The 130,827-nt window shown below is 37.5% G+C and overlaps 4 protein-coding genes across 6 annotated transcripts; 2 read left to right on the forward strand and 2 right to left on the reverse strand.

Annotated features, from left to right (window-relative positions):
* Nucleotides 1-4,160: 4,160 nt before the first annotated feature.
* idua (alpha-L-iduronidase) lies at nucleotides 4,161-81,425 on the forward strand. Of its 3 annotated transcripts, none has more exons than XM_002935456.5 (14): nucleotides 4,161-4,421; nucleotides 13,154-13,294; nucleotides 55,569-55,642; nucleotides 57,435-57,542; nucleotides 61,320-61,415; nucleotides 65,439-65,641; nucleotides 68,081-68,260; nucleotides 71,257-71,470; nucleotides 73,194-73,409; nucleotides 74,173-74,294; nucleotides 76,396-76,521; nucleotides 77,485-77,561; nucleotides 79,160-79,260; nucleotides 80,303-81,425. In XM_002935456.5, the coding sequence occupies exons 1-14, from the start codon at nucleotides 4,288-4,290 to the stop codon at nucleotides 80,407-80,409; spliced, it is 1,899 nt and encodes a 632-aa protein (XP_002935502.3). In that variant the 5' UTR covers nucleotides 4,161-4,287; the 3' UTR covers nucleotides 80,410-81,425. The 3 variants fall into 3 exon arrangements, with proteins under 3 accessions (XP_002935502.3, XP_031759265.1, XP_017952868.2); XM_031903405.1 differs by lacking the exon at nucleotides 4,161-4,421 and adding an exon at nucleotides 8,894-8,929; XM_018097379.2 differs by lacking the exon at nucleotides 4,161-4,421 and having other exon boundaries at nucleotides 13,182-13,256.
* On the reverse strand, nucleotides 17,590-45,776 carry slc26a1 (solute carrier family 26 (anion exchanger), member 1). Its single transcript, XM_002935465.3, has 3 exons — nucleotides 45,568-45,776; nucleotides 22,420-23,060; nucleotides 17,590-20,512 (listed from the first exon to the last, which is right to left on the reverse strand). The coding sequence occupies exons 2-3, from the start codon at nucleotides 23,053-23,055 to the stop codon at nucleotides 18,974-18,976; spliced, it is 2,175 nt and encodes a 724-aa protein (XP_002935511.2). The 5' UTR covers nucleotides 23,056-23,060; nucleotides 45,568-45,776; the 3' UTR covers nucleotides 17,590-18,973.
* A 729-nt stretch (nucleotides 81,426-82,154) lies between the features above and the next one.
* rbp4l (retinol binding protein 4, like) lies at nucleotides 82,155-88,478 on the reverse strand. Its single transcript, NM_001097304.1, has 6 exons — nucleotides 88,411-88,478; nucleotides 86,383-86,500; nucleotides 85,564-85,700; nucleotides 84,932-85,044; nucleotides 83,942-84,154; nucleotides 82,155-82,531 (listed from the first exon to the last, which is right to left on the reverse strand). The coding sequence occupies exons 2-6, from the start codon at nucleotides 86,497-86,499 to the stop codon at nucleotides 82,521-82,523; spliced, it is 591 nt and encodes a 196-aa protein (NP_001090773.1). The 5' UTR covers nucleotide 86,500; nucleotides 88,411-88,478; the 3' UTR covers nucleotides 82,155-82,520.
* Nucleotides 88,479-95,393: 6,915 nt separating this feature from the next.
* On the forward strand, nucleotides 95,394-123,207 carry pde6b (phosphodiesterase 6B). The gene is made up of 22 exons (XM_012953282.3): nucleotides 95,394-96,447; nucleotides 99,205-99,357; nucleotides 101,367-101,456; nucleotides 102,336-102,476; nucleotides 102,839-102,913; nucleotides 103,414-103,478; nucleotides 104,798-104,864; nucleotides 105,210-105,257; nucleotides 107,233-107,382; nucleotides 108,228-108,371; nucleotides 108,957-109,022; nucleotides 111,633-111,779; nucleotides 112,463-112,570; nucleotides 112,859-112,968; nucleotides 113,735-113,822; nucleotides 114,201-114,301; nucleotides 115,571-115,678; nucleotides 116,256-116,319; nucleotides 119,557-119,631; nucleotides 119,972-120,055; nucleotides 121,042-121,198; nucleotides 123,125-123,207. The coding sequence occupies exons 1-22, from the start codon at nucleotides 95,962-95,964 to the stop codon at nucleotides 123,175-123,177; spliced, it is 2,580 nt and encodes an 859-aa protein (XP_012808736.2). The 5' UTR covers nucleotides 95,394-95,961; the 3' UTR covers nucleotides 123,178-123,207.
* Nucleotides 123,208-130,827: the final 7,620 nt, after the last annotated feature.

Raw genomic sequence — 130,827 nt, forward strand, 5'->3', positions numbered from 1 at the left:
CTGGATAACGGGTTTCCGGATAAGGATCCTATACATGTATTGGGTTTTTAAGCTGAGCTTGTGGTTTTGTTTCTTTTTTGGGAAACGTAAACAAAACTTAGCAAAACTGCAGACGCTTTCTTAAAAGGATGTTTAATATGTCAGCTTTATGTTTTGTGATCCCTTCCAGATGTATAAAATTATATTCAAGAGTACATGCAATTTTTCATAACCTTCAAAAAAAAATGTTTTGCTTTTAAAAAAAATGTGACAAACATATCCTTTAGTAGGTGTCCTCCTGAAGCTAATCGGAGGCATGTCTGGTTATTCACAACAAGCGTTCTTATTTGTTTCAGTCAGGTTCCTTCAAGGTAGTCCACTGCATGTATCTACATTTATGTATTATTTGATTATCCTTTATATTGCTCTGGAATATTTTCATGGTAGCTGATTACCTTATAACAGTGATCCCTAACCAGTGGCTAGTAAGCAACATGTTGCTCACCACCTTATTTGATGTTGCTCCCAGTGGCCTCAAAGTAGGTGCCCATTTTAAAATTTCTGGCTTGGAGATAAGTTTTGGAAGAACAGAGACAGTTTTACTCCAAGCAGAGCCTCCTGTAGGCTAGCAGTCCACTTGGGAGTTCCAAATAGCCAATTACAGTCCTCACTTAGCATCCCTAAAGAACTTTTTTCATGCTTGTGTGCCTCACCAAAACTTTTTAAATCTAAGTGGGTCTCACGAATATAAAAAGTTGGGGATCCTTGCCAATCTCTCAACCTTGCCTTTCCACATTTTGCTTGACAGCATCTATTTTTAAAGACAGCACTGGGGTTTTTTGATAGGAGTAACGTATAAAACGATAACTAATACTTATACTTAATAACATTGGCTAGGTGTAATAACAATGGGATTCAGTGTAAGTGATGGCTAGGGAGGAAGCAAGTTCTGGGTAACAGGAAAGACTGGCACTAGCAGACATACCTGGCATTTAGTGAAGGCATAAACTGTATAGTCAAGGCAGGTAACTGGCAATCAAGGAAAGGTAAGGCAAAACTGGTAATCATTGAATGTTGGGTAGGTAAGGTAGAAAATCAAAGTTTAAGCCCATAGGTCAAGGAAGGGAGGGTAATAGAACAAGAAAAGATCCCAGCAATGGGAATGCAGAAGCAACTTTTAGGACAGGTATTAGAAACCTACAATCAGGCCAGGTAATAGTGACAGTGGTGGGCATTACAAGGAGCAGTTCAGTATAAAAATGAAAATGGGCAAAATAGACTGCACAAAATAAAAAATGTTTTCAATATAGTTAGGCAAAAATGTAAAGGCTGGAGTGGACAGATGTCTAATAAAATGGCCATAACACTACTTCCTCCTTCCTACAGCTCTCTAAGGCAGTGCTGTCCAACGTCTGTGGTACCGAGGTCCGGAATTTTCTGGCCTACATGGTGGAGGGCCGATAACAGAAGCCAGTTTTGACCGCCCCCTTTTTTTCAAACCGCACCCACTTCAAACTACACCCATGTTAACACAAGAGCTTTTAAGACCACCCCCACATTAATGGTGGCAACACAGCAAAAACCAAATGGTTGGTGCTCCCTGAGGGATATCACCCTTCATTCATTTGTGAAAGAATTATATTATGTCATATTAAGACATACGCTTAAATTCATACGCTTAAATATGCCTCCTCCTCCTCTGTGGATAGCACAGCAACCCCCAGCATATAATTGCACCCCTTAGGGACCATATAATGACTATTTCCAAATGCTAACAAACTTTCAGCACAAACCCCTGCCAGGTTCACCTCCACAGGCAGCATAGGGCAGGCAGAGTAAGGCACACACAGGCAGCATAAGGAAAGGCAGAGTATGGCACACACGGGCAGCATAGGGAAGACAGAGTATGGCACACACAGGCAGCATAAGGAAAGGCAGAGTATGGCACACACGGGCAGCATAGGGAAGACAGAGTATGGCACACACAGGCAGCATAGGGGAGGCAGAGAGCAGGCCTGCCCTACTCTGCCTGTGTGTGCCATACTCTGCCTGCCTGCCCTATGCTGCCTGTGTGTGCCATACTCTACCTTCTCTATGCTGCCTGTGTCTGCCATACTCTACCATCCCTATGCTGCCTGTTTGTGCCATACTATGCCTGCCCTACCCTACCTATGTGTGTCATACTCTGCCTGCCCTACCCTACTTTTGTGTGCCATACTCTGCCTGCCCTATGCTGCCTGTGTGTGCCATACTATGCCTGCCCTACCCTGCCTATCTGTGCCATACTGTACCTGCTTCCCCTGCCTGTGTGTGCCATACTATGCCTGCCCTCCCCTGCCTATGTGTGCCATACTATGCCTGCCCTATGGCACACACACTGACATCATACAGTGACACAATTCTGGATGTGTCACAGGGAATGTCTGAGGTGCGAACAGGTGAAGAATGCAGGGGGTAAACAATGCAGGCATTAGTGTGAACAGTACAGGGGATTACATGATTAAACCATACAGGGGGATTACAGCCTGAATCTGAGGTGTGAGCAATGCAGGGGGCCAGTTAATCTCAGTACTGATACCATTTAAATCTTACACAAAGGTAAGACATCAAAGCAGCCAGACAGGTAGGGGGGCCACACAGAGGGGGGTCGCGGGCCGCCATTTGGACAGCACTGCTCTAAGGTATTAGCAGTCAGTAGCCAATCAGTGCCTTGAGGGGGGCCATATAAGACATAACTGTTCAGTTAGTTTGCATTTAAATCTGACCCTCCTGCTCACAAGCTAACTGAACAGTTATGTCCCATGTGGCCCCCCTAAAGTCACTGAAAGCAGGAAGCAGAGTTCTGGCTATTATGTTAGACATCTGCTCACTCCAGGCTTTATAGATTTTGCCCTACTAACCATACAAATAGTTTTTATTCTACGCAGTCTATCCATTGTACCCAGTTTAATTTTAACATTGAACTGTTCATTTAAATGTACCATTTGTGGTGCAGCAATGTGCCCCCCGTGTGTCAAAATCTGCCAGCACTAGCACATCTGGGGGTGGGGTGGGAGGGTTGCTCTGCAGTCAAAGCCTTACATAGTGAAACTATACATTAGGGGGCACATTTACTTACTCACGAACGGGCCGAATGCGTCCGATTGCGTTTTTTTCGTAATGATCGGTATTTGGCGATTTTTCGGAAAATTGTTGCGACTTTTTCGTAGCCATTCCGAATGTTGCGTAAAGTTTTCGTAGCGTTACTACTTGTGCGAAAAGTCGCGACTTTTTCGCAGCTTTCGTGCCGAGTACGAAAGATTCGGATTCATTCAAGCTTCAGTATGGTGACTTTTCTTGGGCCAGGTTGGAGGTGCAAGGTGCCATTGAGTCCTATGGGAGGCTTCCAATATCATGCTAAGTCTGAAAGTTTCGCCCGCCGCTTACGAGCTCTCAATACGAAAAAGTCACGACAAGATACGAGCGAATCGTAATGGCTACGAAAAACTTGCGTTTTTTTGCGCAAATCGTATTGGTAACGAAAAAGTCGCGACAATTTCTGAAAAGTCGTAAAGGCGACGAAAAAATCGCAAAAAGTTCGTTTTCCAATCGGAATTTTTCCAATTCGGATACGTGGGTTAGTAAATGTGCCCCTAGGTATATTTTATGTCTGTTTCTGTAAAGACCCAACTGAAGTTAGTGTAAATGTGTTTGTATCAAGACCCAAAATCCATATGAGCTTGTGATATCAGTACAGTGGAAAGGGGTATATACCTAAGCACCAAATGGTAATGTCAGGGTGCGGTTGCAAAAGTTGCCCATGGCAATAAATTAAAGCTAACTTGAATTAAGTACTAGTTGCCCTTTGAATGAAATGCTGAGTAAAAAAGGTAAGTGAGTTGCATTTTAAAATGTATTTTTTTTTGTTTGCTAGTTCTTCAGTACATTACTTTATTCTCCTACTTCGTTTGCTTTATAAATTAATCTTTACCATTCATTTAGTACAAGATCATGTTACTTCACACTGTTTGCAAGGTATTCATATACTACACTGATGTTATCTCAGCCTGCAGCACTTCTGTTTCTTAAGTCTGTGAGTTTGACTGTGTGACTGGGTAAAACCATTCTTCGGAAGAGTAGGGGGGTGGAACTTGTCCCATGTATTTGCACTGAATGGAAGGTTTAACAGAAATGCACCAGTCTATCCCTCTGAAAAAAATGAGGAAGTAGAATCTTTATAGCAATGCAAGAGACAGTGAAGTTGTTTTTCGATTTTCTTGCTTGTTATATCAATGTAATTTGATTTTATTGTATGCCATTCCTGCTAACATGGAAACACTTAGTCTTGTGCTCCTTCTTTGTGCATTGCAAGGCATAATAGTTTATGGAACTTGCATTATTAAAATAGATCCAACTAAAGGTAGAAACCAATTGAAACATTTCTGGAAAAGCACTGGATTTTGGTAAGTTTAGTAGCATATGTTTATTTACAAACAGAAACCACTTCTCTTTATCTTTCTATATAGATCTGTGAAGTAACCAATTGCACAAAGATTGTAAATCAAAACAAATGAATTAAGGCATTTTACATTTGGGTTGTTTCCCCACAACTGGCTTAATCCTCAGCATTAATTAATTTGTAACATAAATAGTTGTTAAGAAATAGTAAAATTATATTTTTTAAGCTTTAGATATTTCTGTAAATGTAATTTTTAAGGCAGGATTTGTTTTACCAAATTTACAACTAAATACAGGATGTGTGCGTCATCACTTTTAAGCACACTAATAGAAAAATGTATTTGTAATTTTTTGTAACTGTGTTTAAGCTACATACACAAAGACAGGATATAATATATATATATATATGACACGTTTATTTGTAGTGGTGTGTAAATATGGGGCTTTTATGCCTTGCTCTGGTTTAGTGATAAGTAACCTTAGGTCCCTGCTCTAGAATCAGTCCTAGGTGTGAATGAGCCATCCGAACAAATGGCACAGATGTCTTGCAAAGTGATGGCCTAAGCTCTGTTTTCTTTCCACCCTAAAATCAGTGTCCCAAATCACTGCTGGTTTCTTCAAGTGCATATTACTCAGACGGATGTCTGCTAATTCAGCCTTTCTTCTTCGTCCCTTCCATGTCAGTACGCATGGGCAGTATTGCCCCCACAGCTAGGAGGTAGGACCTATATACCAAAGCCAATCAAAATTAGCCCTTACCTATAAGACCATGTGACTTCCTCCTCACCACTGTTATTTTTTGTCCTACTGAACAGGAGGTAGGATCTCCCTCCTCACCATTTTGTGATTTCACAGTTTGATTTTTCTTTTGTTTTTGTGTAGAATTCCTTGTGAGTCAAATCTCCTGTGCAGACACAGCAGGTATAGCAGCTCTTATTTCATCAGGGGCTTCCTGGTTTAACTGGGGTTTCTGCTGTGGCAGTGGTGTACCTTTTCCTGCTTATTTTATTTCTGCAGGCCCTGGTTGGGTCTTTGGCTTAAAAGGCAGTTTTTTCCTACCAGGTATGAACAGAGTTGTAGTTCAACAACTCCTTTTTCTTTCTGGTGTGTTTACAGGTATATTTCTGTCTGCTAGCATGATAGGAGCCAACATTAGTAAATGTTTGATTGCTCTGTGACTGTCATTTTGCATGACTGCCGGCTTGTGCTATGACCTTTGCTTACGTGCCTGTTGGTCGCTGTCCTGGTTATGGCCTTTGGTCAGCGTGACCGCTGTTCTTGGTCCCTGTTAGCCAGTTTTTTTGCTATGTCTCTGGCTTGCATGACTGATATTCCTTGTTTTGGGCTTTGCCTTGTGTGCCTGTTGACCCTGGCCGTGATTATTGTTTTTGGTTTGCTTGGCCGTTGGTTCTGTCTATGGCCTTTGCCTCACTTGGCTGCAGTTCCTGCTTATGGCCTCCGGCTCATCTGTCTACTGCCTCTGACCCCTGGCATCAGACTTTCTGCTATAGCCTTGACTTGCTTGGCTGCTGGTCCTTTTCATGGACTTTGCCTTGTGTGTCTGTTGGCCCTGATTATGGTCTTTGGCTTGCTTGGCTGTTGGTTCTGTCTATGGCCTTTGCCTAACTTGGCTACAGTTTCTGCTTATGGCCTCGAGCTCATCTGTCTACTGCCTCTGACCCCTGGCATCAGACTTTCTGCTATAGCCTTGGCTTGCTTGGCTGCTGGTCCTTGTCATGGACTTTGCCTTGTGTGCCTGTTGGCCCAGATTACGGTCTTTGGCTTGCTTGGCTGTTGGGTCTGTTTATGGCTTTTGTTGCCCTTGGCTGTGGTTCCAGGTTATGGCCTTTGGCTTGCTTTGCTACTGCCTCTCACCCCTGGCAGCAGAATTTTTGCTATAGGCTTGCCTGCTGGTCCTTGTTTTGGACTCTGGCTTGCTTGCCTGCTGGTCCTTGTTGGCTTGAGTGACCACTGGTCCTTGGTTTGGCCGTTTTCTTTGCTTGGTTGCTGGCCCTGGTTCTGGCCTTGACTCACTTGGCTGCTTCTTCCATTCTGGCTTTTAGCTCACTTGGCCGCTGGTTCTGGTTTGCTTGGCCGTTTTTTCCCAGTTCTGTCCTTTGGCTTGCTCGGCAGTGGGATCTGATTTTGGCCTTTGGCTTGCTTGCCCATTGGTTCCAGTTTTGACCTTTGGCTCGCTTGGACATTAGTTTAGTCTTTGACTTGCTTGTCCATTGGTTCAGACCTTTGGCTCTGGTTTCAGCCTTTTGGCTCTGTTTTGGGCCTTAGTTTGCTTGGCCATTGGCTCCAGTTTTGACCTTTTGGCTCACTTACCCATTGGTTTTGGCCTTTGGTGTGACCGTTGGCCCGGTTCTGGTCTTTGGCTTGCTTGGCCATTGGCTCTGATTCTGGCCTTTGGCTTGCTTGGCTCTGGTTCTGGCCTTTGGCTTGCTTGGCCACTTGGCTCTGTTTCTGGCCTTTGGCTTGCTTGGCCGCTTGGCTCTGGCCTTTGGCTTGCTTGGCTCTGGCCTTTGGCTTGCTTGGCTCTGGCCTTTGGCTTGCTTGGCTCTGGCCTTTGGCTTGCTTGGCTCTGGCCTTTGGCTTGCTTGGCTCTGGCCTCTGGCTTGCTTGGCTCTGGCCTTTGGCTTGCTTGGCCATTGGCTCCAGTTTTGGCTTGCTTGCCCATTGGTTTTGGCCTTTGGCTTGCTTGGATGGTGGCTCTGTTTCTGGCCTTTGGCTTGCTTGGCCGTTGGCTCTAGTTCTGGCCTTTGGCTTGCTTGGCGTTTGACCAGTTTTGGCCTTTGGTCCTGGTTTGTGGCTCATTTGACCCCGGTTTTAGCCTTGGTTTGCTTGCCAACTTGCCCTGTTTTCTGTCCTTTGGCTCCCAGGGAGACTGGCCCTGGTTAGGAGCTTAGGCTCATAGGATGCTGGCAATTGTTTATGAGGCTGCCAGTTTTGGTGTGCTCCTTGGTGCAGGTGGCTGCTGGCCTTGGCTTAGTCCTTGGCGTATATGGTTGCCAGTCATGCTGTGGTCCTTGGTGCAGGCATGTGGTTGGCTGCCTTTGATATGGTCTTTGGTTCATGTCATGGTGTGCCTTGGCGCTTGTGGCTGTCTACCTTAGCTGCTTTCTTGGCATGTGTGGGTGCTTGTTTTTCACCTTGTATTCCACTCCTTACTAGCAGTGGCTAGTTTAGGGAGCGGTTTCTTTGCAGTTACAGTATCTGAACAGTCCATCAGTGGTTGCAGAGTCATGTATTGCAAGCACAGCGCTAGTTTTTGCTATTGCTTGTGTGTTAGCTGTCTTTCACTCTGGGCTCTTGCATGCAGGGAAGGCAGCTGGCGTGTTCTCCAGTGCTTTGCTTGACATGTCCACCACTGCTTTCTGGCAGGGTGTTGGTTTGTCCGCTGGTTGTTTAGCATGCATAGTATATGGCGCTTCTGACTTTCATGCAGGGTGGCTAGATGGTACATTGAGTATGGGCTGGCTGTGCACCAGTCGTTCCATGCATGTTTTCCAGTTGATTCCAGTCATGTTATACTGGTTAGCTGATCTTCCATCTGCAGGTTGTGTACAGTTCCTAAACCTGGCCCTAACATTGCTGGTTAGGTAACCTCTCAAGGTTGGTAGCTACAGTGAGTGGTAGGAAGTTGGGTTTCAGCCTGTCATGCTCTGTTACAGGCTGGAGTCCCTAGCTTGTTTGTGCCATAGGGGGGCTTGATGGTTAGTGTGCCCTTTCACTGTTCCTTGCTTCAGATCTGTGCTTGGATTATCTTTGGCTGATCTCTGGGGGTTGTTGAGTTTGACGGCTGTCAACACCAATTTAAGCTGATACCGGTGTGCTTTGGAGCTAGATGCTTGTGCGCCACAATTATTTTTCTAGGGCCCCAGGTTAGTGCTAAGGATTGGGGGCATAGAGGCAGCTCTAGTGGATAATGCATCAGAGTTGTGGTTAACTGGTTGGTTGCTGCGGGGCTGGTAACACCAGTGAACTGCCCAGTGTCAGAGTTATGATTGTGACCATTTTCTTCTTGTTGGCAGAGGATCCTCCCGAGCCGGGCTTGGATGTTTATGGCAACCGTAGTGTGGAAATCCCTCTGGTCCCTGAGAGGATTCTTGTAATGGTCCGTTTTTTCTTGTGATGCTTGATTTGTTTTTAGCATCTGTTGATATTATTGTTCCCACCCCTTATATTTTAGGGGCATGGCTTGGTAGATCCCATGCGTACTGACATGGAAGGGACGAAGAAGAAAATGAGAATTTCACTTACCTCTTATCGTAAATTCCATTTCTTCTAGTCCCGACATGTCAGTACGCATGGGCAGTATTGCCCCCACAGCTAGGAGGTAGGACCTATATACCAAAGCCAATCAAAATTAGCCCTTACCTATAAGACCATGTGACTTCCTCCTCACCACTGTTATACATTTGCCAAGCAATACAAGAAGCAAATAATTGGGATGGGAAACCCCGTACTGACATGTCGGGACTAGAAGAAATGGAATTTACGATAAGAGGTAAGTGAAATTCTCATTTTCTTCATGCGGTTAACAGCTCAATGACTGAACAAGTGTAGTCAGAACTTCGGCAATGGGAAAATCACATAATGCTCCCTTTACCCAATATATGTGTTTTTTTGTGAGGGGCAGTTGTTTAAACACAGCTTCTCTGCTTTTTACCCAGCAGTGGAGTTGGGAAGGGTGAGGGGTACCTAGGCCAGTTTGTTTCAAACAGAAATGATGTCCCCTCTTAGGTCCAGTTTATAAGGTGGCACCAGGCCTAAATACAGTAGGAATGGGCAAAATTCATTATTTTTGGGTTTGACCAAACTCCGAGTCCTTCGTTAAAGATTTGGCCGAATACTGAACTGAGTCTGAATCCTAATTTGCATATGGAAATTAGGCTACAAAAGGGCTAAATAGAAGCACGTGAAAAGCATGCAATTAAAAATGTTTTTACCTCCGTGTCTATATAACCAAAACTCACGTGATTTTAAGGATTCAGTTTGGCCAGGCACCTGGATTCGGCCAAAACAAGGCAGAATCTTTGCGGAATACATCCTGGATTTGGTGCATCCCTAAAATACAGCAGACATGCCAGTATTAAACATATTAAACCCAGACTTGCTAGAAAGGCGTCCGTAGAAATGGTCAATGAGTATTCCATTACCCAGGCCATGCCATTAAGATCAACAAAAATGGCCAATGAGCACTCCATTAACTCCAAACATGACAGTACTGTTCTTCTTTTGTTTGCCAGAAAATTGTCTGCCCAACCCCTTTCCGATTATGTAATTAATATCATTTTGATTATATTTATTATATATGGGGTAACAGCTATTCTGTTTAAAAGTGTCCCTGTATGCTGACATGCTATAAATTTGCAGAGCAGCACAAAAGGTGCCATCTTCCCCTGTCTTCTGATCCTCTTTAATTAGACCTCTGACATGGATCTTGTGTAAGCATGCACAGCTGGATCAAGTCGCATATCGCGTGCGTTAAATAGCGCGCAACCGAATGCATTAATTTTACCGCATTGCGTAAATTCTCGCACAGAAATAATACTAACGCATGATTCACAAACACTTAGACGCTCTAAATATCGCATTAGTCTATGTGAAAATTAACACCTACTTGGGGCAGGCGGTAATTATAGAAAAGTACAGTTCATGAGATTTTGGCAACACAATATGGACTTTGCAGTGTGATTTATCCAATATGTGTTGGCCCTAGAGTGATGTAGCCTCCAGTTTGCAGGGAAATGGTCATTTTCAGAAAAAGTAGTTTTACGAATGTAATGGTGTGTATGGCTAATATGGCGTGTGCGCGATAAGAGCGCACGCGACAAGTAGCGTGCTGCGTTAATTAGTGCGCGTTGTGTCAAATACCGCACGAAAATAGTCTTTGCGACTTAAATAACGGAAACAGCATCACTTCTAAATTAACACAAGTATCCTTTTAGTGAATCGTGCGTTAAGACCCGAAAAATAAGACGCGTTAAAATGCTATAAATAGCACTCGTTTTATTGCACTTTAGTGAATCAACCCTATTGCGTCTATAAAACCATTTTGCTTTATTCATATCCATAAAACCACTTTAAAAAGTACTTTCCAAACCCCATAAAACAAAGAGAAGTAAATGGGGCCTCCTGTACATCATTTTCCTATGACTGTAATATTAGTACTGCAATAATGCACATCACTGTAGCTTGTGCTTTTGCCCATATATGTTAATTTTCTGCAGTATATGGTGGGGAGTGGATGTATGCTTATTTATACTCACATCTATTCATGTAGCAAGTTCAGCAAGCCCTTCAAGACTTAAAGGAGAAGGAAAGGCATTTTGGTATGCTATTGCCAATAGATTGGCCACAATAATGCAAGCTGTAACACTATATTTATTCTGTAGAAAGCTTTACCACACCTTAGAAGCCCTAGAAGCTCTTCAGTTTGTTTAAGATAGCAGCTGCCACTTTAGCTTGGTCTCAGTAACTTCCATGCTGGAGCTCTGGCTTCTGTGGTAGCTCAGATTACAGCAGAGAGGGAGAGAAGGAAGGTGGAGAGAGCAGAAGGGAGATGGAGAGAAGGAAGTTTGATTACTGAAGAACATGTGTAGACAAAAGAAGAAAAGAAATCCTATGTTTCTTTTGATAGAGGGCTCAGAGTAGCTTTTCACCTTTCTTAGTTTTAACCTTTCCTTCTCCTTTGATTTAAAACATAATTAGATGTTTACAGCGCAGTCTCAGCCAAGGAGTCTAGGTTATAAAGTTCAACAAGCATCATAGTGTAAGGCTGTCATGTGAGCACACCATGATGTATAAAACAACACTTATCATGAATCTCAGTGCATTCTGGTGTGGGTATCCATATTCAGTGACGCATATGTGCACAATGGGCGAGTTTCCTGGTGCATAACAAGCAAAACCTTGCATAGCGACTAAGCATTTGGAGAGGCCATTTAAAGGAGAAGGAAAGTTTACATCACTGGTCCCCCACACCCCCCACTGGCTTTAATCACTTACCTGAAACCCCCAGCTGGTGCTTCTGTTAGGAGAAAACTGCACCAGCCGGTGTGTATGGGGGACGAGCGCTCCTTCATCGATCTTCGCACATGTGCAGTAGAGTGAATACCCAACTATAACAAAAAAGCTGGCACTTTCGCTCAACTGCGCATGTGTCGGCCCCAGAATTCTGAAGACAGAATACAGAAGGAAGAGGAACGCTTGCTTGCATGTACCCCGGGCCGATGCAGTTTTCTCCTAACAGGAGCACTGGCTAGGGGTATCAGGTAAGCCATTACAATTACTGGGGGTGTCTTACATTTGGCACCCTGAGTGATTTAGCCTTTTCTTCTTATTATTTGGCAAAAAAACAATTGTTTCCCCCAACAGGACTGAGGGTTCTATTAGCCTGCACCTCTAATGGTGAAAACAATTTTTGGTGGTAGGTGCCCTACCATCTAGTGCTGATCCCTGTTCTGCATAACTTTTTTTATAATATATAAATATAAAATGTCTCGCTAAGATTTGTCTCCCAGGTAATAATTCTTCATTCATGTCATGGTGCTCTAAGACGTTTGCTTTTATACAGGTGACCAGTAAATGCTACCTGCTAATTGGTTACTACACCTGGGCAAACTTAGTACCCTTTACTACATAACCCCTTAGGCTGATGCCAGATGAAGCGTTTTTACGCTGCGTATTTTCTAATTCTCTCGGCGGCTGAAAAACGCACAATATCATCATCCATAGAAATAACTTAAACAGTCTCGATGGAAAACACACTATACGTAAATACGCTAGAAAACGCGTTACCACAGACTTTTCATGCGTTTGCCGAAATACGCTGTTATTTGCAGAGCAACCTATTCCTATGTGTACACAAAGGTAACTGCCAGACCTTGCGGAAATACGCTGTGTTTTTCATATTTCGCACTATTAACACCATGGGAAACAGGATTTGCTACGTCACCAGTACTAGGCTGAAAAATGCCATAGTCGGGCTGTGTGGGTTGTGCGGCGTTTTTCGGCGGAGAAAATATGCAGCGTAAAAACGCCACATCTGGCATTAGCCTTAGATCAGGGGGCTCAAACTCAATTTACCTGGGGGCCGCAGGAGGCAAAGTCAGGATGAGGCTGGGCCTCATAAGGGATTTCACAAAAAATTGGCTTTCAAGGGATAATGCAAGGCACGGCGGGCGGGAGCTGCTGATTGCGGAAATGACGTTATGCCATCATAACAGTTATTATGGGAAGACGTTCTGTGTGCACAATTAGCTCCTTAGCAGCTAATTGTGCACACAGAACGTCTTCCCATAATAACTGTTATGATGGCATAACGTCATTTCCGCAATCAGCAGCTCCTGCCCGCCGTGCCTTGCATTATCCATTGAATCGCAATAAAAATCGCGATCCATTCATTGCTTTTGAGAAGGCATAGGTGCGGGCCACAAAATACTGTACCGAGGGCCGCAAATGGCCCGCGGGCCGCGAGTTTGAGATCTTGTACCATAAATAGTCTTGGTACAAAGAACTGTTCACTTTCCTAGCAAGAGTGATTCTTCAAGATTTAATACAATCTCACTCTGTGGTTTCTTGATATCAGTTTGAAATTGTGCTAAATGCTTATAGTTACATTTAGCAGTTTATATCTTAATGGTTCTCATATTTTCTGATATATTCGCTGTAAGTTATTGGCAAATATTAAGTTCTCTAATGCAGTAACTTCATATATCTTTTACAGTCCTCCTTTGCCACATGACAAATCAGAAACCTATTTTCTTGGTAAGGACCAGCAATTGAATCTGGCATACATTTCTTCCATTCCCTTGAAAGGCATTGAACAAGTAAGAGTTCACTGGTTATTGGATCTTGTAACAGTTTCGTAAGTATCTATTTAGGAAATAGCGGAACCTATAGTATTGTTATTTTTAAGGAGTTATGATAGTAAATTAAATGGACAAATGAAAAATGGCTCTTGTAGACTTATTTCTCACGGATAAGATACAGTTGTCTCCTCCTGTGAGGTTGACAGTTTTTCTTGCAAATATGCTAGCAAAATGTATAGTGCTTGGGATATGACTGACCAAATAAAATGGCTCTGGAAGTTAAGGATGAAGATTTATAACATTTTAAATTATATGAGGAAGTATTGTTTTGAGGTTTTAACTAAATGCAGTTCCAATTTATGACAATAGATGGGGCTAGTCCTCAGAAACCTGGGAAGAATGGAGATTAATAGTATAGGCCGGTTACAGGAAAACTATACCTCCAGAATGAACACTTAACCAACAGATTAACAGCTTATATTATATAAACTGTATTATATAGTTACTTATTAAAGTATCTCAGTAAATATTTTTCTTATCCATCCTTTCCTTTGAGCCACCATTTAGTGATGGTCTGTGTGCTCCCTCAGAGATCACATCACCAGAAATAATGCAGCTTTAACTGTAACAGGAAGAAGTGTGGGAGCAAAAGGCAAAAGGCTGATGTGGCTGTGCCTGTATCTGTGCCTTGACCTTTTTTGTGTGCACTGTGAATCCTATGATCCCAGGAGGTGACCCTTAATTCTTAAAATGGTATTTTCTATTTAGGAGTACCCAATATCACATACTACTAAAAAGTACATTTTAATGAAAATGGTTTATTTAGAGTGATGAAGCAGGGTTTTACATATGGGCTTGTTTATGCAATATATCTTTATAGAGACCTACATTGTTTGGGGGTATAGTTAGTACCACATAAGCCAAGTCAAAATCAGGCACTGCCCCTAGAAATTAACTGGGAATTTGCTAGCAATGCAGTGAAGAAATAGTAGCATTCATGTCAGTATAGACATATTTATTGAAGAAGCTGGTAGCTACAGTGCACACTTCTTTGTTAGATTTTATAGATTGCAGCATAGTTGTGTGATATCCTGCTTCAATTTCATGCGCTTTTACAAAAGCACTGTGCTGTTTCATGGTGTTTACGAGTATTGATATGGAACATTTTGTTTTATTAGTCAGCATGACTTTGTACAAATTTAGTTTATGAACATATGTATATGCTACTTACATCTTTTTACAGTTTCTTTATGGATAAAGTGAAGACATGAAAGTGCATTCTTGGGATTGTGCTGATGAGTTAGTGTGTCAGCAGAGATATTTATTGCCTTTTGTGCTTTGTGATAAATCATCTAGTTTTAACAGCAAACGTCATTCTTAGAGTATGTGTATTGATTGGAGGATAAGCAAGTATATTCCTTTATGTAATATAAATGATTGATAAGTATTAATAAGTTAAGACATCAAAAGCTTTCTTGAATCATTTAAAAGCTATAAGTTGATGCACATGTTGCTGTGTACAGTCACATATTTGTTTAAAGAAAAAATTCTTTTTCCAAAATGAACGGTAATGTATTTAAAAATGATAATGAAAAATACCCTCAACGAAAAAAAATAGTAAAGGATCTTGAAGTCCATTGGTCTTCATCTTTATGGCTATAAATACCTTAAGAATATTTAGGGACTTATGTTATGGCAGATTTATCTCATGTTTAAATGGAGACTTGAGGAGGAAAACCCTGTACTTGTCAGTTTAAGCACAAATAAAGTCATAATAACTTAGGGTTTTTCCAGCATATAGCGATCAAGTGTTCTTTGGTACGAACTAGTAAGAAAGCAGGTCTTATTCTGATTACTGTCAGTTGCACCATAGTTATGGCAACTTCATGATTAAGTGGTCATAGCTAGCACTCCAGACCTTAATTACACCCACTTAAAAATAGATAGTAATTCAATTATGGGAATCGCCATGGGAAACATGTGGTTCAACTACTTTCTGAAGTAGCCTGAAGTTTCCTTGAGAGGCAACTTTGGGCTACTTCGCAAAGCCAAAGCCATACATATGTTTTTTGCCAGGGGAGACATATGCAGAAAATTAGTCACCTGCAATAGATCACCTCTTCCTAATCGCCTAGTGTGTCATTGCCCTTATTGTCCTTTCTGCATAGCTTATGTGAGACAAACATCACCTATGTTAAAAGACCGGACTGAGATACATAAATCAGTAATTAATTGCAAGAGATTAGATAAGGCATTCCTGTGACACATTGTTTAGAAGGGCTATGGGGTTTACTAGTTCAGGTTCAGGATTGAAGATATTGTCCCGAACAATCGCAGTGAAAGAGAGAGAATAAAAGAACTTTTGTATAAGGATTATGAAGCTGGATACCTTAATCCCACAGTATTTGTGCATGATTGCAATCCCTTTTTTAGATTTTATTACTAAGTAACACTGTGTACATTGCAAAAAATTAATTCTACTATTTAAAATTTTATTCTTGAACCAATAAATGTATTTTTTTTTATTTGTAATATTGGAGTGCAGGCAAGCCATCTCAGGTCATTGTGTCTGATACGGTGCTTTTACCTTTACATTGCACACATGCTGTGATGCTTAAAATGCAGTACAGGTATGGGATCCCTTATCTGGAAACCCGTTATCCAGAAAGTTCAGAATTACGGAAAGGCCATCTCCCATAGACTCCATTATAAGCAAATAATTCAAATTTTTCTTTTTTCTCTGTAATTATAAAACAGTACCTTGTACTTGATCCCAACTAAAACCTTTCTGACTTTGAGTGCATGATTTTGGAAGCCTCCCATAGGACTCAATGGCACTCTGCAGCTCCAACCTGGCCCAAGGAAAGTCACGATACCGAAGCTTGAATGAATCCGAAACTTTCGCACTCATTGCGACAATGACTTTGTTGCATGAATTGTTGCATAAATTGTCGCAAAATACGAAAAAGTCACGAAAATATCACAGAAAATACGCAAAAGTTGTAAACTTTTGAAAAAATTAAATTTTTTTGTAATCAGACCTGTCATACTTTAATAAATGTGCCCAATAGTATATATGGATAGTAGTCAGTATTGTATGCAATTTTTCTTATTATTCTATATACATGTATGTACACTACCAATATTTAATTTATTTTCGAGTGGGAAATAGAAAAAAGTAATTTTACATTTCCAGAGATCATCTTTTGCCATCAACTTACCTGGGCATTTACAGTGCAGGCAATTAAAGTAACAAGCTAAGTAACAAGCTAATTAGTGGTCCAAAGAGCATTGCACCTTTTTCCATTAGTGTACTATCATGTAACTAGTGAGAGTTATCTACCATCAGGGCACATACCATGCAGTAAAAGACTGAATGTTGGGACAGTGAAGCATTTGATATTCTATCACCCCCAACTTCCACAAATTACATAAACTGTAGCTTTGTAAGCAATAGAATTGTTGTAAGCAAAATTAAAGAATACAGGAGATCTAAAAACTGATGTAGGTTAGGGCTGTTTAAATGCAGGCTAGTTGGTTTGATGTGGCCCTGTAAAGGGTTTTTACTGGTCCCTTACCTTCCCAAGGATTCCACTGACAACTTTGTGTTTTAACAAGCACTGCTGTAGGATTTATTAAAGGAAAATGCAAGTCAAAATTTAAAAATCATACTGGCCAATAGTCCTCCTATTGTTTAGTAAAAACGCCACACTTTTGGCTCACCTAATCAAATATTTACTCAGTCACACTTAACATTTTCTAGAACAGGCAGCCATCTCTAAAAAGGTATTCTCCCTTCCTTTCCCTCCTTGCTTCATACTGCACATGTGTTTCATTCCCTCCCCCCCCCTCCCCTCTGCCAGATCCGCTTCTGATTGGCTGGTGGGCATGTGTAGCTCAGAACAGGAGACAGGATCAAGTTACACACATAGAGAATAGGAAGGCTGCCGCTGGCAGCCTACAGGAAGGACAGAGAGATTTCAGTGATGTCACTGTAGTCTTCACACTGCTGTAGGCTGCCAGCACCATATCTCAGAGAAGCAAGCAGGGATCTGGGAATTTAGATATGCAGTAAGTACTTAAAAAGAATGCCTTTAGACTTACTTTTAATTTATATTAACCTTTCATTGTCCTTTAAGCTCAGTCAAGCAATTTGGCAGGTCCTATTTATATGTGTCAATGCAAACATACAGAAAAGGGGTAAGCTACGGCTTCATAGTTTGATGTCTAAACTGTTTAGGAGAAACAGGTGTGTTTTTTATTTGCAGGATGCCACCCCACACATTAAAGGATTCTTGCATATATTTATCTCAGTATATTTTTGTAGTATTCAAATAATCAAATACACCAATAAAGAATAATAATTTTTATTATGCTTTAACAATAAAATACTTGTTTAGTTTTAGAAAAGCCATATTAAACGTCATTATCTGTAAAAGCTACATTTCTGTAGTATAAAATACAATTTGTAACAATAATAGTGTGTGTTTCTGTTAAAGTCTCTGTGAAAATGTAATGTTTATAAAAAAAATTAAATAGGCCAAGTAACAATGCTATAGTTTAGTAGGGGATCGGATATCAAACTATATGAGTTTTAACAAACATGGCATTTTGTATTTTGGGCCTTATCTCTAGAAAAGTCACTATTCCAAAATGCCAAGAATTGTTACATACAATACAATAATAAATGTTTTTTTTGCCACAAACATTGTGCAAATTAAACACGTTCCAGGGCATGTATCGTTTTAAGTGCAATTCCATTGGAACGAGTATCTGTTTAAGGCTTTATTATTAGTTTGCACAATTTCACATAGTTCTTCATGCACACTATAATTATAAGGCTACAGTAAAATTCTTTGTCCCACCCTGCATACTGTTCTCCCAGAAATATCTTCCTATTTGGTGGGATGAAAAAGTATCTGGGTGGTGGGAAAAATATATGTATAGGTTATCATTTGAGTTTACTGCTTGCTGAAGTGTGCTACAGTTATTTATAGATACATCTTAATAACAACATGGTGGCTTCTGTGGGAAAAAACATGTAGAATACCAGGAGGGAGCAGGGAACCCCTGCAGGCACACGGGTGGGCAAGTGACATGGCAGAGAAGTGGGAGCAGATCTGAGCAGAGTGTCTGTCTTAAAGTGCCCTGGGATAACATTGCTGCAGTTTATGAATTTCCTTTTTCTTAAATTAATGAGGCAACATTATTCATAGCCAGCTGTGAATAAGGGTAATTAAGTAGTAGAGTCACTAGATTTTGTGTCAGGTCAGGACACTTTCAATAAGGGCAGATTTATTAAAATGTGAGATTATAGCTCACCACAGCAAAATTCATCACTTTGGGATTTTTAGAAGCATATTTATCAAATCAACTCCTTGATAAATACTACAAATCCCATAGAAATGAATTGAAAGTGGGTGAATTTTTCCATGGTGAGCTATAACCTCATGTTTTGTCCTGAAGTCATAGGAGTTATCACCTCTACAATTAGGAGTAACCAGATAACACAATGGGGCAGATTTATCAAGATGTGAGATTAGAGCTCACCACAGAAAAATTCACCCACTTTCTAATCATTCCTATGGGATTTTTAGGATTTTTAAAATCCCATAGGAATGAATAGAAAGTGGGTGAGTTTTCATGTATTAAACTCTAAACTCCTGTTTTGATAAATCTGCCCCAATATGTACACTTTATTATGCTTTTGAAAGCCTCTCTATTTTGATCATCATTTATACAGTGGAGTCTGTAAAAGAAATTGATTGTGCTCTTGCAAACTGTACAGCGTCATGGACAGTGTAAAAAAGCAGTTTGTGAATGTCTGAATTCTCTTTGCCAAAGTAACCTCCCCTTATAAGAGAGTCAATTACAGATGTGCTGCAGCAAGCCAATAGCACACTGACCTGCACTTCCTTGTAATCTTTTAACAAACCCTTTAATACATTAATGCCAGTGATGTCCAAAAATGCAATGCAAGAGCAATCAAGAATTATGGTTTGCAAATCATTGCGCTTCTCTACAAGCTCTATTTGAGTTTCACCGTCAGCGATGTTGTTTGCGCTGTCAACTTGTTTTCCATCAACTTGTTTTCGTCTTCCCTGCTTTTTAGCTTTCTTTTCCATTTTTTTGCGCTGTGCATTTACAAGTCCTGGATCCATTTTAGCCATTTTGTAGAGAGACTTTAAAAAATATCCTTTGTTTGCGTAATGGAGGGGTGAGTCAAAGCGGAATATCTTTACTGTGGGAATTGGAAGGAGGTTGTCATATTTTTGGCAATCTTCATAAAACACAGTGTCCTGAATTTGGTTAAGCATGGTGGTATAAGGTAACTGAGAGCGTAAAATTAGACACAGCATTGAAAAAATCACTCCTACCATAAGGCCTACTTCTGTGCTGACTAGAGCAGCAGCAGCCAAAGTTATACACCATACCACTGCATCTACTTTATTTAGGCGCCACAGGGCTGGCAGATCCTTGAATTTCCTTAGAGCTCCACGTAAACTAACAATTATAATACAGGCTAACACACATTTCTGTAGTGAATAAAACAGAGGGGCAAAGAAAAGTAGAACTAGCAGAACCACAATTGCACTAATAACACTAGATACTTGCGTCATGCACCCAGTGGAGGTTTTTACTAGAGTCTTTGCTAGAGCTGCACTAGTGGCAAAACAGTGAAAAAATGATGGGATTATATTGCAGAATCCAATAGCAAACATCTCCTGGTTTGCTTCCACTGTATATGCATATTTTTTTGCGAACATTTCTGACAAAGAGATAGTAAAGGCAAAACTGATAACTGCAAGGGGTATTGCATCCACAGCTATTTTGCTAAAAAGGCTAAAATCTGGAACTTGTGGAGGTATAAATCCAGTTGGGATTACACCAGAGACAGAAGACCCATAAATTTCCTTCAAATTGCAGTAATGTGATACCAGAGTAGCAACTACAATTACCACTAATTCTGTTGGAAGTGGGATTTTAATTTTTTCTTTGTATCGATCTCCTATTTCTTTAGCTGCAACCAGAACAGCAATACAAATGGCGCTTGTTACAATGTCGCAATAGTTGGCATGGTGAATATTTTTAAATATGTTGTACCAGGTTGTCACTAGCATGCCAATGCCTGGACTACGTGGTATTTTTAATCCCAGAAGGTATTTTACTTGAGCAGTTAATATTGTCAGGGAAGCTCCAGTTGCAAATCCATCCAACATTGGCTCTGACAGATACATAGAGAGGAAACCCAACCGAAAAATCCCCATAAGGACCTGTAAAAAAAGTAAGAGAGTTTCAGCAAGATAAAAAAAAAACATGCACACTAATGCTAGCTACACATGGGCAAATACATATTTTTAAATAAACACCCTATTGCCTGAATTGTGGACAATTTGGCAATATCTAGTGGGCCCAGTCGGCTGCTGGCTGTATCACTTTGGGCAGTTTGGCTGATGATTACATCCACAGGGTGGATGAAGCATTGTCTGGCCAAACTGACCAACATGTGTAATGTAATTTATTCATTTGCAGACTTATTTTAATTGAATGTGTGTTTTTGGCTCACACTTTGACCAAAATTGGGTCATTGTGTTACAAGACGCTCAAATTACATTCATTTTTGTTATAAAGACAAAGGGATAATTAGATTGCCAAAAGTCATAAGAAGCAAACACAATTATCAAAACTGCTTTATTTAATTGAACTGCTTAGTGACTTAAAATTACACAAAGTGGATGACATGATCAGTCAAAGGAAAGTTATACGTAGTAGAAAATACAACACAGCAGCAAGTCCTTGTTGCAAAAAGTGAGTTAGGTCAGAAAAACAGGCAACATTTTGGGCCTAGTCTTGCTCTTTCTCAAGCCTTTTTCAAGAACTACATTGCACCCAAATCAAAAGTTGCTACAGTTTACACACAACTTAGGGAGAAAGAAAAGTTATGCAGGGATCTTATTCAATCTCACTCAAGACTAGAAATCCTGTAATAAAATGCCTTTGATCAAGAGCAATGGTAGCGAGAGACCATCTGATCATTTAACCTGCAGGTTGAATGATAAATGTAATATGTGTGGCATAATTACAGCAGGATTTACATAACTGATTAGTAAAATAGCCTGTCAAATATGTCTGACCCCTGTGAAAATCATTTGTATCTAATGTTATATGCACAAAATCATTTAATCTGTTTTTTTAGAACCAATAAAATATTGAGTAAGTCACACGTGGATCCAATCACATTTATTTATATTAGAAAGTTTCACTGTTTGCTTTTTGAAAACATGACCAGATCTGATCAACAGTTTAGCTCGCTAATATAAAGGTGGTATTTAACATATTTACAGTAGTTTCATTGATTAAGGTTTGGCTTGACGTCATTCCTTTGATAGAATCTATAGCTATTCTGGAATGGTTTGTAGCTATTTTACCACAATCAGATAAACTAAAATATAATCTTAATGTCATAAGGAGTATTATCCATTTTCAGTTACTTAAAGGGCATCTACAATTCTAAGAAAAAAGTGCTTGTCTGCATTTAATGGTGCTGCTGTTTTAAGATATGCTTTGCTTAGAATTAAGGGCAGATTTACTAAAACTCCATATTTTTTTTTTTTATTTTCAAATTTGACTAAATTCGTTTTCTCGAATGTCTGATATTTACTAAAATAAAGTCGCAAGGAAAAGTCGCTAGGAGAAAAGTTGTAAAAAATTAAACTTTTTCGAATTTTTACAGTGAAAATCCTGACTTTATTAAATTGTTGCTGCATCAATTGGAAAAAGTTGTGATTTTCAGACAAAAGCCAGAAAAATCTCTAAAGTTTCGAGAAAAAGGAAAACCTTCAAGGAAAGGGACCATTGACTTCGACATGAACTCGGCAAGTTTAATCTTGTCGAATTCAGATTTTTAGCTGTTTAGTTCTATAGTAAATCTCAGCGTTAATATAAATATAATTGTGCATGTCTTGTACTTGTATCCCCCTACTCTATAAAGCATTGGGGGGAGGCGATATGGAGCTATATAAATAATTTAGAAAAATAAATAATTGATGTATGTACAGGGACAGAAGCAAGGCATTTAACTGTTTTGCCTTTTGTGTGTTTGGTACATGTCCTTCACTTGTCATGCAGCATTGCAAATTGTATTGGTGTCTTGTTGGTAAATAATTATGTAGATTCTCACCTGATAAACACCAGCTGTGAATGTCAGTATAGCTGCAATGCTGATTGCGTAACATTCTTTTCCACACTCAATATCCACCAGGCCCAGACTAATGTTTATGGCTCTTGTAATGTTCATGTCACTCATGTTAAAGTTATTTATAAGAGGGACTGCATCGTCATCTAGGTCAAAACCTGCCAATTGTACTTCTCGATCGACAACCTGGCCGACCATCAAACTTATCAAGCTGAAAATACCCACTGATACGTGACGAGAGGTCCCCATTAAGAAATAAATAATATTAGCAAAAAAGGAGGTGTACAGGCTGTAAATGGGTTTCAGCCCAGCAAGGAGAGAGTAGGCTATAGCTTGGGGCACCAATATGATACCAATTATAAGGCCTGACATCACATCACCCCATGTATTTTCTTTGAAGTCATATTTTGGGAGCCAGCGTAACACTGGGAAAAAACCAATGAATGTATTTTTGATTTGCTTGCTATTGCAGGTGCATTGCTTTTTAACTTTGGCTTTTACAGTCTTACAAAGGCTAACTCTATTAGTAACTTTTCTTTCTAGATGAATATGGGCATGCTGTGAATATTCTTCCATCTTGCTTTGTTCACTTTCATATTTCATGTTGACTGAATCTTTCATTGCAACTGAAATGTAAGCAGAATATAAAGGTGAATAAGTTCATGTAAAATATACAACTGAGTAAGTACAGGATATCTCATGGATATTCTCATGCATAGTTTAGGTTATTTAATGCAGTGTTAATAATACTCCAGAGATTACCAACCCTGGGCATTTAAGGACTTGTAGCGTACAGGTACCTAGGCGATACAAGTAAATATAGTACAGTTTGCTGAGTCATGTCCATGCCCAGACTTCTACAAACATATCCTGCATACTTTCACTGTTTTAAAGGCTAGGCTTCAGTATCAGTAAAATCCCTTTTTAATGACCTTAAGAACTTTGCAATAAACGTGTTATCACACTGTCCACGCAACATAATATGTGGAAATGTTAGGGCACTAGTAGGAACATATTTGCATGATAGTCAAACTTTTGCCACATACTTGTGGACTTTTAAGTAAGTTATTATAATTGAGAACAATCTTCACTGATTCCCTTCATACCGCTACATGTATGGACAATTGCAGAGAGGTTACTTTGAATACATTTCACCAGATTTCAGTCCATGGATAAGTTAGATTTTTTTCAAAATTTTCATGCCCAGGTGTAATTCATAAATTGTACTGCCATGCAAAGGTTTGAACGAAAAACTAGGGCTCCAGCAGTGCACTGAACCTAATTGTAAAGTTATTGCCATCTATGTATTTCTATGGAAGGGTAAAGGAATTGCTAAATACCTGTAATTTTTCCTGTGCTGTGTATAGGTTTAATTGTCTCTTGTGGGAGGATCCCTTTTAAGATCAAGCCTAAATATTCAGGATAAAAGTTCTTTTTCAGTGAGTAGTTTATCAATGCTAATGGTGATTGGATGCTATTTGTTACTGCTACTAAAGTGGCTGTTTCATGCTAGTTAGTAGGTATTTGGATTATCTACATCGGGGATCATGGGTTACCCATTCTTTATTTGTGAGCCACAATGCAAAAAGTGTTCGTGTGCCACACAATCATGGAAAAAGTTTTTGGGGGGTGCCATTTAAGGTCTGTGATTGGCTATTTTGGTTTGCTTGGAGTACAACTGTGTCTCTGTGTTTCCAAAACTTTCCTCTAAGCCAGAAATTTTAAAATGGCCACGTACTTGGAAGCCACTGGGGGCAATATTAAATGGGATGGTAAGCAAGATGTTGCTTACGAGCCATGGGCTGGGGATCACTGATTATGTGAACACTTTAGTTAATGCTATCATAAAAATCTGTTCATCTTTGCTTCTTTAATTTTTATCTTTAAAGCCTACAGTCCTTTAGGAAACACCTAACCTTGAAAACCTAAAGGAAAAGATTTATTTCAAAGATTTAAACATTAAAGGACAAGTTGAGCTTTGCATTAACTTTTAGTGTATTTTTGCTTGACTCATTGTAAACAGCCTTTTAGTTCTTCATTATGTTTATTTGGTTGTTTAATTATTAGCTTTCTTATTGTGGTTCTTTCCAACCTGACCATCGGTCGCACGAAAGATCGTCAGACCCGCCACTAACCTTCAGGGCTGAAACGGCAGATAAGGAGGTAGAAACAATAGGATTTCTACCTCCTTCTGCCGATTCAGCCCTGACGGCACCTTCTATGGCGCCCGAACAAAATCTTTTGACCTGGCTGATCGGTGAGTCGACCGATATCAGCAGCCTCCTGATCGACTCGCCGACTTGCCATACACGCACCGAATATCGTACGAAACGAGGTTTCACGATATTGAAACTTTTAACAATTTAATATGTAATGATATATGTATTGATATGTGATCCAGAATGCTCTCAAAGTACTTTAGGGGGCGACAAAAAATGTTACTTGGATTTCTTGCAGCTTATTGTGCTGCAGGAAGAGAAAGATAGATTAGAATTATACTGGTTGATGAAGCATTATTTGATTAGGTTTTAATGTGGAATGAGCCCATTTACACTCTTAATTTCTTTTGATAACCTTTGCCTGTTTTCTCTCTATATTTTCTTTTTTCCCTTTCTATTCTGAGATTGATATAGCTTCTGTTAAGTACTTAACTTATGCAGATTTTGATCGAGAGGGAATTGCAAGAGATTCATTACTGGCTTTTGTTCGCAAATTCAAGGCTAAAAATGTTTCCTACTGAAGTTTATCTGCTTGATTACATCCATAGTCATGTGAGGAACATTTTGCATTTACTGAATTTGAAATTTGCTTTTTTCATGTAAGACAAAAGTTTTTTTTGCTAAGTGACGATCATTTAAATTAGAGGATAAGGCTAGAAACTTTTTCCTTACAATCTGCCAGGAAAATAACAATGGAAACTATGAGGAAGAAAATAACAATAATAACATTGAACATTCAAATGTTCTTCCATATTACAATAAGAATAACTGGTAATCATTTAAATAATTTCTCATAAAAAAAGAATATTATATATATGTAAAACATATACTGACAATCTGTACTCTACTTTTATAATATTAATGTCAATCAAACATATATGCTTAGGCTAACGCCACGCGGGGCTGATTCTCAGCCTGTAAAATAGTGAAGGCTGAGAATCAGCCCGTCCCCTGGCATCAAGCTTCCCCTGTGACTGCAGCCGCAGCCACTGTGTTGGCCCGGGATGCAGGGACATGGAGTGGATTTCGGCACCAAAATGCAAACTCACTCTCCTGCCAGTGGAAGGGCTAATTCTCCTTTCCTTGTGTAAGTCATGATTAAAATATCAGCTCTTTAACAGTGGAAACTTTTAGCTATGCCTTTTTAATACACAGCACACTGGTAATATGCAATACACAACACATGGTTTATAGCTGAAATCTAATCAACACCTGATTTTTTAACCCAATACAAGAAGAGGGATAATAATATATATATTGTGGTTTGGAATGATCATTGCTATGAGAATGGCCTTCATGCAGAGGCTTCTAAATTTTATCTGCACTTTGGCAATTACTGTCAACATGAAAGGTATAAACAAATTCATTTGTTTGGAACAACAAACACCTCTCATTATTAAACCTAAAATGTACAAATACCATATTAATGGAGGACTTGGTCTTCCAAAGCTACTCACATATTACAGAGCAGCGAGACTTTCTCAAACCCAGCAGTGGCACTTATCCATTTACCTAGTGGCACTTGTAGCACAACCAAAGGACCCAATGTTCTTATTATTAAAGCCTTTCATTATTCTTTAAACTATTATTGTCTGAGGAATATGAGTCCCCTGGGAAATATATGACTTAGAACCCTGATTTCTCCACTAATAAAGAAGCTATGCTCAAGGAACAGGTATGGGATCTAATTTCTGGAACACTTATGACCTGTAGGGATGAAGCGAACCTCCAAAAATAAGTTCGCGAACCCGTTCGCGAACTTACGTCAAAAAGTGCGAAAGTTCGCGAACTTTGCGAACCCCATAGACTTCAATGGGAAGGCGAACTTTAAAACCTAGAAAAGCCATTTCTGGCCAGAAAACTGATTTTAAAGTTGTTTAAAGGGTGCCACGACCTGGACAGTGGCATGCAGGAGGGGGATCAAGGGCAAAAATTTCTCTGAAAAATACACAGCGGTGCGTAAAAACGCAAAGGCAGCTGGCAGACCTAGCGGAAATACACAGCGTTTTTTGCTATTTCGCACTATTAGCACCATGGAAACGGGATTTGCTGAAAAACGCCATGTGTGGCTTGTGCGGCGTTTTTAGGCCGAGAAAAAAACGCAGTGGAAAAACGCCACGCGAACCCAAATTGCGAACATACGCGAAAAGTTCGCGAACAACCGATGTTCGCGTGAATTAGTTCGCCAGCGAACAGTTCGCTACATCTCTAGTGACCTGGGGTTTTCCGGGTAAGGGATCTTTCCATTATTTGGATAATTAGATCTTAAGTCTTCTAAAAGAAAACAATTAAACATTAAATAAACCCAATAGTATTGTTTTTGCGATCAGTATGGATTTATGCAGTACATGTATTGTTTTATTATTACAGAAAAAAAGAAAATAATTTTTAAAAGTTAGTTTTCTTTGCCTAAAATGGACTTTATGGGAGATTAGCTTTTTGTAATTTGGAGCTTTCTGTATAACTGGAAAAGGGATCCCATACATGTACTATCAAGATTACATATTTCTCTTGAGAAGAAACATAAATTCAATCCCTCACCCCCTTTCTTGGACATTGGGAACTATATGCATTGAGCCTTAGCCCGCTATAGCCCAGTGAAAATATATTTTTCATTTGGTATATAGTTTTGCCTAACCAATACAAATGTACATTCACTTGGCCCGTCTGGGTTATCCATACAGAAATTTAACTAGATCCCAAAATAACTTCTCCCTTATATAATGGCAACTGCATTAGTCAGTGGTTAGCTCAGCTAACCACTGATTGACAGCATTAATACTCATTAGGGCTGATTTACAACTGCAGAATGCAGTTACACAAAGTTTGCCAAAGTAATGAATAGTTCCAAGTTGTGAATATACACCTTTCAAGTACTTACTGTAATAAAACATCACTTACCGGCGCGACGGGGACGCCCGCCGCGCCGTCCTCTCCTTGTGCCGGCTGCTTCCTAGTGCGCGCCGTGCGCGCACCGCTGTAACGGAGCAATGGCGCGAGGTTTAAAAATATTTAAAGGGACCTTGTTTACTTTTTCGTTGCCCGTGATAGGATTGATTCCTGGTGCCTTTCCTGAGCCTTGTGCATTTATTCCTGTTCCTTGCTAGTGCTTTCCTGTGTTTTTGACCTGGCCTGTCCCCGATTATTATGATATCCGTATTCTGACCCCGGCTTGTTCCTTGACTCCGATTTGCCTCATCCTGCTGTTTGATTATCTGGTTGATCCTTGCCTGTCTGACGATCCTTGATTTCCGCCTGCCTCGACCCAGCCTGCCTGACTACGAATTTGCCTAATCCTATTGTACCGTGATCTTCGGCCTAACTGACTTTAACTACAGTTGTGCCCCTTTGCTTGCCAGAACTCCTCGGCTTGTTCCTCTCTTTAAGTCCAGGTGGCATCCGAGTAGCTGAGGGCTCCTCCCAAAGCCAAAGGCGGTCACACTACTGGTGAAGCCGAGCCGAGACCAGGGAACTTGGCATCAGTTCTGGTTTAGGGTGCCGACCGTGACACTTACACCTAAAGCTGCACCTTGTACGTCTACACTTGGTGCTGATAATTCCAGCACACTCAAAGGTGGCAGTAGCTCTAAGGTTTCCACAGTGACCTGCATCAATGAACACAGCAAACGTGCACATAAAGATGTTATTTTGATGCTGATTGCCAGAGATAAGATATGAACTCTGAAGATAAAAAACTGGTTCTGATTTGCATCAAAACCCATGCACAGCTTTGTGAGTTTTAGTGCATCTCCCCCTCCTTGAACCTTCCATGAGAACTAACCTTTTAAAAACCTAGAATGAAAAAAACTTCTCTGCTTATATTCAATACAATATAAATGTTTTAAGTTAGTGTTAAAAACTTTTTGTAACAGAAAACTTCATCTAACATGTTTCTTTAAATGGTGAATTACATAAAATGTATCTAGGTAAAAAAAAACATACATTAAAATCCAAAAGAGATCAAGCAATTCTAATGGCCATACTCACATTACTTTTCCATCGTGCAAATAGGATTGTTTCCCAGCTCTAAACTCTTGCAGAAATGAGCAGCTTGAATCTTTTCTCCAGGGATTAATAAAAAGCATTACACTTTTCACTATGCAGTGTAACATTCCTTTACATAGTGTATGTATAGTGTATATGCAATGCAATCTAAAACATGCAGGTATTGACTCTTAATGCAGGCCACAAATGTATATGAGGTAGAAAACTGCTCTAGCATTACAATTCAATATGTATGCATTATTTTTTGCGTAAACATGTAGTCGTTCAGTAGTCAGTTTTTGATTTATGTTTTTAAATTTGTAAAATAAGTAATATAGTGGTGAATGTTTTTAATAATGTTGGTGACTAATGTCATGAGTAATTTATTGTTCTGTTTTGAAAACATATTGTATTCTCAGGACTTTTTAGAAATCAGGATGCCAAGCACCAGAACTAGTAAAATACTGGCTAACTCTATTTTGTAAAATCATTGTTACACATAGTTACATAGGGTCCATAAAGTTCAACCCTTTCAAGTAAACCCAGCACGCACAAACCTATACTGACCTATCTATACACTCACATAAATAAACCAAATATAACAACATCAGAACATGCTGAATCATACTAACAACCAAAAAGCATTTATCTACTAATTTAAATTCAAAGTTATGATTGCATATAAACCACTAGAGAGAAAGCTAACTAGGATTTTGACTTTAATGAGCTACCTAAAGTAACATTAACACAAAAAATGAAAGTGTTTTAAAGTGATTAAAATATAATGTAGTGTTGGCATGCACTGGTACAGCTGGTGTGTTTACTTTAGAAAGACTTCTTTAATTTATATAAATAAGCTATAATGTGTGGCCATGGGGGCAGGTATTTAAGCTAGAAAAATTGAGAAAAGGCACAGGTTACAAAGCAGATAACAGATAAGCTCTGTAGAATAAAAATTGAGTTTTACAGCGCTTATCTGTTATCTGCTTTGTAACCTGTGCCATTTAGCCCTATTTCAATTTAATTTGCAACCCATATGGCTACACAGCAGCTTTGTTTATATCAACTATAGTAGTCAATACACACTTTTTTTTGATAAAGTTAAGTCTCACAATGATGTTTAATTTTTAGACATCACAAATCCTCTACATAGGAAATGTTACACAAGGGGACTATTGTAGGCATTGCAACAATAGTACAGCTGCAAAATGTGATGGCATAGGCGGTTTGTCAGCCAGCTGACACTTTCTGCTGATATTTTATAGTTGTTTTTGGTAACTGGGGGGTCAGTGATAGTGACAAGCGAATTTTTTGCCAGGCATGGATTCAAAGCAAATTTCCGCATTTCACCATCGGCGAACTGTTTCGTGAAACCTCAGTGAAATTTTGGTGATTTAGGACCTTTCCTGGGTGCTTTCCTGGGTGCTTACATTTATTAAATTGAATCGGTTAACATGTGCTTACACAGTGAAAATAGCTTCTTGCAGCCCCAGGTACATTTATTAAATTGGTATTTTAATGCCCTATCTAACTAAATGATTTGGGTCAAAGTGAAGTTCAAAGTTCTTCCTTAATACCTCCTCTCATTACACTGAAGAGTAACAGAGTATTGACACAGGATTGAGCCTGCTACTATACTACACTGTCGCTTATAATATAAGAGTCATCCACTGCTGAAAGTTGAATGCAAGATTCTATGAATTCATATCATTGCTTAGTCCTGTCTAAAATAAATATCTTTTATAATCAGATTATCTTGTCATATATTCAGTCTTCTTGCTATGAAGAAGTGAATGCATTTTACAACTTTAGTAACTGTATTTGTTACATTATGCATTTTTAATGCAATGGGTTAACAAGATGTTTCATAGCTGTTAAACCAACACAGTGTAATGAATAGAGCAGCTGCAAATAATTGTTATTTTATACTGAATAGTTTTCATTTAATAGAAAATAATTCTGAAATAGTATTGACCATCAGAGGTAACACAGAAGTAAATGATAACAACACATGCTTAACAACATGCTGAGCTTTTAACAGGGTTGGTCGTATAGGCACCCACATGCCAAGCTTTTAAAATATGCTGACTGTAGCTTGTGTTGTATATTATATGTACTATTCTACTCACTTATGCTAAATACGGCATACACTCAGTGGGAATATGTTTCCTTTTAACAATTTACTTGAAACCCTAAACATCAGAAATAAGTTCACTTTTAAGGTATAATAAGACATTTGATAAAATAGCAAAAATACAAAACTGGAAGTAAGAATTGTTTGTTTTTCATGCCATCTCATTAAACATAATAATGTGTCAATTTATATTTACAAAAAAATGGTAATAAAAGATTAGAGCTCTGGATTATTTCAGTAAAAGAAGCTTATTTTTTTTTTTTTTTTTTTTTTTTTAAACATGGGGGTGAAAACGACTTCAAAAAAGGTTTAGAATTCCAGGCCAATATAATCCTATTCTCATTTTAATCTTCTTTCTGAAAATTTGATAAAAGGTATTTTAGCTAAAAGTTCTCATTCTTTTAATGTATAATTTGTAGTAAATGGATATAGTATAATAAAACCATCATAATATAATATATATATATATCAGTATATATTTATAAATAAATACATCCAGAACAGCAACAACATGAAACATGTATTAGCTGTGTTAGTAAAACTGTACAGGACCGTGATATCTTCTTACCTTGTCATTAACAAGCAGCCTATTTTCATGTGCTGGGTGTTTATTGCAGGTAGGAAATATCTTTACAATGGGAGTAGGTTTGCTTTATATGAAATCTTTGTGGGCTGGTCTTTGCATTGCCTTGCTTTTTTTTAATGTGTTTAAAAATAATTGAGCTCAGGAATAAAAATACAATGTTTTGCACAACAGCAGCAAATAGGGGTTGCTGTACTGCTGCCAATACATGCAAGTACAAGACAAGCTATGCATTACTAATCGATTTGGCCACCATGTGCTAACCATTTGAGAACACTGCTGCATTTTGCACAATGAGAGTCAAACCTTTACAGAAAATTTTTAAAAATAAAACTTTCATTTTCAGGTGGAAGTTGATCTGGGCCATTGAGCGTAAACCTACCAATAACCCTGTCAGCTTGAATGAAAACATTTTTTAAAAATAAAAAACAAATAACTGGGATGCTAAGAAACATTTCACGGACTTTAAAAAAAATAAAAAACAAGTCCTTGAACTAGTAATAAGATTTTGCATACTAATAAGTATGGCTCCTTATCAGTAGATACAATAAAAATGAAAACATTGATTACGAAAAGCTTCAAGATTTTAATGATTACAATTGCGGAAATGTTTCTGTTTATGGTCTCTGAGATATCAATCATGTTTAAAAAAATGTACTTTATTTTTTACATTGAACCTTTCCCATGTCCCCATAATGCAACAACAAAGCCTGTCATTTTCCTCTTTCTATAGTTTAGTTGTCCCCAACACTTTCCAAACAACCGCAGAATGCATTGGTTGATATAAAAACAGAAAAACAAAACTGCCCACAGCCTATTTACCAACATTAAAGGAGAACTAAACCCTAAAAATGAATATGGCTAGAAATGCCATATTTTATATGATTGCACTGGCTTAAAGTTTCAGCATCTCTATAGTAGTAATGATATAGATTGTTACAGTTGTCACAGGAGCTTCTCATCTTGGATTCTGTTCCCCCACAGGAATAGGGATGTAGCGAACCTCAAAAAAAAAGTTCGCGAACTTACGCCAAAAAGTGCGAAAGTTCGCGAACTTTGCGAACCCCATAGACTTCAATGGGAAGGCGAACTTTAAAACCTAGAAAAGCCATTTCTGGCCAGAAAACTGATTTTAAAGTTGTTTAAAGGGTGCCACGACCTGGACAGTGGCATGCAGGAGGGGGATCAAGGGCAAAACTTTCTCTGAAAAATGACTAAAAATGCACCAAAACCACAGGCACTCTTTGTTTTTAAACATGATGAAATAAAGCTCAGGATTTTAACAGATTCCTAGTGTCCAAAAGTGCTCGATGTCCTTCTTCCAACTTTGAAGTTATTTCCCTTCAGCTGCGGGTTCGGGGCCTTGAGCACCCGGACCACTGCCGGACTTTGGTGAGCATGCTGTTTCTCAGATCTCAGACCATTTGAGTGATTAATTCTGAATTTCAAGCGGCAGGCTCGGGGTTTTGAACACCCGAGCCTTATTTGATTATTGGGTATATATATAACCTGCTTCATTTATTCATTTATTTATTTATTTATTATTTTGTTCCATTTTGCTATCTGAGAAATTTGTTCTGAGGTCTGCCCCTAGAGCGACCTCTTTCTTTCTCCTTTTTCATTACACTAATACACACTTATACTCACACACACTCACACACACTTACATTTTGGGGGGGTTGGGGGGTTTCACACATTCACAGCACTTACAGCACTCACACTTACTTGCACACACACACACATAACACATTTTACCATGTGTACACACTCACTTACACACTTATGTAATTTTGTAATTTTTTATCACATCATTTTTATTCTTGCCTGAGAAAAATGTTTTATTGCGGATAGCGTATTCGCTAACCGCACTGCGCAATACCTTTTGTGTACTATTTTGGTGTTTTTATTACATTTTCTGTGATTTTGGTGCATTTTTAGTCATTTTATTGCATTTTTAGCCATTTTATTGTATTTTCAGTTATGCATAGTTGTTGTTTGCTTGACTTTGTCTGTAAAACTAATTTGCCCAAGCCAGAATACTGAAACTGTGATTCTGACTGCAGATATCACTAGGAAAAAAAACAAAACATTGATTTTAGTTTTTTTAGGGGGGATTTTAGCGATTTTACTGCATTTTATATTGTTCTTTGTTACTTGTCTTGCACATGGACATTTTGTCTGCTGTATTTCAATTTGGCTTCCTCTGTGCCCCACTTAGTTTGGTAAATCTATGCATATTGGGCATAACTGTTCAGTAGACCCCTAGCGTTCATATTTATAGTGTTTTATGTTGATACGTTACAAATTGTAGGGGTACATAATGAGGTAAAATGCAAGCTTTGTGACGATTTTCAGAAATGTCATAAAAACCGTTCTGTTTAGCATAGCTTTGTAGTTTGGTAGTTTGCAGTAGAAAGATGTATTTACCCATTTTTGTTTTGTCAGAATGTGTACTTTTGGAAAATATATGGTTTTCTAGGGTCTCCATACTGTTAGGGGGTCTTATGGCACATAATACACATCCCGGGTGCAAAAACTGCACTGGCCGGAGCGTCATTCGTGAAAATTCATACGCACTATTTTTATTTGGGTGCCCCTGTACTCCGCATAGTTTGGTAAATCTATGCATATAGGGCATCAAACTGTTCAGTAGACCTTAGGTGTTCCTAGTTGGGGTGATTTTCCTTTGTATGCAAGAAATTGTGTGAGATAAATGCAGCAAATTGCAACATTTTTAGGCGATTTTCTGAAATGTCATAGAAACCACTAGCTTTAGGAAAGCTTTGCAGATTGGTACTTTGGTGTAGAAAGGACTCTTTACCCATGTTGGATTTGTCTGAACGTGTACTTTCCAAAAATATATGGTTTTCAGGGGTTACCCTACATTTCTGCAGTTTCTATCCCACATAAAACTGCCATGTGTTTATGAATTAGGTAAAGGTAAGTCATGAAATTAGTGTGCACAAGGTATATTTTGGGGTCTCTAAGTGCCATGTGCTTTCATAAACCTATGTACAGTGGGCATCAAACTGTTCAGTAGACCTCTGGGATTCATATTTAGGGTGTTTTATCTTGGTACCTAATCACCTATAGAAAATAAGATGCTGCATATTGGAAGTTTTGAGGTTATTTTTGGAAATGTCATAAAATCGGCAAACTTAGGAAACCTTTGCGGCTTGGTACTTTGCAGTAGAAAGACATGGGTACCCATTTTAGAGTTCGGGGAATGTGTACTTTCCAAAACTATATGACTTTCTGGGGTGAGTGTACTTTTTACTAACTTTATCACACATAAAATAATATAAATGTGTTGATTTTGCAGAAGCTGAAATGACAGAAATGATGGATCATACTGTTCAGTGGACCCCTAGCATTCAAGTTCAGGGTGTTTTATCTTGGTACCTAATGATAGATAAGATGCTGCAAACTGAAAGCTTTGAGAGGATTTTTGGAAATATTATCAAAATTGCCAACTTTAGGAAAGCTTTGCGACTTGGTACTTTGGAGTAGAAAGACATGGGTACCCATTTTAGATTCGGGGGAATGTGTACTTTCCAAAAATATATGGCTTTCTGGGGTGAGTGTACTTTTTTGTAGCGTGCCACACAAAATGATGTAAATGTGTTGATTTTGCAGAAGCTGAAATTACAGAAATGGTAGATCATATGGGGTATGTTCACATTGGGGCCCCTACATGCCACATACTTAGGTAAACCTATACATATTGGGCATCAAACTGTTCAGTGGACCCCTGGCGTTCAAATTTAGGGTGTTTTATCTTGGTAATGTTATGTGGGAGATAAGATGCTGCGAACTGGAAGCTTTGAGAGGATCTTTGGAAATGTTATCAAAAATGCCAACTTTAGGAAAGCTTTGCGACACTGTACTTTGGAGTAGAAAGACATGGGTACCTATTTTAGATGCGGTGGAATGTGTACTTTCCAAAAATATATGGCTTTCTGGGGTGAGTGTACTTTTTGTAGCTTTATCCTACATAAAATGATGTCAATGTGTTGATTTTGCAGAAGCTGGAATGACAGAAATGACAGATCATATGGGGGTATGTTCCCATTGGGGCCCCTACATGCTACATACTTAGGTAAACCTTAATTTAAGAAATTTCACAAATTTTGATAAAAACCAATAACTTTAGGAAAGCATTGCAACTTGGTAGTTTTGAGTAGACAGGCAGTTCTACCTATTCTGGATTCCACAGAATCTGTTCTTTCTAAAAATGTATAATTTTCTGGGATAAACCTTCTGTTAGTAGAATGTTTGACCTTGAAATCTAATGTATGCAGCTTTCTGGAGCAGTGTTTTGGGAATTTGGTAGTGTACTGCTGGGAGTTTTTGACCTATACAAGTGAGAAATCTCCATAAAACTATATATATTTGGTATTGGCACCTTCAGGAGACATGGGACTTTCCAAATCAGTTGTATTTTTGTGCATAAAATAATTTTTGTTTCTGGTGTATGTGTTTATATTATGGAAAATATTTTTTTAAATTTTTTTTAGACATTTAGAAGCCCCAAAGTCAAACAGTGCAAAATGTTCAAGAACTGTCTGGCAGTAGAAGTTCCATTTTGTTCAAAACGGCTGGCAGTGAAATGGTTAAACATTATGAAACTATTAAACATTTTGGCTTTTTTTTACTGTTATAATAAATAGTGTGTGCTTATTTTACAACAATTTGTGCATGTATGACCACTTTGAGCAAATGTTAAAAAGTAGAGCCTATTTCTTATGTTGTGAGGAAAGATAAATTATAAATGTGCGGTGTTGGTAGTAAATTTTATAGGTGCTATGATTCACTGAAAAATACATTACAGTTCAAGACATTCCATTCTGGAGTAAATAGTGGCATAACCATATGTGGTAGCTAGTTAACACAAATATGCCTGAATTATATATTCACTTTTGCTAGCCCTTTGCTCCCTCCTAATTTAGAATACGTGCACAGTAATGGGACCAGAGGGGAAAAGATCCAGTTCAGAATTGAAGAGTCCATGTGCAATACCTTTAATTCGTGTGCTACTGTAGTTTGAAATGATGATTATGGTAACATTTTGACCATTTTAGAAGACTAACCCATTAGTGCTATGGCAGATCACATCATGTGAGTAAATGTAAACAAGTGGGTTAGGAGCATTCTGTATATTCTTATGCTTAACTACTTATTTAAGGAAAAGAAATAAGCATCACTTTAAATATTAGGCATATTTTCTTTTTAAAAAAACTACCACAGTGAACAATAATTAGTCATCTGATCCCTTTAAGCACAAAATACTAAAATCACATAAAGGGTAAATGAATTCAGCTAATCACTAGGATATTGTGCCAAATAATTTGAATGTGTATTGTGTAATCCATGAGTTTAATTTGGCGCACTGTGAGGTTGAGTAAGTCTAATGATCCAGAAGTATGGATAAATTAGAATTGGCACTTGCAGTGGACTCTCATTAACTTTTGGCATGGTGGTGATGATGGCAACAAACATGGTCATAAAAGACAATGACTGGGAGGAAGGATAACAGCTTGTAAAAGTACATGTTGTAATCCATATCTGGGTTTATAGACACTGCATGTGGCCCTTTTCATCTCCCTGAATAAAGGCAATTTAAAGGACCAGTAAAGCAAAAATGCCCTGTATTCACATGGTTACATAGTTACATAGGGTTGAAAAAAGACCAGTGTCCATCAAGTTCAACCCATCCAAGTAAACCCAGCACACCTAACCCACACCTACCAATCTATACACTCACATACATAAACTATAAATGCAACCACTAGTACTAACTGTAGATATTAGTATCACAATAGCCTTGGATATTCTGATTGTTCAAGAACTCATCCATGCCCCTCTTAAAGGCATTAACAGAATCTGCCATTACCACATCTCTAGGAAGGGCATTCCACAACCTCACTGCCCTCACCGTGAAAAACCACCTATGCTGCTTCAAATGGAAGCTCCGTTCCTCTAATCTAAAGGGGTGACCTCTGGTGCGTTGATTGTTTTTATGGGAAAAAAGAACATCCCCCATCTGCCTATAATCCCCTCTAATGTACTTGTACAGAGTAATCATGTCCCCTTGCAAGCGCCTCTTTTCCAGAGAAAACAACCTCAACCTCGACAGTCTCACCTCATAGTTTAAATCTTCCATCCCCTTAACCAGTTTAGTTGCATGTCTCTGCACTCTCTCCAGCTCATTAATATCCCTCTTAAGGACTGAAGCCCAAAACTGCACCGCATACTCAAGGTGAGGCCTTACCAGGGACCTATAAAGGGGCAAAATTATGTTCTCATCCCTTGAGTCAATGCCCTTTTTTATACAAGACAGCACTTAATTTGCTTTAGTAGCCACAGAATGACACTGCCTGGAATTAGACAACTTGTTATCAACAAAAACCCCCAGATCCTTCTCCATTAAGGATACCCCCAACACACTACCATTCAGTAGATAGTTCGCGTTTATATTATTTCTACCAAAGTGCATAACTTTGCACTTATCAACATTGAACCTCATTTTCCAGTTTGCTGCCCAGTTTTCTAATTTTGTCAAATCGCTCTGCAAAGCGGCAGCATCCTGCATGGAACTTATAGTTTTGCACAATTTTGTGTCATCAGCAAAAATAGAAACAGTACTCTCTATGCCCTCCTCCAGGTCATTAATAAACAAGTTAAAAAGCAAAGGACCTAGGACTGACCCCTGCGGTACTGCACTAACCACACTGGTCCAATTAGAAAATGTTCCATTTACCACCACTCTTTGTACTCTATCCTTCAGCCAGTTCTCTATCCAATTACAAATATTATGTTCTAGGCCAATATTCCTTAATTTGATCATTAACCTTCTGTGAGGTACTGTATCAAATGCTTTAGCAAAGTCCAAGTAGATGACATCAACTGCCATTCCAGCATCGAGGTTCCTACTCACCTCCTCATAAAAGGCGACTAAATTAGTCTGGCAAGATCTGTTACGCATAAAACCATGCTGGCACAAACTAATAGTATTGGTTCAGAAGCCCTGTTTTAACTTTCTGGGACTTTTCAGCTTTCAGGAAAGGATATATACTGGATGACTGACACATGGATGTCCACATGTTGTTTGATTCAAACTTTCGGAAGTTACATTGAGCTGCAGCTTTACTTTACCTCTTCATCTGGTGGTACACCTTGTACCAACTAATATTGTGCATTTTTAGAAGAAATGTTTAGTTTGGCAGGTCAAATGTTTGGTTAGATCTAGCCACTGATTTTTTTAGTATGATATAGTTACAAAATGGTTAATTTACTTAATACAGGGCAGGGTGCAATCCACCATGTTTTTTACACTTTGTGCCCTGGCCTGCACATCTGAATTTTATTTCTCCGCTGAATACAATGCTGTCTACGTTTTGCAGCAGTATTCATGTATTGGTAAGGGTTTGATGGAAGGAAGCAAATATGTTTCGACCATCCCACCCCTTCCTGTCCTATTAAGTGATTATCATTTAGATGTTCAAGTTACATAGCCCCAGTGACAGGCAGAAAGAAAAGGGACTGTCTTCTGTGTGCCAGAACAAAGCCAGGCCTGTAAGTGCTCCACTCATTGGCAATAATAAAGTAAATTACCTGTGGGAAAACATAAGCGGATCTTCGTTTTTCTGAAGTCACCTGAAATTGCCTTTCCTTGTGTGCCTGCTGCCTAAGGCCCTGGTCAAACGGAGAGTTTGCTCCATTTCTATCTGCCTGCGGTTTTCAGTTAGGCAGAGTAAAGCGGATCCGCACTAATCTGCATGGCCTTGTAGCTGCATGGACAGCTTCCCTCTGGTTGCAGCTAGTGGAGCAGAAGCAGACACCGGCCTGCATGCACAGCCCTTTATTTTTCAAAGTCACAGAAAGCTTTCTAGAGAGGAGATTAGCTAAACTTAACTGAAGATGTAGGTTAGAAATGTTTCACATTATGCTTTGGGTGTCTGTACTGGGCCAAGGCAATCACAGCCTTTAGCAGGGAAGATCTGTGTCTCCAAAGATGCCCCAGAAGCTCACCATGTTCTTTTCTGCTGATTCACTATACTGCTGCTGTCAGTTACCTAAGCTTAGGGACCGACTCACAATATACTGTATATAAATACTGCAGTTGGCATCAGAATGTAATAATTAGCCCTGTAGCATCGCCATTTATGACAGACAAACCTCATGCTTTGCGTGATAATTTGCAACAACCACTAAGCTTAGCTTCTCAGCAGCTGATCAGAGCACATTGAGCATGTCACAGACAGTGCATGTCACAAGAGTGTCACAGACACTTCTAACAGATTCCAGTATGGTGACCCCCTGTGACAACTTTGAAGTACCGGATCATAGCAACTATAGAGATGCTGAAAGTTTAGGCTGGTTCAGTAGGTTCAGTATATAAAATATGGCATTTTAGCCATATTCATTTTCAGTGTTTAGTTCTGCTTTACCTTGACCTCATTGCTTATGGCCCTCTACTTTTAAGATACTTGAAAAAGTGAACAGGGCAAATTAAATTTGTGCACCACAGTAGTCACAGATTAAAAAAAAGGTCATGTACTATTGCAAATACAAATCGATACTGTAATGATTTACTTTAATCAGACAAAAGAAGATAAAAAGTAAATTCATGACTGCAATAAATCAATTACTAGCTAATTAGCTAATCCTTCTCTTTTATGTACTTCTCACTGCTTTTCATGTATATAAGTGAATTCTAATCATTGTGAAGCAATATAGCTACCAACAAAATAATGCTATGGGACTTTGTTCCCTATAGGATCCTTATGTGCTCTCAGATGGTGTGAAGAAAAATTACTGTACTGCTTTGTGCCAAATAGACCTAAGTATATATTAGGCAGTGTGCAAAAAAGGCTGATTGCGCCCATTTTTTTTGCAATTTGTACACTGCTCTCCTATAGCAAAATAAAAGACCATCAACAAAATCAGAAATACCTAGAATCTACATAATGCATCCACTAGTGAATCCCTGTGTTAGCTGTGGATACAGGGTTGATCAAATTTTGGAAGAAACGACAACAAAAACAAAAGTTTCAATTAAAGGTTACATGTGTTTTTTATACTGGTTTTAGTTAAATACAACTACGGTAAATTTCTTTATTATTGTCTGTGTCATTGCTGAAATGCCCTCTTATTCTGTATCTAAAATGCTGTCTGAGTTTTAAGGTCACTGACCCCCAGCAACCAATAACCAGGCTAACTTGCTTATCAGGCCATTTACTATTACTATAACTTTCATATAGAGTTTTAAAACCACTCCCTGGTTCCTGGTTAATTAACCCCTACCAGCCAGATAACAGTTTAAAGGAATACAGTCATGATTTTTATGGGTGTACTTTTTATTTCTAAATTACACTGTTTACATTGCAAATAATTCACTCTACTATTTAAAATGTCATTCTTGAACCAACAAATGTATTTTCTTTTAATTGTAATATTGGTGTGCAGGCAGCCATCTCAGTGCAATGTGCCTGATTCTGAGCTTTCAGAAAGAGCCAGCACTACGCATTAGAACTGCTTTCAGATAACCTATCAAATCAGACTTGCTACCTTCCCATTATTCGCTGATCGGCTGCTGGGGGGGGAGGAAGAGAGGTGGTTGATACCATTCCAACTTGCAGCTCAGCAGTGAATTGTAACTTAAGTTTATCAGAACACAGGTCACATGGCTGTAGCACCCTGGGAAATGAAAATATGGGTAGCCCCATGTGAAATTTCAAAAGTATATAAAAAAAAAATCTGTTGCATTTTTGAAATACAGATGTCAATGGAGGAATCTGTTAGAGAAGCTCTAATAATATATTATTATCTAATGCGTATTTCCCATGACTGTATTCCTTTGAACTTCAAGCCTAAGAACTGGAAAACAAGATTGCAAACCTGTGTATTGATACTGCAAAGGAATGTAATAATATTAGAGGAGGGCAAGAATAATATAACATGTGGTGGGGAGGGGCTGGGGAAGACCCAGCGGTCTTGGTACACATAGGTACCAATGACAATGTTAGAGGAGGAAGGAAAGTCCTCAAGAACGATTTTAAAAAGCTAGGCGAGAAGTTGAGGGCGAGGACTTCCAGAGATATTACCTGTGCCACGAGCAACATTAAGAAGGCAGCGGGAGCTTAGGGAAATTAATGCGTGGCTGAGAGATTGGCGCAGGAAGGAGGGCTTTGGGTTTCTGGAGAACTGGGCTGATTTCTCAATCGGCTACAGGCTCTTTGCCAGGGATGGGCTGCACCTCAATGATGATGGGGCAGCTGCTTTGGGGGAAAAATGGCTAGAGGGTTGGAGGAGATTTTAAACTAGGAGTGGGGGGGGGAGGGTGCAGCGGGTAATTCTGTGGTAGACAGGATAAATGAGGTAGTGGGCATAGTAAGGGAAAATGGGGGAGGAGACTTGCTTCGGGATACTGATAATGGCAGGGAGGCCCATAAGTTGTTTACACGTCATTCTTACACCGGTACCAGTATTAAAGTGGACCTGTCACCCAGACATAAAAAGCTGTATAATAAAAGTCCTTTTCAAATTAAACAAGGAACCCAAAGTCATTTTTATATTAACACATCCAAACCCATTATAAAGGCATTTAAAAATCCCAGCTGTCAGTCATATATTGGCTGCCCCGCCTCTATGCCTGAGGCATAGAGGCGGGGCAGACAAATACTTTAACTTTCAATTCAGCTCTCACTTTCCCCCTCCCTCCTAACCATCTAATTGTGTAGCCAGTGCATGGGCATGGGCATTAGGTCCCCCATTCTGGCACATACACAAGATTTTGGGGTGATAAAAAGCTTCCCTTAATAAGTGCCCACAACATGGCCCCTGCCTATTTACTGTGATTGTGTAATTCCAGGACTGAAGGAAACAAGATTTATATTACTTATATAGCGTAAGTGAAGTTTATTTTGCCTAACAAACTCAATAGAAAAGGATTTCGAATTTTTTCTTAGGGTGACAGGTCCCCTTTAAATGTATGTTTACCAATGCAAGGAGTCTGACTGGTAAAATGGGAGAGCTGGAGGTACTAGCGTTGGAGTGGAAATATGATGTGATTGGCGTTGCTGAAACTTGGTTGAACAAGTCGCATGGCTGGGCAGTTAATATTGGGGGTTATACATTGTTTTGGAGGGACAGGGGCAATAGAAAAGGAGGAGGAGTGTGTCTATTTGTTAAGCAGGGATTAAAAGCAAATATTAAAGAGGAAGTGATGGGGGTAACAGAGGGAGCTGAATCCTTGTGGGTTGAGCTTCTCACAGATAGTAAAGAATCTACCAAATTAATTGTAGGGGTATAATATAGACCCCCTAATGTAAGTGAGGAGGAGGAGGCTCAGCTCCTGTTGCAAATAGAAAAGGCTGCTAGTTTGGGGCAAGTGATAATAATGGGGGATTTTAATTATCCTGATATTGACTGGAGCAATAGTACTGCCAGGACAGTAAATTTGAACAAGTTTATAATCTTGCTGCATGACAACTTTACGTCACAGGTTGTTGAGGAGCCAACCAGGAACCATGCTATACTGGATCTAGTGTTCTCTAATGACCCAGAACATATAGCAAATGTGCAAGTGGTTGAACCCCTGGGTAATAGTGACCATAATGTTATTTCATTTGATGTTTGGCGCAGGAAAAAAATTTACACTGGGCAAAGACACTGAATTTTAGAAAAGCAAATTTTAGCTCTTTAAGGGCAGCACTTCAGGGCATAGATTGGGGCATTATGTTTTCTGATAAAAACACAGAGCAGAAATGGTTGTTATTTAAAATGATATTAAATCATTACTGTTCTCAATTTGTTCCATTAATAAGGAAAAGTAGAAGTGTTAAGAGTCACCCTATGTGGCTTAACACTGAGGTAAAGAAGTTAATAGGGAAAAAAGGAAAGCTTTTAAGAAATATAAGTCAGAGGGGACAGTAGCTGCATTTAATGAATATAAACACTATAACAAGTGTTGTAAAACAGCAATCCGGAAGGCAAAGATAGAAAATGAGGATCGCATTGCGGCAGAGGCCAAGACTAAACCCAAAAAGTTTTTTAAGTATATTAATAGAAAAAAGATGCAGGTTGAGAGTGTGGCCCCATTTAGTTATAGTAACAATATGGTTACAGTGGATACAGAAAAGGCAGATGTGCTTAACCAGTTCTTCTGTGTATACAGTAGAGGAGCCAGTGGGCCAAGACCCACCTAAAAGCTGCACTGTTGCCTCCCCTCCAACTACGCAGTGGTTGACACAGGATATGGTGCTTAAAGGGTTACACAAGATAAATGTAAACAAGGCACCTGGGCCAGATGGGATACACCCTCGGGTACTGAGAGAGCTAGGGTCATAATTACAGTGGCCCTTGTTTCTGATATTCTCATACTCGCTTTCATCAGTTATGGTACCTAGGGATTGGAAGAAGGCGAATGTCATTCCTATATTTAAAAAGGGAGTAAGATCTCAGCCTGGCAATTATAGGCCTGTAAGTTTGACATCCGTGGTGGGCAAGTTATTTGAAGGCTTGTTAAGGGATCACATACAAAATTATGTACTGGAGAATGGCATTATGAGCAGTAATCAGCATGGCTTTATAAAGGTCAGGTCATGTCAGACCAATTTAATTGCTTTTTATGATGAGGTAAGTAAGAAGCTGGACAGTGGGGATGCAGTAGATATGATCTATTTGGATTTTGCCAAAGCATTTGATACCGTTACCCACAAATGACTGCTTTCTAAACTAAGGTCTGTTGGTCTTAGTGAAGTCGTTTGCACATGGATAGAAAACTGGCTACAGGATCGGGTACAGAGGGTGGTTGTTAATGGTACATTCTCTACTTGGAATAAGGTTCTCAGTGGGGTCCCTCAGGGTTCTGTACTGGGTCCACTTTTGTTTAACTTGTTCATAAATGACTTAGGGGTGGGTATTACAAGCAATGTTTTAGTGTTTGCAGATGACACAAAACTCTGCAGAACAGTCAATTCTAGCCAGGATGTTGCATCCTTGCAGCAGGATCTTGACCAACTGGCAATCTGGGCGGCTAATTGGCAGATGAGATTTAATGTAGATAAATGTAAGGTCATGCACCTGGGATTTAAAAATATGCAAGCCACTTATACCCTTAATGGGACTGCACTAGGCAAATCCATAATGGAGAAGGACCTTGAAGATAATAAACTTGGCTGTAGCAAGCAAAGCCAGGCAGCAGCTGCAAGGGCAGACAAGGTTTTGAGCTGTATTAAAAGGGGTATAGATTCACGGGAGGAGGGGGTTATTCTGCCATTCAGTTTTTGTCTCCAGTGCTCAAACGGAACATTATTGAGTTAGAGAGGGTCCAGAGAAGGGCAACTAAGCTGGTAAAGGGTATGGAAAGTCTCAGTTATGAAGAAACACTGACCAAGTTAGGTCTGTTTACACTGGAGAAGAGGCACTTAAGAGGTGACATGATAACTATGTATAAATATAGAAATTATATAATAACCTTTCTAATGTTTTATTTACCAGTAGGTCCTTCCAACAGACATGAGGGCACCTACTCCGTTTAGAAGAAGGGAGGTTCCATTTAAATATTCGGAAAGGATTTTTTACTGTGAGAGCTGTGAAGTTGTAGAATTCCCTCCCCGAATCAGTCGTGCTGGCTGATACATTATATAACTTTAAGAAGGGGCTGGATGGATTCTTAGCAAGTGAGGGAATACAGGGTTATGGGAGATAGCTCTTAGTACAAGTTGATCCAGGGACTGGTCCGATTGCCATCTTGGAGTCAGGAAGGAATTTTTTCCCCTCTGCAGCAAATTAGAGAGGCTTCAGATGGGGTTTTTTGCCTTACTCTGGATCAACTAGTAGTTAGGCAGGTTATATATAGGCATTATGGTTGAACGTGATGGACGTATGTCTTTTTTCAACCCAACTTACTATGTTACTATGTTAAACGTTGTGTGCTCACTATGTTCCCAAATTAATATATAATAACACTCCCACATTTATTCAATACACACTAGAATAACGTCAAATACCTTTATGACCACACCATGTATGTTTTACATTCATAAATAATTTCAGCACAGAAGTAGCGAAGTATTGAAACTGTGATTTCCCTGCTTTCCCTTATTGGCTAATAATTATGGCTGTTTATTTTTCTCTTAACATTAGCTCACCCCTATACTATAATGATAGTGATATATATAATTATATATATAATAATAATGGCTTACCTTAAAGTTTTCTTAAAATGCCAGTTAGCGAGATAATTTTTTTCTTAGTAAAACACACTCCTCATTTTTCCTGGCTGGATAATGCACTTGCCGAAGTTGAAGTTGCATGTAAACAAGGAACCTTTCTCTGTTACCTATACGATAAATTTTAAAGATTGTGTTCAAAGTTCAGAGACTGATTTGCAACACAAGTTTTTGATTGTTACAGGAAGAAGTTCTTTGGAATGAAGAGTGTCTAAAGCAGCCTTGTTTAAATACAGCTTGAGATTGCTTATTAACTATTCACAGAAGGCAAATTGTGCTGAGACAAACTCATAATTCCATTGAACTTTGAATCCTTTTGTATGACTTTTTTGTGCATATTTCTTGCAGCTCTTTTTGCTGGACTTAACTTGTACAGCTGCTAGAGTTGAAGACAAGGTTGTTCTTTCTGTGCTTTTAAGCTATGAATTCCTAAAAGGCTGTCAGAGAATTCAGGTAGTTTTAATTCCAGAATAGCTAGATGTTAGCAATTGCTATTATAAGATAATTCCTATTGTAAGATATTCCTATTCTAGAACATTGGTAAGTGTAATTAAATGTATGCAGAATGTATTCTTTTTTCTTACAAAATACGGTATTGCTATAGAAAGCATTTGACTGTTTGGTTTTCATTGTTCTACCAAATATGAAGATGAACAAAATTTGATTGTCCAATGCTAAAGCTAAGAGGATTTGAACAAACCAAACACAATGATATAATATAGTGTAGTATTTAGTGGTAAAATTACACTACTCAAAGTGAGAATTGCATTTACAATCCTAAAAGGAGAACCTGTGAGGCAGCGTCTCACCAGAATTATACATAACACCCCAAAATGTGTTAACTCCAAAAAGGTTAAATTCACAGCAAAGAAGTGTGCTGGACAGCCCCAAAAACAACTTCTCTATATAGATCCACCAAAATTAGTGTGACCAAACACTTCATATAATGCAGCACATATCAATCTACCAGTATTCTCAATATCAGTATCAGTCTCACATGTAGAATAGTCTCTAAACTGGAGCAGGAACAGTACACCAATAGTGTAAAACCATTTTCTAATAATAGAATTAAAAGGATTGCACTTGCAAATAGTTAAAAGCAAATATGCCCTTTACAAAGTGTGTCCAGTATCCAGCTGCTCTGAGGAAAAGGTTCTCCAGCTGGCGCCTTTTTTCTTAGCAGTCTTTTTGGTCTGGCTCGTCCTTATGGCATCATGTCTAATGCGTTTTGCTCATTGGCTTCCTCAGAGACATCTCTGAAGAATCCAATGAGCGAAATATGAGTAGGACAGGTAGTCCTGCTTTTGGCTAGAGTACTTTTGACATATATGCTTCAGCATTTAGGAATGGCCAGATCTGATTCCATTAATCAAAAATGTAGTGACTAAGACAATAAATGCTTATTCTGGTAGGCTGTAGCCTGCTTAGTGGTCAATAGTAGTAAATCAGAAATTCCACCTGACCACTTCATAATTTCATAGGTAAAAAGCGATTTATTGCAATAATAGAGATACCGACACCTACAATTAAACAGTTTTTAAATGTATTATAATATTTTCTTTGCATGAGCGTTATCATTTTTCCATCTGATCTCCCATGTTCCTTTATGAGGGGGCTGCCATATTTGTGCAGCAGTAGTCAGTGTGCATTAGAAATTCTAACAGACAGGTTAAGAAGGGACAGTTAGATTGACAAAACAATCAGGTTTAGGAACCTCGCGTAACAATTACTTCCAGAAGCGGCCCTTTTTTAGCCAGAAACCTTATTGTATGGCCTGTACAGTTTTGCATAGAGTATCAGATCGTGGATACAGCTGGGCTGGCAGGGTTCATTATGTTTGAAAACGTCTGCATGTTTATTAATCACTTTAGTGTGTGTACTATAATAATAATTGTAGGGGATCAGAGGACTCTTTCCCCTGTTTTTCTGTCTGTGACCTCATCCAGCCTGGTTACAGACTGGAGACAAATCCGATTGGCTGGGAGCCTCAGTGCACTTCTGGGAGAAAAGGATTCAGGGAGTGCCTTTGGAGCCGAAACCAAGGGTGGGGCAAGCAGGTTATAAAGGGGTCCCTGCTGCTTTGCCAGCCAGAGAGAGCCATATCTAGAGTGAGTAACCAGCTAAGTGTGTTCTGCTTTGCATTGAGCTCCAGACTGTAAAGGGAGAGATCTGCTTAGTTGCTGGTGGATGCTTTTACCTTTGTGTGAGTCTCCAATGTGTGAGAATTGGTGTTGTTTGTGTGCCTGCTACATGGGAACTGCCTTTGCAAAGGGAGAGGTACTCTGGGGCAGGTAGCACTACCTGTGGGACTAAAGAGCATTTGGGGAAGGGACTGAACTGAGCATAGGTCTTTGTTTACCCAGATCAGAGCGTTGGACTGTGGCACCTTAACCAGGAGTGGATAGACCACACAGGTTCTCCCCAGGGCAAGATTTCTATTTGTCATAAAGTTTATTCATTGCTTTTTTTAATCTTTTACATAAAGTTTATCTTTGCTGCAAACTGTGTGTGATTTCTTTTCCTAGTGGAATTCCCCTGAGGTGTGTTCCTCAGTGCCCACTTGGTGGAGGCACTGTGCTGTAAATCCCAGTTCCCAGTATCATTTCAAATAAGCAAAGGGGTTTTCAGGACCTGTGATTGCAAAGAGAAGTGAGTGTAATCCAATTTCTGCAGTGAAAGGGTTACATAATGATACATAAAATTCTGTTATATTAGTTTATACATGTCTGTGATTTCTATATAAATATGACATAATTATTTTTCTACATTTCAATTGCCTCAGTAGAAATAGTAAATAGAAAAGAACATCCTATAGTAAGGAATGGATCATTCTATAGACTTGTCCCTTTTAGTCAGGCCTGCAACATTACCACACAGGTAGCCCTGCTTATAGCATAAAAACAGACTGAATATTTCTATGTGAATTTAACACTTTTAGATGTAGGTAACCTGGATTTGAGAATAAGTTACTTATATAAGATTATGTTCACTATAATGAGCTTCTTAAGAACTACATGCCATTTGTAAAATCTGTTTCATGTGCCCAGTGGTTTTCTTTCCAGAATGTAACTACCAGAAACTGAAAGAAATTAAATGCATTAAAAAGTATGCAATGTTTGTATTATATTTTTGTTTAAAAAATGCATGAATTTTCATTTGTTAAAGCTTTTGGGGGCAAATCATTCTATATACTGTATATATTGTTTAAAGCTGCCAATATAACGGCCGGTTTGGCTGTCATTTTGGCCACTCCTGTTTCAGGTGTTGAATGCAGTACTCTCCTGATGTGTTTAGCAGGGCCCCTATGTAATCCAAATGCTTGACCCCATATGGCCAAATAGTGCAAAAAATAACTTGCTTTTTATTCTAACTTCCAACAGCAAGTACATTACATATGACATAATTATGGCCATACTTTAATGCACATAAAATTAACTTTTGACCGTATAAATAAAAACAGTGACATCTGATAATTATGGTATAATGCCAAAAGTCAAATACTGTCCACTTTCAGCAGCTCATAAGTTATCATCAGCCTGTGTTGGCTATATTTTTCTATTTAATTATTATTTGCCTTGCTTGTTACTGTCCCTACTTTTACTGCTAAGCATATCTATAAAGGCCTTGTTCAGTTCTTTACCTTTGTCAAAAGAGCCCAAGTTATCAGATTTACAATTACAACTGCTAGCCTGTGGCACAGAAGGCATATTAGCCACTGCAGTCAAAACACCATTCTGTGCCAGCAATTGGATTTTAGGTGAATGGGGATTTCTCTACCCATGGCACATGCTTGTGTTGTTAGTCAGGGAGTGTTTAAGGTGTGGTTGTTTTCCATTTCTTAAAGGAATACTGGTATGGGAAAACATGTTAATAGAGCTTCTCCAGCAGAATCTTGCATTGAATTCCATTTTTCAAAAGGGCAAACAGATTTTTGTATATTTCATTTTGAAATAGCACATGGGGCTAGCCATATTCTTCATTTTCCAGGGTGCCACAGCCATGTGACTTGTACTCTGATAAACTTCAGTCACTTTAATACAGTACAGCAGCCGATCAGCAGAACAATAAGAAGGAAGCAAGATAAAAGCTTCCTGACAGCTGTATTGCTAAAAGTGGTTGATATCAGAATAGCACTCAATAGTAAAAAATCCAAGTCTGGCTCATGACTCCTCCAGTTGCATGGAGTAGGAAAAACAATAATTTATCTGAAAGCAGTTCTAATGTGTAGTTCTGGCTCCTTCTGAAAGCTCAGACTCAGGCACAATACACTGAGATAGCTGCACCAGTAATACAAGTTAAATTAAATTTTAATACATTTAATACAGTTTTAAATGGTAGAGTGAATTATTTGCTATTTCAATAAAGTAATTAGAAAAAATAAGTACACCATAAAAATCATGACATAATGCCTTTAATTAGTCCTACAGGGCCTTGATCTTCCATAGGCATAATCATCTCCAATTATCCAACTGGGAAGCAGTGCCTTGCAGGTAAAGAATTATTGACCATTGTGCTTCTGGCTGAAAGCACATACGTGCTTGTGCATAGGTGCGCGCATGCTGGGGCGGGGGTGTGAGCATCAAGGCCAGCCAGGTTGCTACTGTGCACTGTACTTTACAAATTTACCATAATATTTAATTGCAAGCAGCTTAGCAAAAACATATAAAAATGTTGGATGTAGGAATTTCTTCTTAGGGTAATGACACAAAATATTAATGTAGCTGAAAAACTCTGCAGGCGTCTTTTGTAGAGGTAAAGGAATGCGGATCCACTATTATGCGCCCACCCCCGTAGCTCCATCGACAGGTCTGGTATTGGTCCTGTGTGAATGTATGCAGTTTCACGCCAATATCTGTCCATCTAGCTCTCACAGGTTGATGCTTGGCCTATCAATGGAGGTACAGGATGTGAGCATAAGAGTGGATCAGATAATCTGCTAAGTGTGCACTTACCCTAGCCCCCATAGACATAGAACTCCTCTGCAAACACATGTGCTAGATGCAGTCTTACCACCAACGAGTACTCAAGCACTTGCAGGAGTTTTACTGCCTTTTTACTTACTATGACGGGTGGTTTTGGATTAATACCATTAAACAGAGTTACACTTCCTAATTTTCTCTTAAAAATATACATAAAAGAAACACGTTTTTATTTAGCTCTTATCTCACATAACATAATCTTTAACCTTTGTACATAAATCTGGTGCAATAAGAATGTATTGATTATATAGCTGTTATACTTTCTACTTTGTACTCTTTTACCTTTGTAAAAGTTTATGTGTACCAAGATTCTACATTTAATTGCCAATGCTCATTTTTATTCTTTACTGCTTGATAATGTTTGATTTGTAGAAGAGTAATTTACATGCTTTCCAGACAGCAGACTGTTAACTCTATCCATCGGGTCAAACACCTGTGGTTGTATACATACATTCGCACACATCATTGCTGGGTCTAAGGTTGAGAGCACCACGCTTCAATTGCCCTAAACCACAACCCCCATCTGCAGGTCTTGTGTGACTCGCGCACCAAATCCCCTGGACATTCAGATGGGCTGAAATTGGGGAAGAAAGGCACTAGTTTCTGGTATGTACCAAGTTCCCCCCACAGATAAGGCCAAATCAGTTGCCAAATGGTATGTTATTATACCTTTATTACTAGGCATAGTTATATAGCAGCTTATGTATCCATATACTGCTTTACATTTTTTCTTTAAAAGCAAACTGAAACTTAACCAAAGATCTAAGGCAAAAATGTTGTACATTTTGTCCGTCCGGGTTTCTCTACCAGCCCAAGGCAACCACAACTTTTTAACAATGAAAATCTGTGCCTTCAAAGATTGCCCCATCTTGTTTCGGCTCATAGATGATTATTTTCTATATATACATAATTTTGGCTAGCACCCTGCAAAATATTGAGCCTTGGAGTGCGGACACCATTTGGATTGATATATATATATATATATAATATATATATATATATATATATATATATATCCAAAAAAGACCAGCAACACCGAGTTGAGTTATATTCCAAAAACAATCAATTGTGTATTAAAAACGCATGAACAGCCCTGTACCCGAGCTAAGAGCTGAAGCAGAGTGCCACCCTGGGTTCGCTATATATATATATATATATATATATATATATATATATATATATATAGAATATACATTTCATAATATAAATATAAATTTCATAATATAAATCTCAAAAGTAAATATCAAAGAATGAATTATTCATTTTTAGGGTTTTTTTTATTTCTCTTAAGAATCTTTTAATTCTCCTTCTCTCCTAAGAATCAAACTAATGTTTTTTTTATAAATACCCCCCACTGAATGCCTTTGTTGCTACAAAGGGGAACTGTAAACAATTTTTTACTGATAAAATATATGTAGGCTCTGCCTCTAAGGTTTACTAGTAGACCATGAGGCTTCTTAGGCTAGTCATACTTCTCTCATGGGTTAAGACCCTTTTTTGTATGTCACACGAGAATATTTACAGTATATAATCCTAACCTTGGTCAGTAGTAGGGAGAAGTGTCCATATATACTTCTCCTGCATGCCTGTTGATAATAAAGCTTTTACTTAAAGCAACATCAATGTCTTTGTCAGTAAGGCAGGGATCCTCAACCTTTTTACGTGGGAGAGCCACACATAAACATGAAAAAAATTCTTTGGGGATGCCAAGAAAGGAATGTGATTGACTATTTGGTATTCCCATGTGGACTGTTGGCCTGCAGAAGGCAGGAGTAAAACTGTGTGTCTGTGCTTCAAAAACTTGCCTTCAAGCACCTAAAACTCAGCACTTACTTTGAGGCCACTGGGAGCAACATTGAAGGGGGTGGTGAGCAATATCTAGTTCATAAGCCACTGGTTGGGTATTACTTCTCTGAGGGGTCCCATGAAAACTCCACAGCACTACTTTTGTGCCCTAGGTATGTGCCTCTTGATATCAGCCCTGACACCCATTAGGGTTTAAATTTATGCTCAGTGGAAAAGGCCTCACCTGCAAGACACAAATCAATAATGTTCTTGTTTAATCTGTCAATTTATTTTATTATAATGGCAGAGTTTCCATGTGAGTAATAGGTTAAAGTAGACATATTGCGTGAAAAACAAAAATGTGCCATTCCATTGTACTCCTCCAAAAATCTCTGCAAAAACTCTACTAGACCCACCCATCTGTTCCATTTCCTGCTGCCTCCTTTCTCAGGCTGTGCAGGGGGCTGGAAGCACACAGCACAATGCACTGTAGGATAGGAGCCAATCAGAACTTAGGCTGATGTGATAGGGAACTGAAACCTACAGTATCTTTGCTTGTGTAACTGCAGGACTGTGATTGCAGCCCTGCCTCCTACTGTGCTTCTGGCAGGGACCTTTAAGACACCCACCTGTCATTTAAAACACTAAAAGAGAACCAAGAGGATCTATAGGAAGCTCCAATACTGGGGCCATTTTTAAATATAGTATTTATTTTCAGCCTTAAGTAAAACAAGCACTTTATAGTATTTAGTATTGCCTATAAGATTAGGGGGATATGTATCCTTTAAAGAATGTGAGTGTGTGTGTGTGTGTGTGTGTGTGTTTTTATGTCTGTGCACCCGTTTGTGGAACTGTTTGTAGATCAGCATTAAGTAATTTTAGTAGACCTAAATATGTTCCCATATTCAAGACATTCCATACCCAGGGCACACCAGGATGACTTTTTATAGCATAGTTATATGTACCAAATATAAACATGGGGAGTTCTAAAAGTAGTGTACAGAGTAACTCCATCATTTTTTAAATACATGGAAGCTCCCCTCAACAAATAAAGGTCCAAAATCCTTCTAGGGAAGGCTCTGAATTATATAACAGTATTCTTTATGAAAAAATATTTGTTAAGAAGCATACATTGTTTAGTGTTCTCATCCCTTTTAGATTTCATTGTTCTATCATACATTCAGCCAGATTCAATTCAGTGATGAATAGTTACCTTATGGTTTACCACGTCAAAACTCATGGATGAGATTCAATCTGAGGAGAAAAAACTTTTCTACTAGTTCAGTTCCATTTTTCCCATAGCCTTTAAGTGAGTTTTCATGTGATAAAAAGTGAGATTTTTCTGAACTGAATTGCATCTCAAATTGAATCTCCTCCATGAATTTTCAAGTGATAAACCTTTTTCTCATTGAATTGACTCAGGCCCATTATTTTTACAGGTAGAAACTATCATAGTTGTGTAAACTTGATAAAACACAGTAGAATTATTTTAAAAAATTAAGATTTGCTTTAGGTGCAATAGCAATCTAATCTTAAAATACAAAGAATATGGTCTATGGTCATGAGTTGTATGTGAATATTAGACACATATCCTTAAATGTATGTATAAAGTCCAGCCTGTTACTAGTCAGTGGTCCATGACACACAAACTGGAAATTTCATTAGGCTAGGGAACATTTATTTCAGTCATACAATGAAGAAAGCACTTTGCTGTGTCACTAGTCAATTATTCTCATGATTGGCAAATAGTTCAGTGCTTTACAGGAATGTCCATCTATCTCAACATTGGTCCTTCTTACAGGTCAAAGACCATGGTGCCTGATATCTGTAAACAGGGCTAGTTGGTTTATGATCAGTTAAAATTCCCTCAACATTTAGATTATATGTGTATGCAATCTATAGATTCTATCAGGCTTGTGTACCAATGCTACAGGTGCAAGTGCAGGAGCTCTAAGGTCAGCAAAACTACATCCATTACAGCCCATATTAGGCAGGCCTTGTATCTTAGCAAAATCTAACACAAGGTCACAGTGCAGCTCACACAGATGCAAGGGAATACTGTATATAACCCCTGCCTTGGGCAGCCTTTGTTGTTTTTTTTGTACTCTTTTGTTTGTAAATGAGCCCTTGTGTTTTTTTAATATATACTGGTAATATTCCTTTATTGTTTTAAGAATTAAAGAGTCTTTTGAAGGTCTTATCTTAGTTAAAAAGTTGAATAAATGCAAAGTCAACTGTTAACACCAGTGTGTACTGTTAGCTCTCCATTAAATTATAATTTTTGACCAAGACAAGACCCGTGAGTGTGGATTTCCTTCAATACATGGGCATCTGTTGTTATTTAGACTGCACCCAGACACACTATTTCTGATACTTGTGAGTTCTGGCATTCTTGTGCATATTTGATTTTTTTTAAGGTATACTGTAATCAAATTTAAACTTTCAAAATTTTATTTCATAGTTTTAGAACTATAATAGTTGTAGATGCCCTAATAGTGCTATGTTGTTTTCTAACATATTGGATATTATTTATACACACTGATACAAGAGCAGGCTTAATTGGAGTATCTTCACCCCATCAATCACACATTTTTTGTTTGCCCTGACAGTTTTTTTTTCTTCTTGTTCTGGTTGCCAGAGGTCACTGATTCAAGCAACTGGATTTCATTTAAATGGTATTATAAAAGCAAGATTATAATGAAGTGGGATGTTATTTGTTTCAAAAATATATAATTGTAACTGAAAGTGGAACTGCAGGGTCTAGTATTTTTATTATTATTATTATTAACATATTCTGCATTACTTTTCCAGAGATTATACATCACTCATCTCAGTCCAGTCTCTGCCCCAGTAGAGCTCATAATTTAGGGTGCCAGGGACATTTCCACACAGTCATCAATTCTGTCAGGATCCAGTTAATCTGCTCAGTTAATCTGTGGGAGGAAACCAATGTACCCACTAATTTCAAGATTTGTAGCTTGATTATTTTAACAGATGTCTGGATAACTTGACAAAATATGTCTAATATTGAGGAGACAGAACTGGGTTTGTAAGATACAGCAAATTGATCCAAGCTGGGCAAAATAAACAGAGAAAGTATGGAAACATTCATTTTTGTGGTTTTGAACAATACAATAATTGGGTTTCTTTAACAAGATGTTGATTTAATTTCTGTCTTAATTATTGCATTTTCATATTTTTGTTGTCTAACAGAGCAAAACTACAATATGACTTTACAAAACTTGATACTTTTATAGATCTTCTGATGGCGAATGGCTTAGTGCCAGGTAAGAAGCTGTTTATGTTCTAAATAAATGTACTCACTCTTCTGCTGTAAAATACATTGTATAAATAATTGCATTATAAATTTTAAAATAATATTTTGATATTCAAACCACAACTTAAACTAGAAAGGGAAGTTTGAGAACATACTTCATGTTGGTTTGAAAAACATGTGAAGTCACTGAATGAAATCTGATTGTCTGTTGGTGACTCAGACAACTTTTCTTTTTCAAACTTAAAACTGCAGCCCCTAGTGACCAACTGTGAAGAGTTTGGGGACCCTGGTGTTAATACTGTGAGGACGGCAGCAGATTGAATTTCCCCATTGAAAGTCAATGGGTAATATCTGATTGGCTGTTTAGGGAGTTTGGGGACCCTTGCATTAATAAAAAAAAATCTGATTGGCTGTTATTGGCTGTGCCCACTTTTCTAAACTTGTATGTAGTCACTGGCAACAGTGGAAATTTCCCCACTGAAATCAATGAAAGAACTGTGATAGGGTGTTGGTGGCTCTGTCCACTTTTACTCATTTACCTTGACCTGCAGTCCACCAGTCACCATTAGTTAAGAATTTGGGGACCCTGTTGTTAATATTGTGAGAATGGCAGCAGGGTAAATTACCCCATTGAAAGTTAAAGGAACAGTAACACTAAAAAATTAAAGAGCTTTAAAGTAATAAATATATAATGCACTGTTGCCCTGCACTGGTAAAACTGGTGTGTTTGCTACAGTAACACTACTATAATTTATATAATAAGCTGCTGTGTAGCCATGGGGGCAGCCATTCAAGCTGGAAAAAAGGAGAAAAGGCACAGGTTACATAGCAAATAACAGATAAGTTCTGTAGAATACAATAGTGTTTTATCTGTTATCTGCTATGTGCCTGTGCCTTTTCTCCTTTGAATGGCTGCCTCCATGGCTACATAGCAGCTTATTTATATAAATTATAGTAGACTTTCTGAAGTAAACACACAACTTTTACCAGTGCAGGGCAGCAGCACATTATATTTTAGTTACTTTTATACACTTTCATTTTTTGGTGTTACTGTTCCTTTAATGGGTGAAATCTGATTGGCTGTGTGTAGCTCCAACTTTTTTGAGGATCCAACAAATATCTCCTTTTCATTCAGGTTCACCCCATGACTGTGTGTGTTAAGCTCTAAGCATGGCAGCAGTTTAAATTTACCTATTAAAAGTCAGTGGGTGAAATTTGATTGGCTGTTGATGGCTCCTCCCACTTTGGGTCATCCATCAAATGCCACAGTTTCATTCGGGTGACCCCGTGATTATGTTATTCAAGTTTAGTGAGTGAGGCTTTAAAGCTGTAATAGTGGCAGCAGTTTGAATATCTTCCCTGTCAAAGTCAATGGACAAATTGGGGTGTTCGGAGTGGCGCACAAAAAGACGGGCACAGGAATGCTTAAAAATCTACAAGCAACCTGCTCCACTATGGGATGAAGAAGTGTAGAGAGTATGGGTGTTGTACCCCTAAAACTAGGAAGAGAAGCATTTAGAAAATGGAAAGAATATGCTGAAGTCGAAGAAGGCTATTTTGGTTTTTGAAACCAAAAGACATTTGGCCTGATTTATGAATATAGGTGCTAAATTGCACTACCAACCAATCAGGTCTTTGCTTTAATTTTCTAGCTTGTGGCAAATTTTTCAAAACTAATTTCAGTTCGTTATCAGACTAACCCTTGAATCAACTTGTACTAAGAACTATAAGCCGTCTCTTTGCAATAAATCTATATTACAAAACATTGTGAACTAATTTTACACCGATATTCAATTTTTAAGGTTTTGAACTGATGGGCAGCCCATCTGGATATTTTACTGATTTTGAAGACAAACAGCAAGTGATGGAATGGAGGAACCTGATATTTAGGACAGCTCAAAGATACATCAGTAAGCATGGAATATATTTTATTTTCATATTACAGGTATATAATCTGTTATCTGGAAGGCCTGGTACCTAGGTTTTTTATGGTTAAGAGTTTTTTTTGTGTAATTTGGATCACCATACCATACCATAACTCTACAAAAATGTATTGAAACAGTAAATAAAACAGGATTGTTAGGTACTGTGTTGCTGTATTAAAGAAAGAGAAAATATTTTTTCTTAAATTATAATATTTTGCTTAAAATTGACACTATGGGAAATGGCCTTCCCGTAACTCTGAGCCTTCTGGATATTGGGTTGCTGGATAAGAGATCTCATACCTGCATTAGTGAGTGTTATAGCCCAAATCTGGTCAGGCACATTTTCTTCCTTGTAGCTATTTGTCATACATTTTAATGTTGCAGTATTTTAAAAGCAGTGTATTTTGTGGCTATCATTGTATCAGCTTACATAGTTACATAGGGTTGAAAAAAGACCAGTGTCCATCAAGTTCAACCCATCCAAGTAAACCCAGCACACCTAACCCACACCTACCAATCTATACACTCACATACATAAACTATAAATACAACCACTAGTACTAACTGTAGATATTAGTATCACAATAGCCTTGGATATTCTGATTGTTCAAGAACTCATCTAGGCCCCTCTTAAAGGCATTAACAGAATCTGCCATTACCACATCACTAGGAAGGGCATTCCACAACCTCACTGCCCTCACCGTGAAAAACCACCTACGCTGTTTCAAATGGAAGCTCCGTTCCTCTAATCTAAAGGGGTGACCTCTGGTGCGTTGATTGTTTATATGGGAAAAAAGAACATCCCCCATCTGCCTATAATCCCCTCTAATGTACTTGTACAGAGTAATCATGTCCCCTCGCAAGCGCCTCTTTTCCAGAGACAGATGTAACATAAGTGTTAGCTTTCTATTTGTTGGCAAGCTGAATTTACTGATCCTCAAAATAATGAACATTTGGGGGCGCATTTATCAAAGTACGATCGCTTCTGAATACAAAAAAATCAAAGTTTTTGTACTGTGTGTATTTTTGGGACTTTTTCGTTAATTTGTGCGACTTTTTTGTACTTTGCGTCCAAAAGCGCGACAGTTTGTGGGACAAAATTGTATTTGTCGCCCGGAGTAAGAAAGTTTCGGATTCATTCAAGCTTCGGTATCGTGACTTTCCTTGGGCCAGGTTGGAGCTGCAGAGTGCCATTGAGTCCTATGGGAGGCTTCCAAAAACATGCACAGAAGGATCAAAGTCAGACAGGTTTTCCTGCTGTTTACGATCGTTCGGATACGAAAATTTTGTGACTTTCGGATCGCAAATACCATATTACCGCGACTAATAACATTTTTTCCTAAGCAGTTTCGTGACATTTCCGATCATCAGAAATTGTCGTATCTAATCCGACATTCAAATCCACAGGTAGCTCACAGAGGCAAGGGTGCCTGGTAGTTGTTAATCTTTACTATGTGAAACCCCACCCCCTCATCTGTAACGCCTTATTTTGTAAAGAGTAGTCATGTCCCTCTTACAAGCACCTTTTCTCTAAAGAAAATTACTCTCAACCTTTGGCAGTCTTTCCAAACTCTTTAATTGTTCCATTCCTTCTACCAGTTTAGTTGCACATCCCTGAACTCTCTCCAGCTCATTAATATTCTTTTAAAGCACTGGATCCTAAAACTTTTTGGGGGATCTATAACATGGCAAAAAAGGGTCAACCACTGAATTATACTGCCTAAAATTAAACAGTTATCCACAAATACTCCCAAGTACTTATCATTTAAAGGACAAGGAATCATGCTGTCTCATCTGAAATGACATACTATAAGATGTTTTTAAGTACTCTTCATTTACCGTATAGCATATTGATTTTCATGAAGCACAAGCATCTTTACAAAAATAGCAGCAACTAGTGAATTCTAAAATACCTATATAGCAGCGCTCTGTGCTATAACCAAGTCTGAGATTCTGTGCAGTCTAATCTAGCAGGGAATTGAAGCATGAGCAGAAATCACTAACTAGAGGGAACGTTCCATTCTACTTGTCATGATTGACATTCCGATTGCCGACGGGATAGCAATGTGGGTTTTCTCAGGAAGGATCTCTGATATTGATGCAGGTCAGCGGGCGTAATTGTGGCGCTTGCACACTAACAGCACAAAAATAAGAAAAGATGGCGGCTTGTACAGTGCCTTGAAAAAGTTTCTAAAAGGCAAATAAAGGCCAAGTCAAAATGTATAACCTTGTATTTATCTACATTGAACCTCATTTGCTAATTTCCTGCCTAGTTCTCTAATTTAGTCAAATCTTTCTGCAAAGCAGGAACATTCTGCATGGAACATATAGTTTTGCACAATTTTCTATCATCAGCAATAACAGAGACAGTACTTACAATTCTCACCTCAAGGTCGTTAATAAAAAGCAAACGGCCAAGGACAGACCCCTGTGGTACTCCATTAACAACACTGCTCAGCTTAGTAAATGGTACAGTTACCATCACTCTTTGTAATAAATATATTCTTCTGCCAGTTTTCTATTAAAGTACATATATTATAAATGTAACATTCTTCATTAAGGCAGGACTCCAATAGTTAACTGACGTCCATGAGCTTTAATTTCTCATCCACATAACTGGGTGTGTCGAACAGAAGTGCAAAAGTCCTTTATGTGTGTTCACCTATTAGCACATTAGTGTTGCCTTCACACTAGATAGCAAAAAATATATTCTTTAGCTTTAACATTCAAGGTTATAACAGTTATTCAAATAGGTGGAATGCCAAAATCAAGACTGTGCTATGCAGTCAAGTATTCTGCCTTTCTGTTGGTAGTAATATAGGTTGACAGTTTATGCTACTGCAGAAGAGTAATTAATGAGCTAAATGTTATTAAAACATTTCAATTGCAAGCTTGCAACTTTTGGCCTGGGGTATATATGACTACCTGAGTTTAAAGCTCCCAGAAGAACCCACAGAAGAACAACAAGCTTTTTGCTCTAAAATTTGAGTTATGGTTCAAAAACTTGAGTTTGTTGAGTGCAAAAATTCCAAAAACTCAAATGTTAAAATTCGGCAGCTTAAAGCTTTTCAACTTCATGTAAAGTCAATGGGAGTTGGCCTAGGCAAAGTCAAGCCATATTTTCATTTCGAGATATTCAAGTTTTATTTGAGTTTGTAAACTGGAAATTTGAGATATTCCTGTTTTTTATTCAAACAAGTTTAGCATATAGCAAGCATTCGAGTTTTTTTTAAAATGCAAGTTTATTAAAATTAGAAAGAACTCTTGAATTCGCTAATTCAAAAATTGATGAATAAGCCCAAAAGTCTCTCACACAAACATAGTGGGGAAACTAAAAGCCTATAAATATATTTTTCATCATGTTGCAGTAGTGTATTTATGTAAACTAGGAAATATGAAGTGAGGTAGTTAATTAAAAGGATATAGTTTTGTTTGCTTGACTGTTCTGGTATAAATAAGTAAGGATTCTCAGTTTATCATTTCTGACAGGACTACTTTTTTAAGATGTGGACTGCCAAAAACATAAAATAAATAACTTAAATCAGTTTTTGTTAACAAGCAGAAAATACTATACTGTGAAAGAACAAATAGAGAAAATAAAGAAATAAAAATTAATCTCTATTTTTTACAACACTGCTGTAAATATAAAGTTTATTTTCATGCTAGTTCTTGTTAATGATTTATTTAAAATAATTTTTAACATATGTTGCACCATTAACTTTGTATCAGAGTCTATAAAACTTCTTTTGTTCTGCTTTTCAGAAAAATATGGTTTACTGCAAGTTTCCCAGTGGAATTTTGAAACATGGAATGAACCCGATAATCATGACTTTGACAATGTTTCTGTTACTATCAATGGTAAAGCTGGAAATATTTCTTCTGTTTATTGAATCTTATGGAATTTTATTGACTGTTTTAATCATTTAAGTAAACTGTTGTAAGTATGTATAAGCACTGTACAATTTATGGATTTAAGCAAATAGTGTGATACTGCACCAGTATTTTATGGTGATTGAAAATCAATAGATTTTTCCTAATTATAGAAAAAAAATAAGAAATAGAGGGTGCTTAAGGTGCGTTAAGAATATTTGCAGTATAGCCACAAAGCCATTTTCTCTTTGTAACATGTTCTGTCCATGTCCTGTCACTTAGCACCTAATCATCTGATTCTAAATCTAATAAAAGAAGAGTGAAGGGACATATTGCACATGGAAACAGACAAAGATAGAAACAAACAGATGTCAGACCTCGGATTTATCATCTCAAACATGCCGATACAATGAATTCTAACCAAACTGTTTTATGAACTAGGAAATAATGGAGCTGAATAGGAGTATTTACATAGTTACATAGTAAGTTAGGTTGAAAAAAGACATACGTCTTTCAACTTCAACTATAATGCCTATATATAACCTGACTAACTACTAGTTGATCCAGAGGAAGGCAAAAAGCCCCATTTGAAGCCTCTCTCATTTGCCGCAGAGGGGAAAAATTCCTGATTCCAAGATGGCAATCTGACCAGTCCCTGGATTAACTTGTACAAGAGCTATCTCCCTTAAAGGAGAATGCAAGTCAGAATTTAAAAAGCATACTGCCAAAATTGCTTCATACTGCCAAAATTGCTTCATACTGCACATGTGTTTCATTCTCTACCCCCCTCCCCTCTGCCAGATCCGCTTCTGATTGGCTGGTGGGCATGTGTAGCTCAGAACAGGAGACAGGATCAAGTTACACACATGCTCAGAGAATAGGAAGGCTGCTGATGGCAGCCTACAGGAAGGACAGAGAGATTTCAGTGATGTCACTGTAGTCTTCACACTGCTGTAGGCTGCCAGCACCATATCTCAGAGAAGCAAGCAGGGATCTGGGAATTTAGATATGCAGTAAGACTTACTTTTAATTTATATTAACCTGTCATTGTCCTTTAACCCTGTATTCCCTCACTTGCTAAAAAGCCATCCAGCCCTTTTCTTGAAGCTATATAATGTATCAGCCAGTACAAATGGTTCAGGGAAGAAATTCCACAACTTCACAGCTCTCACAGTAAAAAATCCTTTCAGAATATTTAAATGGAACCTCCCTTCTTCTTTCCATACCCTTTACCAGCTTAGTTGGCCTTCTTTGGACCCTCTTTAAAGGAACAGTAACACCAAAAAATTAAAGAGCTTTAAAGTAATAAAAATATAATGCACTGTTGCCCTGCACTGGTAAAACTGGTGTGTTTGCTACAGTAACACTACTATAATTTATATAATAAGCTGCTGTGTAGCCATGGGGGCAGCCATTATAGCTGGAAAAAAGGAGAAAAGGCACAGGTTACATAGCAGATAACAGATAAGTTCTGTAGAATACAATAGTGTTTTATCTGTTATCTGCTATGTACCTGTGCCTTTTCTCCTTTGAATGGCTGCCCCCATGGCTACATAGCAGCTTATTTATATAAATTATAGTAGTGTTACTGTAGCAAATACACCAGTTTTACCAGTGCAGGGCAACAGTGCATTATATTTTAGTTACTTTTATACACTTTCATTTTTTGGTGTTACTGTTCCTTTAATTCAATAAGTCCCGTTTGAGAACTGGAGACCAAAACTGAACGGCATATTCTAGATGGGGCCTTACCACCGCTCTGTAAAGGGGAAGAATAACCCCCTCCTCCCATGAATCTATGCCCTTTTAATACAGCTCAAAACCTTGTTTGCCCTTGCAGCTGCTGCCTGGCATTGCTTGCTACAGCTAAGTTCATTATCTACAAGGACTCCAAGGTCCTTCTCCATTATGGATTTGCCTAGTGCATTCCCATTAAGTGTAAGCGGCTTACATATTTTTACATCTTTACTATTTTTACATTTTTAATATGGTATCAAAAAACAGTAGATGTGGGCAGGAGAAAAAAATGCTATAGCATCAGTTTCACCCCTTACCTTTAACAGGTACACAGGGCAATTTAAGATGTATTAGAGAAAACAATAATAACTAAAAAGGGAAGTTTTAGAACAAACTTCATGTTGGTTTGAAAAACGTGAAGTCACTGAATGAAATCTGACTGTAGTTGGCTCCACCTAGTTTTTCTAACCTTGGACCACAATTATATAGTAAAAACCACTGTGCAAAGTTTGTGTACCCTGGTTTTAATAGCATCTGAATGGCAGCAATTTAAATTTCCCCACTGAAAGTCAATCAGTGACATCTGATCTGATGGTGGTTGGTGGTTCTGCCCACTTTAAAGAAACTTGAATACCTTGTCACCCAGTGACTGACTGTGCTAAGTTTGGGAACCCTGGTATCCAGTGTCAGACTGGCCCACCAGGATACTAGGAAAACTCCCGGTGGGCCCAGGTGTCAGTGGGCCCTCCTGCTCCTTACCATTTGGCCTGCTTCATGGTTATTCCCTATTTCTGAATGGGAATAAAGAGGAGAAATAGATGGAAGAATAGATGTTAGCATGTAAATAAGAGACTAGGAAAATAAAAAGGTTGTGTGAGGAAAGTTTGGATAGTGGGCCTATGGGGTAAGGTTTTCTGGTGGGCCCCTGAGGTCCCAGTCCGACACTGCTGGTATCAAACCAATAAAATTCAATAAGTGAAATCTGATTGGCTGTTGGTTGCCCCGCCTACTTTTTCTAACCTTGGACTGCAGTTACCTGGTGCCTTACTCTGCAAAGTTTGTGGACCTTGGCTTTATTATTGTGAGAATGGCAGCAGGTTGAATTTCCTCCTTTAAAAGTCTATAGGTACAATCTGATTGGCTGTTCATAGCTCCACCCACTTTTGGGCATCCAACAAATATCATATTTTCATTCAGGCTGACCCCATGACTATGTGATTCAAGTTTGGTGAGTGTAACCTCAAAGCTCTTGATTGACAGCAGTTTAAAATTCCCCATTAGTCAACGTGTGAAATTTGATTGACTGTTGTTGCCTCCTCCCACTTTGGGTTGTCCAACAAATGTTGCTGTTTCATTCGAGGTGACCCCATGATTATGTTATTCAAGTTTGGGGAGTGTAGCTTTAAAGCTGTAAGAATGGCTGGCCTTAAAATTTACGTATGCATAAATGTTCCACTGCTTGTACAGGGTTATAGGAGATAGCTCTTAGAACAAGTTGATCCAGGGACTGGTCCGATTGACATCTTGGAGTCAGGAAGGAATATTTTTCTCTCTGCGGCAAATTAGAGAGGCTTCAGATGATTTTTTGCCTTCCTCTGGATCAACTAGAAGTTAGGCAGGTATATATATACTATGTTACTAATACTAACAGGAAAAAAAAAATAAAAACATAAGGCCATTTATGCCCATATTTTGGTCAGTACAGCAGCTTGGAAATTACAGTGCTTCAATCTAAAATCAAATTCATGAACTGCAACCTGAACAATCCATAGTTTCATTCAAACCACTGAACTACTAGACCAGGGGTCCCCAACCTTTCTTACTCGTGAGCCATAGTCGGTTGTAAAAAGACTTGGAGAGCAACACAAGCATCATAAAAGTTCATGGAGGTACCAAATAAGGGTGAAGATTTGCTATTAGGTAGCCTCTATGCACACTATCAGCATACAGGAGGCTTTATTTGGTAGTAAATCTTGTTTTTATTCAACCAAAACTTGCCACCAAGTCAGAAATTTAAAAATAACTACCTGGTTTGGGGACACTGAAAGCAACATCCAAGGGAATGGTGAGCAGCATGTTGCCCACAAGCCACTGGGGATCACTGTACTAGACATTAATTGATTTTTAGCATACAAAGAAGCACATCTTCGTAATCCAGGGTCAGAGTGATACACTAGTCTCCAGGATTTCATTGGTTTCAGTTTCACTTTAATGTTACAACATATCCAATTTATCAGCCATTTACAGTAGATATATTATTTTATGATTTATCAGGTTTCCAGAACTACTATGATGCTTGCTCTGAGGGGTTAAAGCAAGCAAGTCCATTACTAACATTTGGAGGCCCTGGCGATTCCTGTAGATCACCACCTAGATCCCCAATCTGTTGGAGCCTCCTAGAACACTGCTACAATGGAACCAATTATTTTACTGGTGAGAAAGGGGTGAGACTTAACTACATAGCTCTGCATAAAAAGGTTAGTGCAAAAATAAAGTTTAAATCTGCCACCTTTTTCATCTAAGCGAGTCTGAATGCTGTGTAATGTTTATACGTTTTTAAAAACACTGTATAGTGTTACCACAGTAAGTCAAAATATTTTACTTAAAAATTATTAATATAATTTAAAATGGCATATTTCCTTTAAAGTATGGTATGGTATATTTCCTATAAAGAATATGTTGCTACTTTTAATCTATTTTTTCCTTCTAGTAACAACCTGAGTAGCAATTTATCACCTTAGTGGGAAAACAAATATGTTGGAATAAGTCTATGAAGATTCTCATTCATCCAGGTCATGATTACAGTATCTAGTAGAATTAAGTCTAAAACAACTGGACTTCTCTGAGTTTTTCTTGAAAACGTTTCACCACTCATCCGAGTGGCTTCTTCAGTTCAAATGACTGCTAGGGAATTCCCCGGTACTTAAACTCTTGATGGTAGTACAGTCACAGACATCCAATCACAATGGTTCCATTGAACTTGTTCAGTTAGGTGTTAGCTGAAACTGACAGGTGTAAGAAGGTATGATCCAATCACATGATTCTCATTGATGAAGTCTTGACCTCAGGAGTTTGCCCGCCTTTGTTGGGCCATTCTCTTACAGAGAGGTTATTTTGTCAACTGTAAGAGAATGGCCCAACATAGGCGGGCAAACTCCTCAGGACAAGACCCAGCAGTCTATCTACACCTCAAAGAAAAAGGTCACTCCTTTGAGGACAGTAACGTGCATATTTTGGACCAAGAGGACAGATGGTTTGAAAGAGGTGTGAAAGAGGCCATTTATGCCAGCCTGGAAAAACCTTCCCTGTACAGAGGAGGGGGCCTGCAACACCGCTTGTCATCAACATACAATGTCGCTTTGACATCCTTACACCGGTGGTTTCACAACAGTTCACACTTCCAGTCATATACTTTGAAGGATTAACATCTTCATCAATGAGAATCATGGTACCATTGTGATTGGATCATACCTTCTTACACCTGTCAGTTTCAGCTAACACCTAATTGATTGGATGTCTGTGACTGTACTACCATCAAGAGTTTAAATACCAGGGAATTCCCTACCAGTCATTTGAACTGAAGAAGCCACTTGGATGAGTGGTGAAACGTTTTCAAGAAAAACTCAGAGAAGTCCAGTTGTTTTAGACTTAATTCTACTAGATATGTTGGAATAACTTTCTTGCATGATGTCTCCCTTAACATTGATATTAGGGATGCACCGAATGCAAGATTCGGTTTGGTATTCACTATTTTGCTATTGCCTTTTTCATTCACTTTGTATGTGCTTGAAGTTGGAAACTAAAACCAATTTTACTTTCCCTGTTTGCAATAATTTTATTGCTGATATTTTGGAACAGCACAATACCCCTTCTTAGCTTTTAAGAAAATGTCAACATCCATAATACATTTAAAATTTAAAGGTAAAATCTGTGTTCCCTGTAGCTTACCAATTAAATGTACATTGAGATGTTTGGATAAAAGTCTGAATTCTGAAAGATTTATTGGAGTGCAGACATTATATAGAGAATGATGCATTAGTGATCCATTTGAGTTAGCTTGGCTGAGCTATGAGGACTAGGTTCTGCTTATTTGTTCTGAGAGCTTCAAAAAAGCTTCCTAAAACAGTTTTAGACTAATTGCACTAAATATTTTCATCAGATACTTCTGAATTAAATTAAAAAATATTTTCTATTCAGTTTTACCAAGTGGACAGTATTTTTAGATGTACTCCCCAATATACACAAACTGAATGCCATCTGGGCCAAACAAGATCTAGGAAATCTGCTGAACAAGAAAAATACAAAAGAAGGTAGCATGTAGGGTTGTATAGTTTGGGACACTAAAACCCCAAGGTTGCTCAAGTAATGGAATTATCATGCTACTTCATGTGAAGGTAATTCTTTTACAGCCTTTATCCTGAAGTTGTACAATAGATCAACACTGAAAAGAGGCTGTTGTTTGAGATCCTTGAATTTATAAATGTATTCTACAAAGAATGTTATAAATTAATTTCATGTTGTATTGGCCCTCTACTACATTTTTTATGTGAATGCAATTTTGAGACTATTCAAATACCTATTTTACTTCTTAAAAAAGTAGAATTATTTTATTTTCTTTTTGCCCCATATGGTCCAATTCTAAACCTTATTTGCATGTCTGTCTTTTGACTCCATTACAGATTCTTTAGATTTGGTAGGACATATTAACCTTTTTCTTGTATTTCTCTCTTTTGTTATTGGACTGCCATCTGCTGGCATAACTATGACACTGTATTAGTATGTTTTCATAGAATCATAGTTACAAATTAGCTTTTTTATTATATGCTTGTGTAAAGGGGAAACCCTTAACTTTATATTAAAACCAATTATGTTCCGTAAAGTATGTAGATTTTCTTTATTGTGTTTGTGTTTCACAGGGAGCAGGAGGTTCTTTTTATATACTGGAGCAAGAAATGGAGACAGTGAATGAAATCCAGAAACGTTTCCCACTTTTTAAAAATGTTCCTATATACAATGACGAGGCAGATCCATTGGTAGGATGGTCCACCCCACAGTCGTGGAGGGGTGATGTCACATATGCAGCCATGGTAGTAAAGGTAGAGACTTTTGTACTTCTTGAAATTGTTATGGTGCAAAACAATAGTTGCCTCTGTAAAGAGAGGGTCAAAATCTGATCTCAAAATCTGGTCAGCACCATAAAAAGTGTGTTTGGTGTTGTGTTGGTCAGCTCTAGGGCGCAGTAACACCTATTTTAAGCTTAATGCATTTAAGTTGTAGTCCAATAAAGCAGGTACACTATTTAAAGAAATTGAGCAACTGCCCAAGTGAAAATACTCAGATGTGCTCAAGCATTCAGTTCATAAAAGCCATTGCTATTCACTTTATTCCTGTAGAGCAGCACAATCGGTATTAATTATTTTCTGGTATTTATATAGCGCAGACATACCAATGAGCCAATGAACCTGCCTGTGCTTTTTTGGAGTATGGGAGAGAATTTTACTAAAGGCTCTTCCTCAGTGCAGGCGCTACATGATGTTTCAGCATTTCCATCAAATCAGTCTAGGTTAAATCTTTTTTTGTATTAAAAAATAAAGTAATTAATGTTATTGTTTAAACATACTCTCAAAATCAACTACTAAATAGAAATGAAAAGCAGTAATAGCAAGGTAGACGTTTAGACTACCCAGATCATATGGGGTATTCCTAAAACATGCTGAAATATTTTAGTGAAAGTTTGCAGAATAAGAGCTAACATACTTTGCTTTCTAAAATGTTCATTTAGTGAGGCTGTGATCATTTATAGGTTGTTTAGAAAAGTTTACATTGAAGTAGGAGACATTAGGGTGGAAGAGGTCTGCAATCAGTTACTCTCAAACCTAAGGTTACTATCACACTCACACAGTAGGGTCAGTTTTATTAGGAGCTAATTAATCTTGCTGTATATATTTTGAGTGTGGGAAGGAACCACACAGACACAGGAAGATTTAAAAACTCCTTGCAGATAGAAATAGCTTGCATTGATATACATGTCAAACAAATGGTACTAACTGCAGTATAGATTATCGAACGTTGTTGGTTTAATTTCATTAAAAAAAACGATTATGTTATTCAGGACTCAATGTTTGTTAACAGGATTTTTTTTTGCAGTCCTTCATATTTAATGAGTTATCCCTTCTCTTTATTATAAAAGTAAGACACTAGCTGAGATTGCTTATATAAAAGCTTATGCAAACTTTTCTTATAACCCTGGCATACGAGTTGTACATGTGCGTTGATACCAATGTATAGATTTTCCCAATGTGAACACTGCACCATGGACTTTATCTTCTTATGCAGGTACATCAGAGACATTTAGTGGGAGGGCTGAGCTTATCCCCATTATCTACTTAGAATAACAATAAGCCTGCTAAAGCCTAAATATAGTAGACTGGGTGGGGGATGCAAGCAGTTTATAGCAAGTTACAATACTTTAATGCAATGCAGTTGCTATGTGAGTATTTGTAATACATATATGCAAATAGGAAGAAGCATATTTTAAAAAAAAAAAATTTTTTAGCTGTACAGTATGGTAACAACAAAGGAGCTAATATTTCTGCTCCACCACAAATAGAACACCGAATATTAGCTCTGCCAGTAAGTTATACATACATACATACTGGTACATTTATAAAATAGATAGCCGCAGCAGTGCTGGTATGAAACTATGTACAGCATAGCTACTCTGAAACCATAAGGGCTGTGGCACACGTTGAGATTAGTTGCCCGCAACAAATCTCCCTTGTCACGGGCGACTAATCTCCCTGATATGATATCCCACTGGCGAGAATGTAAATCGTCGGTGGGATTTCATACATGGCTTCTTTGAGAGGCAACTTCCGCGATCACGTAAGCCATCCCACCGGCGATTTACATTCTCGACGGTGGGATGTCATATTGGGATGATTAGTCGCCCGCGACAAGGGAGATTTGTCGTGGGTGACTAATCTTAGCGTGTGCCACAGCCATAAAGCTCCCTGAAAAAACAAGGGTGGGGGCAAATACATTCAATCTTGGATCAGCACTTCACAGTTATGTTTTACCATCAGTCCCTGTACTTCATAAAATGCTTTTCCTAGAGCCTAGCTTGTAAAGTTCATATCTCAGTAAGACAATTTAGCACTTTATAAATGCCGTTCACATGCTTTACAACAATAAGTTTTTATTTGCACCAATATGCAATGCTGTCAATTATTACCAACAATAGCTATACATTTAAGCTCTAGAGTCAGTGCAAGGGTAAGAGCTGTCTAATTCACTCCTCTTTCTGTATTAGATATAGAAATACTGTACAATCACTGTCCACTTTGTGTTGTGTATTGATCTGTAAAGGTAACGCTACCACTTGAAGTTGCAAGTTTTTCTCTGCATACTGGAAAACTGTGTCGTTGCAGCATTCTATGCCAGTCACTTTCATAATCCCTGTCATGGAATGGATTTACTAGTTTACTGTTTGCCATAAAGGTACATCCAGCTTTTACAGTCATTTAGTCCAGTGCCTTAGGAAGCCCCATGCTTTATACCAGCCTTAGGCTAGCGTAACAGGGCCTCTATATAAAATGTGATCTGGGACAATCATTTCTATTAGCTTTTGAAGTGCCATCAAGACCACATTGCAGAAATAAATATTTGGACCAGATGACCATTTACTTTTTCTTTCTATATCAAATTTACCATTATAATTTATACTTTAATGAATTTAGTCCTTAATGGGACCTAGGGTTGCAGCCTGGCCACTACATTACCAGCCTAACTTGTAAAATACCAGCCAAGACCATGGCCCTACCCTTACACTGCCAAATTCATATTTTTGTAATGTTAGGTGCACACTGTAAACCTTAAATTCTAAATTAATAAAGTGAAGTCTTTTTTCAGTTTTATTATTAGATTTGGAGTGCTGTTTTTTTCTTTTATTGCATGGAATATAATCTCAGTTTAAAAGAATGGTAGGAGGCTTGTAAAAACTGATTTGAAAAATATGTACTTTTTATTTTTAGGTATTGTTTTAATTATTTAAATGCTAATTACTCATCATATTTTTTTTTCAATTTGAAAGATAATAGATCAACACTTGCAACTTCTATCAAATAAAAGTAACAGCATCAACTACTCATTGCTAAGTAATGATAATGCCTTCATGAATTTTCACCCACACTACTTCTCTCAGAGGACCTTAACGGCAAGATTCCAAATGAACAACACTAATCCACCCCATGTCCAGATGGTGAGGAAGCCTGTGCTAACCGTAATGGGCTTTCTAGCTTTATTAGGTAAATGACTATATTTATTTAGCTGTGATGAAGAAGCTGTGCAAGACTGATTACAGACTTATACTTTTGTTAACTGGAACACAACTGTGCATATTTACTAATAGGGCTATGTAAATATGCAGCTACTACATCATCTAATACTCTCTGCTAGTTATAAGCAATGTGAAAATAAAGGTGCAGAACTAATGCCTGTTTGTGAAAGATGTGCAAGTTGCATCATCATTATGGATGTCACAAGGGCAGGGTAAGAACATCCTGCTAGTAGTGTAGCAAAGTGTTACAAAGTGTACAAAGGGAACCGGCAAATAGTACAAAGGTCCTCTTGCTTTGTGTTGATCTTTGCACCTAATTTAATAAATAAGTACTATAGGAGAATAAAAGCTAGGTGCTGCATAGACAAGTGCACATTTCTGTACCTAGGGGGAGATTTACCAAGACCCGAACGATCGGAGTGTTCATGCGAACGCTCCGAGCGTACTCTCTGCGAGTTTCTCGCGCGGCCTTGCGAAAAATTCGGAAAGGCTCTGCCGCTGCTTACAATGGTTCGGTATGAAAATTCGGTGACTTTCGGATCGCCAATACGATATTATCGTGACTAATACGATTTTTTCGTAAGCATTTTTGTGATTTTTGTGATCTTCAGAAATTTTCGTTTCAAATCCGAATTTTTCCCATTCGGGATTCGAACTCGTGTTTTGATAAATCTGCCCCATAGTGTTTCACCTACAAATTGTAAATGAGGACTGCTATTTTCAATATACTGCTGCAAATTCACTTTAGCTTAATTTGCAATATATATTCTGGCCATGTATTTAAGAATTAATTCATTTTTCCTTCATATTTTAAAAACAAAATCAGGACAATTAATGATTATATTTTTTAATATGTCTGATTACAGATTTGCTGTAACCACGTTACTCATTCTGTTTGTTAGTGACAAACATCATTAGCCCAGTTAGTTCCACCAGGAATACATGTACAGTGGTGCTTGAAAGTTTGTGAACCCTTTAAAATTTTATATGAATGTGACCTAAAACATCATCTGATTTTCAAACAAGTTCTAAAAGTAGATGAAAAAACCTAGTGAATCACATGAAACAAAACTCATTATATTTGGTCATGTATTTATTAGAAAAAAAAATGATCCAATAACAAATATGCGTGTTTCCTTCATCTACTTTTAGGACTTGTTTTTAGATGATGTTTTAGGTTACATTCTATAAAAATAGAGGAAATTTTAAAGGGTTCACAAACTTTCAAAAACCACTGTAAATCTGAGGGAGCACAGTTATAAAATATTAAAGAAAAATAAATCAAAACACAGTGAAACACAATACAATAGTTAAACGCTGCAGTTCTTTTAAATAGGGTTTTGTATTTCATTGCAGCTGAAGGGCTGAGCATTTATAATTCCTAGCTAAAGATTTACAGGTATGAGACCTGTTATCCAGAATTCTAGGGGCCTGGGGTTTTCTGGATAAGGGATCTTTCCGTAATTTGGATCTCCATAAATATTGAATAAACCCCATAGGCTTGTTTTGCCTCCAAAAAGGAAATCATTTTATAAAATTAAAATTATTTTCTTATAATGGAGTGTATGGGAGATGACTTTTCCGTAATTCTGAACTTTCTGGATAAGGGGTTTTCCTAATAAGGGATCCCATACCTGTACTTTATTTTATTTCCATCATTGCTTTGTTCATAAAATGTAATATCTTTGCAGGTGAAGTTCAGATTTCTACTGAAGTTCTAATAACTGATTCTAATGCAAAGAACAGTAACATTATTGGGGCCATCGGCAGCACCCATGAACCAGAGAAAGGAGAACTGGCCGATAGCTGGCAGTCAACAATACTTTGTTATGCTTCTGATGATAACAAAACTTCCCCTACTATAAATTCCATTACAGTAAATATGACAAATTTTCCAAAATCCAAAGGTAATTATATAAGTGCAATCTTTTGGCTAAAAGTGTGTAAAGCTCCTCAGTAGAGTGTAATGACAGGCATGTTTCCGGGTATAGTTTTCTGAAAAAAGTATCAATGTTTCAGGCATGTTACAATCACATTTCTGGTATATGTTCCAGCTATGGGTTTTAAGGACCCAAAACAGCCCTGCCTCCTAAACTGTGCTATATAGAATTCATTATGTCATTGTATAGTTACAGTTTTTCTAGTAAAGTTACTTGATTAGCATTTTTGACCTGTAGGAACTAAAGTAATACAGATACGCTTTGCTGCTTACCAGAACAAGGTACTACTGCTTTTGCTTATGCATGCAGTGTGCTAACAAACACGAACCATGGGTGAAAAGTGACTGATGCAGTAATTAACTTGGGAAGTGGTCACAGGCCTCGCACAGTTCAGCAATTTGATCTATCAACCTCTTGCCTATATTTAAATATGAACGTATGAGAGATAAGTATTTCTGTGTTTTGGAGCTTTCTGTATCTCTCATGCGCAGATAAAAATGAAAAATTTGTTGTTTGCATAAACATTTTTTGGTCAATGGCATCTCAATATTTTGTGGCTTTATGGATAACTGGTTTCTGAATAATAGCTCCCATAGCTATATTAATTTGAGTTCTGTGTGTTATGTTTTAATTAGGATTCTATATGCAGATTAATGTAAGCAGTTATTCATTTTTAACATCTAAATAATGTGACAATGTGATATAAGGCTTGCTGTTGTCCTGTTTGTAGATCTTGTGTATGTAACATATTACCTTGATAACAATTTAACCAACCCATTTGTGGAATGGCAGAAGGTAGGAAGCCCTGACTTTCCAACAATCAAGCAATTTCAACAAATTAGGGACATGGAGGTAAGAACAAAAACTTCTGTTTCATGGGGACGGGGGTATATTTTGCATGGCAAAATATAGAACTGTATTTTACACCTTGCATTCATATGATTTCTCCTGAAATTACTGACAGAGCTTAGTTCTAAAAATTCTGAACAAAACTGAAGCAAAATTTATAGTGTCTCACACAATTTTAATGAAGAAAATATGCTTCTGCTATTAATACTGGTAAGGTGCATAGTTCAGGCAGGGCCACATGTGTGCAGCACTATCTACTGTAGCTAGCTTCAATTAGCCAGTGCAGCTTTCTTTACAGGAGGTAGGCAGGCTCGCAACAATTAACTATAACCACCATAGAGGGCTGTAAATAACTGTAAATTAACACAGCTGACCTATTTATTTAATTTAGTTTAGTTAATTTAATTAGTTTAGTTAATTTAGTTAATTTAATTTAGTGGTGTGAAAAACTATTTGCCCCCTTCCTGATTTCTTATTCTTTTGCATGTTTGTCACACTTAAATGTTTCTGCTCATCAAAAACCGTTAACTATTAGTCAAAGATAACATAATTGAACACAAAATGCAGTTTTTAAATGAAGGTTCACGTTATTAAGGGAGAAAAAAAACTCCAAAAAGTAATTGCCCCCCTTGTTAAAAAATAACTTAACTGTGGTTTATCAATTTCAATTTTCAATTTCAATATCAATTTCTGTAGTCACCCCCAGGCCTGATTACTTCCACACCTGTTTCAATCAAGAAATCACTTAAATAGGAGCTACCTGACACAGAGAAGTAGACCAAAAGCACCTGAAAAGCTAGACATCATGCCAAGATCCAAAGAAATTCAGGAACAAATGAGAACAAAAGTAATTGAGATCTATCAGTCTGGTAAAGGTTATAAAGCCATTTCTAAAGCTTTGGGACTCCAGCGAACCACAGTGAGAGCCATTATCCACAAATGGCAAAAACATGGAACAGTGGTGAACCTTCCCAGGAGTGGCCGGCCGACCAAAATTACCCCAAGAGTGCAGAGACAACTCATCTGAGAGGCCACAAAAGACCCCAGGACAACATCTAAAGAACTGCAGGCCTCACTTGCCTCAATTAAGGTCAGTGTTCACGACTCCACCATAAGAAAGAGACTGGGCAAAAACGGCCTGCATGGCAGATTTCCAAGGCGCAAACCACTTTTAAGCAAAAAGAACATTATGGCTCGTCTCAATTTTGCTAAAAAACATCTCAATGATTGCCAAGACTTTTGGGAAAATACCTTGTGGACCGACGAGACAAAAGTTGAACTTTTTGGAAGGTGCGTGTCCTGTTACATCTGGCGTAAAAGTAACACAGCATTTCAGAAAAAGAACATCATACCAACAGTAAAATATGGTGGTGGTAGTGTGATGGTCTGGGGTTGTTTTGCTGCTTCAGGACCTGGAAGGCTTGCTGTGATAGATGGAACCATGAATTCTACTGTCTACCAAAAAATCCTGAAGGAGAATGTCCGGCCATCTGTTCGTCAACTCAAGCTGAAGCGATCTTGGGTGCTGCAGCAGGACAATGACCCAAAACACACCAGCAAATCCACCTCTGAATGGCTGAAGAAAAACAAAATGAAGACTTTGGAGTGGCCTAGTCAAAGTCCTGACCTGAATCCTATTGAGATGTTGTGGCATGACCTTAAAAAGGCGGTTCATGCTAGAAAACCCTCAAATAAAGCTGAATTACAACAATTCTGCAAAGATGAGTGGGCCAAAATTCCTCCAGAGCGCTGTAAAGGACTCGTTGCAAGTTATCGCAAATGCTTGATTGCAGTTATTGCTGCTAAGGGTGGCCCAACCAGTTATTAGGTTCAGGGGGCAATTACTTTTTCACACAGGGCCATGTAGGTTTGGATTTTTTTTCTCCCTAAATAATAAAAACCCTCATTTAAAAACTGCATTTTGTGTTTACTTGTGTTATCTTTGACTAATAGTTAAATGTGTTTGATGATCAGAAACATTTAAGTGTGACAAACATGCAAAAGAATAAGAAATCAGGAAGGGGGCAAATAGTTTTTCACACCACTGTATATTGTAATCAATGTTTATATTTATTTTAAATGTCTCCCTCTCTACAATTTTCAGGATCCGATCAGAAAAGGTCCTATAGCTTTCCCCAAAGATGGAAACTTGCTTTTAAAAGTTCAACTGCCAATTCCCTCTGTTTTTCTCATTCACATTTGTGAGAAGCCACATTCAGCTCCTAATAAGGTGAGAAATTTTTGAGATATATGTATTGAAACCCCAAAAAGTAACCCCCAAAGAGCTATGTACTGCAGAGTCATTGGACTCAGCAGTGGAAACATGTTCACCATCCGGTAGTCTAGTTGAAAAGCCCCTTTGGCATTTGCCAGAACCCACAGATTGCCAGTCGGGTCCAACAACCCAATTACTAATGCCTGGGTGCCACTGCACAGTGCACTTGTGTCACTTGTACAGTGAAAATAAATGACGTTGAAATGTGCATTGCTCCTTAACGATGATGGCAAGGTGAAAGCATTAAGAATAAAGACAAGTACCGCTTATTTAATAAAAGGCCTAGTTACAGTAACCTATAGCATGCAATACAATGTTTTCTTTCAAACAGGTGACCAGTGAATGCTACTTGATGATTGGTTACTATGGATGCCTACTTGGCAGTTCATTGGCAACTTGTGTTTTTGCCCTCACATGACATGCATTTAATGGTGCCCATACATTTTCCACCATTTCACTGAAGTCATCACTTTTATCTTTTGTCTGTTTTATAGCCTTGAATGGATCCAAGTAGGAGAAGTTCAAGTGTGTTAGTTATTGTTGCTACCATGAAAGCCACATGTGTAATGTGATACCCTCTAGCTGTAATCCAGCCTCTCACTTCAGCAAGCTATAACAGGACTACTGACACACACAGGGGCTTTCCAGGATAGGGGTACCTACTTCAAACAACTTATAAAGGTTGTAAGCACTGCCTTCACTGGAAACTTTTGTAAGTCCTAACCAGAGCCCAGTCTGTATGGTACAATTGGAATATAACACTAAAATTGGTAGGTTGCATATTTGAATTAGTTAGAATGTGACTTTTACTGTGAAGGAACCATCTAACATTGCTAGTTACTAGTAACAGGTATTGATGGTATTGGGCATTTATTATTATGCAATATATTTAAATATTATAATTTATTTTCTTGTAAGGTAACTGGCCTTCATTTTCTACCGCTTACAAAGGGTGAGGTAGCAGTAATTTGGAGTGATGAACACATTACATCCAGGTGACTATATTGCATGTGATTTCACCTAGGCAGATTACAACTATCTAACTTCATAATCTCATGTTTGGTGCAGTAAATAATTTAGTCAAAGGGAAATTTCATGTAAATATATATTCAGTCATCTACCCCTCATCTTTCATGCCTAAGTCCTTGTACAGGTATGGGATCCTTTATCCGGAAACCCATTAGCCAGAAAGCTCGGAATTACGGAAAGCCTGTCTTCCATAGACTCCATTTTAATCAAATAATTCAGAATTTTAAAACTGATTTCCTTTTTCCCTGTAATAATAAAACAGTACCTTGTAATTGATCCCAACTAAGATATAAATAATTCTTATTGGAGGCAAAACAACCCTATTGGGTTTAATTAATGTTTTATTGATTTTTTTGTTGACTTAAGGTATGGAGATCCAAATTACGGAAAAACCCCTTATCTGGAATACCCTTGGTCCCAAGCATTCTTGATAACGGGTCCTATACCTGTATTTACTCCCTACTTTGAATGACAAAAATACAGTTGTGTTTAGGGGTCTGGAAACAAATATTGTATTTGTAATCTGTACAGATTCTTGTGTGTGCATTGTGTACCAATTCCTTAAAGTGACCTAAATTACAGGTTTGTAGCCTTTTATTAAAATGTGCCAGTATAGTTGTGACAGTAAACCCACTAGGATCTTGGCCCTATATGCACACTAATCCTCTTTATCCCATAAAAATGGGTCAAACTGGCATATTATTGTTAAATTTGGCTACACATATGGTAGGTAAAAGTGCCCATCACTGACCCAGAGCTATTTATAACGCAGTCTGAACAACACATTTATCACCAGGCCCAATCGGCACCGTTTTGGAATCAGAAATTGAATCAAAAACTTGTTTCCAGGCCAGTTAGGTTATTATTGTCCAAACAGTCCAACAATATCTGCTAGTGTCTTTCCAGCTTTACCAGCAAAGGCAACAGTAAAATAATATACTGACATTAATGTACAAAATTTTGTTTAACTTCCTCCTATTTGTGATTCAACCATTGTTCCAGGTATATATGTGGAAATCTCGCCCTCACTGACCTTCAGGGATGGCCCATGCCGCAAATCTCACCCCCACAGCATTGGGCCGCCTAGGCATAGCCCTGCAGTTTAGGGGCCATTGGATTTTGTATGCACTTGTACTTAGTGCTGGACAGGTTTCTGTTATGAAATATATGCAGTTTTAATAAGATGTTATGACAACTGTGGATCTGATTCGATTCTACTGCTAAGCATTTTTTTTACCTAAATCGCTATGTTAATTAATCCTGTCAGCTCAAAATCCTTCTGTAAAATAACTACAGGTCCTAGAGACAACTATGAGAAAATGCTGAATCACAGCCTAAGGGCAATAATAATACCTGAGGCATTTTGTTCCTCTTGTGGACTAACATGGACAACAAAGCACCAAAATGCCCTGCCATTCTCTAGATGCACTTACGCAATGTCTATTGACGCAGGCTGCTGTGGTAACTGTGAAGCTACTGTCACCTTCAAGGTGACAAAAGATCCAGGGTTCCTCAATGTTAATAGCAAAGTGAATGTCATGTCAATGCATTTTGTTTATTTTAGATGCCTGAAGACATTTGAAGTGGAATTTTCAGAGACTGGATCAACTTACGGTCGGATAAATAAAAAAGATACCATGTTTAACTTGTTTATATTTAGTCCAGGTAATTATTATAAATACATTTTTCAAAATAATAGAACAGGATAAAGGGCACACTTTTGTAGTGTCCCTTTTACTGGCCTGCAGCCGACAAATGTAGAATGTATGTTATGTATATTTAGGCTAAGAGAATTCAAGCATGTGTATAATTTAAAAAAGCCTAGAAATGTATTGCTAAACAATTTTGGTCTATGGTTCTAGGGCAGTGATCCCCACTCAGTGGCTCATGAGCAAAATGTTTCTCATCAGCCTCTTGGATGCTGTTCCCAGTGTGCCTAAAGCAGGTGCTTATTTTTAAATTCCTGGCTTGGTGGCAAATAATTCTTAAATAAAACAAGATTTACTACCAAACAAAGCCTCCTCTAAGCTGACAGACTGCATTGAGGCTACCAAATAGCAAATCACATCCCTTATTTGGCACCTCCATGAACTTTTATGATGCTTGTGTTGCTCCCCAAGCCTTTTTACTGTGGAGTAAGAAAGGAATGATTATTTGTATATAGCTTTGCACAAATGGTCATTCACAACATGTTTCAGGGGTCAACTTTATCTAGTTTCACACTATATACAAATTAATTCCCTGGAGGCTTGAATCTAAAAAATTATCTTTTGTCTTTTAAGTTGGTGACACTTGTCTTTTATGCACAGCAAACTGTCGCTTGTGTATTTTTGATGAATCTAAAAATATTGAGTTAGAGCTCTGTATATAAATAAGGCAGTTATACTGCGATGGACATTTTTTATCTGTATGCTAAAGCTGACCATATAAAGAAAGATCAGTGCTATGAGTAGGGTAGAAAGCAGAATATTTTGACCTGATTTGCCCATTAAAGTGCACCAAATTTTTCAACCATCTGATCACATAAGAGGGACATGCATATCTGTCTTTTGGGGATTTTCCACACATCTCCATTAATATTTGAATAAACCTAGGTTACATATCAGTGGGGGTGGTATTGGGCTTATGACACTTTTTAGACTAGTTTAGAAAAAGTTTAGAACTTTTTATGATTTAATTACAGTTTATATATTTTTTTCTTTTGCAGAAAGTGCTGTTGTGTCTGGGTCATACCGTGTCCGTGCTATAAACTACTGGGACGTTCCTGGACTGTACAGTCTGCCTCAACAATACACTGAAACTTTGTTACAATAATTACATCAAAAGGACTAGTAACTGAGACAGAAACAAAAGGCTGCTGCCAGCCTTTCAGACAGACCTTTCTCTAGATGCATAATTGCATCATGTTTTGGAGGAGTTTGTTGAAGATGGCCTAAGCAGCTGTAATCTGTAATGGTTTCCCTTTTTATGTCGTGCTTTCCCAGTATCTGCCAACCTTCCTTCAAAAGGGTTGTATTACAGGGCGAAGACAATGACAATGTTCAAGGTTGGTTATGGGGCTGCTACATTTTAAACATTTATCTGAGGTGGTTCCAAATTGATATTTTTGGGCTCAAGTTAAATGTGAATGATTTATCATTTGTATGGCCACCTCTTGGTGACCTTGGTGACTCTTATGACCTTCATGATACGAAAATGGTATTCAAGGATGGCATTTGCTTTGGTGTGTGGAATGAGAGCCATTCATAAGGTTAATGTTGAGTATTTATGTTTACAGGATTCCTTATTTGTCTGTGTATTTGAGAAGTTGTTTTTCTAGTCTTTTGAGTCTTCCAAAATGAGTTCAAGGGTTGACCTTGTCCATGGCTGTCATCTGGTGCTCTATCTGTTTAGTGAAATGTGATAATTTATGTAAGTTCAAGGGGAAGAGATTGAGTAAAAGGAAATTTGGTACTGGGTAGCACCATTAATTTGTAATTAGTTACATTTTCTTTATGTTATCATGTTTGGAACAATAGGTTGTTTCTGCCATGGAATTGTATAGGGACAAAAGGAGTCTCACAGAGTGCTTGGCTATATGTGTGGATGAATAAGGGTTGGCTTTGAGAAATGTCTTTGAGAGATGAGTGGAGAGTGAATATGATTTAAGGTAAGGCATTCTGTCAAAATTTGGTTCAAGGCAACCATGCTGTAACTTTCCCTAGGTAATAGGAATCACATGTATATCCTAATATATACTTTCATACTTACCATATACTTTGATCTGTTTGAACTGAAATGTGCTTATTCCAGCACGTTTATTGTTCCAAATAAAAGATCCTATTTTTAGTCAAATGACTAAATGTTAATTTATTGGTGTCCCAGCATTATTCTATGCATGTATTCAGCAATGCAGGTTAAAGCTCCTACATTAAAATGGCTTTCCATAGAGTAACCAATAAAAAGAGCGCCAACTATCACTGACACTCCTAACAAAATGCAAGATGGGAAACTCCTGTGACAACATTAAAGGCTAAATCTTTAGGCAATTGCATTAATTTTTAGTATGTTAAACATGGCGTTTCTAGTCATATTTGTTTTTAGGGTTTAGTTCTCCTTTAACAGCTATCATGTGTTGAATTGATTGGTATAATTGTATGGCTTGAATTTTTAATGTAGGCTGGTCAGCCACAGAGTTATTATTTATAATGAGCACTAAAGCACTAACAAGTGCGAGCTCTAAATAACACACTGTATATTCTTTTTAAAAGCTGAGAATCTCCTCCAAGTAATTAGAGGAGTGCCTTAAATGGGACTTGAGGCTGAAGTTTCAGGAAGATTTGTAAGAATGCTTAAACCAACATTGTTTAGTAGCAAGAAAATAAGTATCACCACCTATAAAGGAACGCTTTAACTCAATAACCCTTTATAAATGAGTTATAAAATGTATTTGTTGCATTGTGCAAATAATACATTCAGTGTGTAATATTTTTGGGACAATTAACATTTAAATCCCATGAATATATATATATATACAGTATATATATATATATTTAAAAAAGTTTAAACAACCAATCAGCTTTCTTAATACTGTACATTTTAATGGAATACAGTAATAAATATGAAAACAGTCTTGTCCAAGGCAAATACAAAAACACCAATCATAAACTTCCCATAATATATATCAATACAATGTATTTGAGAACAACATTCTATGAGACACATATGCCATGAGTATCCTGTGAAATATATTTTTATATTTAAACAGAGCTTAATAGATGCTATCTACATAAACAGACTATGGAGCCAATAGTTTTTAAAGCCTAATAACACAGAGATAAGAAAGACAGAAATCTATAGTAGCAGCACACAGGAAAATATGCTGGGCCAGGTTGCATGTTCTGAGCATATTGCATGTTCTGTCGAAGTTCTTTTTATTCTTTCATCTAACATGCTCCTAGAAAGAAAAACAGTAGTCAATGAGTTAGCCCTTTTATACAGTTTACTTTGAATTAATATGCTGTAAATGAGAGAATCTGGCCTTATTTATCCCTTTATGGTGATGGTATACATGGAGATTAGCTGCCAAAGTTTTCTTGAAAGGCAAGACCCACAGTAGCACAGATTACAGCAGGCAACTAATTTCCATATCTGCTATGGCCTTTATGTGCTGCCCATGGTGGCCACGAGCTGGGACAAGCATCACTTTATCCATTAACAGGTGAGAACCTAGAAACCTTAGAACCAACAGCTCTGGTAAATTGGTACTTGTTGTCAGTGCTAAAGATTCTACTGTTCTAAGGTTCCTGGGTTTATCAAACTTTTTGGCTGTAACTAGAGTACTACAATTTTAATTATAGACTCAGACTGAATTGTTCTGTGCTCTCCATAGCATTTCACAATCCCACAACATTTAAAGGCTATATAAGCCGTAACAAAAGAGAATGTAAGTTAAGTTTCTCCCTAAGTTAATTAAAAAAAAAAATTTTAAGCATAAAAGACATAATGTGCATCTTTCCTATAAAAGGAACCGGTTATTTGAGTACCACGTGAAAATAAGGTACAATAACCTAAATTAATCTTGTCTGTGGTAAAATATTTAAGAAAAAGGCAATTTAAGATAATTTCAGGGCTCCCTTGCATCCATGTACTTTTAACATTATAACAGTTACACAAGGGGGGCAAGTACTAACATTTGTATTTTTTTTTTTTCATGATTCGTGTTTGTTTTCTCCTAAACTCAGATTTTCTTGAAAAAAACAGTTTACCTGGATTTATTAAGTGTAAAAACACAGATACAAACTTCACCACCTAAAAGCTGTTAAGGTCATGTAGACGTCAATGGGAGCTGTCTTAGGCAAATTGCAACAATCTTTTGTTTCATTTATTTTTTCATTTGAAAGTCCACAAAGATTCATGAAAAAATATAAAACTGATGAAAACTTCTCGGTTTTCATTTTAGTTTTGTTTCTGCAGTTGAATTCGTTTGTGCTTTTTCAAATGAGATCTTTAAATAAATGACTAGACATTCATGGTTTTAGTGTAAACGCATTTAGTTGTGGTTTCTAAAACCACATAAATAATTTAATAAATCTGCCCCTTAGTGTATAGTCATAAGTACCATAATGAATAGCACTTAAAGCATATACAATTTTGCTCTTTTGTTTGTAGATTACCTTTCAGGAGTGATATGCTATGATCAAAAATGTGTCAGTACCCTGTCCATCCAAACTGTAATATTGTTTTCATTTTTTCCAGTTTATATATCACAATAGAATTGTAATGGGTGTCTATTTTTAAAAATGGTGAAGGTTCAAAAAACGATACGATACAAAGATACACAATGCACAATCAATGGGTTAAATACCTGATTGAAGCACAGACTGGAATTGCCCAGACATACATATTTCTTCTTGTTTTTGGCGAATAATTCTCATTATAGCCTGTGAAAATCCACGTGGATTGCGGGAGAATACAATAGAATAGCCATCGTTGCATGTTCCATCACCATTAAGAGAGCGACAGGCATACGTGATTGCATAGTTGTCATAATCTGTGTCAATTACCCAGTAGTTGTCACCTGTAGAGACCAACAGACAGAGAAATGTTTGTATGGCTGGACAAGAAATAACTGCACAGTTAGGGAATGCCAAACCTTTTGTGATTGTTGTGTCATTCTGAAATATTTAAAAGATTTTATTCCACATTATTATTATTCCACATTGTTATTATACTGTTTCTTGAAACAAAAATGCTCTTCATTTCAAGTATCTTTAACATAAGAGATCAATAGCAGTTTGCTGTGATTATCCACAGAATAGTGGAATATAGAATATTTCTCCTAAGAAAATAACTAACATGATTTGTCTTCTGTTAAAGACAAGGAAAGTTAAAACGATTTGGGGGTGCAAGTTACTACAGTTTTGCATACCCACCAGTAAGCATAATTTTGCCCCTGGCCAGTACACCTGTTCTACAAATAATGAATTGTTCTGGGGTTCTGTGCTGGAAAGTGTGGCATTCCATTTTTCCTCTGATTCCCAGTCTTCTTTGTATCGGCTTGGGTTGGGCAAATGTGTACTGCAAATTCACTTGACCCCAAGCACACGCAAGCAGTTTCTCCTCCCGCAGAACCTGGAATGCTTCATCTTTATGGAAGAACTACACTTGTCTAGGGCAAAAGATTAGCAATTTTAAAATTACATAGGATTGATAATTGTAGGCACCCCACAGTAATAATCTTTTCTTTTGTCAATCATTTATCATTCAAACAGTAATAGGAATATAATATAAAGTCTGGTTGTGAACCTGAAATGTAAATATGAATGAAATAACTGAAATTATAAATGCTACCTACCTCCACTTGATAGATAGCTAGCCAGTCCCTGGTAAGTCATGTACATTTTGGCTGGGATGCTTGGATCTGGCACCGTATACTGAGCTGCCATCTCTGCACAAATGAGCCAGAATCTGAAAAGGATAAAATGGCATATTCAGTTGTTAACTGCTTTAAAGTACAGGGTTTAGATTTGGTTCAGTTGAACCAAAATATGTTATAAATGTAATGTAATGCAATTTCCTATTCCTAGGTTTTTTTGTTCCTGCGTATGTCAAAGGACTGTGTCATATAAATTATAATATTATGTGTTTGCTGTGTTTGAGACACCAGTTTGAGTGCACCTAAATGCAACAGCAATTTGTTTCCATTATATTCTGCCTGGTTGTACTAATGTACATGAGCATTCCAAATTGCATTTTATTTACATTTCATAACATTTTTATAAATGCAACATTCTGCATTCAAAAGACTAGAATAAAAAAAAGGTTACTTTTGAAGTTTACAGAAACACACTTAGTTGCATTTAAAAAAATGTATAATGCATTCTATCTGCTTTCAAACTCAGTATGCATTTGTAAATGCATAAAAAAGTGTGAAAAATATGAATAAATAAATTGTAATGTATTAGACCTGATCATTTGTTTCCTTACCCAAAAAGTTTGACTCTTCCCTTAGATGATGCTATCATTGTACCATCTTCCTCTACTGTATAGTCAGCAGAAATATTGTCCTGCAGGAACAGTCCTTCTGGGTCTTTTTTTCCGATTCCATACCATTTTCCAGCATACTAGCAAATAAAATATATTCATTGAGTGAATACTCTAATCAGTATCAGAGGCATGGCTGAAACCAGGCTATAAAGTTTACTATTTAAAACAGTGATTTTATTTGAAAAATATATTGACATTTATTGGCAGATATATCAATCTTGGCCCGTCCAGGTTCGGCAATGGATTATCAAAGTTTCGAGTGAGTTCCTGAACTTGCTTGGTTATAAACACTTTCTATATAGATTCAGCTAAAATAAGCAAATTCTTTCTACCATATTAGCTATATACTGATACGGTTGCAGGAAAATTGGAGAGCATTCTATCTACTGACTGGCACAGGAGCTAATGGGATGCTCAATAGATATACCTACTCATTTCCTATAGACTCCCACTCTGGTTGGCAAACAAAAAGGACATTGTCTTACCATGTTCTTTTTAATATGTGTGCAATAATTAGATAATTATTAAAAATGTAAAGAAAGATAAAATAAAGTATACTACAAAGTGTTTTAGTAAGGAATAGTCATACACCCTGCTCAGTTTTTGATAGACTTAGATCCCATTCAAAAATGTGTATGAAAATATATATATATATATATATATATATATATATATATATATATATATATATATATATATATATATTTATTTATATGCCTTCTTTGTTTTGTTCTTTGAATTATTATACAAATGTCTTACCCTTTTTAAATCAAGGTTTTCTTTTACTGGAATGTTATCCACCACACAAGACTGAGCATTGCATTGCTCATAAATGGTGAGTAGAACAAGGAGGAGTAGATGTATAAAATACTTCATTCTGAAAAAAAAATATATATAAGTCAGCACTAAGTGATGAAACAGGTGTGGTTATTAAAGGGCTGAATACATACATAGTGCTACTTTGCACCAATGCTGTTGCCAATAGCAACCAATAAGCAGTTACACTACTGCCTATTACAAAAGTAAAGCAATGACCTAAGTGGATGCACAGATGCAATTTAACACCTACATTATTAAACATCCCTATATAAAACCGAAGTATCCTATGGCTGCTTTAGTAATATATGTAACAAATTGCATCTGTGCGTTTACCATTAGCAGTCAATCTTTGCTTTTTTAACTTGCACTAGACTGGCCAAAACGAATGGCTAATTGGCTACTAATTGGTTTACCATAAATATAGATTAGCTATAGGTGCTTATTTTGAGTAATATTGTATTCCATTACAGATGTCTATATGTGGTCCAGCTGTTTTTAAGTTTTAAAGTATATATTATTTATAATATTGTTGTATTCTTATACTATTTCAACAAATTATCTAAATTTATATTATCTAATATACTTCATATATATGTACAGATGTACATTCAACATTTTTTTGTTGAGTAGGTAAGTTCATGCACCCTCTTCTATCACTATCAAAGCCTACAATATAGAAAAAAATCCTTAAAAAGTTTCCCCACATAAGTAGTTAATTATTTAGTCTAGCATTAAAACCATTTCTAGATATGAAATGAATTATACATAATTCTTTCTTGTATTATACCTGTAGGGTTACGGTTCAGCAAACCCTAATTTCTGATACATTAATTACGCATGTGGGATCCAGAAACCATTGTCCAAAAAGCTCAGAAAACTGGCAATGACCATAGTGTGAAATAATTCTTGGTTTTTTCATTATCTGAATTGAATCTGTAATAATCAGGAATTACCTTGTTCATGGCAGTACAGGTATGGGACTCGTTATCCGGAAATCCATTATCCAGAAAGTTCCAAATAACGGAAAGGCCATTTCCCATAGACACCATTTTAAGGAAATAATTCAGATTTTTTTAAAAATACTTCCTTTTTCTCTGTAATAAAAACAGTGCCTTGTACTTGATCTCAACTAAGAGACAATTAATCCTTATTGGATCCAAAACAACCCTGTTGGGTTTATTTAATGTTTAAATGTTTTTTTTAGCAGACTTATGACAACTTTTCTGGAAAACCCCAGGTCCCAGGCATTCTGCATAACATGTCCCGTACCTGTACAGCATAAATCCATGTCAACTGCAACTTTTTTGTGCTTTTTCTAATGTTTAAATTCATTTTAAGGCTTTTAGCCTCAAGGCATAGTGATCTATATTATAAGAATATATCTTATCTAGATCACAAGCACTCTGGATATATACTGTATTCCACAAAGTACGTAATTATTAAAAATAAACTCCATCTGTCTCCTATTAAAGTATATAAGATATATATATATTAACAAATCACAACCCATACATATGCATTCATGTTTTTTTTTGGTGATGGCCTTCACATAATTTGGATCTTTCTGAATAACAGGCTAGATAAAGGATCCCATGCTAAAATTACAATAAATGGTCCACTCTTTTGGGAAACAAAAAGTTTACGGGTCCAAGAAAAAGATCATTTTTTAAGGGTCTTTATCCCACAAATATTCCTGTTTAGCACATATAAATTGACATTACACACCAGTCACAACCCTAGTATGGTCACCATACATATTTGGATTCCCCAGTATCCACTGAATCACTGAACACAGTCTCTTCTGTGCCCACCTCCATACAGTAGTGGGTAGCACTTACCCCAAACTGCTGCACAAACTATGGTGGTGTTAAAAATGTTTTGGTTCTAAAAAACTAATAAACAACAATGAATTGATGTCATCTATATATTTATAAAACAGACAAAACTAATAAAACAGGGTAGACTTACCTTGTGTTGTATTAATTAGAATGTTAGCAAGCCCTTATTAGACGCTAGTGCCTATCTCCTCAAAGCAGTTTAATATTTCTGCCTTTAAATAAGAAATCCACAGACAACCTGAAGGGCTATTTTGGTCAGTGCCATGTTGTAAGATGCTTAAAGTCTGCTAATCCATTATCTTTAATCCGAGGTAATCCTTTTCTCTCGTGTGTTCTTCTAATTATGAAAGAAAACACAGCTCTACAAATGGAAGGGGAGAGACCATTCTTAGAGATAACCATCCAGCTGCACGTGTGTCTTCCACTTGTCTATAAATTAAAATTGCTCACTTTGTGCTATTCTCTGCTGTCTCTGAGTTGTTTTTGTAACATGCAATTCATTTATGTACTAGCTGTACTGGAAATTTATTTTTAATTAAGCATGCATATGATAAAATAAGAATAAAATAAAAGAACTAAAAAGATTTGTGCAGACATGTACATGAGACAGACTACAAGCAAAAGGTTGTCCCTAAGTAACTCTCGCTTTAAGCTGCTATCAAAAGCAGAAACATGTTATAAACTCAAGCAACTCGGGATTAAAAATATAGACAATTATCAAAGAGTTTGAGCTCTTGCCCTAGGAGCAGGTGTAATTGCAAGGCCCCCAAATATGGATAGTTGACAGTAAAGCAGTAGCAATACCATGACACAGACCAGATGGCCAGAGCAGACAGCAGTTTAATTAAACCCAGAACATAAGCAATGATCAGGCAGACACAATCATAAAAGTTGAGAATCAGAATATTTGGAGCACACAGTAACACACACATGACACATACAAATCAACAAGGAAGCAAAAGAGAACAAGCATCATGTTTAGTTTATCACAACTGCACTGCAATGCTCAGGGAACAGGGAGAAATTTTAGTATCAATGCAATTGGCTCTCTTTCACTGACCTTCCTAAATCTCTCCAACCACAGTCACTTAAAGGTTCTGGTTTGTCACCTCAAAATCAGTTACCCTCAGGTGACAAATGCCTTACACTATACCACAGAGGAATTTTGCATGATTTGGGGGGTTTCTCTCTGTGTTCAATTATAATGGGTAAGTTGCAATAATGTGAAAACACCACCATAAATATTAATATAACTAAAAAATAATATGCAAAGATCAGAATCCAATACTCCCGAATTACTTTGCATTCACATGCCTCGGTCCCATTCTCCGCTATGATAACATTGGAAATTGCATATGAGATCCACTGTGATATAGCTTGTGATTCCTAAGCATTGGAAAACCATGGTAAATGAGCTTATCTGGGTGTGGGCACCTGCAGGAAATTTTCTTGGGAGGCAGGAAAAGTCATCTATGTGTTTTCCTAGGCTAAGAAAGTATGCAATAAATGTTAAGGTAATGTCATCAGAAATAATTTGTAAAAAATTGATTTCTTGCCACAGACCATAACTTTGATACCAGAAATGCTATTTCATAAGAAAGGTTCTCTTCTGCTTTTCATGGAGGCCCTGGATCAATGTCTGTATTAGATCCTTGGGTCTGTATTGGAAATCTTTAAAACCAGCATCACTGCATACAAATAAAAGTATAAATGATAGAAAAGCACAGAACTTGCCTTTGGTGTTTTCAAGCAACAGGTAAACTTTACAAATTTCAAACCCTTTAGATGCAGGAAAAAACAAAATAATTTTAATTTACAATGTAAAGCTGGGGATTCAAAAGCAAGTAAAGTCTCCCTTGAAAGTCAAAGCTATGTTTAATACACAAATAGCTTCAGAGCACTTTCAGTAATTGCGCAGAACTGCTCAACAACAGTGTAAAACTGTGTGTCTGGGGACTCATGAACAGATATAGTTTCCCTGAAACCTAGGCCTAATTACATAAAAATCCTTTATCTGGAAGACCCCAGGTCCCAAACATTTTGGATAGTAGATCCTATACATGTGCTGCATTTAACTGCTGTGCTTAACAAAGTAGAAAGAATGGTAAAAGAGCTCCCAAATATGTCATATACTGTATAAAGTGCCTACAAATGCCACAGTACTGTAGCAAAACAAATTCTACAGATTTCAGATTCAAGCAGGAAAAAAATAATAATTCTCATTTATATACAGCATAAGCAGTTGGTCTGGGGACTTTAAAAAAGGCATGCCTAAATGCACAATAACAACTATAGATAATTAAATATCTTCTAGAATGCCAGTATCACATCCATGATACTAATATCACATCTCACCTGCATTGTGCAGGCTACTTTTAAACTACAAAACACCCAGCAGAATAAATAGCAGAAGGGGAACTTTTTGACATAACATATAATATTGAACTAAATTTACTTTTCCATTAAAATGAAACAACTTGTGGCAAATATTTATCTAGCCACCCCAGCTATAACAAGTCCAAAAAGTCCACTGGGCTTTATGAAAAACTATAGCTAGACAGCTGGCGAGCCTCTTTATTGGAAATGATATCCAAACTAAATATTTCCCTTCTGCTGAGAGAATAAGTTCTCTTGCTTACACACACACATGACTCTCTTGGATGCAATTTACAAATTCTAACATACTTTGGGGTTCATTTACAATGACTCTGGATGGAGTGCTTAGAGCACAAAGGGGCGCAAAATCATACCCCTTAGTTCTTATTCAGGAAGCACTTGTGTGCTTACATGCTGTACCTCGTGCTGGATTAAAAAGTCTAAAGGATGCACATGTTAGCTGGCAGGAGGGGGCTGCCTATGTAGGTATAAGGAGTTAAAATTACTTCATTGTATATAGTTAGACTATAGTTTGCCCACTAGTTGGCACCAAATGTTAAGTAGGGGGTATCCCCCTTCAGGAGCCTATATAAGGGGGTGCATCATCTAAAAAGTTCCTCTTCTTACCCATACAGACCAGGTGGCTGCACCTCTCCAGGGCTAGATAGAGAGGAAAGAAGCTATCATTAGCCCACTTTAGGAGTGAGAGACAGAAAGAGTAACTAGAAAGGAAATAAGTTTTTGTGGATGAGCACACAGGCAATATAGAAAACCTGGTTAAGCTGTAATGAGACAGTTGAGAAATGCTCATAAACAAATGAACACTTTGTTAGTGCCTTTCTATATGACAGGGATATTGGAGGCTTGTGAAAAAGGAAAGAGAGAGAATGTGGTGTGTGTGCTGCAGTGAGAGGATTTTCCATACTGTGATGTTTCTGTAACTGATAAATTGCTGGTAAATTGGCTCTAGTCTGCCCATGTGCAACCTGTGAGAAGTATTGAATAAAGTCTGTTGTGGTTCATTACATTGATTGTTGCCATGCCTACTTATAGCAAAGGTCTGACAAAGTCCTTGGCTGGGAGTGCACCAGTCATGGGTAGCAACTTTACATACGGACACAGACAGCACTGTATTCATGAAGGGAGAGCAGGCTTGACCTGTGGCCAGAAGCACTGATGGTGGGGCAGGGTGCAAATGTTTGAAAAAATTTGTGTTTGTGCTTGCTTTTTGCACTTTTTAATAAAGCCATGTTATGGGTGGTAAGGTTTTCACTGCTCCTTTGCTGGTGCAGCAGCAAAGAGGAGTAAGCATGGACAATTTTAGTGTTAGTTCGAACTAGGGGAAGGCAGAAGAGGCATGTCTCTAGGGTGGAACAGTTTGGGGGTGCCAAGACACTAGGTACCTGCTTCTGTCTCTAATTGTGGCACTGCAAAAGAAAGTTCCCCCTCTCATCCTGTAGAACAGGTGTTGAGCGGTGGCTGCAGGTGGGGAAAGTTGGTGAGCAGGGGTGGAGGAAAGTGAGGAGAATTGCCAAGTGGGGTGTGTGGGGGAAATTAAAGGAGAATGCAAGTCAAAATTTAAAAAGCATACTGCCCAACAGTCCTCCTATTGTTTAGTAAAACACCACACTTTTGGCTCACCTAATCAAATATTTACTCAGTCACACTTACTTCACATTTTCTAGAACAGGCAGCCATCTCTAAAAAGGTATTCTCCCTTCCTTTCCCTCCTTGCTTCATACTGCACATGTGTTTCATTCCCTCCCCCTCTCCCCTCTGGCAGATCCGCTTCTGATTGGCTTGTGGGCATGTGTAGCTCAGAACAGGAGACAGGATCAAGTTACACACATGCTCAGAGAATAGGAAGGCTGCCGCTGGCAGCCTACAGGAAGCACAGAGAGATTTCAGTGATGTCACTGTAGTCTTCACACGGCTGTAGGCTGCCAGCACCATATCTCAGAGAAGCAAGCAGGGATCTGGGAATTTAGATATGCAGTAAGTACTTAAAAAGAATGCCTTTAGACTAACTTTTAATTTATATGAACCTTTCATTGTCCTTTAAGTAGCCTATGTATTGGCCCGGCTTCTCGGTTTGTTGTGTTACTGTTATGGTCTGGGGTGACATAGTGAAATTGCAAATATTAAATAAAGTTATATCAAAAATAGGCACAAAAGTGTTTGGGAAGAGGGGAAATTGATACCTTTGCAAGGAGAGTAGCCACTTGTGGTGAGGTCATTTTTGTACAGAGAAAAGAAGCAAAAATAGGACAAGAGTGAACAGAAAAAATAGAGAATTACAGAGCGAAATCTGCTTAGGAGCACAAAGGAAAGAGTAAGAGAATGCTCCTGTGAGGTAATGGAAAGCATTTACCACAACTGGGACTAAGAAAATTAAGCATATTGCTCACAGATAAACTTGTAAAGTGAAATATTCACAAGGTATTAACTGTTTATAATGGTTACTATTACAATGTATTCCAAGTGCAAGCAGCACTATGAGCAGATATCTAACAGACAAATACTGCCTAAAGTGACAGCTCAAAAAGACTCTGTTGGGGAAGAGCTTCAACTAAAGATAAACTGTATTATAAAAGCTGACTCCTAACTGGGAACATTTGCTTTTCATCTATATGGGACAAAAAAATTATATAACCAGTATAACAGTTTCATTCTATATAGACATAAAAGGTTGAGTTTGATGGAAGTATGTCTTTTAACCTAAGATCCTAAAAATAACAAATCGGGTGATCTTCTGTACATAAAATAATTGGCACACAACAATCATATAAAAGTGACATCCCAAGAATGCATTGTAGGTCACCCATATCGTCAGCTATGCGATTAACTTCCCCTTGAAAGTGTGTGAAATAGAAACCAGTGATGGGATTAACTTCCCCTTGAAACTGGGTGAAATAGAAAACAAAGAGGTGATTAACTTCCGCTTGAAAATGTGTCCAGAACAGGCTGTCACTGACTATTTTATTCCTAACGTTTTATAAATATCAAATGTACGTGTTTTTTTTTTTTTTAAAAAAGTCATTTAACCATATACTGCCAAAAACCCATATGTAAATCTCGAAAAAAGAAACATAAAAAAAATTTTCTCTGAAAACCTTAGTAAATGGGCCGCTCAGTTTTAGGAGTTGTCAATGTTGCCCAAAGTATTTGACCAGATATGGTATGTTTGCCATATATATTTCCATTAAATAGTGTATGTTGTAACATGCTATTCACAAAGATCATGATTTCATTTACAACTTATTAGATAATAATAATAATAATTCTTATTATTATTCTTATATTATTCTGCAAAATTGAGATCTCCATTGTAGATGACTAGTCACATGTTTGTGTGGCTGTGCTGGCACAGTACTTTTGTTTTGATTTAACTTTGGTAGGTTATGTGAATCCAGGAACCATCATATCATTTTTCTTTATCTTGTGAACAGCCTGTTTGGTAGAAAACTATGTATAGTTTAAATGAATCCTTACCTGATTCCAAAAAGCCAATTATCTACCATTTAATCTCTCAATAAATATTATCCTTGGTCTGCAACTTATCACAAGGCTTGCAATCCCAGACTTTTTCCTGTGGTGTTCTCCTATGCTATCTGCTACCATTTCTTTTTAGTACATTCCAGACCCAGCCCATGCTTCAGTTCCCTGGTGCCTCCTGTGGCAGTGGATGGCAGACAGTATAATAGGGGTGAGAAGAGGGTAGGAGACGTCATTTCACTAAAAATAGAAATGCTGTGAAAACCAAGCACTTTGTACTTGATGAGTTTTTTTTGTGTAGTCACCTTGTTTTACTATCAAACATCTACCTTGTAGCTGTATTTGTTGTTTATTATTGGTATATGCAGTAAACACTATTTCCCCATTGTGTTCAGTCTGCATAACTGTTCATCGTGTTTACTAAGGGAGGGAGAAACTGACTGCAGTATTGTGTGTTACTTCCAGCCATAGGAGTTTATCCAGTTCTTAACCCATATTAACAGCAGACAGTTACTTATTATTATTATTATGGAAAAAATGTATAGTTGTATGTTGCACATGCTTCAATTAGGCCTTCTCTATGTATGCAAAATTATAGATGACATAGGAAAGAATAAAGGACCTCTTGGGGTACTTCTTTGTGCAGACTTTCTGGCAAAATGTGTTGGGCAAAGAGCACCTATTTTTCATGAAGCACATCAATAGAAGGGAAAAAATAAGCAATGCTTAAACTATTACAGAGGTTTAATGTATAACAGTAAAAAAACATAATTTTGACACTAGATGGTTACCTATTATTCAACTATGCTGCAGTGTCAGTAACACTTTAATATTATATTGTGCTGCCAATTGTAGTCAGAATAAGAACTTATCTAATGCAAAGTGGATGAGTAATAAGTAGGGGACCCATTATCCTTTGTGGATGTCTTTGTGTAATTCGGATCTTCTAACCTAAGTCTATTAAAAAAATAATTTAAACATTAAATAAACCCATTAGGATTGTTTTGGCTCCCATAAGGATTCATTATATCTTAGTTGGGATCAAGTACAAGGTATTGTTTTATTTTTACAGAGACAAAGGAAATCATTTTCAAAAATGCGAAATATTTGATTTAAATGAAGTCTATGAGAGATGGTCTTTCCGTAATTTGGAACTTTCTGGATAATGGGTTTCCTGATAAGGGGTCCCATGCCTGTACTATGCATTTAGACTTAAATTACACACACTCACATATATAAATAGTTTAACAGTTACTTGGAAGTTTAATATATATAATCAGCAAAACAAAATTAAGAGTCCTCTTGGGACTATGTTTATATTGCCATCTTGAGTGTGGGAAAACAGAATGGGAATAACAAGATTACCACTTGTTAGCTGGAGATAATACCATACCAGTATCTGTTTAATTAAAACTTAAGAAGCTTGTTTTAAAATCTGTTGCAGAGAAGCATAGAAAGAATAGAATCTACATAGAAATGAATGATTCTGTGCTGAATGTATTTATGTAGCTGATCATTTCACGTTTATTGAAGTAAAATGTGTTTAATCCATGTACATTTGCCAGAGATTGATTTGAAGATTTAATACGAGTTACCTGATCTGTTTTACTTGAGTAAATCTGTCCTCTCCAGGATTCACCTTCAGCATCATTAAGGATATACTTTGCTGATCACTGTAAGATTAATATACAGTTGACTCATTCATTCTACCTGCAGAGCATCAGTGTGGAGCTCAAGGACATTGCATTATTCCACATTTCATCGCAAAAGCAAATATACCTTTACGGTATATTTTTTAAACTCTGCAGAAATGAAATCCACCAAAGCAAGTCTTACTTTAGAGGATGTGGCAAATTATATGGATAACAACCCTGCTTTTACACAAAGATATTTTGAGAAGAAACTTAAGCCAGAAACTATTGCTGCTGCCTTTGGTCGGAAAGATCTCACCGTTGATTTTGCGACATTTAGGGAACTCGTCCAGGTTGAAGAGAGTGAGATTCTCTTTGAACTTGTTAACGACATGCAAGAAAGTATTAACATGGAGAAAGTTGTGTTCAAGACCCTGAGGAGAATCAGTTTTCTTATCCACGCAGATCGATGTAGTCTCTTTATGTACAGGCAAAGAAATGGAACACCTGAGTTAGCTACAAGACTATTTAATGTTAAGTCTAACAGTAAACTGGAAGAATGCCTTGTTCCACCTGATAGTGAAATAGTTTATCCTTTGGACATTGGAATTGTAGGACACGTTGCTCATACAAAGAAAACAATTAACGTCAAAGATGTTAGCGAGGTATGTAAATCATGATTGCCAGAGTAAGCTGATTGTCTTATTAGTGACCCATGGTTGTCCTGCAAATTAAAAAAATGGGATGCAGGCTGTAGGTCTACAAACTGGTTATGGTAAAGGGCATTTAATATACCTGATTTTAATTTAGACATTCTTCGCTTTATTTTGAAGCCACTCTAATTTATTACAAATGTATCATTCTTAAGCACAATTTACATTACATAGACCAATGGTGGGGCATACAGTTCCATTACAAGAAAGCAGAACAAACAGTGCCTTCAATTAAATTTTACAGTTTCACTAGGAACTGCTTAAGGCATGAGCTGATTTTCTTTGGCCCACTGAATATAATTCTACATGGACAAAAGACATTGTTTTTCTTATAATGTATTAGTCTCAGCTGGCTTAGTAATAGTATGTTGCACAATCTGCTCCCCTTCTTATACATAATAAGACATAGAAAGATGCCAATCCTCTTTCCAAGGCCACTCAGTGTGTGACCTACATATGGTATGCAAGGATTTACTGATGTCTGCTGCTTTGTACACTATTATCATAAAGAATTTAAAAAACAACATGGAACCTTTACATAATTGTACTCATGTTTGAATTAGCTCAGTTTCTATTGCTGTTGTGTTGTCCCCTGTAATACTGTGTTACCTACCAAGCCTATTTCAAAATGTAACAAATGATCACCTTATAGCTCAGTCTGTATTTAAAAAACAAGAGCAAAATTACTTATCTTGAAACACAATAAAATGGCATGTTTACTTGCATTTAAAAATATCTAGTTTTGTCTTTAAAACAAAGATATAAAGTAATTTCCAAGAAATGCTCCATTCAAAGATTTTTCCACTGTTAAGTTCTCCATAGGCACCAAGTCCTGCCAGTTCTGACTTCTTCTGCAGATGAGTCATATGACTGATATTTACAGTGTAATAATTTTTAAATGAAGCATCCCTGTGTTTAATCAATTGAAAGGTTATGACATATGCTAATGCTGAAAATATACATATAAAATGTTCCATCTGCTCTATATGGTCTGAGGGAATTTTCTCATAAGCAGTGTACGGTAATGGACAATTGCCAAACTTAAGAGTCACAAATGTGTACATTCATTGGTTTATAAATAAGTAGAGCCTAAAGTGTTTAAAATAATATTGCTGTCTCATAGGTAAAGACATTGCTAAAGCAGAAGCTAAAACACCCAGTGCACAGGAACAGGAAGTGGCTGGAATTGTGCAGTAATAACTTTCTGTTCTAAAAAAACAGGAAGCAGATCATCTTAAACACACCAGGACATATGGGATACAAAATCTATTTAAATTTCTATGATGTTTCAGTTCACTGAAAAAACTGTTTTGACATGAGAAGCTATTAAGAGAGGAGGAGCCAGCATTAGTGCTCTTGTTTACATTGTTTGCACTTTTTAAAAAAGTTAAAAAAGTAAGTTATAGTTAATGAGGAGAGCTGCCAAAAACCTGCATTTTATTTTATTTTAAAACTATTTGCATAAAATTCGACAGTAATGAGGTATTACTTAAGGGGTAGAAGAAAAACAAAGCAAAAAAAGAATATCAAATGAATACCAGAAATAATTCTAATATAGGTATGTTCATTTAATATGGCATATACTGTATGCCATATACCACTCACCTAAAGGTTTATTAGGAACACCTGTTCAATTTCTCATTAATGCAATTATTTAATCAACCAATCACATGGCAGTTGCTTCAATGCATCTAGGGGTGTGGTCCTGGTCAAGACAATCTCCTGATCTCCAAACTGAATGTCAGAATGGGAAAGAAAGGTGATTTAAGCAATTTTGAGCGTGGCATGGTTGTTGGTGCCAGACGGGCCGGTCTGAGTATTTCACAATCTGCTCAGTTACTGGGATTTTCACGCACAACCAGTTCTAGGGTATAAAAAGAATGGTGTGAAAAGGGAAAAACATCCAGTATGCGGCAGTCCTGTGGGCGAAAATACCTTGTTGATGCTAGAGGTCAGAGAAGGGTATTAGTATGGTGTTCCTAATAATCCTTTAGGTGAGTGTATACATAAATGTTAAAAAAAACAGGGATGCATTAAAAACCCCAAAATTTGGTATTCAGCTGAACCCCCAAATCATTGGGTATAGATTCAGGTGAATACCATGAAGGGTTTAGTGCATCCCTAGTTTGTAGGCACTTGTTTTCTAAATGCAGTTTGCAAACTTTTGGCTGTAGATTAGCACACCTTATAACAATGTTTTAGTACAGTACAATATGATAATCCATCCAAAATTTTATATACTGAATTAGAACCCTCTTTTATTATTAGTGTTTACATTTTTAAGATAATTAATTGATCTTTTTAATTTAATTTTACTGCTTTTATTGTTTTTTATGCTAATTTATTACAATTGCAACCAATTACAGGGCAAGCATACTGCATTAAAGAAGTTTTACTTCGTATTTGTACCTATACAAACAATAGTGAGTTAGTCACTAATGCTGGTTCCAAATATATTGGTTCATTGGAAAGTGACACCATACACGACACAAGAGCAAACGACACAGTAACTTGCATTCAATTTGATAATTAAAATCCAAGGTGAGCTGAAAGGTTTAGGTTTCTTTGGGTTTCCTGGTGCAAACCTTTTTTACCATATATATATTTATATGTTTTCTTAGGTTGTCTCTGTGTGTTACTGTTTTTTTTCTCAATATATCATCTTGAAACTATATTATACAATATGTCAACAAAATATGCATTTTACAGTGCACAGTGTACAGCAAATTTGCAGATGAACTGACGGACTATGAGACAAAAAACATACTTGCCACACCAATCCTGAATGGTAAAGATGTTGTTGCAGTGATAATGGCAGTTAATAAACTCGACGGCCCATTTTTTACAAACTACGATGAAGAGGTAAGTACATGTTATTGTTTTACAGGATTTAGGACGTCCCCCTGGACATCAAAGGCCATTGGTGGCATCCGAGCATAGCATTCTGTGGACATAACCAAACCTAATACTAATATAAGCAATACATAATAGGAAAAATTATTAAAATTTCTAGACTGGCATACAAAAATTGGAGCATATAGAGACATGGCCCTGTCAGACACGCTGTCTGCGTTTAAGAAAGAAGCAAACACACAGCTGACTCAATTACAGATGCAGCCAGCAAGTTATCACATATTTTCTAACCATATCCAGACAGCATTTTTTGAGTGTTAATTCCTGCCTCTAGATAGTGCTAGAGTGCAAACACTTGCCAGCAAAACGCAATTGAAAACGCCATAGACCATGCACCACCTGGTGGCAAATTGGTATTTTTCCCCCTATGTTAAATGGGAGAGACATAATGTGACAACATGGTAAAGGATATAAAAACTAATAGTAATATACACAATTGTGTAATCCCACATTGCTTGGCATAAAGTACATACTGTACATAGTGGGATTAAATTCCTCAAAATTCTTAGGGGGCCCCCAGTCTCCAAACCCCAGTTGTTCCACCAAGGTGGCGTATATAGCCATGAGAGTCTGCTAGGTTCTTTGGGCATATTCAGTGACCACAGTCCTACTGCAGGATAAATCCTGGTAAAATTGAACAACTCTTCACCACAGGTGTACATGTAGGCATCCCCAGGTGAAGTACCATACCACGCTTAATAGCAGCCACTGTATCAACAGCCAATGTACATTTCCCTTTACTTTACTGTCATACTTTTAAAGGAGAACTAAAGCTTAACTAAAGAGTTAAGGCAGAAATGCTGCACATTATGTTTTGGACTAATGCAGTAGCTCAAGGCAACCACAGACTTTTAGCAGTGATGATCTGCCCCTCCAAAGATGCCCCCAGTAGTTCCCCATATTCTTTTATGCTAATTCATTGAACATGCTCTGTGCTGCTGTTAATTACCTTAGGGACCGAATCACAATATATACTGTATATATAGAATATAAATGCCACAATATAAGGCTGATTAGTAATTAATTCAAATCACAAGTACACGGCAGCTCTGAAACCAATTAAACTAGATCTGAATTTAATCAGCCCTGTAGCAACAGCATATATGACTGACCAGCTTCATTTCTGCTTGATTATTTACAATGACCCTAAGCTTAGCTGAGCTGCTCAGAGCACACTGAGCATGTGAGTGACACTGACACTTCTAACAAAATCCAACATAGGGATCTCCTGTGACAACTGTGAAGGGTTTAGTTCTGCTTTAGAGGCATCAGCTACTGCATCTCACCAGCCCACTCACGCACAATATGGCCATGGTTTACCAATCACCATTTTACTCTCTATACAAGGTGTACCACTTTGACAATCCTACTAGTATATAAGCACTCTTTAATCCTAAGGCAGTTGAATAGCAGAGGATCACCTTATCAGAGGATGTACCTAATTCCATAAGCACATCAATATTGTGTCCTTACATATGATTTGTTTTTATCATACAATTAGCAATAAATGAATAATTATATATAATAAAAAGTATTATAAAAGAAAGCAAACAAAATACCAATAGGACAATAGGAGATATGGCATTTGGTCTATGCAACTGCTACAGGGATGATTTAAAGCTCAACTCTGCATTCCATTTGAAAGCTTCCCTTGAAGTTTTTTTCCTTTTAACAAACTTTCCTGTTTGTCAGGAAATCCTGACAGGAACGTTTTTCACAAATTTGATACATTACTCAGATTCAAATTATTATATTACAATTATTAATGTAGTTTTTTACCTATTGTTACATAAATCAGACAAATATTTATTTGCATAGTGCAGTAGACACTGGATTACTTCACCAACTAAAATGTGAAATCAGTTTTGGGTTGATTAATCCAAAATGTATCAATGCATAACTATAGCAGTGGCCTTTTACATTGCAAATTATTATTATTATGTCTTTCATTGTTTCAGGTATTTTTAAAGTATCTGAATTTTGCCTCTTTAAATCTGAAAATTTATCACCTAAGCTACTTACATAACTGTGAGACTCGAAGAGGCCAGGTAAGGTTTCCTTTTTTTATTCTTTGATCCATTTGTAAACGTTTCAGTAACACATTCCATTATCATTATTATATCATGCCAAACATAAAGTTAATTTATATCAGTCTTTATATATTACTCGTGTCCTGTCCCTGAACTAAGCTCTAGTTGCGCATTGGATTGTCAAAAGAAGCCCTGTACTTAAAGGAATACTGTCAAACATGAAGGAAAACATGTTTTTTTTTCTTCAAAAGGCATCAGCAGGATCCTGTATTGAAATCAATTTTTCAAACTGATTTTTTTATATTTAATTTTTAATTTTCACATGGGGCTAGCCATATTCTTAATTTCCCAGGGGACCACAGCCATGTGACGTGAACTATAAGTAAATATTAGAAAAGTGCTCAACAGTAAGAAGTCCAAGTCCTGCTTGGGACTCCTCCAGTTACATGGGAGACACAATAGGTTATCTAAAAGCAGTTCTAATGTGTAGCAGTTCTAATGCTGGCTCCTTCTGAAAACTCAGACTCAGGCACAATGCGCTGAAATGGCTGCCTACACACCAATATTACAACTAAAAAAAATACATTTGTTGGTTCAAGAATAACATTTTAAATGGTATAGTGAATTATTTGCTATGTAAACAGTGTAATTTAGAAATAAAATTAATTTTGCAAGCTGCAAAAAGCCAGGTTTGTGACTATGTTGATGCATTTGCATAGGCTGCATCACACAAAGCATTATATCACTACAAAAAGTGTGGCTTCCAGCAGCTGCCAAGCTGATTGCTTCTCATTTTCGCCACTATTGACGTATTAATGGTGGATTTTTTTAATTTGTTACAAGGAAACAAAATGATATGATATACAAATAGACTGAAACTAATTTTCTATGTTTTAGGTACTATTATGGTCAGCAAACAAAGTGTTTGAAGAGCTGACTGACATCGAGAGACAGTTTCACAAGGCCTTCTATACAGTGAGGGCATACCTAAATTGTGACAGATATTCTGTTGGCCTCCTTGATATGACAAAGGAAAAGGTAATTTTCCTACTTTTTTTGTAAATGCAATTTTAATTTAGGTTTATATTCAAATGTTCATATTAATTTGTCCTCATTTATTATGGCCCTCATTTAATCCTGAATGCATTTGTTTCTGCTGCTTCAAAGAGCTGCAAATGTTGATGGCTCTAAGCTCTCCAATGGACAGGGTATGCCAATTGGTGGTTCTACAAACAACAAATGATAGAGTTCATTTTATTCTTCATTTTAAGAATTTTACCTATTTTAAAGGTGTTTAAAATGGGGATAATTATCTGCAATCTCACAGACTTGCATATTTTATTGTCAATTGGTATTACTATTACAGGTAATCACTTTGCAATCTTTTTTTCCACTTTCAGGAGTTTTTTGATGTTTGGCCAGTTCTGATGGGAGAGGTTCCCCCATACACAGGACCCCGCACTCCTGACGGAAGAGTAAGTTATTTAACAGAGAATAATAGCTTAAGAATTATACCTTCAGGGCTTTATCCTGCTGATCTTTATATGATTAAGTATGCACTAATAATTTCAGAACTGTATCTCTGGGCTAGACCCACTGCTAGCCTGGAGATAAGGTACCTTTAAAATGTAAACTCTTGCAAGTAGGGCCCTCTGATCCTATTCTTACTCTGTAAACCCTTGTTTGTTAAATTATTGTAGGATCCCTGTTCATTATAAATTAATGTAAAGCGCTGCATAATTTACTGGCCCTGTATAAATCTTAGGCATCCAACAGGGTTTTTTTTTAGGCATTTAATTTTTCTCTTTATTAAGGCACCCTAGCTTTATAACTCTATATTATGGCCCCTGAGTGACAATATGGTGTATATCAATATGGTCATGCATAATTTGGATGTGAAGAACTTTTTTTTGCTGAAAAATGTAACTGGTAGATATTAAAAACAACAGATAACATGATTTTATTTCTTTCATAGGAAATTGTATTTTACAAAGTCATTGATTATATTCTACATGGGAAAGAAGATATTAAAGTCATACCGTAAGCAAAATAAAGAATACTTTTAAAAACAATACTGTAAACACATGCAAAAAAATGTATTTCTGTTTCAAACCTGAAAGGCAATAATTAAGACTGGTGGAGCTGGCCATGTAAGATCTACTGGTTTGACAAACCGTTTTCTACATTTTTTTTTACATCTATTAGGGAAGTGTTTAGGAAATTGGCACATTTATCAAAGCAAATCAGTGTGTTATTTTTATATCTGTAGTAATAAGTCAAATCAACTAGACTTGCTTTTGTTTTTCTTGAAGATGTTTCTCCAGTGATCCAACTGGCTTTCTCAATTCAGAATTGAGAAAGCCAGTTGGATGACTGGCTTCAAGAAAAACACAGCAAGTCTAGTTAATTTGACTTATTACTCCAGATATACCATGACCTGGATGAATGAGAATCTTCACAAACACACTGGGCCAATTTACTAACCACTGATTGTCTTTCTTTGACTCAAATCAAATTTTTAGTACAAAAAGTTGCAGAGAAAATACAATGCAGCTTTTTCAAAATTTGTTATGTGTCTAAGCGGCTGAAAATCCAAACTCGACAACTCACCAGATTAAACTTGCTGAGTTTGTGTAGAAGTCAGTGGCAAAGGTCCCTTCTCTTCCTTGAGTTCTTTCTTTTGACTTTTTCTCACAACATTTTAGTAAGTATTAGACATTCGGGAAAACAAGTTTAATCAAATTAAAAAAAAAAAAGAAAATTATGTAGTTTTAGTAAATCCCCGTAACAGCTTAGAAAGCCTAGTCACTAAATCACATCTATAAAATGTTACAATTTTATGCATTAGTTGCTATTAACTTAGAGATACCAGCAGTTTATGTATTATACTTATGTATTGTATACTAAGCTGATAATAAAAAACATCAAGGTTAAAAACAAAAGAGGATTTTTAGGAGTGGAAAAAATCTAAATAGAAGGCGTTTGAAAAACTTGTCATTTTAGTACAATTTGAAAACAAAATGTGAAGGTAAAGTACTTATTTTACACCAACAAAATTTATAGGCTTCCCTGGACTACTTTTTAACCTTAACACCCTGTTCGCCATCCTATGCTAATTTGAGTGAATGTTTAAGAGCATAGATTAGTTTAGTTCCACACCAAACACACGAAATAGGGGTTATTAGAATGTATGGGTTGGGTTTAAAGCCATTCATTGATGGTTTAATTTTGGTGGATACTAAACAGGATCGTCTGTACAAACTATATGTATTTTAAGCTACTTTTTAAAAAAAATATATATCCATTTTGATATGACTAATCTTTTAGATTTTTCTTATGCTGTTGCTTTTCATTTTAAGAAATCCCCCAGCAGATCATTGGGCTTTGGTTAGTGGTCTTCCAACATACGTGGCTGAGAGTGGCTTTGTAAGTAGATATGTTAAACATCAATTTAATTTTTAATCATTAAATACATTCCTTATTTTTTTTAAATTTGATTAAAATGTGAGATTTCACTAGTCAATGACCATAGTTGGGAGACTGTTTGCCTTTGGAATAATAAGTATACACTACAAATGTTATACAAACTAGCAACATGTTTAAACCCATCCAAAATGTATTTTCCAATCAAAATGTAATCAAAGTAATAGTGACATATTGAACAAGGCAATTTAAAAAGTAATTAATTAGGAAATGGTGTGTAAGTTACTACTAGGGTTATTTATAAGGCCAGCAATGTTTTAAACTATATTCTGTTCTTTCTTGTTTCAGATCTGTAATATTATGAATGCAGGTGCAGATGAAATGTTCAAATTTCAGGTAAGAATGCTCTTCGGCGATAGGCAGTTAACCTTATGGCCACAGATCTATTATTGATACAAATTGTGTAGAAACTTGTGAGTTTTGAATGACTGAATTCATGTTAAATGTATACATTAGCAATACAGATAATGTCAGAACATTGTGATCACCTGACTGATGTTTAGAAAAAATGTAAGCTTTCTTTCAGTGGTGTAACAAAAGAGGAAGCAGACCCCGTGGGGGGGGGGGGGGGAACGACCAGTCTGCTTCCTCCATTTCACATGTAAATCCCAACTCTACGCCGGATCCCAAGTACGGGATCGGGGGATTTATAGGTGAGTAGGCAGGGAGCTGGGATTTATAGTCAAGAAGGGAGTGGTATATGAGTCAGAGTGTAGGCAGGACGCATCAGTGCAGGGGAGGAGTGAGTTTGTTACTCTGCACCGGGGCCCCCCCTGAAGATTTTTTTGCAGGTACAAAGTAGCTACACCACTACTTTCTTCCACTAGGGTATTGCAGAAAATATAATGCTATGTTTTAAATACTAGCACAATCATGATGAAAAATATATATTTTATTTATTTAATAAAAACTAGAAAGAAACAAGTTCATCCTTTTCACTTGATGATATTCTAATCATTTTGTACCAGATAAGAAGTAGCTTTGTAACAATCCATTGCTCTGTGTTTGATTTGCCACTGGGGAAGTTAAAAATGCTTTTTACATAGTAGATGAGGTTGAAAAAAGGCTCATGTCCATTAAATGCAGCCTTTGTTTTCTCAGTAAACCAATAGCTAATCCAGAGGAAAGCAAAAATCCCCACCTGAAGTCTCTCCAATTTGCCTCAGAGGGTGAAAACTTCCTTTCTAATTTCAAGAGGGCAATATGAACAGTTACTGTATTAAATTTGTACTAAAAGTTAATTTGAGTAACCCTGAATTTTCTCCCTTTCTAAAAAAGGCATTCAACCCCTATTTAAAGAGATGTGTGTGGTCTGAAAAGTTTTTAAAAGCAGTGAATCTGCATGTGTGAGAGATGCAATGGGAAAGAGCGTTATTTGGTGTAGTGGGATACATGTAGCACCTGGTTTTACAGCAGGTAATGCTGTGTTGGAGTAAATCTCCCTTTAAGGTTTTTGATTTGGCCAGCTGTGGGGAGCTGCCTGATTAGGCTGCAGGTGAGCAGCCAATAAAAGGGCTGTGTGATTTACAGAGAGAGTTGGAGTTGGAATTGAACCTTGACTGTGTGAAGGTCACTCTCAGAGCAGGGCACAGAGCAGGAGGGCTGCCTGTGTCAGGAACTCCCAGAGGAGCTGGGGGTGCCACCTGCCACTGCAGGGGGCAGAGGGAGTTATGACCCGATGGATGAGTGCTGAAAGGAGTCAGCAAGGCTTAATGTGAAGCCTGAGTGTTCCAGAGTGTGGAACTAACCCTGGAAGGTGAGAGCCCTGAAGAAGGGACATATCATAACACTGAACTGTTTATGAACTTATGTCTTATGTTTCTGTTGGGAAGAATTGGCCCTAAATAAACCTGAGTTTTGCCTGAAGACGTGGTGTCCCTGTCTCTATGCTCCAGATCCTCTGCATGCCTGCCTGCCTACCATTGCTAATTCCCCCAAAATTGCGTGTACAGGCAGTGAGCATGTCACACATGACACATGCAGAGATTTGTTGCCAGTATTAAAAAAATTGCTACCACAGGCTACATATCTCCCAAAAAATGCCTTGCCATTGACTAACATGGGATCACCTCTTTGAAGTGTCCTGCAGTTAAGGCAATCGCCATGAGCAATATGTTTCACTCACAGCGATTGCAATGTTAGTCTGTGGCAACAAATTTTTGGGGAGATTTGTAACAAGTAGCAGCAAGTGTCATTGCCGGTACACATAATTGAGATTTTCCAAGCCCTTAATCAACTTAGATGCTCTTGTTACTTCTTTCTCCTTGTTCAAGTGCTTAAGCAGGTCTTCTGTTGTCATATTTTTTTGTAGAAAGAACCATTGGATGAAAGTGGATGGGTTGTTAAAAATGTCCTATCAATGCCCATAGTCAACAAGAAGGAGGAAATTGTTGGTGTTGCAACCTTTTACAACAGAAAAGACGGAAAGCCGTTTGATGAACAGGATGAAACACTGATGGAAGTAAGGTCAAGTGGGATAAAGACTTAGTGAACACTTATTACCAGAGAACTTATAATACAAGAATTAATTTTTATTGAAACATAAGTATGAAAACATTAAAGTTAAAAAGCTAATATTAAAATATTTTAACATATTTCACAGTTTTTTGTTACTTATACTGTTAATTTCTCTTAAAACATATTTTTAAATTATCTTTATTTAGTTTTCTTTTAAACACCTCTGAATCTGTAATGGTATAAACAAATATTTCAGGATTTGTGACTTGATGCCCTGTTATAAAAATAGATTGAATCTCACTATAAAGCCTGACATGGCTACATATTTTTAACAGAAGGATATACACTACAAAGGGTAGCCACCTGTGTACCAAAATATACACTCTACTTGCCACTACAACAGTGACACTACACTACAACATCATTTTACATATTTTTTCTATAAAATAGTAGCGCTACATTATTCCTACACTGGCAGCCTCCGCTGTCTGCCAGCACTGAATAAAGATTAAAGGTGGCAGGCTGCACAATCACTCTGCATATACAATGCCATGTTATATATATAGTTTGTATGCTTTATGACACTGTAAGGTTAACTTACAAAGCTGCTAAATTTCACATATGCAGTTTTCAGTAACACCCAGTAAGCAATCGGCTTTGAACAGGCTAACAGAAATTAGAAAATGAAAGCAAAGATCTGATTTGGGTATATGGGCTGATATGGGTAACTGAGCTGTTTTTTTTACACTGCAAATAGCTAGTGTATTCTGAAAAGTGTACACCTGATGCACAAGATGTAATTTGTACTGGTGTTTAATGTAATATACACTTATATTCTTCTGTTTCAAGTCTCTGACCCAGTTCCTTGGTTGGTCAGTACTAAATACAGATACGCATGACAAGATGAACAAGCTGGAAAACCGTAAGGATATTGCTCAAGACATGGTGATGTACCATGTTAAATGTGACAAGGATGAAATTCAGGATATCCTGGTAATTAATATCTAATATTAAAAGTTTTAAAAAACCTGTTGTTCTTTCTCTGTTATTGTCATATGATGAAATATAAATACATGCATTATCAGATGTAGACCTGTAGAATTAGTTAAAAGCAGGCATTAGGCATTTGCAATGCCTCAAACACTTTTCTATCTTATGATATATGCTACAGCATTGATCATTTCAATTTCATGACAAACATTGGGTTCACATTACAAAAAAGGGAGCAAATGAGCAAAGTGCCCCAGAAATATTAGCATAACTAGGGCTGAGCAGGACTGGGTGCAGGATTTCCACAGAGCCTAGCCCTTTCACCCTGTGGATGGCCCTCTCCCCCTCTGGCTCGCTCCCCTGCATGACACAAGCCTGCACAAATATCTTACCTTTCTCTTCCCAACTTTTGTGCCACCGGGGCTTCATGGGGGTGTGCACCCGGCACTGCCCAAAAATTTCTGGTTGTTTCTTGAGTCATAACACTTATAGCACTAGCACCTGTAGTAACTGCTATATTTGTCCATATATTTTTAAAATTGGACATACCTTAGACATGGGTTAAAATCTTCTTTATGTTTCTTTCAGCCTACAAGAGAAAAGCTGGGAAAAGAAGTCACAGAATGTGAGGAGGATGAAATTGCAAAAACACTTGTAAGAAACAGGCAACACTAATAACTGCACCAATTATTACTATTTACATTTCTCAAAAACATTTTTTTTGGTCCACATTAGAGCTTCTTTCTTTACCACTGCTGCAAGTACCTGAATCTCCTAAGGCAGTGCTGTCCAACTTCTGTTGTACCGAGGGCCGGAATTTTTCCGACCTACGTGGTGGAGGGCCGATAATGGAAGCCAGTTTTGACCACTCCCCTTTTTGAAACCACACCCACTTGAAACCACACCCATGTTATCACATGACCATACCCATATAAATAGTTGTAGTACAGCAAAAACCTGCCATACTCTGCCTGCCCTACCCTGCCTGTGTGCCATACTCTACCTGCCCTACCCTGCCTTTGTGTGTGCCATACTCTGCCTTCCCTACCCTGCCTGTGTGTGCCATACTCTGCCTGCCCTACCCTGCCTGCGTGCCATACTTTCACTGTGTGTGCCATTCTTGGCTGGTTTGTGCCATACTTGGGCTGTGTGTGCCATACTCTGCCTGCCCTACCCTGCCTGTGTGTGCCATACTCTGCCTTCCCTACCCTGCCTGTGTGTGCCATATTCTGCCTTCCCTACCCTGCCTGTGTGTGCCATACTCTGCCTTCCCTACTCTGCTTGCGTGTGCCATACTTTTACTGTGTGTGCCATTCTTGGCTGGTTTGTGCAAAACTTGGCCTGTGTGTGCCATGCTCTGCCTGCCCTACCCTGCCTGTGTGTGCCATACTCTGCCTTCCCTACCCTGCCTGTGTGTGCCATACTCTGCCTTCCCTACCCTACCTGCGTGTGCCATACTTTCACTGTGTGTGCCATTCTTGGCTGGTTTGTGCCAAACTTGGCCTGTGTGTGCCATACTCTGCTTGCCCTATGCTGCCTGTGTGTATGGCACACACAGGCAGCCTACAGTGACACAATGCTGGCACTGCTCCTACAGTCTGCACAATAACTATATATTAAAAAACTTTTTAATTGCAGTACCACCTCAGTATATGTTCTTTTTGTAGTATGCAGGGATTATTTGTGGGTTTCTACTGCTCCTGAGGTGTGAACAGGGGAACAATGGGGGTGATTACAGCCTGAGCCTGAGGTGTGAACACTGCAGGGGGTGAACAATGCAGAGATTAAAAGGTGTGAACAACACAGGGGATTACATATTTAAACAATACAGGGGGATTACAGCCTGAATCTGAGGTGAGAACCATGCAGGGGGGCAGTTAATCACAGTACTGATACCATTTAAAGCTTACACAAGAGTAAGCCATCAAAGCAGCCAGACAGGTGGGGGGCCACACAGAGGGGGGTCGCGGGCCGCCAGTTGGACAGCACTGTCCTAAGGGATAATTTCCCTAAAAAAATCCACACTAGGCCATTCCTTTGCACTTTGCATACTGTGTTCTGCTCCTCTTACATTACACTGGCCTCTGTGCACAGTGTCAAATGGGCAGATCTGTTTTTCCTTTTGGATCAGGGACCGCATTGGGTTATTGATGTGGTCTTCAGTCAGAAGGCTCCTATACCCATCTTTGTAATTCGAATTAGCACCCTAGGGCCAAATGATTAAATTCAGATTTGGCAGATTAAAGATCTGCTCTTTTTGTGACCTCCCCAAACAAACATTTTGTGTATGTTCACCTTTTCCCATGTATATTATGGCAGTTTGGTAACAGCATCTTTAAAGAGATTACTGGCTGGGGGAAGAAAAAACCTCCAGATTCACAAGACTCTCAGTTGACACGCACATATTCATCTGGTCCTATAAGGCAGCTTTTTTAAACATTTTGTTGATGTATGGGACAATTATTATTGTACTTTATGTATGTAGTGTTCATATAATCCAAAGCATTGTGCAGGGACATTTCTGTCCCTTCCAAATAAAGCTTTTAAGCATTTTAAGATCCCTTACACACTCATATACCAACCATCCAATATAATATTTATTTGTGGCCCTGCATTGCCACAGAGGACTATTGAATTTCGGTTGGTTGAATTGCTTTAAATAGTTTATTTATTGCTTCTGCCATATAAGTGCAAACTTCACTCATTAAGATATGTTATAGATTTTGTTTTATAGTAAATTTTAATATATTGTATGACATTTTAAATATATACATCTATATAAATGTGTCTGTATACATGTGTGATCTTGTGACTGTTATACTTGTGATTATAGGTGTGAATATACTTGATTTGGGCATTTGCTTAGCAAATATGAGGAATGCTAAGGAAGGCTCTTACAATTTATAATAGATTTATAATCTAATCTAAATTATTGAAACAAAACAAGCAACAAGTGAATTATTTATAGTAAAGTAAGTTATCCTGGAATCAAATTCAGAGTTTTTGGATCCTTGCAGCTGCAGCCTGTGGGACATGAAAATTTATTGAAAGGCTGCATCTTTTTCATAAGAGTCTTGTTGGACAGCTCTTATTTGTATTATTTATGTTCCACTGCTTATTAGCAAGCCTGGGTTGTAGATGTTACAATTCAGCATGTGAAAAAGGGGGCATTTGTAAAATGTTGCCATTTTTGTATATTGTAATATATAAACATATTAATATAAGTATTTGTGACAGTAATACATTTTTTGTATATGTTTACAGAAACAGGTCTTACCAGGACCTACTAAATTTGAAATTTATGAGTTTCGTTTCTCAGACTTTGACTGTACCGAAATTGATCTTGTGAAATGCGGTATCCAAATGTATTATGAACTTGGAGTTGTAAAAAAGTTTCAGGTTCCCCCAGAGGTATGTATAATTTTTCTTAATTCACTGCTATTCTCAATCCCTTTAGCGTTAAAGGGATAAACAGGGCTTCCTTGATGAGGAATTAAAGATAGGTACAGATCAGAAGAGTGTTGGGAGATAATTGGAAACTTTCATCTGATGTCCCATCCATAATTTCAAACTATTTAGAACTTCATTGGCTCAAGTCACTTTTGTAGTACAGGTACTGTACTTGGTACCTGGGTTTCATGCATAAGGATATTTCCATAACTTGGATAACCATATCTTCAGTCTATTAAAACTTTTAAACATTATATAAACCCCCTTAGTTTAGTGCCCCTTTAGTGCTCTGCATTTTTCTCCCAGTCTGTCATAAATGACCCCAGTGGCTTCCGAGTGCTACTCATATTTAATATTTTTCCACTGGTCACTAAAAGACAGAGAAAAGGCTAACTTTGGTCCTTTATGCATCTAATTCTCAGTGTCTCTCTTCATTCCTCTGTAGTGTTTAATGTAGTATCTTAGAGCATGCTTGGCTGGGATTTATAAGTTTAACATTTACTTTCCTATATGGCAAAGTTGTATGACTTGGTATATAATGTCTCAAAAGGTCTGTCCCAATGTTGTCTAGGGTAGTGCCTTCACAGTGTTTTTCTTTTCTGCTTCCCAAAGGTTTGTTTCTTTTTCATGCCTCTGTTTCATAGGCTTTGGTGAGGTTTATGTACGCAATGAAGAAAGGATATAGAAGAGTTACCTATCACAACTGGCGTCATGGATTTAATGTGGCACAGACTATGTTTACCCTTTTAATGGTATGTTGCTATCAAATCAAACATCAGTGGAATACTTAATTATATAAAATATACAGTACATAGTACAGTTCTGTTAAAAAAAATTATATTAATTAGAATACATGAATCCATCTTACAATAGATCTCACATAATATCATATGCATTTACTGTAGGCCTTTAGTGATGAACAACTAATCCATTCATATTGTTGTATAAAGAATCATTTTTGGATTGAGAAATCCCTTAGTATTGTTGTACCTGTGGCTGGTGTACTTTTTGGTCATCTTGTCTTGTCTCACTTCTTCCAGACAGGCAAACTGAAACGCTATTATACAGATCTAGAGGCGATGGCAATGGTTACTGCTGGCTTTTGTCATGATATAGATCACAGAGGGACTAACAACCTTTATCAGATGAAGTAAGCCTTTTCATCAACAATTAAATACATAAATCTGTTTAAATGATTGGCATAGTACCTGCTAAGAGAGCCCCCACCTTACTGCAATGTAGTGACTTCACATAAAAGCGTACACAAGGCTGCTCTGGCTTTTCACAATCAAGCTGCTGTGAAAAAAAAAACCTCTTATACAGATCCAGAGCAAGTGTGGACTAGTGGAGTGAATTTTTTTGCCAGGCATGGATTTGCTGTGAAATTCTTCATTTTGCCATTGGTGAATTTTGTTGTGAAACTGCTGCAAAAATGCATCACATTTTTCAACAGTTACGCTAAGTTTTGGCAAAGCAAAACGGGCTAGATTTGCTTACCACTAGTGTGGACTAAAGTAGGTCACCCAGACATGAAAGGATGTCACCATGCTTTGGTCTAAGCTGCTATAGTTCTTGGATTATATGATCAGGCTGTGGTTTAGTCCCTGGATGAAAGTATGAGGTTGCAGCTTATAGATATACCATGTAATGTTATCAGGAGACAGAGGCAGCGAATCAGCAGTTGCTCAGGTCATAGACCACATTATGCTGACCTGGGGGTACTTTTTTTTTACATGTACATGAGGGGGAAACTGCAAGATGGGCAATCCCTTGCTCCCATTCTGTGGACATCTGTGAGTTTGTCAGTTTCTTTTTATAGAAGTGTGTTGAATGTACCTGAATATGCACGGAGCTGTGTTATGTTTATTATTTCCTTGATGTAAAAACAAATTAGATCTTGCTTATTTTTCTAACAGATCTCAACATCCTCTAGCAAAATTACATGGTTCATCAATTCTAGAAAGACATCACTTGGAGTTTGGAAAGTTTCTGTTAGCAGATGAGGTAAAATAAAAAGTGCATGCATATTTTGATAACATGGGTGTTTCTGCATAGATTAAAATAAATAAGGACAGTACTGTTTTAAATATAGAAATTTGTTTTAAAGGGGCAATATATTTGCTTTTTGTTTGAATTAGGAAAATATTTCCTGTTAAATATGTGAATTATGTTTTTTGTTATTGCACTTAACAGGGCAAATTCTAAAACTTAAACTATAGTCGCATTCTACTCCCATTCGAGGAAAATCAAAACAAATCAGCAATCCAATGATAAGCCCTCTATATAAAAAAAACCCTTTCCCCCAGCTGCAACTTGCAACATACTGTAGAAAAATTAGCCAGTTTATGTGCATTACTCATAATACTCTTTTTTTTCTCCTAGTCAATGAACATATTTCAGAATCTTAACAGAAGACAGCATGAACATGTGATTCATCTTATGGATATAGCTATTATAGCTACAGACTTGGCACTTTATTTCAAGTAAGGAAAACATTTTATGGGGAATTAATAATGATTCTGGATGCAAGCACTAGAGCACTAAGGGACTTTTAATGCTCAAGAAGCACTTGTATCTTGGGTATTACTCTCATTTGCACCTCTTGCCAAATTATTATTCATAAGTACCATTCCATTCCATTCTTGAAGTATTTGCTATATTAGGATGACATGGCAATAGCATTTTAGCATAACCCATGGCTCTTTGTGAGTCATAGTTTACAAACTGACAGGATTCCCATGTATAAATATTGCGGTCCCTACTGGCCTGTATTAGGATATGGTATACAGGCAGTTTTGAGTGCTTTGAGCTCTACATTTAATGTAGCATAGAACCATGAACAACTCCCCATAGACAATGAAATCTACTGACAAATGCTTCTCCCAATACTTGTCAGGCAATAGTCGCCTTGAAGCATTTATCTGGCCATTTCTGTGTTGTCAACGAAATGTTGTTTACAGTGCTTTGGTACTGTGTTTTTTGGCTAATAAAAATGTTGTCCTCAAAGTGACCCATGTACCATTATAATAAAAAGGTGCATAATATACCCCTGTTCCCACTTAGCTTGCACATGATGGCATACCCAGAATTTGGTAGTGACTGCAGGTGCAGTGATGCTGGATGCCCCATTGTGGAAACAAACAAAAATAGTTTGCTCTTTAAAGTGCAGACACCTTTAAAGTACATCTATATTGTCACATTTTTCTTCAGAATAGTAAGTAAAACAGGTTAGTAACAAGGTTTTAATACAAGCATTAATACAGGTTTTAAGGGCTCTACAACAATGAAAAAACCCTATTAAAAGTGTTCCATTTATAGCTGTGTCAGTCTGGCCAAACACCCATTGATGTCAAACCACAACATGGGTAGTCAGCCTCCTTCTGGACAATTGTTGGGGTCACCTGGAAAGGCAATGTCATCTATGGCAAGGCTAAACCAGTAGTAAAATTGTAACTTAGACAAATAAGCTAAGTGATATAAAGGGTAAAATAATTGTATTTCAACTAATAATGTAATTATTATTTCCCTAAACAAAGAAAATATCTGTATGCTTTTGTTGTTCAAACTGCAGAAGGCTAACTTACTTTGTTTCTATGAGTTATTAAACTAGGGAACATTTGACATTTGTCTTTTGACTACATAATTATTTCCAAGCAGTTTTTGGAGGGAGAATTATTACATGCATTACAGAGGGGGTTGCATTGCTCATTGCTATTCAAAAAAGACAAACATTTTCATTCATGTTTTTACAGAAAGCGAACAATGTTTCAGAAGATTGTTGACCAATCAAAAACGTATGAAGATGAGCAAAAGTGGACTGAATATTTATCTTTGGAAACAACAAGGAAAGAAATTGTCATGTAAGGAGATATACAGTAATTCAATCCCATAAATTGGAAAAGTGCAGAGATATTTATGTTAGAAAAGACATTCACTATAATAAACACTTTGGGTCAGATATATAAAAATGTGAGATCAGAGTTTACCACAGAAATTAACTTACTTTCTATTCATTCCTATGGGATTTTTAGAACAGTTGCTGAACTTTGACTTTCACCCATTGACAAATACACTTCTAAAAATCCCATAGAAATTAATAGAAAGTAGGTGAAGTTTTCTCTGATCTTTTCTTCTGATCTTACATTAGCGTCCAGTGTAGACAGTGTTCAAAAAGCAAAGCCAGAAGAGAATGTGCTCAATTTGTGTCATAAGGTTTGTGTTATGATATGGACAGATATGGACAAATATTCAGACAAGATAAGATATATAGGCGCATAGGTTTGTTGAAGTGAATTATTGTTTAGTTAGTATATAGTTGAGCTTTATGAAAGCCATGAAGAATAAGATTATAGCTGGATATACATTGCGGCATTGGACAGCAGATTAAAAAAGATTTTGTAGCTACTATTAATTTGCAAATATTTTTTTTTTTTGCAGGGCCATGATGATGACAGCATGTGATTTATCTGCTATTACCAAGCCCTGGGAAGTCCAGAGCAAGGTTGGGAATCAATTCCTATAATATGTATTAAAAATACTTAGTTATTACAAAATTATTGAAGTTATTATAATAGAAAGTACCAACCATAAATTAAACCAAACCAACCATATAATTTGTTTTGAAAATTGTATTAGATTTTTGCTAAGAAAAAATTGTAGTCCCTTGTATGAGACACACACACACACCATTTTTCATTATAATTTGGACACTGGTGTCAAATGTATTTATTATTACAGGCCCAACACAATAACAAATACAGATATTCAGATAAATATACCATCATATGAAGCATAACTGAAGACATTTATAGGAAAATAAATTACTTTTGCATTAACAGATAGTTGTGCACAAATTTCCATTGACATTAACAGGACAAATCAGAAAAAAATAAAGACCCACTTGAACACTTGATAACATAGTAACATAGTAAGTTAGGTTGAAAAAAGATGTACGTCCATCACGTTCACCCATCTGAAGCCTCTCTAATTTGCTGCAGAGGGGGAAAAAATTCCTTCCTGACTCCAAGATGGCAATTGGACCAGTCCCTGGATCAACTTGTACTAAGAGTTATCTCCCATAACCCTGTATTCCCTCACTTGCTAAGAATCCACCCAGCCCCTTCTTAAAGTTATATAATGTATCAGCCAGCACAACTGATTCGGGCAGGGAATTCCACAACTTCACAGCTCTCACAGTAAAAAATCCTTTTTCGAATAATTAAACGGAACCTCCCTTCTTCTAAACTGAGTGGGTGCCCTTGTGTCCATTGGAAGGACCTACTGGTAAATAAAGCATTAGAGAGGTTAATGATCCCCTTATGTATTTATACATAGTCATCATGTCACCTCTTAAGCGCCTCTTCTCCAGTGTAAACAGACCCAACCTGGCCAGTCTTTCCTCATAACTGAAACTTTCCATACCCTTTACCAGCTTAGTTGCCCTTCTCTGGACCCTCTCTAACTCAATAATGTCCTGTTTAAGCACTGGAGACCAAAACTGAACAGCATATTCTAGATGGGGCCTTACCAGCGCTCTGTAAAGGGGAAGAATAACCCCCTCCTCCCGTGAATCTATACCCCTTTTAATACAGCTTAAAACCCTGTTTGCCCTTGCAGCTGCTGCCTAGCATTGCTTGCTACAGCCAAGTTTATTATCTACAAGGACTCCAAGGTCCTTCTCCATTATGGATTTGCCTAGTGCAGTCCCATTAAGGGTATAAGTGGCTTGCATAACATTGTCTTTGCATGTTATAATTTTTATATTTATAATTTTGCCTTAAAAGTATTTTCCCTATGCTTTTACATTACCTGTCTGATATGCCATGTTCCTATATGAGGGGGCTGCCATATTTGTGCAGAAGTAGTTCATTAGAAGTAGAAGCTATAACTGACAGGTTGGGAAGGGACAGTCAGGTTGGCGAGACAGTCAGGTCTGGGAACTTCAAGTAACAATTACTTACAAAAGCAGCCCTATCAGTGACCTGAAAATTACCTATAAAGGTAATTAATGTACATTCATATTTTGAGGCGTAGTTTTTTAGTATCAGTATCACCTTAATATCTGGTATACTACAAGTATTTAGTATAATTAAATAAACTGTGAATATATGAGCCACTAACTAAAACATTTGCAAGGAACCTCCTAAATATGGGGTACACGCAAACCAAGATACAAAACCCTCCCTAAAAATAAATAAAGGGACATACACGAGTAACACATGTACTCACATTAAAAAATTATTGAAGGAAAAAATAATTAAATAGTCAGAAAATAAAAATAAAAAACAATCATTGGTACTGTAGTACAAAAACATACCTCCCAACTGTCCCGATTTTAGCAGGACAGTCCCGGGTTCTTATTGAAAAGTCCCTCATTTCCCTTTCATTTCCTGCACTAAACACTAAAAAATTTACAAATTTTCTCAAACTCAGTTAGATAAATAGGCTTTTGGCAGAGTGCCCAGAAAACCCAATAGGCAACACCTTTACTTAGATACAATTGTAACTAATAAGCTAAACCAGCGTTTTTCAACCACTGTTCCGCGGCACACTAGTGTGCCGCGAGATGTTGCCTGGTGTGCCGTAGGCAGGGCACCAATGTACTAGGGGGGCACTGCTCTTGGCACCAATGTACTAGGGGGGCACTGATGCTGGGCACCAATGTACTAGGGGGGCACTGCTCTTGGCACCAATGTACTAGGGGGCACTGCTGCTGGGCACCAATGTACTAGGGGGGCACTGCTGCTGGGCACAGAGTTAAATTTTTTAACATTTTCTAATGGTGGTGTGCCTCGTGATTTTTTTCATGAAACAAGTGTGCCTTTGCCCAAAAAAGGTTGAAAAACACTGAGCTAAACAGTAGTGATAAGCAAATCTGTACCATTTCGCTTTGCAGAAAAATTAGCAAGACGAAAAAGAATTTGCGCAATGGCGAAAAATGTGCGAAATGCAGAAATTGAAGTGCATCAAAAAACATTGTTGAACACGTCATTTTTTTATGTGAGCGACAATTGTTTTGATACGCTTCGATTGCCTGTTTTGTGAAAAAATCCCCCAATCGTGAAACATTTCGTTCATCACTACTAAACAAGTCTGGGGGAACTGAGACTCGCTGCTTAAAGGACAATTTCATGTGTTCAAACTTTACATAACCAGCCAAATTTTGTAACATGGGTGTGGTATTTAGGGGATGTGGTCATAAATATAGGTGTGGCCAAAAAAGTTTGCCACGATACGCGCAGCATCTCTTTTTGTCCATCTTTACATTTTTTAAATGTTGTGAGGTATGCAAAAAAAGGTCTAGAAATAAGTCTAAAGCAACTGGACTATTAAAATTTTCATGAAAACCTTGTACTACATATCCAAGCAGCTGCTTCTTCAGTTAATAATCAGAGTAAAACCATTCTATAAAGTATACCAGTTTATTACATAATGCACTCATACATTGAAAAAAAAAAAAAAAAAAAATATATATATATATATATATATACAGTAGCCTGTGGTCACTAAAATTTACAAAATATATATATAAATGCTAACATAGCTTATAAAAGTCAGTGACTGAAAGTATCCAGATCCAAACTTTTGGTCCCATGAAAAACATAAATGGAGGTTCTATTGTATTTTATTATTTATAGTTATTCTGTGTTCTTAGGTGATCATGGGCATCAGTATGTGAATTAAAATACCAATATCCCCCTTTGTAGTTAGACTTTACTTCTCTGTATCCTTGTAACAGGTTGCGCTCTTAGTGGCAGCTGAATTCTGGGAACAGGGAGATCTGGAAAGAACAGTTCTTCAACAGCAGCCTATTGTGAGTAAAAATATATTTCTTAGCAACAAATGTCTAAAGTTCTATTCTAGAATGCTTATCTGATATGTAAAGAACAACTTTACTTGAACAGCAGCTTAGTTATATAAACCATACTCAAATCTCTGAATTAAAGCATTATTGATCATGTAACCCTGTAATTCCACCAGAGTACATCAGCTTGTTCCTTCCTTGCACCACCCACCCGATCCATATGCTCTGCTGAACAAAGGCAAAAACATCACAATGGGTGCACTGGTCTTTTACATTTTAAAATTATTTATTTCTATGCCTTTCGATGAATGACTGTATTTTGAATGTTATCTATTCTTTTTCCCAACAGCCCATGATGGACAGAAATAAGTCTGCAGAGCTGCCAAAACTTCAGTGTGGTTTTATTGACTTTGTGTGCACTTTTGTATATAAGGTGAGTGATAAAGCACAAGTGTATCTGATTTGATAGGATAGAAAAAGGATAAAAGTATAGTGTTTAGGGTTGCATCAAATCCACCATCCACTGCATGAAAGATTTGCTGAATCCAGAACCAATTTGCAAGATATGAAGGGGTTGTATGCAGGAAAAAATTTTCAACTTCTGTGTTCATGTGACAAAAATTCACATGATTTTAAGGTTCTGGATTTGGTTTGACCAGGCACTTTACTTTGACCGAATCCTGCTGTAAAAAGCTGAATCCTGGCCAAATCCGGAACAGAATCCCGGATTTGGTGCATCCCTAACAGTATATCTAAAAGGTTATCCTGCCTTTTTACTTTTTTCTTTATAGATTTTTTCTTTTTTAGAAATGCATGCTGTGATAACAAATGTAGTTTTGTGTAAATTGCTTCTTTTTAACCACCAAAGCATTATCAGCTTGAATGATAAATAACAAAGAAGACCTAAAACATGTGACGAAAAAAATTAGGCTACATTTAATTCAAAGCAAGGAAAATAGTGGGGGCCACATAATGGAAGAGACAAGTCCATGTAAATTTCCATATACACTAGTCTGATGTGCTTTTATAGTTATATTCTTAACCAGAATGCAATGTTCTATCTTGCAAATGCAAATAAAATATTATGGACTCTTCCTTCTTGTATTTACTCTTGAGCTAGGATGTACTGCTCATCATAAAGCATTGAGAAGACTAGTGTATTATCACCATGGGTGCAATCTGTCACAGACGTGAGGATAGCTTCATGTAGGGCAGCTAATGTACATTTAATTATAAGATCATTTTTTCTTTTAAGCTTTATAATTTAATTATACAAAAACTAAAGGCTATAACTCAAATTTATTTGCATTAGCTTACAGTTACAAAATCATACTAGAATATAAAATGGCTAGAAGTATGCTTACTAGTACACAATATTGACTCATTTGTGAACTTACAACTAGGATTTGATTAATTTAGGAATTTGCACGCTTCCATGAAGAAATACAGCCAATGTTAGATGGCTTGTTAAACAACAGAAAGGAGTGGAAGGCTCTTGCTGATGAATACGAGGCCAAAGTCAAAACAGTCGAAGAGGAGAAGAAAAAGAGGGAAGAAGAACTTGCTGCACGGAAAGGTCAGGGAGATTTTTAACATTAAGTGTGATAAGGTTAATTTGCTACTTTTAATTTTAAAAGAAATAATAATTTGGTTGACAGTTTGCCACTTGAGGTACACATGAAGTGCAATATTGGGCAAAGAACACATACTACATATTTCCAAGAATATTTGATTCCTGCATATTTTTTTTTGTATATATAAACAGTTGCAGCTTCTATCTTTATGTTAAAAGCTGTATTTTCTTTACATTTCTGTGGAACTAGACACCACATTGTACAAATCGATTGTACTGTGCTGTGCAGAACAAATTTTATTGTGCACTCAGGAACCAACATATTTAATTTAATTAACCTTAATCCATAATCTTCCTGAATCCTCTTTTACCAAAGTCACTTTAGTTACACAATCAGTTTGTTTGCTTCTGTTTACTTCTCTTCATTCCGTACACCAAAACAGCTCTTTGGTACTGAGCTACATACTTTTTGGACAAGATGAATTCTAGTTTATGAAACAGTTCTTGGTGCAGCTTCAGCCACCTTGCAATAAGAAGGAAAAAAAGCAAAATAATTTGCAGATAGGGGCACATTTATCAAAGTACGACAGGTACGAAATACAAAATATTTGTAGTTAGTCGTACTGTGCGTATTTTCTGCGACTTTTTCGTACATTTGCGCAACTTTTTCGTACTTTGCAACAAAATTTGTGTGACAAAATCGTATTGTCGTGCCAAGTTTCTGATTCAAGCTTCGGGATCATGACTTTCCTTAGGCCAGGTTGGAGCTGCAGAGAGCCATTGAGTTTTATGGGAGTCAGAAAAGTTTTCCCGCAATTTACGATCATTCGATACGAAAATTTTGTGACTTTCGGATCGCCAGTACGATATTATCGAGACTATTCCGATTTTTCTGTAAGCATTTTCGTGATATCTGCGATCATCAGAAATTATCGTATTTAATCTGAATTTTTCCCATTTTGGGATTCAAACTCGTACTTTGATGAATTTGCCCTATAGAGTTAAATAAATCAAATGAATGCTTAGGGGCACATTTACTAACCCACGAACGGGCCGAATGCGTCCGATTGCGTTTTTTTCGTAATGATCGGTATTTTGCGATTTTTTCGTATTTTTTTGCGATTTTTTTCGGCGTCTTTACGATTTTTGCGCAAAAACGTGAGTTTTTCGTAGCCATTACGAAAGTTGCGCAAAGTCGCGATTTTTTCGTAGCGTTAAAACTTGCGCGCAAAGTCGCGCCTTTTAAGTTTTAACGCTACGAAAAAGGCGCAACTTTGCGCGCAAGTTTTAACGCTACGAAAAAATCGCGACTTTGCGCAACTTTCGTAATGGCTACGAAAAACTCGCGTTTTTTCGCAAAAATCGTAAAGACGCCGAAAAAATCGCAAAAAATACGAAAAAGTCGCAAAATGTTCGTTTCCAATCGGAATTTTTCCAATTCGGATTCGAAATCGTGTCTTAGTAAATCAGCCCCTTAGTTTCTGTGGGTTTCTAAGTCTACTAACATCAGAGTAAATAAGTGTAATCGGAGATTAACTAATTTTTTTTGCACAATGTTGTCTTCTTGCTAAAGCATAGATACATTCAAGGTTATAATAATATACAACATTTCCGCCCTACTTCTTTGGTTAAGCATTAGTTCTTTTTTTAAAAGGCCCTGCTATTCACTTATTTCCTTATTACAGGCTAATATCCAAGTTGCTATATCAAACACACTGGAACTGGTACAAATGAAACATACAGTACATGCATTTGTTGAAATTGAATTATTTAAATAATTTTACGTTAAATTTGACAGACTCAAACAGGAATCATATAGTTGGCCTGTAAAATATATTAAATTATTAATGTTTATGTTAATGTTAATGTTTCAAATGATTTTAATGTTTAGGGTCTCAAAAGATTTTATCTGATTCTTTTTTTCTGCAGCTGCTGCAGCTGGGGCAAACGCTGCCAAATCTTCAACCTGTTCTATATGTTAATATTATCCTATATGGTACATTCATCCAAAAGAAGAAAATAATAACACAAAGGTTTACCCTGGAAGACTTTTAATCTGTAGTTATAAACGTATCCACATACAATACTAAATTGTACTGTTTGTTCTTTTGTGCTAAAATGATTTAAAGGCAGCATCCATTTGGTTGCATGATTTACATGAAGCCAGTGTTGGACTGGCCCACCAGGATACCAGGAAAACTCCCCGTGGGCCCAGTGGTTAGTGGGCCCTCCTACTCCTAACCATTTGGCCTACCTTATGGTCATTCCCTATTTCTGAATGGGAACAAAGAGGAGAAATAGATGGAGGGATAAATAAAACAGACTTGGAGAATGAAGTGGTTTAGTGAGGAAAGGAGGAAAAATAATTTGGAGAGTGGGTCCATGGTCTGAGGTTTTCTGGTGGGCCCCTGGGGTCCCAGTCCAACACTGCACGAAGCTCCAAGTCATTCAATGAAAAATGGCTAGATACAAAACATAATATATCTATTACCTGTATGCTTTAGTATGCTTAGTTATTAATATATGAAATCACATGCAACAGCTTGAATGTTAAACATTCACCTTACATTAATTTATATAGAACCTCACCAAATGTTAGCTGCTGAAAATTTTAATAGGAATTTGAGTTGTTGTTTTCATTTTGATAAATCTTGAAAAATTGAGTTTGACAAATGTAATCTGAATTTTTAATAGGCCTATAAATGTAGTAGCAAGATACACCATTACATTAAAATGAACATTGATATGTATGGTAATATTTTAATATGATGTCATCGTTTTATTTATTGATTTAAATGATTAGTAATATTTTCATAGGTATGTCAAAATGGTAAGTAAGTTTAAGGGCAGATTTATCAAAATGTGAGAGTAGAGCTCACCACAGAAAAACTCACCCACATTTTATTCATTTTTGTGGGATTGTAGGAAGTGTATTTATCAATGGGTAAAAGTTAAAGAGGTTCACCATTTGATAAATATGTTTCTAAAAATCCCAAAGCAATGAATAGAAAGTGGGTGAGTTATCTGTGATAAGCTATAATCTCACATTTTGATAGATCTGCACCTTATTGTTTCTTTTGATGCTTTCTTCCACAGAAAAATTCTGTTGGTGACATTCCCGTAGGCTTCTATTCCCATAGACTTATGATGGTTTGATTTACTAACTGAACTTAAGGATTTGTTAGTAAATCCAGTGATAGAAGTCTTCCATAAAAGAAATGGTGATGTGCCCCATTGAAAAGAATGGGCCTCAGCATCTATGAACTCCTGAGATTTTTGGGTAAGACAAGGCTGGGAAAAGAAATCATTAAACTTAGTGAGTTCCTGAACAGCAAGCCAGAGTTAACTCATTCATGCCTGATTTATTAACATTCTGAATTTTGTGGGTTTTAGAGGTTTTTGAAACCACAAATTCATTTTCACTAAAACCATGAATGTCTAGTCATTTATTAAAAGATTTAAATTCAAAAATGAATTAAAATGTGGAAAGAAAAAACAAAACCCCAAAACCCCCAAATTTTTCATAGTTTTTATGGTTTTCCACAAATCTTCATGGACCTACAAAAGAAAAGGAACACAAAAACCTCTAACACCACTAATTAAATAAATACTGTTACAATTGGTCTAGGACAGCTCTCATCGACTTCTACATTACCTTGACAGCTTTTATATAGCAAAGTTTTGTATTAGTGTTTTTCATGGTTTTAATGCTTAATAAATCACAAAAAAGAAATATGAATGTTAGTAAATGACACCCTTAATGTTAACACTTAAGAAAAATGTCCTTATCACCCTAGCTATATATACAATTACATTTTATTCTGTTTTTAGAGCAATATGCTGAGAAGTGTCTAGTGTTCATTTGCACATATAAGGGGCAGATTTTGCCCACAAATTCATCCACTTTCTATTCATTTCCATGGGATTTTTAGAAGTGTAATTCTAAAAATGGGTGAATTTTTATCTGACAAAATTGTAAGCAAATACAAAATGGCTCATTATATGTAACACAGCTCACCCAATCAACAATCTCAATTTGGATCTATTGATAAGTGACTGACATTCATGAATGAGTTTAGTCATTTTTTTCAAAAACCTTAAAAAACAACTAAAGTCTGAATGTTGATAATTGGGCCTCATAGAGTTGCATTTAATCATTATATGTACTGTTGTGTTGCACATATGCATATTTTTTTTTTTAATTCAATTTTGACATTTAAAGTAAATAAAACTATTTTTAAACTAAATATCGAGTGTAGTTTGTCTCTTCTTCTCTGTAAATGTGAATTATCCTTGTCCGCGCTCTTAGCAAATCTATGTGTGTATATATTTATCTATTTCTCAAATTCTAAGTGCATAAAGGTTAAAAAAAAAAAAGGGGGGGGGGATTCTTTTATTCTTTTTTGAGTGCAATTATTACTTTTACAAGGATTAAATAAACTAGAAAGTGCTTAAGAGCTGCCCTCCTCCACCTAATCCTCAAATGATTTCACTAATTCGCTTCAATGAGTTGGCGCTCTTGATAAATTAAACCTAGTAAGTGTTCAAAACCAATTAAAATCTATTTATTTCCCCAAGAAAAGAAGGAAAAAAAGAGATAAAAAACATCAACCATTTATTACTCAAACAATTCATACAATTAAGTCAAAGGTTTATATACAAGTTTACAATAGGGGGATAAAAAATGGGTTAAAAACATGTGTCTCGCTTATTAGTACTAATCAATCAGTGAGGACAGAGTAAATTCATTATAGTTTAACCATCGCTAACAATCATCCAAGTCTGTATACCATTAATAATTTTTTTCTCTGTAGTTTGTCAATTCATCATTGATCAGAGGAACGGAGCTTCCAGTGAGCAGTGAGGTTGGGGAATGCCCTTCCTAGTAATGTTGTTATGGCAGATTCTGTTAATGCCTTTAAGAGGGGCCTGGATGAGTTCTTGAACAAGCATAATAATATCACAAGGCTAATCTACAGTTAGTATTAATGTTTGTATAGTTTGTATATGCAAGTGTATAGATTGGTAAGTAACAGGTTGTGTGTGCTGGGTTTACTTGGAAGGGTTGAACTTGATGGACTCTGGTCTTTTTTCAACCCTAAGTAACTAAGTAAACCATTTAGATTGCACCATATCAGATTTTCAGAGAACTGCTTAGCATATTGTGGCAAAGGACAAAACATTCACCTAGTTGTTTTCAAGGATGCTGAATTTTAGTCTCACATTCATGTACCCCAAAATCCCAGTCTGCCCATCTGATCAGACAGTCTGTGTTGTTCTAAGATATTGGACAACTACTGAGCGGTGCATGATGCTGAAGAAGGAAACATTTGCCTAGAGGCTGAAAGCTGAGCTTCATAGTTACATAGTTACATACATAGGGTTGAAAAAAGACCAGAGTCCATCAATTTCAACCCATCCAAGTAAACCCAGCACACACAACCCACACCTACCAATCTATACACTCACATACATAAACTATATATACAACCACTAATACTAACTGTAGATATTAGTATCACAATAGCCTTGGATATTCTGATTATTCAAGAACTCATCCAGGCCCCTCTTAAATGCATTAACAGAATCTGCCATTACCACATCTCTAGGAAGGGCATTCCACAACCTCACTGCCCTCACCGTGAAAAACCACCTACGCTGCTTCAAATGGAAGCTCCGTTCCTCTAATCTAAAGGGGTGACCTCTGGTGCATTGATTGTTTTTATGGGAAAAAAGAACCCCCCCTATCTGCCTATAATCCCCTCTAATGTACTTGTACAGAGTAATCATGTCCCCTCGAAAGCACCTCTTTTCCAGAGAAAATGACCCCAAACTCGACAGTCTAACCTCATAGTTTAAATCTTCCATCCCCTTAACCAGTTTAGTTGCACGTCTCTGCACTCTCTCCAGCTCATTAATATCCTTCTTAAGGACTGGAGCCCAAAACTGCACTGCATACTCAAGGTGAGGCCTTACCAGGGACCTATAAAGGGGCAAAATTATGTTCTCATCCCTTGAGTCAATGCCCTTTTTTATACAAGACAGCAAAACTTTGCTTTAGTAACCACAGAATGACACTGCCTGGAATTAGACAACGTGTTATCTACAAAAACCCCTAGACTAATAGTATTGTGAACTGCAATGTATTCAAGTACCCTATCCCTTATTACCCCTTCCAAAAGTTTTCCTACTACTGATGTCAGACTAACAGGCCTATAGTTTTCAGGCTGAGAACAGGATCCCTTTTTAAATAATGGCACCACATTAGCAATTTGCCAGTCTCTCGGCACCATGCCAGACCTCAATGAATCCTGAAAAATTATGTGAAGAGGCTTGGCAATCACAGCGCTCAGCTCATTTAATACCCTGGGATGAATCCCATCCGGTCCTGGACCTTTGTTTACCTTTACATGTTCAAGTCTCTTTTGAATTTCCTCCCGAGTGACCCATGCGTCAGTAGCTAAATTACTAGAACTGGGCATATTCAAAGGGAAGCCTTCATTAGCTGGCTCCTCTGATGTATAGACATATGAAAAATAAGATGCAGGGTACCTCATCTAACAGGTTTTAGTTCATGTGATACATGTGGCATCACAGATTATAGGCAATGGCTTCACTTAGTGATGAGTGAATCTGTCCCATTTCCCTTTGCTGAACAATTATCGAAATGGCGGAAAATTCACAAAATGTGGCTACCATACAATTTTTTTGATGCACGCAACTTTCTTGACTCACATAACTTATTTGACTTGACCGCAAATTGAAAATTTTTGCAGCAGTTTCGTGAAAAAAAATCACCAGTGACAAAATATGGAATTTTGCAGCAAATCCACTCATCACTGGCTTCACTAAGCACTCTTCATAATGATATGTTTGATTTTGTGAGGTGGAACATCCTCTTGCTTATAGATTTAGATATTGGTCCAATTTTGGGCCAGACATCAGACAGACACACTGTCAATAGATCTATCCATGGGCAAATATGTTGCCAACAGGGTTTAAATACAGCACTAATGTTTCTACTGCCATTTTTTCTTTAAAATGTGTTTGTTGTTCTTACTTTAATTAGCTTTTTGGATCCTCTCAGATTCCTCTTCCAGCAAATCAGAATTCTTTTTGCCCTAGCTAAAAGAGATAGCAGTTGAATGTTCAAGCCTGGGATCCACAGAGCCCAAATATAAATATTCCGAAATCCACCAAACATAATAAATTAAAACTAATTTCAGAGTGTCTTACAATACTTTTGACTGCACCATTTTAGCTATTCGGACAGACATACTCTGGAAGGTACATGTAAGGTACAAATTATAGAAGGGCCACATTTTTGTGTCCATGGAATGTAGAGACACAAACACAAGTACAATAGCTGCTAGAGTAATTGCTGTAATACTCATCAGAAAGGATGTAGCAGAAAAGGCCTGCTGTATGAGGGTGAGTAATTAGAACAGCATTAGCAGATTCAGCTGGAAATATGTGCACAATTACCTTCTCATATTTAAATAGATCCCTTCCCCTTCAAGAGTCATGGTGCTAACATCTATAAGAGAAATAGATAATAAAATCATATTACTATAAGTTAAGTCAATCCGGGGATCAGGGGTGTAGTTACAGTTTGTGCTGTCCAAGGCACTTTTGATTGATGATGTTTCTACCCCCACCCCCAATGTTATCACAAGAGTTTTTAAGACCAAACCCAGATTAATGGTGGTAGTGCAGCAAAAACCCAAATAGCTGATGGCCGCTGTAGGGATATCACACTTCATTCATATGTGGGAAGAATTATATTATATGATATAAAGAAACACCCTTAAATTCATATGCCTTCTCCTCCCCTATGGATTGGCCTAATTGGTAACAATGTGAGAATTTCTGACCAGTAGTGGATCCAGTGCTGCAACCTTGCTAGTAGGCAATATAAGCAGATGGCTGCAAACATTAGTGTTTGACCCCCTAATGTATGCTTGTGATGCCCAAAAGTATTCCTTTTAAGGGCATTTCAAATGGCGGTCCATTGACTCCGGCAGCAGGTAAGTTATTGTTACCTTTAAATACTAATATCTCTATTGATGGCACCCTCATCAACCCGGTCGATTCGGCGCGTTGTTTGGGGGTGATCTTTGACTCCTGTCTCTCCTTCTCTGACCATATTAACACCACTGTCAAAACCTGTCACTTTTTCCTGAGCAATATTGCCAAAATCCGACCCTTTCTTTCTACTGCAACCAGATGGGACAGGACAGGACGGAGCGGGCGTAGACCAGATGGGACAGGACAGGACGGAGCGGGCGTAGACCAGATGAGACAGGACAGAACGGAGCGGCAAGGCAAAGATCAGGAGTGAGGAGCAAGGAGCGAGAACAGGAACAAGACAAAGGGGCAAGGAAGCTAGGAAACAAGGCTAAGGAGCAAAGAAGAGAAAAAACAAGACAAAGGAGCCAGAACAGGAACACCAGCTAGGGTCAGGCCACAGTGCTAAATGTAAACAATGTTCAGGCCCTGAGTGTGAGGAGGGCTGGGCTTATATAGGGCAGAGTCAGCCCTGATTGGCTGACCCCACCTAGCCAATAAGGCTGCTGGGGTAATGTTATGAAACCCAGGACACTGGGAATACAAGGCAATCCCCTCTCACCAGCTGCTCTCCTGGCTCAACAGTTAGGGAGAGCAGCCAAGAACCAGTAGGTCCTGGGATCAAACCCCAGCAGAGCCTTACATGCATGCTCTCGTTCTATCCCGACTTGACTATTGTAACCTGCTTCTAATCGGCCTCCCTAACTCCCATCTCTCCCCCCTACAGTCTATATTAAATACTGCTGCCAGAATTCTCCTCCTCTTATCCAGGAGAGTTCAGGCCCTTCCCCTGCTAAAGTCCTTATCGTGGCTTCCTATTAAACAAAGAATATTTTACAAACTCCTTCTCTTAACCTTCAAAGCCCTCTATTCCTCAGCTCCTCACTACATCTCTTCCCTTGTGTCTCCGTATGTTCCTGGCCGATTCCTTCGTTCCTCGCAGAGCAACCGTTTGCGCCCCCCACTACCACTGCTGTTTCCCGCCTTAAACCTTTCTACCTTGCTGCCCCTTACATGTGGAATGCCTTCCCTGATTTCCTCTGGAGAGAATCCTCCCTCAGTCTTTTTAAAACCAAACTAAAAGACTACCTTTTGGAGCACTCGCCCAGCACCTGACCAGGGAACTAGCACTTATATTGTAATGTCACTCACTGTAATCTACAGCACTTATATTTGCCTATTTGTGTCTGTAAGTTACCCTCCCATATAGATTGTAAGCTCTACGGGGCAGGGACCTCCATCCTCTTGTGTCTTTGACTCTTAACGTATTGCAACTGTAACTGTATCTTGTATTTATTTGTGCTTATTGTAATACTTTGTATTTATCTATTTTAATACCCGTTTATATTAATGTATTCTACTGTACAGCGCTGCGTACATAAGTAGCGCTTTATAAATAAAGTTATACATACATACATACACACATGCAGGTCCTCTCCTATTTATATTCCTAGCTCTTGTTCAAGTGCTTGGTTGCTAGGGTAAAAAATACCCTAGCAACCATACATCTGCTGAAATAAACTGAAAAGCTGCTGAGCAAAAAGTTAAATGAAGGCCAATTACAG

This window comes from Xenopus tropicalis, chromosome 1, assembly GCF_000004195.4.
Source record: "Xenopus tropicalis strain Nigerian chromosome 1, UCB_Xtro_10.0, whole genome shotgun sequence".
Taxonomy (NCBI): Eukaryota; Metazoa; Chordata; class Amphibia; order Anura; family Pipidae; genus Xenopus; species Xenopus tropicalis.

Coding starts and splice junctions, on each gene's coding strand:
- idua (XM_002935456.5), top strand. CDS start 4,288: ATGGAAACACTTAGTCTTGTGCTCCTTCTTTGTGCATTGCAAGGCATA. Junction 55,643..57,434: donor GGCGAATGGCTTAGTGCCAG/GTAAGAAGCTGT, acceptor TCAATTTTTAAG/GTTTTGAACTGATGGGCAGC. Junction 68,261..71,256: donor ATGCAGCCATGGTAGTAAAG/GTAGAGACTTTT, acceptor TCAATTTGAAAG/ATAATAGATCAACACTTGCA.
- slc26a1 (XM_002935465.3), bottom strand. CDS start 23,055: ATGAAAGATTCAGTCAACATGAAATATGAAAGTGAACAAAGCAAGATG. Junction 20,513..22,419: donor TCACAGCTGGTGTTTATCAG/GTGAGAATCTAC, acceptor CTTTTTTTACAG/GTCCTTATGGGGATTTTTCG.
- rbp4l (NM_001097304.1), bottom strand. CDS start 86,499: ATGAAGTATTTTATACATCTACTCCTCCTTGTTCTACTCACCATTTAT. Junction 85,045..85,563: donor GGAAGAGTCAAACTTTTTGG/GTAAGGAAACAA, acceptor TATCCTTTTCAG/ATTCTGGCTCATTTGTGCAG. Junction 84,155..84,931: donor TAGCTATCTATCAAGTGGAG/GTAGGTAGCATT, acceptor TGGTCTCTACAG/GTGACAACTACTGGGTAATT.
- pde6b (XM_012953282.3), top strand. CDS start 95,962: ATGAAATCCACCAAAGCAAGTCTTACTTTAGAGGATGTGGCAAATTAT. Junction 107,383..108,227: donor AGGATGAAACACTGATGGAA/GTAAGGTCAAGT, acceptor TTCTGTTTCAAG/TCTCTGACCCAGTTCCTTGG. Junction 113,823..114,200: donor AGTTTCTGTTAGCAGATGAG/GTAAAATAAAAA, acceptor TTTTTCTCCTAG/TCAATGAACATATTTCAGAA.